The following is a 144,179-nucleotide window of genomic DNA, read 5'->3' as shown; positions in this document are numbered from 1 at the left end:
CAAAAGGCTAGGGTGCAAGCAAACTATCATGAAGAGAAAAGTAATGAAAATGTTGAAAAAGAAGATAACGTATTTTTATCATGTCTTACAGCCAATATTGAATTGAATGATGAAATATGGTATCTTGATAGTGGTTGTAGTAACCACATGACTGAGAACAAAAAATATTTTCTATAAATAGATGAAACTGTTAAACCACGAGTGAGTATGGGTGATAACAATCATGTTAATGCCCATGGAATTTGTTCCATCATGGTTTCTACACTGGTTGGCAAGAAAAAAATTTAAGATGTTATGTATATTCCTAGGTTGGCTCAAAATTTGCTAAGTTTGGGTCAATTGATAAAAAGGGGGTACCGTGCTATCTTTGATGAAGGAGAATGTAAACTCTATGAGAAGAAAAGTATGAAACTAGTGTTTTCTATTAAGATGACAGAAAATAAGATGTTTCCACTAGTATTTTCAAAACCAGTATTCAATGCTTTCAGTGCATGTGATGATGACTCTATGTTATGGCATAGAAGATATGGACATTTGAATTTTGGTCGATTATCTTTATTTTCAAAAATTGAATATGACTGTTGATTTTCCTTCTTTGAAATATGATGGAAAAGTGTGTGAAGCTTGCATTTTGGAAAAACACCACCTTGAGTAATTTCCAAGTTGTAAGTCTTAGAGGGCATATAAGCCTTTGATGCTTGTACATGCCGATATTTGTGGCCCTATGCAAACTTTATTCTTGAGCGGAAATAAATATTTTATTCTATTTGTTGATGATTACACAAGGATGACACGGGTTTATTTTCTGAAATAAAAATATGAGGCTTTCTCTATCTTCAAACAGTTCAAGGCACTTGTTGAAAACCAAAATGGTTATTCTATTATTACTCTTTGTACTGACCGTGGTAGTGAATTTATTTCCAAAGAATTTTAGGATTCCTGCAGTGAATGTGGAATCAAAAGACAGTTGACATCGAGTTATACCCTACAACAGAATAGAGTCGCAGAGCGAAAAATATAACATTTATTGAGGCGGCAAGGAGTTTGCTAAAAGACAAAGGGTTGCTTAATAATTACTGGGCTGAAGCAATAGTCACAACGGTATACATATGCAATCGCGCTCCTACAAAAGCAGTTCAAGGAAAAACTCCATATGAGGCTTGGAGTAGAAAAAAACCAAATGTGAGTCATTTTAAGATTTTTGATTCTATTGCCTATACTTTTGTTCCATCTGAAAAAAGACAAAAGTTAGATGATAAAAGTAGAAGGTGTATTTTTATTTGCTATAGTGTGGAGACAAAAAGGTACCGACTTTATGATCCTATTTCCAAAAAAATTGATCATAAGTCGTGATGTTATTTTTAATGAAAAAGATGCTTGGAATTGAAAAAATGATGTGGAAGCCCCCTTATGTGTTTTAAATGAAAACAATTCATGTGAGACATCTTCTCTTGAGATTTGTTTACCAAATCCTAATGAGTCACCAAGTTCATCTGGTGATTCCACTCCCATGAGAATGAGAAGTCTTGTTGATATGTATGATTCATGTGAATTTGCCTGTTTTGCAATGGAGCCTTCTAGTTTTGTTGATGAAGTGAAAAAGAAAGAATGGTGTGATGCAATGAAGGAAGAGATTGATGCAATTACAAAAAAATAACACTTGGACATTCGTGGATTTGCATCCAAACAAAGAAGCAATTAGACTTAAGTGGATTCTCTCCAAAGACACAAAGCTTGGCTAGTTACAAATGGTTATGCCCAAAAGCTAGAACTTGAGGAAGAAGTGCATGTGGATCAAGCTCAAATCAAAGGCATGGAGCATAAAGTGTACAAATTGAAGAAGGCACTCTATGGGCTTAAACAAGCGTTATAAGCATGGTATAGTAAAATTGACAGGTATTTCCTTGAAAAATCATTTCAAAAGAGTGCAAGTGAACCAACTCTTTATGTTAAATGCATGGTGATGATATCCTAGTTGTTTGTTTATATGTTGATGACATGATATATGCTGGGAGTTCTCTTCATATGATCAAGGAATTTAAAGAGAGCATGTTGAAAAAATTTAAAATGTCAGATTTGGGTCTATTGCATTATTTTCTTGGAATTGAAGTCGAATGGATCCAATGAGATTTTCATATGTCAGAAAAAGTATACTTTTGATTTATTAAAAAAATTAGGAATGGTAAATTGTGCACCTGCAAAAGCACCTATGAATACTAATGAAAAACTTACTTTACAAGATGGAGTTGAAAAAGCAGATGAGAAGAATATTAGAAGCATTGTTGGTGGTTTGATTTATCTTACTCATACAAGGACAAATATTATGTTTGCAGTTAGCATTATTTCTAGGTTTATGCATAGTCCAAGAAGTATCATTTTGGAGCAGCAAAGAGAATTATGAGATACATCCAAGGCACAATCAATTTTGGTATTGTGTACTCAAGCTACTAACTACAAATTGATTTATTTTTCTGATAGTGATTGGACATGTTTTATTGATGATCGGAAAAGCACAACGGGCTATTGTTTTAGCCTTGGATCGGGTGTCATAGCTTGGGCGTCCAAGAAGCAACTCACTACAGCACTCTCAACTACAGAAGCTGAAAATATTGCCACTACAACTACAGTTTGTCAAGCAATTTGGCTACGAAGGATTTTGCAAGATTTGAAGGAGAAACAAAACGGACCTGCGTGGATGTTTTGTGACAACAAGTTCACAATTGCCTTAACAAAGAATTCAATTCATCAAGGAAGGACGAAGCACATTAAAATTCGTCTTCATTTCATTAGAGAAGTCACGGCCAAAGAAAAAGTGAATCTAAAGCATTGCAACACTGAAGATCAAGTGGCGGATATTTTTACCAAAGCATTGCCAGAAGAGAAGTTCAAAAAATTTCGTCATATGATGAAAGTACAAATACTCCCCATAGTTTGAATTAAGGGGGCATGTTGGAAATATAATTAAAACTAGCTAATGGGCCCACCTAAGTTGGCCTTATCGTTTATCCTCTTGTAGAAGGTTTTGAACGAGTGGATTTTGCAACTACAGAAGCTGAATATATTACCGCTACAACTGAAGCTTTTCAAGCAATTTGGCTACGAGGGATTTTGCAAGATTTGAAGGAGAAACAAAACAGACATGTGTGAATGTTTTGTGACAACAAGTCCACAATTGCCTAAACAAAGAATCCAATTCATCAAGGAATGACGAAGCACATTGAGATTCGTCATCATTTCGTTAGAAAAGTCATAGCCAAAGAAGAAGTGGATCTAAAGCATTGCAGCACTGAAGATCAAGTGGCGGATATTTTTACCAAAGCATTGCCAGAAGAGAAGTTCAAAAATTTTTGACATATGATGGGAGTACAGGGGACATGTTGGAAATATAATTCAAACTAGCTAGTGGGCCCACCTAACTCGGCCTTATCTTTTATCCTCTTGTAGAAGGTTTTGAACGAGTGGGAGTCCTGAGGTTGCTGTCCTCTTTTAGTTGAGATAGAATAGCTATTTAACTACAAGCTATTTTATAGGGTGATGAAGTACAGCTTTTCTAGTTTATAGGAAATTGAACTTATCATTTAGTTGTGTAGTTCGGATGGGAAAGTAGGAAACGTATGTTTCTTTTGAGTAGATATTGTGACGTGAGAAAGTCTACTTAAAAAAGGGCTTATTTTGGTTATTTGATATAAGAGCAATGATAGATGCAAGGGAGCCCTTGCATAAAGGGCCGTAAATGGGCTCGTGATTGGTTCCACGTCATCGAGTGTAACCGAATTTACATTGTCATTGAGTGTAACCGAATTTACATTTTCAACTGATTTTAAACGGTTACACTCAATGACGTGGAACCAATCAAAGGCCCTTTTTTAGCTCTTTATGCAAGGGCTCCCTTGCATCTATCATTCCTCTTGATATAATATTGAGAAATAAAAATCAAAAGAGTGTAATCTTGCTCTTCTTCTTCTATCTCGTTTTTTCTCTTTAGTTTACCATATCTAATCTACTACCAAGATGATCCAACACATTGAGATCTAAACCTGATCCAACGGTGAAATCTCACATTTTCTAACATACCTCTTTGGTGGTGTTACGAGATTCTTTGCAGAAATTGACCAAGATTTCTACCATTATTCATTTCAATTTTTGACCAAGATTATTGCAAAGAAAATCTTAGCCATGATTCATATCTATCTTTGGGCCATGATTCATTTCAATATTTGGCTAAAGATTTCTAGCAAAAATCTGTAGATTTCTGGCAAAAATCTGTAGCCAAAGATAGATATAAGTCACGGGCAGAAATCTTGGTAAAAATGGAAATGAATCATTGCAGAATCAATTTTGAGATGGTCTTGTTGTTTTTGCATTGTTGTTTTTTCATTAAAAATTAATAGTAAAAAATGCACGTGCAAATGCACGTGGTACATAATTTAGTAAACAGAAAAAATCTACACACAAAGATGAGACACATGCTGGTTAGCAATATCACACGTCGTGAACTCCAATAGAATATGTTTAGAAATAGCAAAAGTAATAGAAAGAAAAAGAAATTTTCAGAGATTAATGGTAAGGGTGTTCGTTCGAATATAACCGAACCGAATAGACCGAAATTTGATAACCGAAATAATCTCGGTTATCAAATTTCGATAGCCGAAAGACCTAAGCTTTTTCGTTCTCTTTGAGAACAAGAGAGACAAACAAGTGTTTCTTGGATTCTCTCTTAGGAACAAGCAAAAGAAGAAGCAAGGCTATTCTACGGAGCGAAGGCGCTTGGATCCTAGACTACGTAGAATTTTATTTCTGTGTAATCCGGAGAAAGCTTTGGACTTCTGTTATCCAGTGAGTGCTTCTTGTAACCCACTTATTTTTCACATGGTGAAATCTTTTGAATTCTCCCGTGGACGTAGCCACACACATCATGTGGTGAACCATGTAAATTCTTGTGTGCTTTTGTTTGTGGTTTGGCTTGCGGTTTATTATTTTGTTCTTGCAAATTTACTTCGAGAACGTTGCGTATTGTTAAAACGTAAATCAGGAAACACACTTTCGTGTTCGAATTGTTAACTTGTCACCGCGGAGGGCTGTTTTGAGCCCCAATTCCGCAACAATTGGTATCAGAACCAGACACGTGGTAACCCCGGTTTAGCCTCCGATGATGGAAATATCCCTCGGGGAAGATCTCGGTAACCCCGGTATGCCTCCGATGATGGAAATATCCCTCGGGGAAGATCTTGGTAACCCCGGTATGCCTCAAAGGACGGAAAACTCCCTTGAGGAAGATCTCGTAGTTCCCACGTTCCTGCCGTGTGGTGGGCGAGATTGTCCACAGTGCGTCCACGTGGAGGGGGAGATTGTTGGGAGGTTCCACGTGAAAGCAAAATAGTCCAACATCGGAAAAGCGTAACGATGTGGATGGGCTTATAGGAAATGGGTTCCCTCCCCTTAATAGCTAGCTTTTGAGGGTGAGTTCTACCCTGTTGAATTCCCAACAGTTACCTCGGGAGGTGACGAGGCGTGTAGACACCTTGGGTGATTGTGAGCATCGACTACGCCCGTCCGGAGTCCTATAGTGAAGCCACCAACGGATTTTGTCAGAGTTGATGTATGTCTGTATTTGGACCAAAACACTATAAAAACCACGAGTGCAATCTTTCTATCTCTCTTTCCATCTCTTTGATTGATTGTGCTTGTGTTTATCTTCGTATTTTATCTTCTTAACTAAAATAAGATAAATACACTCAACACGAGAGGCAAAATTAACATGGTTCCGCAATGTCTACGTCCACAAGTTATTCACTTTTCTCACAAGTAGAATTACATGGTTCACAGCCGAACCTATAGTTTATAGATATTTTGTTGAGGAAAAAAAAACTGAATTGTTATTAGACCTAGCAAACGGGTGGGCCGGGCTGGGTCAACCGAGGGTGATGCGGGTGCGGGCCACACGAGTCGGGTCGAGAAATGACCCGCATTTTTGCGGGTCAGAATTTAGGTGACCCCGCGGCCCGCAGGTGGGCCGGGTCAACCCGCGGGTCACCCGCAAATTCAAACAGTCGTTTATTTTGGGAAATGTTATCACTGGATTTTGATGAGGGCCGTATGGCCGGCACCGTGGGATGATCCAAACCGTCCATTAGATGGCCCACAGCCTAAATAGGTTGTGCCCCAAAAATCATTTCAATAGATTAATCCTAACCCTCCTATCTATAGAGGGTTAGGATCAAGTGATCAACCCTCTAACATTCAGATCGGAGGGTTGGGATCAACCTATGGTGCCAGCCACAACCTATTTATATTCTATGGTGTCATAACCTATTCAGGTATCAAACCCTTAAAAATAGATTAGCATGACAAAATCACCATCCTTTGCATTAGTAAAAAAAGCCATCTAACTAGATTAGAATGACAAAATCACCACCCTTAAAAAAGCCAAATGACCCGCGGATTGACCCGACCCGACCCGTGTTTTTGCGGGTTGGGTCACCCGCGGGTCAGTTTTGACGGGTCACTAAAACTCGGAGCCGTGCCCGCAAATTTGTGGGTGGGTCGGGTCGACCCACGGGCACGGGCCAGGTCTAATTGATATCATCAGCACTTGAACGTGAGATAGAAGTCTATCTACAAACAGTTAGATGCATCCATATCTGCACATCATGACCTCATGCACATGTTGTAGGTGATGTGCAGAAGATGAGAAGCCCCCAACCTTCTATTTATTTATTATAGTAAAACATAGGAATATTAAGCACTCATGGTATGACCTAGTGGTCGCGGGTTCGACTCACGGAAACAGCCTCTCTACAAAACAAGGGTAAGAGTCCGTGCATTTAGCCCTTCTCAGACCCCCGGAGAATGATGCATTGGGCTGCTCTTAGTAAAACATAAGAATATTAAGCTCCCACTCTTCTATTTATTTATCATAGTAAAATATAGAAATAGTAACATTCACAAGGAGCTTTGGGCATGTTAGTAGCAGCAACAACGGTCCGGTTGCATAGGTACTCTTGGGCAATATCCTGCTGTGGCACCAGCTGAACTGCATCTCTTGGAGCAAGCAAAATCCGATTCGCAACCATCAAGGCAGAATTCGGCGGGGGGCACTGGAATTTTTTCATCTGCAGCAGCATGCTCTGTTTAGGGAAAGATGAAACTCGTTAGATATAATAGAGAAGGAAAAGTTTTGGTCTTCTTTGGAAGAAAGGAAATGAATTCTTATTTGTAATTACTATTATTTTAATACTAAAGCCTTATTTGTTGAAAATTAAATGTCTAAAAAAAAAAAAAAAACCCGTGTTTGTTTTGGGGATTTTGAGAACTGATTTGAGTTCCAAATTGACTGTTTGCCTGAAATTTATGTTAAATTTTGAGTCCAATAAGCAGTTTTCGCCTCACAGTTGGTTCTCAAAATCCAAAACAAAGAGGGCCTGAGAGCGAGCGAGAGAGAGAGAGAGAGAGAGATAGAGAGAGAGTTTACCTGAAACGGAGGATGTGATTGAAAGTATGAGCATTAGGGCCACCAAGAATCGCTTCATTGAATCGAAGGAAGCCATTTCTCAGCTTTACTGGCTCTTGAAAACAACTTACTGATTGGGGGTGTAGAGAGTGCTGGCATTGAGCCAATTTTATAGTGGAGGATGGTGTTGAATCCTTTAGATGTCATTAATTTTCTACATAACTATGACGTAGACTATCCTAATCCAACGTAATCTACCTATGCTACCATATCTAATCTACTACCAAGATGATCTAACATTGAGATCTAAACCCGATCCAACGGTGAAATCTCACATTTTCTAACATACCTCTCTGGTGGTGGTACGAGATTGTTGGCAGAAATTGACCAAGCTTTCTGCCATTATTCATTTCTATTTTTGACCTAGATTTTTACAAAGAAAATTTTAGCCATGACATTTCCATATTTGGCTAAAGATTTCTAGCAAAAATCTCTGTAGATTTCTGGCAAAAATCTGTAGCCAAAGATAGAAATAAATCACGGGCAATGATGGGGTGTAAAGCTCCAGCCTCTCACAGGCCGCCACTTGTCCCAGAGTAGGTGAGCTCCAGCCTCTCACAGGCCGCCACCTGTCCCAGAGTAGGTGAGCTCCAGCCTCTCACAGGCCACCACCTGTCCAGGATACCTGTCCAGGACACCTGTCTTGGACACCTCACCAGGTTTTCCCCTATAAATAGGGGTTCAAAGCTCAAACCAATGGGTAATGCGAAAAATCCTCTCTCCACCCTAAACTCTTAAGACTAGCTCTGCACTCCTGCTCATACTGACTTGAGTGTCGAAGGGCCTATCCGGAGTAAAACCCGGGTTGGTCTTCTGACCTCGCTTGCCTTGTGCAGGACTCAGCCCTCATAGCAGAACTCAGCTACTTCGCTCTCCTTCACTCCGGTCCCTCAGGACTCAGCTCCTCTGGTCATCCAGCTCAGCTCTTACGTCACTGTCGTACCTGTTACCAATTTTCGGTCTAACAGATTGGCGCCATCCGTGGGACCTCGGAACTAAAAGCTGTTCAGATCTCTCACAAAAATGGCAGGGCGGAAGAATGCGTGGGTACCAGCTGCACGGATTGATCAAGCCGTGCTGCCTCGCAGGACCCGAAGTGAACGAATCGCCTCGCTGGTGGTGGCGGCCTCTGCTACAGCTGAGCAGATCCCTGCTACCTGAATCCCCTGCCCACTCCGGAGCAAGTTCAAGCTCTATTTCAACAGATGATAGCTCTCGTTGGGCAGTACCAGCAACTGCTTCAGACGCCTTCACAACCTCCTTCAGAGGCTCCGCGATCTGTCCAAGAAAGGCCAGACATCCACAGGGGAGAGTCATCACGACATGGTGAGGATCGAACTCACCACTCCACCAGACAAGTCCATCACCCCACAGCGAGGCATGCCCGAACAGAGACTCACCGCCGTCAAAGGTCGCGGTCCCACTCCGCACAAAGGCGTCGAGCTCATGAAGATCGTGCACCACCAGTGAAGTCCCGGCCTCGTCGTAGGAGTCCGGAGAGTCAGTCGGGCTCCGCGGCGAGCCAATCTGTGGGAAGAATCAGGTCCTTGGAACGTAGAACGGATCCGCTCCTACAGAGAATGGAGGAAATGGACCACCGAATAGAGGAACTGGCGAATGATCAGGGCCGGCCCGCCTCCAGGGCATTCTCAAGTAGAACGTCGTTCACTAATGATGTCCTGGGTGCCCCAGCACCCAGAGGGTTCAAAATGCCCGCCGTCCCGCAGTATGACGGGACTACTGACCCCGTGGACCATTTAGAGACATTCAGAACAATGATGCTCCTCCACGGCGCCTCCGACGGCTTCATTTACAGAGCGTTTCCAACGACGCTAACTGGTGCGGCAAGAGACTGGTACACCAGAATGAAACCAAACTCTGTCAGTAACTTCGATGACTTCGGGGAGGATCTGGTTCGCCACTTCATGAGCAGCCGCAGGCCAAGGAAAACAACAGCATCCTTGATGGCCTTGCGGCAGGAGGATAATGAACCTCTGAAAGCCTTCGTCCGCCGCTTCAACAGGGAGGCACTTCAGGTGCCAAATCTAGATCCCTCAGCAGCTATGAATGCGCTCCTCGCGGGTGCTAGGTCTAATGATTTCCGTCGGGCTGTCGCTCGACAAAATCCGCTCTCACTGGCAGACCTCATGGCCGGGGCAGAGGAGTATATAACGGTGGAAGAAACGCTGGTAGCTCTTAATTTAAATCGAAGGATAACCTCTGAAGAGAAAAATCCCCCCAAGCAGCGCAGGGAGGATAAACCCCCGAGAAGAGAGAAGTCCCCACTTCCGCAAAGAAGAGGAGAGAACTTCACACCCCTCAACACCTCCATAAAACATATATTGGCTGCGATCAGCGAAGAGGAATTCGTGAAGTGGCCTGCTAGAATGATCTCCAAAGGAAACATGAGAGATCCATCAAAATACTGTCGGTTCCATAAGGACCACGGTCACGACATAGATGAGTGTTGGCAGCTCAAAGAGAAAATTGAACAGCTGATCGGCCGGGGTTATTTGAAAAAGTATATCTGAACTGACGGCCGCAAGCAAGAGCGCAGGGTAAAGAGCCCCGAGGCCGCAGCCCTCGAAGATCACAGCCGCCTCCTGCTCGGAACAAAACTCCTCAGCCGCCCAGTACGCAGCCAGAGGCACCTCGATCTCAGCCAAGGGGGGTCATTGGTACAATCATGGGTGGAGCTGCCGCTGGGGGCACGTCCTCCGCTGCCCGCAAAGCGTATGCACGACGGATCAACGCCGTGCACACGACCAGCAAGAAGACAAGAACAGAGAATGAGATCTCCTTCTCAGATGCAGATTTGGACAACCTCATACTGCCTCACGACGATGCACTGGTGGTAACCATGCTCGTCGCCAACTGGGAAGTAAAGAAAATCCTCGTTGACAACGGGAGCTCGGCGGATATCTTGTACTATCACGCCTTTCAGAAGATGATGATAGGTGACGACCGCCTGAAGCCGGCAAACTCAGACCTGTTTGGCTTCTCCGGAGAGGTTGTGAAAGTAGAGGGGAAGATTGAGCTCCCAATCCTTGTCGGAGAGCCACCTTGCCAAGCGTTCGCCATGGTCAATTTCCTAGTAGTAAGGGTCACTTCGGTCTATAACGCTATCTTAGGGCGGCCTGGCCAGAACCTGATCCGTGCGGTCGCTTTAGCGTATCACCAAAAAATGAAGTTCATAACCCCCAACGGCGTGGGGGAAGTTCGAGGAGATCAACCTCAATCGAGGGAGTGCTATGCAATGGCACTCAAGGGCAAAAATGCAGTGAAATCACTGCCAATCGAACTGCTCGATGTAAGAGACGAGCTCAGGGGAACACAACCCGCTGAAGACCTCATCTCCATCCCACTATGCCCAGAGGATAGTGAGAAAGTCGCTCTGATCGGTTCCTCTCTCAGCAGCAGCACTCAGCACCAGCTCACTGAGTTTCTCCAAGACAATGCAGATGTCTTTGCATGGGTACCCGCTGATATGCCCGGCATAGACCCAGAGATCAGTACGCACAGGCTTGGTGTTGATTCAACCTGTAGACCGGTTAAGCAGAAAAGGAGGCATTTTGCTTTTGAAAGGCGACAAGCGATAAAGGAAGAAGTGGAGAGGCTTTTGAAGGGTGACTTCATTCGCGAGATTCGATATCCGGACTGGCTGGCAAATGTAGTCCTAGTCAAGAAGACAAACGGAAAGTGGAGGACCTGCGTCGACTTCACCAACCTAAATAAGGCCTGCCCTAAGGACAGCTACCCGCTCCCAAAGATCGATCAACTTATCGACGCCACTGCGGGTCACGAATTGTTGAGCTTCATGGATGCCTTCTCCGGATACAACCAAATCAGGATGTACGAATCAGACATACCGAAGACCTCCTTCGTCACAGATCAAGGGACTTATTGCTACCGTGTTATGCCCTTCGGCCTCAAAAAATGCCAGAGCTACTTACCAAAGGCTGGTGAACAGACTCTTTCAGCACTAGATCGGCTGCAACATGGAAGTCTATGTGGACGATATGCTGGTCAAGAGTCGCAGTGCGCAGGATCATGTATCTGATCTCAGAGAAACATTTCAGGTCCTGAAAAAGCACAGCATGAAGCTTAACCCCACCAAGTGCACTTTCGGAGTCAGCTTGGGAAAAATTTTGAGGTTCATGGTAAGCCAACGAGGGATAGAAGCAAATCCAGAGAAGATTAAAGTTGTGATGGAGCTCACTGCTCCAAAAACTATCAGAGAAGTTCAGCGGCTCACGGGAATGATAGCCGCGCTGGGGCGCTTTATCTCCAAGTCCGCGGAGAGGTGCCTGCCTTTCTTCAGCGCAGTCAGAGGACTCAAGACTGCACCCTGGATGGAGGAATGCCAGACCGCATTCGAGGAGTTGAAGAAATACCTGTCCTCCCCACCACTATTAACAAAACCGGAGCCGGGTGAGGAGCTATTTCTGTATCTCTCCATTAGCTCCACGGCTCTGGCAGCTGTCCTTGTCCGCGAAGAGCACCGACAGCAAAAACCTATCTATTATGTCAGCAAGGTTCTTCACGACGCAGAAACAAGGTACCAGCGGGTCGAGAAATTGGCTTACGCACTGGTAATGGCAGCCAGGAAGTTAAGGCCTTACTTTCAAGCCCACACCATAAAAGTCTTGACTGATCAGCCACTCCGGCAAGTACTCCATCGACCAGATATCTCCGGGCGACTTGTGAAATGGATCGTGGAGCTAAGCGAGTTCGATATTCAGTACGCGCCTAGGCCAGCCATCAAGGCACAAGTACTAGCAGACTTTGTAGCTGAATGCACCATCCCCCAGCAGTTCGTCGATTCTGAAGCTGTGCAGCTCCCAGTCGCGGAGAAAGCAGCCCCTAAAGAATGTATAGCAGAGGGAACAGAAACATAAATCATTCATCCGCCAGCCGAGCAGGGCTCCACGACCAGCGCACTAATCTAGGAAGTACATGTCGACGGGTCTTCAAACAAAAGTGGTTGTGGAGCTGGCCTCATCCTCACCGGACCTGATGACTTCATTGCGGATTATGCCTTAAGATTTGGATTCCGCGCATCCAATAACGATGCAGAGTATGAAGCTCTCCTTGCCGAATGAGCCTTGCAATCCAAACCGGCGCCCGGAACTTAAAAGCATACTGCGATTCTCAGCTAGTCGCAAACCAGATTCAGGGGGTCTACGAAGCTCGAGACGAGCGTATGATCAAGTACCTCGCCAAAGTCCGCCTACTCACCAGCAAGTTCGAAAGTTTTGAGGTCATCAGAGTCCCCAGAACAGAAAATGCCAAGGCGGATGTGCTGTCAAAACTGTCTGCCTCCGGATATACCACCCTTGGGAGCATACGTATGGAGTTCCTGCAAAGATCCAGCATCGAAAGCAAAACCGAGGAAACAATGCAGGTAGAGAATGAGCCGTGCTGGATGGACGAGATCATCAATTATTTGCGCGATGGTAAACTCCCGGAGGATAAAAAGGAAGCCCGCAAGGTGATACAGAGAGCTGCCCGATTCTCCCTCAGCAGTGACATCTTGTATAAGAGATCCTATACTCTCCCGTACCTGAAGTGCCTTAGGCCGGGTGACGCCGCATACACACTCCAGGAGACGCACGAAGGAATTTGTGGAGAACATCTGGGGGGCAAAGCCCTGGCAATAAAAGTACTGCTCAGAGGTCTGTACTGGCCCACCATAAGGCAGGATGCGCTGAGTCTGGTTAAAAGGTGTGAGAGGTGTCAGAAATTCTCTCCAACCATCCACCAGCCCGTCGTGGCAATGGCTCCAATTATTAGTCCACTCCCCTTCGCAGTATGGGGGATGGACATCCTGGGCCCCTTCCCACCGGCCTCCGGAAAGCGCATGTTCGTGGTAGTAGCGATCAACTATTTTACTAAGTGGGTGGAGGCGGAACCTCTAGCGCAAATCATAGAGAAAAATGTGCAGAACTTCTTCTGGAAATCAGTAGTTTGCAGATTTGGGATTCCTCGTGCGTTGATAACGGACAACGGCAAACAGTTCGATTGCCGGAACTTTCGTAAGTTCTGCTCCGATCTAAAGATTGAACAGAGGTTCACTTCAGTAGCTCACCCCCAGACCAATGGGCAAACGGAAGTGACTAATAGGATCCTGCTTCAGGGAATAAAGAAAAGACTGGATGAAAAAGCTGGCCGCTGGGCAGATGAGCTTTATCACGTCCTATGGGCGTACCGCACTACTCCTCGCACGCCAACCGGTGAATCGCCATTCAACCTCTCCTTTGGAACAGAGGCTGTGATACCGGTAGATATAGGCACTCCGTCTCCCAGGGTCACCAGCTTCAACGAGCAGCTTAACAGTGACGGGCTCCGCGCCAATCTTGACTTACTAGAGGAGATCCGAGAAGAATCTCGAATCCAAGTCGCCGCCTACAAGAAGAGGGTATCCAACTATCATGACTCCAAGATACGTCCCAGAAAATTCCAGACAGGAGATTTAGTCCTGAGGAGAGCAGCCGTCTCCCAACCATTGAAAGTCGGGAAACTCTCCCCGACTTGGGAGGGGCCATATCGAGTGAAAGAAGTTATCCGTCCAGGTAGCTACAAGCTAGAGACACTGGAGGAGCGTCTACTACCCTATGCATGGAACTCCAAAAACCTCAGGAAAGAGGCAGTGTCAACAGCGGTATCAGCAGCAGTTGTAGACACCCCATTTTGACCAGACCCAAATTCGTATTGATTGTGTAAAAACCTGTCCAATGAGTGAGTAGGTGCTCCGAATTTAACCCCAGCGTAGATTAGGGTCCCGTCCAAATCCTCACAAAATTTCATCGAGATTTGAACCCATTCACCCAGCCAGCGAGCCGAGCAGTGCGGACAACGCAATCCGAAAAGGGGGGTTGAACTATCTGCATAAGGGGGGGTGTCCAGTTGAAATGGGGAGGTCGAATTTATCATACATTTCATCAAAACCCAACCGACCGAAGGAAAAGGGGAGAGGGGTCTTCTGATTTTTCGCCCAAACACAGAGATTGAGAGGGAGAAGGGGATCTGGCCAGTTATCTTCTCCGGCAGGTTTCCTACCGGAAATCGGCAATTGGCTCAAGATCCAACCACGCACCTCGTTATCCGAGCGGCACAGAGCATGAAGAAGGAAATAGAAGAGATCAAGGGAAGAGAAATCATTTTCGGTGGAAAATAAGAGAGAGAGGGATAGAGATTAATGGGGTTTTTCTTCTCCGGCAAGGGTGCCGGAGCTCCGATCGTTTCGCACCGCCACCTCTTCATCCCAAATCCCAACCCTTCTTCTTCTTCTTCTTCCTCATCTTCTTCTTCTTTTTCTTCTGCGTCTCTTCCTCCTCCAAGCCGGCCGATTATTGTTAGATCTCAGATCTGAGATCTCAGATTTGAGAAGAGAGGGAGGACGAGGATCTCATTCTGGTAGATGGAGGGAGAGAGAGAGAGAAATTGCAGAGAGAGAGAGAAAGGGGGGGTTTTCTCGTCACTCCTCCGGCAATGGTGCCGGAGCTCCGATCGGCCGGCCACCTCCTCCGACGGCCAGCAACCCCACCTTCTTCTTCTTCTTCTCTGCAAAATCCCAAAAACCCAAACCCCTTTCATTTTTTCCTAAAATCTGTTGCTACCTCCACCTCACCCACCTCCGATCCAATCCCCAGCATCTGAGATCTGAGAAGAAGAGAGAGAGAGAGAGATGAAATTTCTTCTTTCGGCCATCTTCTCCGGGGAACTTGCCGGAGCTCCGGCGGAGCCTTCATCATTTAGGCATTTATGCTCTCTGCCTCGATCAACCTTTGTCATCTCAAATTTCTTCATCTCTATCATGTTCTTGGCCCTGTAAACCCATCTCCGCAGCTCCCACCAAGCTTCGGCCAGCCGCGTTCTCGTCTGTGCGTATTGCCATGGCTGCAAATCTTTATCTTTGGTGGCCTTTCTAGCAGATCTAAGAGGAGAGTTAGGGTTTTGGTTTAGCAAACAAAGAGAAAGAGAAGGAGCTTCGATTAGGGTTTGGGGAAGATTTATTCAGAATCTAAAAAAGAAATTCGACGGTTCTTGCAACTATGTTCATCTTCACCACTGTAAGTAGGTAATTTCCTCTTTTGTTTCAGGGCATTAACCCACTGTAGATGTAAATGTTTTGGTCAAAATCTTTCTGCCTTCCTTTTGGTCTGTACTCCTTTAATGTACATGTTGTTGCTTTGATTTTTTCTTGAGTTTGTGCTGAATTTGAGTATGAAATTGCAAGTCAAATACAAGGTTCAAAGTCCATAAGTTCTTTGATTGGTTCTCAATAAGGACGTGACGGTTCAATGGTTGATTTTTTTTTTTATAATCGAAATGTTCTCCCTTATATGCCTTGGAGATTATTATTCTTATGGCCTGTTAGGATCAGATTGAGGATCAATCATTGGAACCATGATTCTTTGAACTTTGATTTTTGATTTTTGATTTTTGATTTTGTCTTGCCTAAAACTATACAATTAAAAATTCATGTTGTCGTGCTTTAATGTGTATCTACATATAAGTACCTGTCAGAGAAAAACCTTGTGTAACAGCTGTTAGTGACTCTCAAGATTGGGCGATGAAGGCGCTAGCCCAAGCCCATCTTTAGGGGACTCGCTCAATCTAAGTAACGCTCCCCTCTCTTGTTTAGTAGGCCTACTCAACCTTTCAGATATGCCCCCTGTTACGCACTACAATTTGTATAAATTAGAATTATCGTAATCTTTTGATTTCTTTTTTATATATATTCTTCTCTTGTACTAATCTTTGAGTTAGGTTTTGAAGATGATAATAAATGGACTGCTCAGGTGAGACTCTCTTAAGGTTCATACACTTGTCTTTTATTTAAATAAATTGTTTTAGGAAAGAAGGAGATCAGATGACTACTCTATTCGATATTATCGACATGAGTACTGTCTGATCTCAAGGCGGGCATAGAAATATTATCCTGTGTATTTGTGATATCAGATGATTACTTTAGCATCATCTGATTTCACCCCCATATTGGGGCAGTGGTACTTGTGGTTGGGCATAGAAGTGTTTAATATTGTTTTTACTTTATTAGGCTATCCAGCGGCTGGTCTGGACTAATTAATGTTGTTTATCATTTTATGATTGCTGCATGTTGTGCACTCTTTAGTTGTAAATCTTACTTTGCGGATATTTGATTTGTTTTTTTATAATAATTGAATGAAATTTGAGTTTACTTAGTAACCTTTTTCTTCTCTCTTTGGATAGACTAGCGTAGTCTTCTAGACTTCTTTAGATAATAGAGCCTGTACTAGGAGACATACTCTGTCTCGTTAGGCAACCCTCCTTTGGAGGCAAGCCTCAGTTGTAGAATCCTCTCTGAGATTGCACCTCAGTTTGTTCTTTTGTTAATTAGAGACCAATTTGGTCAATTAGTTGTCTTAGCCTCGCTTCCCCCTTTGCAAGGACAATGATAAGGTTGCTTAGAGCCCATCTTTGTGTGTTTAGGAGACCCGTCCGGTCTCATTCTCTCGTTAATCCTCTTTGTGCGCCGTTTGGTTTTGGAAGAATACCCTACTCGGCTTGGCTTCATACCCCTACCCTTATGGGTATTGGGTTGCACATTTGTTGCACCCTGAGAGCTAGGTAGTTGTCCGGCCCGGTTGGGTGTTTTACCTTTGCCAAATATACACAAAGTCTCTTATTTCCTTTTAGACCCGCCCGGTCTCATTCCCTTGCTAAACCTCCTCTTAGTGCGCCGTTTGGTTTTGGAAGAACACCCTACTCGGCTTGGCTTCATACCCCTACCCTTATGGGTATTGGGTTGCATATTTGTTGCACCCTGAGGGCTAGGTAGCTGTCCGGCCCGGCTGGATGTTTTTTACCTTTGCCAAATATGCACAAGGTCTCTTATTCCTTTTGCTTGTAAGCTTCTCCTTAGTCGATAGTCCATTCGCATAGGAGTCAGCCTTGATTAGAGAGTCTTTGACTCATTCATCCTTTAGATAGTGTTATTAGAGAGTCTTTGACTCATTCGCCTTTTAGGTGGCGTTATTAGAGAGTCTTTGATTCATTTGTCTTTTCAGGAGTGTTGTAGGAGAGTCTTGGATTCATTTGTCTTTCAGGTGTTGTTATTAAAGAGTCCTGACTCAATCTTTCTCTTTTAGAGAGTCTTTGACTCATTTATCCTTTAGTCGGTGTTTTTGGAGTCTTTGACTCGTGTTTTCTCTTAGAGAGTCTTTGACTCGTATATCCTTTAGTCGGTGTTTTTGGAGTCTTTGGCTCGTGTTTCCATCTTTTAAAGAGTCTTTGACTCGTATATCCTTTAGTTGTTGTCAGTGGAGTCTTTCACTCGTGTTTTCTCTCTTAGAGAGTCTTTGACTCATGTTCTCTTTCCTTTTAGAGAGTCTTTGACTCATTCGTCCTTTGGATGATTTTGCTGGAGAGTCCTTGACTCGCTCGTCCTTTAGATAGTGTTATTAGAGAGTCTTTGACTCATTTGTCCTTTTAGGAGTGTTATTAGAGAATCTTTGATTCGTTTACCTTTGCTTTTGATAGTGTTATTTGCTTAGGGGTTTCCCCTATTTGCCCTAGGGTTTAGCCCTAGGATTTTGCTTTGTATATTCCCTTAGGTCTTTGACCAAAAGGGTGGAAAACTCTTTAAATTTCAAAAACATTGGAAAAAGTTTTAAAATCCAAAAACATTGAATATTTTAAAAATTCAAAAAAAAACATTAAAAATTTAAAACATAAAAAACATCTGAAAAACCTTAAAAAGCCTAAAGTGTTGAGTGTTTTAAAATTAGTAGTTAGAGAGTTCGTTTCGAACTACGTTGGCTTGATCCTCTTCCACGAGGTACGTAGTGCAGCTTGGGATTTATATCCCAAGTCCAGCCAAACATTTTTTGTAAATAAATGTTTTAAACCTTCTTCAAAAACCTTTAAAATCTTGTTTTCAAAATATCTTCTTCTAGAGTTAGGAGTTTCTCCTAGATAGAGAGTTTTAGAGTTAGGTTGTGTCTTTTGATAGGTTGTTTGTTTGTTTGTTTGTTGTGTGCTTGTTTTAGAGTTAGGGGTTTGTCCTAGAGTTATAGGAGTGCCTCCGTCCGGTCAGTTGGCGATTCACATCGCCGATTGATGACTAGAGTAGGATACGCTAGTCTACCCTTGGTTTTCCTTAGGAAATACAGCCTAGTTACACATAGGTTGTAGGAATCACTTGCATTAGCCTAGGGCTAACATGCATTAAGTTAGGGCATATAGGATGTCCTAAAAATTCACAATTCACTGGAATTTAAATAATCGTACAATAAACTTTAATAATTGGTCCAGTCTTTTAGATCGAGTTTAGGATAGAGGGCTAGGTGTCTTAGGCATCATAGCTTAGAATAGGCGCGAAGAACTACGTTGCCTTGATTCTCGTGGAGGCGGGGATACGTAGGCTTCTTTGGATGAATACCAGACCATCCGAGGACTCGGGCTAATAATTTAGAGTCTTAGGATTTGTTGTGTAGTTATTGTATGATTTGATGTGTTTTTCTTACTTTCCCGTACTGATCCTATACCTTTTGCTGTAGCTTGCATGTGTTTGCACATCAGAACTTAGACACCCATTAGGTTTGTCACTCATAACCTAGCTATGCTTAGGTGGCACATCTTTCATTTTATTTTATATGCGTTTATTATCTTTATCCTCAGGAAATGCATGCTTAGGTAGACGATTCCTGAGGATTGTTCCCATTTCAAATGATTTTTACCCAAACTTCTTTGGAGTTAATAATAAATGGCATAAGAGACCAAGTGCTTGCACTCGGACGAATCGGGGGTGCTCTCAGACCTTCCCCATTCGTAACCAGGCACGAACCCATATATATTTCTGGTTATCCATTGCACAGAGGATTTGATTTTAGGGTTCCATGGCATATCCATGGATGGCGACTCTGAGTTTATTTCAGGTATGTCTCGGTTTCGAACCTCGGTTCCGGATCGAGACATATCTCTTTCTTTTTATATCGCCACTCGTGCTATGCTATGAGGGTGGCATCCGTTTTGAGAGTTCCTTGGTAGAGCTCTCCTTCACATTGTGGATGATCCAGAGGGTGTGGGGGACCCGTTCCCTCGCCATCCTATCTCGGGTCGGGGTCCACAGCAGTATCGGCAGGGGCCTCTGGCTCCTCGTCGACAATCGTCGGCCTGGAAGGAAGAGTCAGATTAGCCATCACCAAGTTCGGGTTGCACGCCTGGAGTTCCTGGAGGCAGTCGTAGTACCCAAGACTATAAGCCTCACTCGACAGGCTGAAGAGTTCGGCCTCTTTCGCCTCTGCGGCCGCCTTTACTGCCACTTCCTACCTCTCTTTGGCTCTCCTCCTCTGGGCGTCCATGGCCTCGGCAGCCTTGTCCAACTTCTGCCTCTCTAGGGCCAAATCCTCCTTCAGCACCTGCTTCTCAGCTTCCACCCGTCCGATGCTCGTTTGGAGCTCCTGGACCTCGCGGGCCAGCTTTCCGTTCACCTCTTCAGATTTGGTGTAATAACCGGTAAAAATATATATATATATATATAGTCACTATGCAAGATTACTATGCAGAAATACTATGCAGAATTACTATTCAGAATACTATTCAAAAATACTATTCATAGTAGGACCCACCAAGTACTATTCACATCAGCGGGTCCCACATCAGCGGGCCCCACATCAGCGGGCCCCACACAAGTAGGTCCCACATAAGCGGGCCCCACACAAGTAGGTCCCACATCAGCGGGCCCCACACAAGCGGGACCCAACACCAGCGGGACCCAACACCAGTCAAGCACGCCGTTACGAGTCAAGCCCACCAACAACGAAAATAAATTAAAATAATAATTAAATAATATTTAAATACTATTATTTTACTATTGAAAGTACTATTGAAAATAATTAAATTATTATTAAATAGCCATTTACTATTCACGCAGCAGCCATTGACTATTCATAAATAATTAAATAATAGTTTTTACTATGCACAAAAATGCCTATAAATAGAGGAAGAGAAGAAGAAGAAGAAGAAAAAGAAAAGAGAAAGAGAGAGGAAGAGAAGAAGAAGAAAAAGAAAAGAGAAAGAGAGAGGAAGAGAAGAAGAAGAAAAGGAGAGAGAGGAAGAGAAGAAGAAAAAGAAAAGAAGAGTGAAGAAAGAGTAAAAGAGAGAGAGGGGGAAAAAGAGAGAGAAGGAAAAAGGAAATCCACTATCCAGGTAAGTCGGTCAATAGTTAACGTTTTTAATTAAACAGTGAAAAACGGTAATATGGTTGGTTCTACCACCTATGGATAAAGCGTGCATATGAGGCGATAACTCGCTATCGATTATGCAAGTCTTATCATCTTAGGATAAAGCATGCATATGAGGCGATAACTCGCTATCGATTATGCAAACTTTATCATCTTACCTGAACGGTGAAATGCTAGCATAGTAACCGTAACCGTAAAGTAAACTGTAAGGAAAGAAAGGCGAACTGCTGAGCATAGTAGCCAAAGAATGGTGACCTATTAAGAATAGTGACATATGGGGCCCACATGAATAGTAACATGCGGGGCCCACATGCATAGTAACATGCGGGGCCCATATGAATAGTGACATGCGGGGCCCACATGAATGAGTAATATGCGGGGCCCACATGAATAGTAACATGCGGGGCCCACATGAATAGTAATATGCGGGGTCCACATGAATAGTGCATACTGGCCCCATAATCTTAAATTTGATAGAAAGGACACAGGGAATATTATAGACAGAAAGGAATCTGATAGAAAGAACACTAAACACAGGGAACATCAGAATTTGAAAAGGGTACTTCTCAGCTACACTATCCCACTCCTTTCCACGTACATTCAGGCAAGTGAATATGGACTCGCTTCATAACGGTAATTCAGTGTAATTCCTATGATTATTTGATATGTGACTGTATTAGAAGGTAAAAGTATCTTCAAAGGAAAAAGCATCTTCAATACCATATTTCTTTAGTATTTCATTTCAGAAAGCAAAATTTCATATTCATTTCAGAAAGCAACATTGCATAAATTCTGCATGCCATTCTAAATTGAAATAAAGGGAGGGAGGACTAAGGCAGACCCTTAAGATCCCAGAAAGGACTAAGGCAGACCCTTACGATCCGTCCTTGGTCAAGCCAAAAGTTACCCAGGCTGTGAGCGTACGACACCTGGCTGACAATGCATTTTCGGGTGGAAGGTGACCCGAAGGAAATCCTAGAAAGGAGCACGTCTCATTAGGGGGCGGAGGTCCCTTGATGGTCAATAGTTGACGGCCAGAGTCAGGGTAATTGAGAATTGCCATAATGGCCATAATGACCGTATGACTATTGGAGAGATTTTCGGGTAGAAGGTGACCCAAAATCCTCGGGTGGAAGGTGACCCAAAGGAAATCCTAGAAAGGAGCACGTCTCATTAGGGGGCGGAGCTTCCTTGATGGTCAATAGTTGCCGGCCAGAGTCAGGGTAATTGGGGAATTGCCATAATGGCCATAATGACCGTATGACTATTGGGGGAGAGAACATATTGGGAATCACAGTAAGGATGAGAGTTCATATTACTTGATTTATTTCTAAAGTTGATTTATTTCCAAATTTGATTTATTTGAGAAAAACTGTATAGTTTAAAATGGATTCTAATGTTGATCATTGAAAATTTTATGGTTATTGTACTGTTTCTTTTATGTCGTGAGCCTTTTTCCTTGCTCTTACGTTGCTACATTTCCTCCACAGGATTAGTAGAAGAGGGAGCCTTCGCAAACGAAGACATATAAATAAAGCGGGAATGGGAAATAATTAGAGAGGGTGGAGTGACAGATGGACGATTGTCGTATTAGTAAACGCAGTTTAAGTAGTTAATTCCGGGCTGTAATACATTTTATTTGGAATACTAGATCCTTAATTTGGAGTAGAATGAGTTTAAATGGATTTCATTATTGAGAATGCTTCCGCTGCTCAAAAAAAAAAAAAAAAAAAAAAAAAATCAGGTGAATTAGTCAAATAGGTGTAACGGCTTGGTTTTGGAAATCGGGTCGTTACATTTGGTGATGGCCTCGGAGAATTTCTTGCTCTTCTGGTTGAGATCGTTGTAGTATATCCCAATCTACAGACAGAAACAAGCATCAGTATAGGAAGAAAGCAAGAGACGGACAGAAAGTAAACAAATTCATTACCTGATAGAGTGAAGAGAACACCGCCTCTTCACCAGTAGCCGGCGGCTCGTGGACGACCTGTTGCTTGTCCTTCAAGAGGAGACACTTGCTCACGATCTCAGCCGCTACTCGGCTCTCGCCCAGGCCAGTGTCGTCCTTCTGAACGGCCCAATTGGGCCGAAAAACATTGTCACTCATCCTCACAGGAGGGCGGGCCCCAGCTCCAGTTCCAGTGGATGTACCACCAGATTTAGAAGAACCACCTCCCTGAGCAAAGGTGCCCACTAGCTTCACTGTGGTCTTTGCCTTCTGAGCCGGGGGTGGCGCAGTGTCTCGTGACGGGGCCGGACTCGCCAGCTCGGTCGCCTTTCTCTTTTGGCGCTCTTGCAGTGCCTGTTGAGCCCCTTCCTGCGCCCTTGGTTGGGCTCCTTGCCTTATCTTCTCGACTGTTGATTGTTTCTTCATTTCTGCAAGTAAGGAAGCAGTCAGAAGCAGATAAAAGGAAAAACAGCAGTTTTTAGAGTCTAGCTACATACGTGCCGGAGTCGCGGTACTTATACCAAGTCCGACCAGAATATCTTCTCCTGAAAATTCCGAGCAGTGAATGAGACCTGTTCGCTCCACTTCCTCCCGCATCAGGATTAATGTCCTCTTATCGTCGCCCTCAAGAAGCGGTTTGCGGCTCAGTCCGCTGGTATTCGGAGTATCCCACACCAGAGGAACCGGCCAGGCTTACCTGGACTCCGAGTCCTTGACGTAGAAGAACCTATTCTTTCATGAGTGTATCGACGAAGGGATACCAGTAATGATTTTCATATCAGGGCGCTGGCTGATATAAATCCAGCCCCCTTCTTTGTGCCTCTTCAGATGAGCACAAGCACGGAATAGAGGCACGGACACGCCCCTCTCCAGCCGGCCATGAACAAGATACAAAAACCCAGTCAGTAACCTCCATGAGTTCGGAGCCACCTGGGCAGGAGCCAGTCCATAATATCGGAGCACCGCGACATAGAAGGGGTGCAAAGGAAAGCGAAACCCTGCTCTCAACGACTCTTCGTAAATGCAAAGATCAGAGCTTTCGTTGCACGCCCTATCTCCTTCTATTGCCGCTCTCAGCTCGAACGATGGGGGCACACAATATTTATCTCTAATGTTCCTCAGCATGGACTTGGTGAGGTGATTTTCCTCAACTAGAGCCCGCATGTTGTACTTAGGGTTGGCCTCCATCCGTGCTCTAGCAATGACCTCCACGGCCCGGACAGGAAGGAACGTTGTCGACGCCTCAGCAATGTCGCTACCCCCACTCCCCCCTACTCGGTGGAGACTATCAGTCGGGAGTGGGGTGGCGTTCAAATCTAATATCACTTCGCCCTTGTCCCCTCCGTCGTCGCTGTCTATAATATCTATGGTAGCGGCCGGACTAGCCATTACAGGCTTCTGAAGCGGCCTAAGCTCTGAGCTACTACTGGTGGAAGACTCAGAACCGGACTCGGAACTTGAACTACTATCAGACATGTAAAAAAAAGAGGGACTGAGAAGAATACCGGTGAGTAGAGAGCTCCAAGATCCGCGCGCAACTCCAACCACAAACTGCGAACCTGAACTCGCAGAGCAAGAGAAGAGAAGGTAAAGGTGAAAAGTGAAAAATGAGAGGTAAAAACCTCCTTTTATAACTTTTCGAAAGCGGTGGGGCATTAAATGCGAAGCGCGCATCTCGAGGGCACTCAAATGATGCCACGTGTCCCTTATTAAATGACGGACACGTTCCCCCAGACAAAGATGTGATTGAGTACGCGCGTATCTCCCAAGGACAGCCGGACTGGATCTCAGCGCTCCGGACTGGATTTCCGCACTCCGGACTCGATTTCCGCAAGCCCGACTGGACGCAAAACGACAAAAACCAGTCCGGCCCAAGCCGGACTGGATATAACGTGTTCCTACAAAACGACAAAAACCAGTCCGGCCAAAGCCGGACTGGATATAACGCGTTTCTACAAAGCGACAAAAACCAGTCCGGCCCAAGCCGGACTGGACGCAAGACGACAAAAACCAATCCGGCCCAAGCCGGACTGGATATGACGCGTTCGCTAAACGACAAAAGCCAGTCCGGCCTAGACCGGACTGGCGAACTCCAGACTCATCTCCAGCCGGACTGGCTCAACTCCGGACTGGTGAACTCCGGACTCATCTCCAGCCGGACTGGCTCAACTCCGGACTGGTGAACTCCGGACTCATCTCCAGCCGGACTGACTCAACTCCGGACTGGAACTCCGCACTCATCTCCAGCCGGACTGGCGAACTCCGGACTCATCTCCAGCCGGACTGACTCAACTCCGGACTGGAACTCCGCACTCATCTCCCACCGAACTGGCTCAACTCCGGACTCATCTCCAGCCAGACTGACTCAACTCCGGACTGGAATCCCGCACTCATCTCCAGCCGGACTGGCTCAACTCCGGACTGGAACTCCGCACTCATCTCCAGTCGGACTAACTCAACTCCGAACTGGAACTCCGCACTCATCTCCAGCCGGACTCCGGACTGGATTTCCGAACTCAAAATCCAGCCGGACTCCGGACTGGATTTCCGGACTGACGAAGTCCGGACTCATCTCCAGCCGGACTCCGGACTGGATTTCCGAACTCAAATCCAGCCGGACTCCGGACTGGACCTCCGGACTCAAAATCCAGCCAGACTCCGGACTGGACCTCCGGACTGAATTCTCCGATTCACTTCCGCACAACACCTGCCCATCCAGATAAGCGATCAACCACACTTTCCCAAGTCACTCAATGACTTGGCAAACTGGGGGGCAACTGATGGGGTGTAAAGCTCCAGCCTCTCACAGGCCGCCACCTGTCCCAGAGTAGGTGAGCTCCAGCCTCTCACAGGCCGCCACCTGTCCCAGAGTAGGTGAGCTCTAGCCTCTCACAGGCCGCCACCTGTCCAGGACACCTGTCTTTGACACCTCACCAGGTTTTCCCCTATAAATAGGGGTTCAAAGGTCAAACCAATGGGTAATGCGAAAAACCCTCTCTCTACCCTAAACTCTTAAGACTACCTCTGCACTCCTGCTCATACTAACTTGAGTATCGAAGGGCCTGTTCGGAGTAAAACCCGGGTTGGTCTTCTGACCTCGCTTGCCTTGTGCAGGACTCAGCCCTCATAGCAGGACTCAGCCACTTCGCTCTCCTTCACTCCGGTCCCTCAGGACTCAGCTCCTCTGGTCATCCAGCTCAGCTCTTACGTCACTGTCATACCTGTTACCAATTTTCGGTCTAACAGGCAGAAATCTTGGTCAAAATGGAAATGAATGATGGCAGAATCAATTTTGAGATGGTTTTGTTGTTTGTAAATTGTCTCTCGGTATTTACTTTTTGGAGTGTATGAATTTATGAAAAGTCATTGAGAAAAGGAAAACCTCCCCTTTACCTTGCGTTCTTTGTTTTCTTCTACTTCTTTTTGCTATCAAATTCAACAGTTTTTGCATTGTTGTTTTTGCATTAGAAAATAGAGAGCAATTGCTCTGAACTGCTTAGAATATGAAGATGCTAACACAAAAATAATTCATTTTACTCGGCCATAATCAATTATGCTTAATCATGTTACCCTTTACAGTTATCTAAAACTTCATTCTGTTTCAGTGACCTCAACACCTACAATGGGCTGCTTTCTCTGTAAAACATTCCAATTTATTTGAGTCACTTACAAATCCCATCTCCAATTAGACATATAGCCCAGACAAGGGTGGTGTTTGAGCCTTCTTTGATGCTCTGCTATGGTATGCATAGCATACCAATTGTAGTGCCTCAAGAACAGTCTCTATTCCATTTGGATCCTGAATCATGCAAAAGTAAAAGCCAAAATCAATTATTAAGGGAAAAAGCACTGCCAGTTACAAAAAAATTATATAAATAATTAGAGGAATTCTAAACTCACATGAGCCCTTCCAAAAAAAAGGGTACAAGGGTTCTCCCATTGGCCAATCTCCATTTATGACAGTTATGATTGTAATTTTCTGTGCCATCATAAATGGAAATTGACCAATGGGAGAGCCCTTTACCTTTTTTTGCAAGGGCTCCTGCAAGTTTAGGATTCCTCAAATAATTATACTAAAACTCCACATGAAAGTGAACTGAAAAATTGACTAATAGGAAGATTAGATAAACAAAAGCAGCATGCTTAATCATTCCTTAGGCAAAGAACGAAAGGCCCATTAAGAAGGTTGAAAGAGAAAGAAAAGCATGATATGAATACCTTTATCTGCATTACTAAATTGTGGGTGAAAAGGCAAAAAAAGAGTGCATCAATTGGAGTCTCTGTACCAAGTAAATGCAATCTATGAATGTAAGGATTGTAAACTTCTCTCTCCTTTTTTTTGAAATGGACAAAAAAAAAAAGAGAAGCGAAAATAAAATGCACTGGTTTAAAAGACAAAACAAATGTTTTTAAACCAAAACCATTGAAATGTATGATATATCATTGTATGAATGGAATAATAAAATTACAAATTTGTAAATTTAATCAATTTCTATATTAATGTTGAAGAAAGATGAGACAATACATGTATTTACGAAGAGGAAAGTTGGATTGTTGACAAAGATGATAAAGTTGGAAAAAACTGATAGATGAAACATAAATGTAAATTTCAAAATATGTCACAAAAAATTATAATCATGATAAGCAATAGTAATTTTTAGTCCATTAAACAGTTTTAGACTCAAAATCCATCTACATATACATAAAAGGATGTAAATATCAGGCTGCTATTATTGGCATTGCCAAGGTTCATTAACTGAACTAACTCATCTTGTCTTTTCTTATGTAAAGCAGTCAGATGTTATTACAGTTCCCAAAAAGCTCTCAAAAGCCAATTAAAAAGAAAAGACAAGCTGAGTTTACGATTATTAAAACATGGTATTGGCAATCTCAGTAGCCAATTCCAAGGAATAAAATATTATCAGTGAATTAGTATAATTGTATAAAATATTTTTTAATAGTATTATGTAATTAAGAAGTACTTCAAAAGTACAAAATAAGTTGTTAATTTGAGCAGAAAACTATATATTTGAACAATCTAAGTATAAAGCAAAAGAATCAATAATTAGAAGAAATTAAAATATTAACTCCTTCGAACATCCAATCCTCCATCACAAAAAAGAATTTTAGCACTCGCCTCTACAAGTCAAACAACCTCCTCATCAACCATGACATCGTGTATTCTACCATCTTTAGTTCTCGTGCTTGGAATTTGCAAACAAAACAAGCTGGGAAGTTACACTATATTGGACATTATCTGACTGTGTGTGTGTGTCTTATTCTCTTTACGAGAGAAAGATGATTGGTACATAAAATTTGTTGTTGCTCATTTTTTGTTTTTCTTCTTCTTTCAACGAATCCAAAAGCCACCATACCAAAAAGCAAACCCAAAAATTGAAAATCAAATGATAAAACCAGATACAAATTAACCAACTTTACTCAATCAGATCATCATCGCAAGTACAAAACCATGATTTGGAGGGATAGGATTATACAAAAGTAGTTATATGCAGAAAGATATATAACTGTCAAAAAAAGGTTCTACTCTAACTAAATTGAAATGAATTCAATAAAATCAAAAGCTTACATTAAGAATTTCTCTTAGATCAATATTTCGAGGCATTCCTCGGGGCATACCTCGAGAAGTAGAAAGAATTACAATACCTATTCCACCTAAAATCCTAGGAATTCGTTTATAGTTGGAATAGATTCGTAGACCGGGTCAATATTGGGACCTAGAAATATTCTGTGATGAATGTACGGGAAAACCCTCTTTGGATTTGCCCAAGATCTATGGAATTCATTTATTTCTCTCAGGGGTGGCTTACTTTGGGTTTGGCGCATTTCATGTAACCGGCTGGTATGGTCGTTTGTTACAACGCTTCCTAAAAGTGAAAAAAAAAAAAAAAGGGTTTCCATTAAGGATGGAGAGGAAGAAAGCGAGTGGATCTACTAATTCCTCATCCTCAAATCGGCCTTTTCCCTGGGGTGGGGTATTGTCTCAACAAATAGGAGTAAAGTGTTGATATAATTCGAAGAAGCCCACATACGATGAAGATTTTTTGTTGCGGTCGGAACAAGCAGAAGTGCCAATCCTATTGACATAGTAACTGGAAGTGGAATGAAAGGTATGATCCATGCATATTGATATATGGGTTGCATAATCAAATCAAACTTTTTTTTAATCACGTGAAAGTAGGATACTCCAAATTCGGGGGTCAAAGAGTTTCATAAAACGTTCTTGGTGGAAAAAAATGTGAGTGAAAGATCCCACTGAATCGAATTTGGTCCATGAATCTAGGAAATAGTGAGAATTCTACCTCCTGAAACTGAAACATCTTTCAAATACAAAAGTTCAGTATCTTCCCACGAATTAGTGAATTAGGCAGGATGCTTTTGTGCAGAATAACAAACAGCGGGTAAATCGCCTGCCCAGTGCCGGAAGGTCAAGGAAGTTGGTGACCTGATGACAGGGGAGCCGGTGAACGGCGGCTGTAACTATAACGGTCCTAAGATAGCGAAATTCCTTGTCGGGTAAGCTCCGACCTGCACGATAGATGGGGCGATTCAGGTGAGATCCAATGTAGATCTAACTTTCTATTCACTTGTGGGATCCGGGCGGTCCGGGGGGGGGCACCACGGCTCCTCTGTTCTCGAGAACCCATACATAACTTGACTGGCTGTTAAGAGCGTCTTGGGTCCAGTTTTACAGGCTGGGTTCAAAAGGGTATGGGTCTTGGGTTTGGTCAGGTATAAGGTTGAAAACCTCGGCCCAATCTCGGGTCATGTTTAAAGAAAAACACCTAAAACCATATCAATTCTCTCTGAAGCTACGTTTAGATTGATATGGACTTATATTAATTAGCCTCTCACTGTATTTCTAATCAAGTATCTATACTATTCAGTGAGGTTTCCTCTAAGAAAATTATCCAACCATTATTCAAAAGTATTATTATAATAGAATTTCTTGTTTTCAGTGATACTATTTTCTCATCACACAATTTTTACTAGAACATTGGCAAATATGAGAGCAGTTGGTCCCAAAACCAGTTTTTTTTTTTTTTTCCAACTGAAGACAACGAATAACCCAAATAACCACCACAATATCTCAATGGAGAAACTTTACTCATTTATAAGGCAATTGATATCTATCTGTCTAATAAAGCACATAATTATAGAAGGGAAGATGAAAGATGAAAGTGGTCTGCCAACCTAAATAGTAGTCCTAGGAAATTTTGTTTTTCAGACAATAAGAAATATTTGAAAAGAAGAAAAAAGTTGAGCAAGAGCAGAATTGCACCACATAAAGTGAAAGTTATAACAAAGATGGCACTCTATATTCTTGCTATTGCACATACAATAGCAAGAATACAAACATAACAGTAGGCCACTGTAACAGATAGAAATTTGTGCTTTAACTAAAAGATAGAGCACATATTGTTTGGAAAATAAAAAATAATTCATAATGTAATAGAGCAAGCATCAAAGGATAGGTCCATATATGGGAAAGAAGCCCTAACAATCATAAACAATGTAGGTACTAAATCATTATACTTATACAAAAAATACCCAATTCCTAAAAGCAACAATTGGTTCAATCTAAATGGCCATGGGATTATCTTCCCCCTTGATCAGCCATGTCTTGTTCCGTTGACTCTTTACAATGGTTTGATTATCTTCCCCCTTAATAGCCATGTCTTGTTCTGTTGATGTTGTTGATGTTGTGTATTTTCTGTTTCTGCTTTCTTATATTGTAATATGTTCTATTGGTCTGTCCCACCTTGGGCTTCCCTTTCCATTCTAGTATGATTCACTATTTCAAAAAAAAAATCTAAATGGTCATGGGAAAAAAATAAAAACTAATATAAGCAGATGGAAATTTGCAATCTAAATTGGTTTCTGCAAACACATGATTTCAAAAAACTAGAATGACATTAAAATAAAATTATTTTTGAAAATATGTAACTGTAATCTAGTATTTCCATAAAGATTTAAGAGTGCCCGAGAGTGCAAAACCACAAAAAATCAATAGAAAAGAATTTTGTGGCTTTGATCAAGGGATAATGACTATGAGAAAATAAAAGAAGTAAATGAAAATTTATTATTTAATAAGTAATTTATTTACATATAACTCCGTATTTTGAAACACCTCGAGAAAACCCACTGTTTTTCTGAATTTGAAAAGAAATTTTCGCCGTTACCTCGATGGATTAAAGCAAAATAGAGAAGAACAGTACATAAATGATATTGATGTTTTTAAAGAAGGGAATGAACAGCATTAGGGAGACACCTGGTGGGATATTTTGGACAGGTTTCAGTGCATGTCGACAATGTCTCATCTAAGTACGATATAAGAAGACAGATGGCAGACGCAAGAAGGTTTTTTTTGACCGATATGCAGGGGCAGGCAATGCATGGAAATGACGAAGATGACCCTAATAAAATGGACGAAATGGGAATAACAATTGAATATGGAGAGGACATGGAAGACATTTGAAGCAAAGATCGTAACGAAAAATATCAATTCTCACTTTTAAGAGTAAAGTATAGATAGTGATGCAGAATGGTTAGAGATTCTCATTTTCATACAGAGACTCAAGTAACCAAATATATCTTAGATAGATTGGGACCCACCATCGTAACAATGTCACCCTTTGGGGTTTGTTGGATGGCCAACTTTTTTCATGCAATGAGTTATCTAATGTTTGGCTAACTCATTTTTCCTTGCCTTCTCGAAAAATTGCAACGATATAAGACATTGAAATTCTTTTTTCCATGAAGAAAAAACATAATGTACTTTGCACTTGCACACATATACATTATCGCGATGCATGATTAGGCGCCTTAAGGTTTTTCTTGATTAGATATGGATTGTTGATCGTGATTGTATTGATCTTGATCCGATGGTACGATCATATGGTGATCATATGAGATTGATCATGAGCAAGTGCGATCCGGACTTAGGATCATGTCTGTGAAAAAAAGCTGGGAATGCGTTATTTGATCTTTTATACTTTAAACTCTCCCCCTCACGTGTGGCCTCTCTTTCATGGGTTGGCCTACGCATGGCACATGTGGCCCCTCTTTTGGGTTTGGCTATTACATGTGGTTTTTTCACTATCAAGGAGGTTTGATCTCCGGACCTTTGGCTCTGATACCATGTGAAACAACCAGTTATTCCAAAAGCTTAAGCTGGAGAAGGACCACATACTAATGAACTGAAAATAATGAAACAATATATAGTAAAGATAAACAATGACTTATCGGTTTGATGGAGGCATAGATCGGAGGGCTAGGATCCTCCTATGGAAATGATATTTTGTGGTGCAACCTATTTACGTTGTGGCCCATCAAATGGACAGTTTGGATCATCCTATGGTGTGGGCCGTACGGTTCATTTTGAAAACATGGGTGGGGCCTACCTTGCTCAAAGATTTAAACAAATTAATTGTTGGGCCCACCAATCGTTCATGTTGGAGAGAGAGAGAGAGAGAGAGAGAGAGAGAGAGAGAGAGAGAGAGAGAGAGAGAGAGAGAGAGAGAGAGTGACTCTCCCTGGCCCTGATGTTAATGTTTTTCATCACATATCTTCTTAAATACTTAATCAAGATCAATAAGATCACGATCAACAATCCATATCTAATCAAGAAAAATTTTAAGGTGCCTAATCGTGCATCACAATGATGCATACTTTTGAAGGGCAATGTGTGCCTAATTACGATTAATTTTTCTTCATGGAAAAATAATTCCAAAGTCTTGTAAGGATGCAATTTTTCTAGAAGGCAAGGAAAATTTCCCACTGAGATATAATTCCTATGAAAAAAGAGTTAGCCAAACATCAGAAAACTCATTGGATGGAAACAGTTTTTGCCATCCAACAAACCCCAAGGGCTTAGGGGTGGCCAACCGGTTCGGTTCTCTGTCCTTAGTTGTTGTTTTTTTCGGTTCCCGGTTCCTGATTCCCTGAACCGTAAGAACCGAACCGAACGTAGTACATAGTAGGACCGAACTGAACCGGACCAAACATACTCGGTTCGGTCCGGTCCGGTTCTCCAGTTCTAATGGCTAATTACTAATTACTAATTATAATTTATAACAACTTTTAATTAACGTTATAATATAAGTTACTTTCTTATTATAAGAATAGTATTAACTATTACTTATTAATATTATAAGTAATTTATATTAATAAGTATATGTATAATAGAAATATAAAAAATATTATGTATATATTCAAAAGTTCGGTTCTTCGGTTCCAGAACCAAACCAAGAACATATGACCCGGAACCGAACCGAATAAGTTCGGTTCTTCATCAGTCGAACCGAACTAGACCCAAAGTATTTTCTAAATAGTTCGGGTCTGGTTCGGTTCTTCGGGTCTGGTTTGGTTCTGGCCACCCCTACAAAGGGTCACATTGTTATGATGGTGGGTTCCAATTTATCTAGGATTTATTTGATTAGTTGAGTGGATGTATAAAAATGAGAATCATTTCTAAGGCAAAAACAACAAAACCATGAAAGAGGAATGTTAGAATATGTAAGATTTCACGATTGAATTGGGTTGAGGTCTCACCATTGGATCATCTTGGTAGTAGATTATGCAAGATGGTTAAATAAGGTAACATAGATCGATTAGGCAACTAGGTTGTATTAGGAAGTTATCTTGAAATGACAGCTAAAGGATTCAACCCCATCCTCTACTATAAAAATGGCTCAATGCCAACACTCTCTTCATCCAAGCATCAAGTTATTTGCAAGAGTTATTGACGCTACAAAATGGCTTCCTTCTGTTTAATGAAGCCACTCTCTGTGGCCTTTATGCTCATTCTTCTCACCACTTCTTTCATGTCAGGTATCTCTCTCTCTAATAGTTAGTATCTGCTCCTGCATATAGATATAGATAATGTTCTTTTGGATACCTTTGAAACTTATTCCTTCACTCTTCGTGCAGCTGAAAAAGTGATGGCCACTGACGATGTCGCATGTATTGGTGAAATATGCGATACGCCTTCCCGTTGCTTCGAAATTTGCACCTTAAAGAGTTACAAAAGTGGGAAATGTATTAACGGCGTCTGTTGTTGCTCGAACGGACATGCCTGAGTTTCTTATCCATGTTACCATATATGCCTACATTTTAGTATTAATAAAGAAATAAGTAACTTACACAGTTGGGGATCGATTTCTCAACTTCTCTACTCTATTTGCCTCTAAGTTCATAAATCTTATTGTTGTTTCTTTATGCAATGGTGGTTTTGTCTCTTCTTGATATGAATGTCGTGAAGGTCACCCCCATTGGATCCACGTCTGGAAAATGGAAAAGTAAAGAAATACACTTTGGTAACGTGGATCCCATGGGGGCGGCTTGTGGGTAGTTTCTGTAAGGGCCACTTCAATTTAGCATTCATCTTATTATAAATTAAACATTTCGAATGTGTAAGATGGTGGGTCCCACCCTAATGCATAGGTTTGGATAGAGATGGTGAGCCCCAGATCATCAATAATAGTAGAAGCAAATGGTGGGCCCATTTTATGCATTGGTTTGCGTAGAGATGCATGGTGGGGCTACCCCATCAAAATATGATGTACAAAATGGTAGGCCCCACCCATGGGAGGCATGGTTCCCCATTAGGTGCAAAATGTTGTGTGTTCCAACCCTGCTTGTGGCCACTTTGACGTGTGGAAAGCAATCCTCACATTCATTTAGTGAGCAATCTCATTGGATGACCAAAATGAACGGTCAGATGGTCAAATTGTTCGATAAAAACACCATATACCAGCTCATATAAAATAAAAGGGTTTTTTGCAAAAGTAGTCTCCTACTTTGCCTTATTTGCAAAACCATTCTTCTAATTTGACCATTTAGAAATTGAATCATCACAAATTTGAGGGAAATTTGCAATTCCGATCTTGCCATCAATTTGTAACCAAATTAGCCATGGTAGATTTTTTTTACTACAAAAATGAACAAAATATCCTTATATGTAAAAATCCAAAAATTACCTCAAGTAAAAATCCTGATTTAACTTGGCAAATCTATATCTATATCTATCTATATGTAATAAAGAGGAAGGGGGTTTACTGTTCACCGCTTACGTGGCAGCCCTCCCCTTCCTCCCTCGAATCTATGTGGCGATTATTTTCACACGTGGCATTGAAACTGAACTGTTGTGCAAAGGTGTCCCATTTTCTTGCTTATAAAAGTAAATCTCATGGGTCAGGATATGGGATTTTGATTTTTTTTTTTTTTTTTCCCCTAGTCTTTGCCAATATCAGTGGGGGCATTTGGTGTTTGCTGTTATGGTTGTGAAATATAGTTTTTAGTAGTGGGTCGTTAGATTTGAATTGGGTTGATGCTTTTGTTATTTGAGCTGAGTATATTCGGTTAAAAATTGCTTCATAGACATAAGGCAATCTCTTAGATAGACGAAAAGTTTTTGGCATAGCTTTAATGGATTTTTTTTCATGCATATTGGTTCATTAAAAAAAATTTGGGTTGTTATTTGGTTATATTGGTTCTTTATGGCAGTTCTTACTCTCTGCTTTCACTTTTGGAATGTTTGAACTACCATGATGTAAACCTTATGATATGATAATGCAGGGGCCTGCGGATTTTCAACAATTTTTTGGTGATGATGTCATTTTGTTTCATATATAACCATGCAATTATATCATCAGTTTATTTATTTTTATTTTTTTACTTTTTGAATCGTTCTAATGCATCTTCTTTATGGTTTGTATAAGGAGATAAGTTTGAGAAAGAGAAGAGTAGCTAAGAAAGAAAGTTCAGGTTTCAAAAAGGATCTGCATACAAATCACATTGCAGACTTGTTGTATTTATACTAATATATTCTTGATAACTACAAATTATCAGATGTATACAATCCCACAAAAGAGGGAGTACAAAATATATCCCAAGGAGTTCCAGCTAATAAAAAATTTCCATGAAAAGAAAATGAATGACTAGGAAAGAAAAACTTTATTATCTAATATAGATTTTAGTCATTTATGAGTAAAAGAAATCTACCATGGGCAATTTGGTCATAAATAGAGGGCAAGACTCTACTTGTAAAATTCATTGTGATGACTATTTGTAAATTCAAATCTAGCTAGAAGATTTCTTTGCAAACAAGGCAAAGTAGAAGACTTCTTTTACAAAAACCCGATAAATGCTTAAAAAGAAAGAATTTTTTACAATTACGGGAGTGATAAATCAACCCCCATATATCTTAAATCAACCTTTTTTAACATAGTAGGGCGTGTGAATAAAGTTTTTTAACATAGTAGGGGTCGATTTGAATGCTCTTCAACGGCAGATGAAAACTTTATTCACACGCCCTAACGTTTTCGTTAAAAGGGGTCGATTTAAGATATATGGGGGTCAATTTATCACTCCCAATTATTTTTATGATAACCTGACAAAAAAATTTTGCATTAGCCCCCACATTGTGAGCCCCACTCACTATACGCATGTCTTATGTGGCGCATGGAACTATTAAATCAAAGAAGTCTTCAGCTCCTACTTTTGGCCTATGGTTCACAATCCATTTTTAATCAATTGAAACGATGTAATCAACCAATTTTTGACTTTTCATGAAGAATTAAATGAGATTTTATTATCTTTTTCTAAACTCAATTTCATAGAGAAATAGCAATAAAAACATATGCTTCATTATTTAGATGTGCATGTGAAATACATTAGGGATTTGCTAGCGTCTGCTGATGGCCTGCCAGCTCACTTTTCAGCAGATTTTGTCTTCATTCATTTAATTCGGCTGATGTGGCTGCTCTCACATGCAATAGACCTTCCTCGAAATGCCTTCTGCAATGGACACTAGCAAATCCCTATACATTATAATCAAACAGGAAACGAAACCATCCAACGAAGTGTACATTTTTGTCTGGGTACCGATCCAACTTGACCTCGGACCCACCAAGTGTACATTTTGTCTGGGTCCCGATCCAACTTGATTTCGGACCATGCAATTCGAATTGGAATTGCATAAAACAAAAATATGTCGCGGCATGTTTATCTCCCAAATAAATGTAGTCTTTGACACGCCATTTTGAGAGGTTTGAGCCACCAGGAGCAGTTCATTATGTGTGGCCCACCAACTAATCATAATGGGCCCCACCTTTGATCAATTTTCACCATCCATTTGATTGGCCTTGCTTTGGATCTCCGCCATAAAATTATCACACTAATCATGCAATTCTAATATTAAATAATTTGTACATTTTGTTGTTGTTCTACTGAGTCATTAACTACCTATAACTCATCAATTGTGACCATCTATCTATGTCGAATGAAAATTGCTATTTCTCTCTTCTCTGTAACACTCCTTTCTAAAAGACACTTATCGGGCCCTATTTCCGCCTCTCGTACATGACACGATCAGTAGGGCCGAACAGAAATATTATAAGTCCAGTCAAGTGATGTTGAGAACATCTTGATCTGATGATCCTAGGCCACTGATCCATTAGGCCTCATTTAGGGTTCTGTCAAGAAAACACATTTCATGGAAGAAGTTATGGCTATATGACTATCTATTAAACCCCCAAGGCTCGCAATGTTGTGATGTATCTAACATATACTTGGTTAGTTGAGTGGGTGAATAAAAATTAAATGACGATTATTTGTAATGCAAACAAAAAAAATCTCCAAGAAGGTATGTAGAATATGTGAGAATGAGCTTCCTGATAGTAGATTTGGCAAGTTGGCTTGATGCCTTGATAAGGTAACCTAGATAAATTAGGCAACTAGGTTGGATTAGGATAGTCTCCCTTCGTACTTATATAGAAAATGAAATCTAAAGGATTCAACCCCATCCTCCATTATAAAAATGGCTCAATGCCGACACACTCATTACCCCCAATCAGTAAGTTGTTCACAGGAGCCATTGATGCTAAAAGATGGCTTCCTTCGGCCTAATGAAGCCACTCTCTGTAGCCCTTATGCTGATAGTTTTTATCACATCTTCCATTTATGGTAATCTCTCTCTCTCTCTCTCTCTCTCTCTCTCTCTCTCTCTCTCTCTCTCTCTCTCTCTCTTACACACACACACATAAATAACCATCTAATAACTACTTTGTAACTACAACACATACACCATAAGAGGTACATATCAAACTATTCCTCTGAGATGCAAAGTTTGAAGCTTCCATCTATCAAAATCTAAGAACCGAAAATAAAAACCATAAAACACACAAGAAAATCAATTTAACAAAATCAAATCCATCTTACTCCGAATAGAGATAAATGCAAATAAACTCAGAAAAAAAACAGAAATAAGAATAAGAACAAAAGTATTGCAAAGCCATGAGAAGTCTTTCCCCTTTGGATACCTGTAAAACTTATTTCCTTCACTGTTCATGCAGCTGAACAAGAGATGGAGGAGGAGGGCTTATGTATTGGTGAATTTTGCAGGCCAATTAACGTTTGCTACCCAGAGTGCTTGCAAAGGGGTTACCCAGTTGCGAAATGCAAGCTTTCTAGTTATTCTTACAACTGTTGTTGCTCTATGTGACATGCCTAAGCTTCTTATCCATGTTATCATGCATGTCTCCATTCTACTATTTCTAAACAAATAATAAGACTTTTCTTTTCTAGCGGATTCGCTAAGTTGAATATGGTTGTTGGTTGTTTATGCCGCTATGGTTCTTTACTATCTTCTGGATATGACCGCGGCAAAGGTCGACCCCATTGGATCCATGTCATCACAGTGCATTTTTAATAGCACCGGAAAATGTAAAAGTAAAGAAATAGTTAATATACTTTGGTTACATGGAGCCCATGAGGGCATCTTGTGGATGGTTTTTGCAACGGCACCCTTCAGCTAAGCATTCATCTTAATATAAATTCTGAAGCTGCGTTTAGGTCTAGACACTTCACCAAGATCCATGGACACATTGCGGGACCCTATCATAGATCCAAAAGTGTTACAGATGGATCCGGGAAACTAACAAAGCCCATATGGGACAGTCCTAAATCCGATTTCTTTGTACTACTTTATGAAAATACCCTCTAATTTTATTTATAACTCTAAGTATTATTTCAAGGATATTTTAGTAAAAATAAGTAATGCATTTTTTCGAACTATTCCTATTTTTAGTATTTTTCATTCCTCTCTCAAGTCTTTAGTCACCTTCATCTCTTCCTTCTCTAACCATTGAGCCTACGTCCCTACCTGACTATGTCACCACCGCTGTGGCTCACCCTCACAGCTACCAGTAATGCCTGCACTCGTGCTCTCCCTTGCCCACTTCTGAGAATTGCAACTATGCAAAATGTAAGGAGGACCTAACAAGACGCTAGCGGTAGCTTATATGAGGTGGCGCTCACGAAACATAGGGGGCCCACTTTGTTTTGATGATCCAAAGCATTCATTTGATAGGCCCTCACATAGATAGGATGTGCCTAAAAAATCAACTTCATAGGATCATCATAACCCTTCCATTTGTGGAGGTTAAAGTGGATGGGTATAAACCTTCATAAATCTAAACCTCCACAAATGGAAGGGTTAGGATGATCCTATGGACCTGATTTTTTGTGGGCACCCTATCTGTGTGAGGGCCTATCAAATGAATGCTTTGGATCATCCAAACAAAGTGGGCCTTGTGAGCGCCACCTCATATAAGCTACCGCTACCGCCACCTCGCACCTCAGAATTGTTTACTATATATATAGCCTCTTTGGATATTTGTAAAACTTATTCCCTTAACTGTTCATGCAGCTGAAAAAGTGAAGGGTTACGATCTCGTATGTATTGGCGAAGGTGGATGCAGTCCACCTTCCCTTTGCAACCCAGAGTGCATCAAAGAGGGTTACAAAGAAGGGAAATGCACGATTGAGGGTATTCATGTCAGCAGTTGTTGCTTCAAGTGACATGCCTAAGCTTTTTATCTATGTTACCATATATGCCTAGAATTTATTATTAATAAACAAATAAGTAACTTACACAAGACTTCTCTACTTTGTTCTCATCTAAGTTGAAGCTTAGATTAGGCGAGTTAGCTAGATAAAGTAAGTAAGCTAGATGTGGTAACCTAGATAAATTAGGCAACTAGGTTGGATTTGCATAGTCATCATCATACTTATCTAGAAAATTAATGGCATCTAAAGGATTCAACCCCATCCTTCACTATAAAAATGGCTCAATGCCATCACCCTCCTCACTCACCTCCACTTAAGTTGTCTGCAAGAACCTTTGACGCTGAAAAATGACTTCATTCCATTCAATGAAGAGACTCTCTATTGCCCTTATGCTCATGCTTTTCATCACAACATCCATATCAGGTCTCTCTCTCTCTCTCTCTCTCTCTCTCTCTCTCTCTCTCTCTCTCTCTCTCTCTCTCTCTCTCTCTCTCTCTCTCTCTCTCTCTCTCTCTCTCCATTGTAATTTCCTTTAATTTGACCATGCATGCAGCTGAAGAGGTGGTGATCCCGGAGGCGCTCATTACAAACGACCTCGTATGTATTGGTCAAGGTGGATGCAATCCCCGTTCCCTTTGCAACCCAGAATGCATCCTGAGTGGCTACAAAAGTGGCCAATGCTATATTTCTTATTCTCCTATTGGTCTCAGCTGTTGTTGCTCGAAGTGACATGCCTAAGCTTCTCGTCCATGTTACCATATATGCCTACATTTTACTTTTAATGAAGAAATAAGTAGCTTATACAGGATTGGGCCTTTCTCAACTTCTCTACCCTATTGGCGTATGAGTTGAATCTTATTGTTGTCTCTTTATGTAATGGTGCATTACTATAGTCTTTTTATTGTGATTGAATCGCAGGTTTTAGGAGAAGATTGGGTCGGAGCCGATAGTTCCTTTCCACGGGTTTATGTTGAGCGTGTTTTGTATATGGAGTTACTGTTAGGATCGGTACCGTATGTACCGATTTCGCCCCCAACAGTGAGCTGAGGGGCTGTCCTAAAATGACAATCATTTTGAATGCAAAATAACAAAATCCCCAAAGAGGTATGTAAGCATATGTTGGATCTCACCTAACTATTTGTAGGGAGAAATTTTCTAAGAATGATTATCAATAAAATGGTTGGCATTCATCCCAACTCTTTCATCCAATAGTGTGAAACCACTCATTCCAAAACAAAGATCCAATTGTTGTTATCTTGTCAAGCCATATCAAGCACCAAGCAACTGATTGATCAGCCAAGAAGATAAAAAAAAAAAATTACCTTCATAATTCCCTAAAGCTCCTTTCTAACTGTCTATTCACTTCCAATAGATTTGTAATTTCCAATAGAAAGTAGCGGGCATGATATCAAATGTACCTCGGAAGGAGACCCAAAGTAAGGCTATCAAATGAACGGTTCGGATCAGCCCTCTTATCTACCAAAGCATGAACAGCAGATCCATAGTCAACAAATTGGTGCCACTGTTCATGCCCATAGTCTCCTTTGCAGAAAAAGCCCTCAGAAAAATTCGAGAGAGTTAGTAAACGCAGATTCCACAACTATATATGGACCGTTGCCAAATGTTTATAAACAGAGACAGATTAAGAAAGGGTCACTATTTGTCAATTATAGTGACAGAATATTGTGTAACAGTATTTGTCCCTAATGACTATGTTTCTTGTGGTCAGTCCCCATCATTTCCTAGATATATCTCAATTTTGACCACCTGTGTTTAATTACAAAAATTGCACATAAATGGATGCTAAGATTGGATAGTTTGTGTGATTATAGCCACGGGAAGATCAAAATCAAGGCCTATCAAATGTACGGCTCATATCAATCAAAGGTGGGGCCTGCTATGCTAGCCCCAGTCGTTCTGCGCATGCACTAAACCATACCTTCGACCAATCTAAGTTCCACTAGTGGATCCCAAACTCACAATGGTGTGATGGTGGGTCCCATGTATATGTATCTATGATGTACGAAAATTGCTAAAAAGAAAGGCTCTGTTCGTTGTTTTACACCTTCCTAAAAGACACTTAGGGCCCGTTTGGATACCTCATGCATTTGTATTTTAATTTGGATTTGAGTTTTGGATACAAAACACATCAATCATCTTCATGATCATGTTTTAAGAGAAAGAGAGAGAGAGAGAGTGAGGAAGGGATGTCTCGCTGCTGCCAGAGCAACGTCGAGGAGCAGCAATGGTGACGGAAGTTGCCACAAACGTTGATTTCCAAATAATGTCTCGCAGAAAAGATTTAAAAATCAGAATTTTTTACACTGTTGTAACTGATTTGGAAATTTTAAGGATCTCATCTAGTTCAAAATATCAACTAAATCCATATCTAAATCTTGCTGGTATCCAACGTGGCCTTATTGAGCCCCATTTCTGCCTCAGGCATTTGAGGGGATTAGTTGATCTTAACAGCATTATAAGTCCAGCCAAGTGACGTTGAGGACACCTTGATCGGATGATCCTAGGCCCTTGATCTATTAAGCCTCGGTTAGGGTTTCGTCGAGAATACATTCCAAGGAAGATGTTATAACCATCCTCGAGGGATCACAATCTTTTGATGTATCTAAGATACACTTGGTTAGCTGAGTGGCTGTCTTAAAATGACAAATCATTTTGAATGCAAAAGAATAAAATCCCCAAAGAGATATGTTAGAATATGTGGGATCTCACCGCTGGGTTGAGAACTCACAGTTGGAGCGTATTGGTAATTAAGTAGGCAAGTTGGTTAGACGAGGTAACTTAGATAAATTAGGCAACTAGGTTGAATAAGTATAGTCTCCTCGCATAGTTATCTAGAAAATGAAATCTAAAAGATTCAACCCCATCCTCCATCATAAAAAAGGGAAATGATAAATGCGCCCCTTTTCATCACTTTGGACACCCAGCAGCAGTGTATCAATGACAGCAGAGGGGCTGATGTACTTCACACCAGAAGGATTTAACGGATTTGATTGCCACATACACTGCAGGTGGGTGTCCCATGTGATGAAAAGGGGCGTATTCATCATTTCCCTATAAAAATGGCTCAATGCCAAAACTCTTCACCCCAATCAGTAAGTTGTTTGTAGGAGCCATTGACGCTAAAAGATGGCTTCCTTCTTCCATTTCAGGTAATCTCTCTCTCTCTCTCTCTCTCTCTCTCTCTCTCTCTCTCTCTCTCTCTCAACGGCCTATTGGGAAGCTTGTAAAACTTATTTCGTTGACCGTGCATGCAATTAAAAAGGTGATGGCAGAGGAGGTCAAATTTATTGGTGAATTTTGCAAACCAAGGGACGTTTGCTACGCAGCGTGCCTCCAAAAGGGTTACCTAGTTGGGACAATGGTTTAAAATTTTGGTTTCGGTAACCATTTCGGACCTTCAAAAAACCAAAATTTCGGACCGAAATTTCAGTTTCAGTCTCCACCTAAATCCGAAATTTCAGTCCAAAACTTCGGATTTCGGTCGAAATTTAAAACCATAGTTGGGACATGCATACTTTCTAGTCATGCTTACCTCTGTTGTTGCTCTGGGTGAAGTGCCTAAGCTTCTTATTCGTGTTACCATATATGTCTCCACTCTACTATTACTAAACATATAATAGGACTTTTCTATGTCTTTCTACCATGAAAGGCTTTCCGGGGCGAGCCTTTGTTCTTTTCCTTCCTTGGAAATCCTTTTCCTCTTTTGGTACAATAAGGATGAAATAAAAGTCTTTTTGTCCGTTTCCTACAGCAAAGAAAGGTTTTGGTCAATTGGTACAACAAAGCTGAAATTGAAGGCTTTTTCCTAGAAAGATATTTATCTTGTTTGGAAAAGAAACATGAGTGCGTACCGTTATGAAGTAACTAATAATGGCTGGTGGGACCCACATGTGATGAGGTGTATATAATTTTACCGACAAGTATCATGTTTCCTTCTTCACAACCAACATACCCACAAAAAGCAAATTAAGAGAGAGAGAGAGAGGGGGAGGGCGGGGGTGGTGGTGGTGGTTTCCTTGCAAATGATAGTTAGAAGTAAGAACTATAAAATAGGTTGACAATGCAAAAGGCGTGTTTTATTAGTATTGTGAGACAATGAAGGAGTTTCATTTTGTTTGGATGATGCATGAATTGGCTGTGAGGGCACACCTTGTCAGGCGTGGAAGTTGCCCCAGCCCTTATGTGCACAAGGTTGCATGAATTGGTTCTGAGAGCACACCTCTGTTGCCTGTGATAATAGACTGAGCACCACACTAATCAAGTTTTCAACAAATTCTTTGAATAAGGGCTACTTCCTTCATCCAAGTTCAACATCTAACCCTAGCTGGTTTGCATACCAAGCAGGTTTGCATACCAAGTAGCCAATTTGGTTCTCAATTCAAGTCCAATATCTAAAACTGGAAATTTCAAGAGAATATAAAAATAAAATAAATGAATCCTCACAATGAAGAAAATAAGGTCTATATCTTAATCCTAAACAGGGGTGCAACTCTGGTCGATTGGGCTGAGGCCAACCCAAACCCAACCCAACATAGCATTCCCTCAACCCCAAGTCCCAACCCAACCTGAGCCTCAGGTTGAGGATGGTCAACCCCAACCCAACGTGCTTCTAAATTTCTCTACCCTAACCCAAAATCGAGTCGGGTTGGGTTCGGGTTCACCTTGGGCCAAACAAAAAAATACAATAATCCAAAGAAAATCAAGATAAATTTAGAGGACGGAGGTCGGGTCGGGTTTCCAAGGCCTCAACCCTAACCCAACCCAAAATTAAATCGGGTTGGCTTCCCCAAACCTAGCCCAACCCAACCCAAGGAAATGTCAACCCAACCCGAGCCAAGATCGGGTCGAACCCGTCGCGTTCAGGTTGAGCCCGAGCCAAGTCGCACCCCTAATCATAACAGGGGAAATTGATTGCTAACGCATTGTCTATATTCCTAACTAGTGCGGCCAATCATGCAATGCATGAATGCAGGGGAGAAAAAAGGTAGAGAAGACAGGATAGGAAATCCGTTTATGAAAACAAAAAGCAGATCTCATCAAGAGCAACCTAAAGGAAAATAAAAATAAAAACCGTAGTTAATTGAACAATGAAGAACATGCACTAAAAAGATACAACAAGTGATATAATTTAATTTACACATGGCGGAGTGACCCATCTACTCCAAGGAAATTGATAACCTCAATGTTAATGAGAAGACTGATGCATAATAGCTAAATAGGTATAATATGAGTCTAAATTAAACAAACAAATTCCAGAGAACAAAAACTATTGAATAACACATTACCTGCAAAACCTTAGTAAAAACCTCAATGTTCATTCAGTATTAGGCACTAAATGATTCAGTTCATCACCAAGGAAGAAAGAATTAACTTTGGCCAGGATTCAAACTGATGGACATGTAGAACGAGTAGTACAACTCTAGGTCTGTAAGATAATGCATGGGAAGGGGAAATGAATCGATTTGTTTATTTCAGCAATAAACGTTTGACTTTTCATTTGCCTCTTTTCTGAAAGAGGATAAAACCACGGGCGACCTTCGAGCTACTCTGTGCCACTTACCTGGGATGAGTTGATTGGGATGAAATATTATTATTGGGAACGTTATGTTTTGATTTTGCTTCATTCTACGCTTGGTTGCCGGAATTTTTTTGGTTCTTGGGATTTCTGTGGAACAAAAAACTCCCTGGGAGATTGGTGGAAAAAACAAAACTCCCTGGTGGGAAAATGCCATGTTTGGTTGACCGGACTATGGTGGGAAAATGAGCTTATTTGGTTGCTTGAGCTGTTGGGAAGAAAAAAATTCTTCTGCAAGCTGTTTTTTGGTTCCTGGGATTATTTTAGTACCTGGGAGTATATTTTTATTCCAGCATAGGGTTTCGTGCGGGGTTATTTTGGTTCCTAGGGTTATTTTGGTTCATGCAGCCAAACGTGGGTTTCCTGCGGAAATTCCACAAAAGTCCCAAGAACAAAAAACATTCCGACAACCAACCGATGGGAATAGAACGGTTTTACTTTTATGTATTGGGAATGTGGAAAAGAATATTTATTAGATGTATTTGTGTGTATGGGTGGAAATTATTGGGCATACATGCACAACCAAAATTAATGCTTGAAATTGGAAACGTATCTATGGAATTAGTAAGGGCTTTCGAATTTATTTAGGGCCTGTTCAGTTGCGCCTTGGAAATGGAAAGGAAACGGAAAAGGAGGGTGTTTTCCGTGGAAATGAGCTAAAATGCCCATTTTGTTGGCAGGATAAGGAAAGCGCTCGGAAAGCGCAAGTCCGACGTGGAATCCGACTTATCCCACCTGTGAAAGCCATTTCCCCCATTTCGAATCCGTGAGATTTAGTCGGATTTTGATTATTTTCCGAGACTTCCGTCACGAGAATAGCGTTAAACCCATTTTCTACGCCCTAAACCCACATGCGACTTTCGTCTTCAACACAACAGCCCTAAACCCATTTTCGTCTTCAACACAGCAGCCCTAAACCCATCTTCAACGTAGCAATACCATTTATCTTTTCATTTCTAAGCTTGTTTTGCATTTATATGATGGGGCTACAATGGATGGTCAGAACCAAAAAATGGAACCCACAGATCAGATATATGTCGATTCTGATTCTCATGGTATAAAGGGGACAGAAACGGGGGGATCAGAATTGCCTGAAGCAAGTCGACCAAGTTTTGAAAAAAAGAAGAGTTGGAAATTTGATTCTTTCTTTCTATTTTGATGGGTTTGGAGAATTGGGTATTTGTGGAACATGTTTTTTCAGTTTTCGAAAAAAGGTTGCCCAACAAAACCTTCGAGAGTCCAAAAACAAAAAGGAAGAAGAAAAGAATTGGTTAATGTGTGGACCTTCAATATGAAATTAAAGTTCACAGACCATATATATGACTACAACTTGTTAGGATCTTTCCTAATGGACAATTTTTTGGGCCCCATTGTAAAAGTGATGGAATTTTGGGGGGCCCTAATGGGACAATTTTGTGGAGAATACTTTGATCAGATGATCTTAGCCCTTTGATCGATTAAACTCCTGTTAGGCATGGGATGTCAATTTGGAATGGAACAAGACCCAACAGGGTCAAGGGCTACGATTACACATTATGTCCCCATCGAAGACATAAATATGGACCATTAGCATTGATCTTGATGGGGACAGTCCACCTCATCATTTTAATTAATATAGATATATGTGAGAAATTGTGAAAACCTAACCACAAGGGAGTCCCATTGGATGCAAATCATCCAACAGCATTTATCATCTCTTCAATTTTACATTTTCAATGCAGTCTGAAATGCGGTTAATCCGGATCTAACGGGGTGCCCTTGCGGCTGGGTTTTTTGGAAGGGTAACCTTTAAATTTATAGGGCACTCATAATGGGGTCCACTTAGGGGTGTGATTTGGGTTAGGTTGAGTTGAGCTTTTGCTAAAATATGAATTGGAGTCAACTTGAACCCGACCCAATTTTATGGTAAAAGCTCAACCCAATTTGCCAAACATTGACCCGAGTTGCACCCCTAGGACCACTCTCGTGTCTTCAATGCGATCTAAATTGGGTGCTCCCATGCCTATTATGGTAATTATCATGTGGGTGGTCCCACCCAAAATTTGTGTTTTATCAAATATCTCATGGGATCATTTTCCTTGCTTTTTTAACAAAGTAAAATGTGCCCATGGCACATAAATGAGATCACATATTTTTACTAAGAAGTCACCAACCATGCTTGTGAGTTTTCAAATACTACCTTGAATTTAAAAAATAGAGGGGGTATAATAACAAATAGGGAAAAATACACTTAGACACCCTGTGGTTTCTGACACATTCAACTTAACCCGTAATGTTTAAAAAGTTACAAGTAGACCCCCTGTGGTTTCAATTTGAGTATTTTTTTGTATTAGTGGACTATTTGGTAGGCTTAGGGGGCATAACTTGCTTAATATGCAGTAAAGAACATATTCTGTGATGTTTCTTTTCCATTTCCCTGGCAACTGAATGCACATTCCTGTTGTTTCATTACTGTTTCTTTTCCGTTTCCTGACAACTGAATGCGCACTCTTACTGCTTTCTTAACAGTTCTGTTTCCTTTCCGTTTCCTTCTGCCACGTCATTTCCTTTTCCTTTCCGTTTCCTGCATGCAACTGAACAGGCCGAGATGATATTTTCACCCCCCGTGGAAAATATCATCGGAAAGTTGGGTTTTCCGTGGAAACTAACTTAACCCACGTGGAAAACCAAAATAAAATACGTGGAATATGGGTTTCCAACCATTACCTCTATTCTAGTTTCCGATATTTTACATCGGAAAGTTGGGTTTTCTCTGACTTTTCCTCGACGAAGACTCTCGCTCGAACGTCTCTCCTCGCTCGAACGTCTCTCTCCCCCTATCGTTATCTCGACCAGGTCTCCTCCAACCAGCCGCCGACTCCACCGTGGCTCTCTCTCTCTCTCTCTCTCTCTCTCTCTCTCTCTCTCTCGCTCTCTCTCTCTCTCTCCATTTCTAGGGTTTTCTGATTTGTTTTTTTTGGGTTAGGGTATTTGGGTAGATCTTTTTTTTTGGTTTCTGATTTGTTTTTGGGTAGATCTGTTCAATATTTTTTGGGTTCTAATTCATATTTTGGTAGATCTGTATTGGGTAGATCTGTATTGGCCGTTTCAAAAAATATTGACTTCGATTTGTTCAATATTGAGTTCGATTTGTTATATTTTGGTAGATCTGTATTGGCTGTCTCTTTTTGGGTAGATATGTTACAAAAAAATTCGTATTTGGGTACATCTGTTACAATATTTTTTCGATAAATTCATCATGATCCAAGGCATTACAGGATCTTGAAATATCAATGTATTTCCCGAGAATCGCGTCCTAATTCATATCAGAGCCACAAAAGCATACAGAATTTGTTAGAAAAAATTAGCATCAAATATCTTTGGGACAACATAATGTCAGTTTACATCTATAAATTGAGGTAACATTCATATCACATGAACGAGAATTGGATACGTCATGGTAAATGGATGTATGGACTGCTTCCTATCTAGTGAGTGAGATTCAAACCCTTCTTCTAGAAATTTTCTAACTGAAGTAGATCAATGGAGAGTCCTCTTGCATAAACGTCGAACAATTGGCGAGCAGCAACAATGAAACCCGATTTTACACTGGCAGAGATTATCGAATGAGGCATGTGGCAAAATTCAAACTACCAAACTGATCTAGCATGCAGAATTAGAACGGAAATGGCGAGAAATACATAAAGTGAACATCAGTTGGGAATGTACCTTGGAAATGATATTTTTTTAAATTCTGAAAGACGATGACCCACCACTGATTGCATAAAATCTATACATATGGTTTCTTTAATGTCAACCCAAAGGCTAAAGAATTAGCACGGATATGGCGACAAAACACGATTAAAGACTACCACATACAATATTTCAGAAAAAAAATGAAGAAAAACACCAATAATATTTTAGGAAAAAAATGGGAAAATGAAAAAAAAAAAAAAGAAAGGAAAAAGCCCATGTTCTCTCACTTTGATATATTGGTGATTAGGTATCAAATATCAATCTAGTCATAGCAAACACTTCCAAGTGCTTGTAAAAGGAAGAGGAGTAGATAAATATATGAGATTTTATATGATGCCCGACCGTCAAAGTAACAAGGGCTATGGCCCTTGATTTTTTATCCGGTCAAAACACCTTTTTTGAGTGTTGGTGTTTTGACCAGATCAAAAATCAAGGGCTAGGTGGCTAGCCCTTGTAAATCTCACGGTCGGGCATCATATAAAAACTCAAAATATATACATAGATAAAGAAAGGGATTTTTTCCATCCTTTAAAAACGGAATGCGTATAAGCAGAAGTTGCGTGTATAACCGTATGATAAAGGTAAATGGGATAATGAAGAGTCACAACGTTACGTTTGGGCTTTAGATAACTTTTGACTTTTTGGATAACTAGAGGTGGACCCACAATCGTCTGACTTTAATTTGTACTTTTTTTTTTTGGTAACGAACGGTGTCCCCACCCCCTTCGGGGGTAGGACTATTTCCCTACGGATGCGCGCATCTGGAAAGCAAGGGGGGATTCGAACGCTCGTCACTGGGTAGCAAACCCATGACTTTACGCCAAAGAGCCACACCCTTCCGGGTTGCTAAAAAAAATTAGCGGTTTTTTTACGTGCACTAAAAATAGCAGTGGACCCCACAATCTTTTAAAGGAGGGGAATATACGGCAAACGGTAAGCAGAGGCTGGATATAGAATGGCTGACACGTGTCAGAGCCAGCTTAGAGGATTCCATATATAGATAGATAGATAGATTAGTCAACTAGGTTGGATTTTGGTAGTCGTCATCATACTTATCTTGAAAATTAATGACATATAAAGGATTCAACCCCATCCTTCACTATAAAAATGGCTCAATGCCATAACCCTCCTCACTCACCTCCACTTGAGTTGTTTGCAAGAACCTTTGAAACTGAAAAATGACTTCATTCTATTTAATGAAGCCACTCTCTATCGCCCTTATGCTCATGCTTTTCATCACAACTTCCATGTCAGGTCTCTCTCTCTGTCTATTGTAATTTCCTTTAATTTCAAATTAATTTGACCATGCATGCAGCTCTCTCTCTCTCTCTCTCTCTCTCTCTCTCTCTCTCTCTCTCTCTCTCTCTTTTGTAATTTCCTTTAATTTGACCATGCATGCAGCTGAAGAGGTGGTGATCCAGGACGCACTCATTACGAACGACATTGTATGTCTTGGTCCATTGGCATGCAATCCCCGTTCCCTTTGCAACCCAGAATGCGTCCAAAGTGGTTACAAAAGTGGCCGATGCGATATTTCTTTTACTGCTTTTGGTATCACCTGTTGTTGCTTGAAGTGACATGCCTAAGCTTCTCAACCATGTTACCATATATGCCTTCATTTTACCATTAATGAAGAAATAAGTAACTTATATAGGATTGGGGATTTCTCAACTTCTCTACCTATTGCCGTATGAGTTGAATCTTATTGTTGTCTATTTATGTAATGGTGCATTATTATAGTCTTTCTATTGTGATTGAAATGTCCTAGCTTTATAGTTCGCAATATAGGATGGGGATCCTGACTTGAATTCTCATTGAGTGAGTTAAGAGGTGATTTTGCAGCCACTTTCTACTAGTATATAAGGCGTATTTAAAAACCATGTTTTACTTCATTTCCTTTTTGCTTATGAAGGGGTGTGACTGCTAAATTCGCTGCCCCTCAATTTGCATCTATTTCTGTTAATATAAAATGGAATTTGCTAGGCAATTTTACAAAAAGCCATTTTGCAGCTCACTTTTTAAGGAGAGAACAGCCACCTAGCCGCGGATTTTTTTATTCGGTCACTTAATTCATCTGAGGAGGCTTTTCTCTCTTGACTGCAAAATGGCTTTTTGCGAAATTGCCTATTAAATCCCAAAGGGAGATGATATTTTCACCCCCAATGAAGTACGCATTCGGTCCCCTTATAACGTGAACGGTGGGCAACTTTTAACGCTTTTTGATGTCAAATCACGTTACAAGGCGTCGAATGCGTACCGCAAGGGGGTGAAATATCATCGCCCATCGCAAAATATATAAGGTTGCAACCTGGGTCTCTAGAAATCATGTGTTTGATAATAACTTAATCGAATGATCCATCAAGCATCAATTAAAATCCATGATTTTTGTAATGCTTTATCTTGCCCTTAAGATGTCCCTTGCGATGTTTATTCACGATGGAACTGTTACGTGCCTAATCGGCCGTAACGGAAATAAACAAAAAGGAAATAGAAATGAGGGGAAAGAGGTTGATTCGAGGCAACCAGACCTCCTAATGGCTCAAATTGAGAGGAACCATGACTCTCGTACAAAGTTTCCTTTGCTGTAGAATTCTTTTCTTCTTTTCCTCTTTTCATTGAATTGCTACTACATAAATACAAGCAAGAGGGAGGGAGTGCCACATCACAAGCACAATTACCCACTAACAAGACACATCACAAGTAACTAACTCCCACTACCCTAAACACATTAGCCACAACTAATGGCCATTACACTAAAACACATACCCACTACTATGCACTAACTAACCCCACATAAAGCATAAGAAAATACACATAACAGGAACCAAGACTGTGGGATCATCTAAAATATCAGACGGTCTTGATGTCACAAACATGTCCCAATGACAGACCCGGAAATACTCTCTCACCATTATAATAGTAATAGTATCATGTCAAATAATACATACGGTCATGTCAAACAAACACATTCAACTGGCTCAGTTTTGGTCCATGGTATATCCTTCGCAGGGCCCACTACAGATGGTTTCAATCACGTGCGCCATGTGTACTGTGGAGTTTGAGGCTAGATCCAACTGCAAATCGGGTAGATTTTTTTGGAATTCGGATTGAGTTTTTAACTTAAAATCTGCTCGGGTTCAGGTTGATTCCAATTCATTTGTTTAGCAAAAGCTCAACCCGACCTGACCCAAGTGGCACCCATAAATTGGTGAGTTCCAGATACCTCTCACCTTTCTTATGACCTTTTGCCTACTGAAATACAATCTGAAGAATGTTCATTGTAGGGGAAAAAAACTAAATGTAAATGCAATCGGTGCTTTTGTGATAAAGTGCCATTGAAATCTGTTGTAAGAATTTGATGTCAAAGTTGAATTCACATTTCTCTCCATGCCTTCAAGGTTAACAAGTTAACATCTCATGAGCTGTGACTTGGGCCTTGTTTGTTTAGACCCTGTTTGCATTGGATTTCGAAAACCGATTGTGATTCCAAAACTAATTATTGGGCCCTGTTTGTTTCGGGTTTTGGTAACCTCTTGTGAGTCCAGAACTGATTATTTGACTCAAATCTAAACGTACTTTCGAGTCCAATTATCAGTTTTGGACTCGCACTCGGTTCTTAAAATCCGGTTCTCAAAATCCAAAACAAACCGGGCCTTTGGTTTTTGAGAACCGATTGAGTCCAAAACTGATTATTGACTCAATTAAACATAATTTTGAGACCATTATCAGTTTTGGACCTGTAATCGATTCTCAAAATCCAAAAAAAAAACAAGGCCTTAAGGTACCAGTATGACAAGAAAACTCATTGTGGGAATGAAATTGACGAACCCAGCATAGGTGACATTAAATTAGCTAAGATCTTACTAACAATTTTGTTGCTAGTGACAAGCATATGCTACATTTCACATAAACATCAGCTAAAGAGAATTTCGGATAAAGATTTTAGAGAAATGAACCTATTGCCTTAAGAAATTTCCCAGTTCAAAAGAATTTGTTAAGATTGCTGCTAATAAATTGCAAAGATGTATCAAGAGAATAGAAAGAGAGTGCTTCGATAACACCATTGTGGAGGGCGATTCACTCAATGTGTGATTCGTTGGCTGAAAAGGGTGGTGTTGCCTCCCTGGAGATTTCTATCCTTTTTTGATGAAATTGAGGATCTAATTTCGGGATCGGGTATTGTGTTCGAACACGTGCGGATGAGTGCTAATGGGGAGGCGGATGCGTTGGCTAGAAGTGGGGTTGGTCGTACAGAGTTGGAGTTGTTTGATTTTCTCCCTCTATAGTTCATTTTGTATTTTTTGTGTTTTGTCTTGTGTATTTTTCTTTCCTGTTTCTCCCCTGTACATTTGGGTATGGTCCATCTCAGTCCCCCCTTCTTTTAATGTTATCTCTTTGCGGTTTCAAAAAAAAAATTGCAAAAATGTATGAAAAAACATACCTGTAATTCCATACGCAACTGAGGTATTGTGTGCATTGTGCTTCTGACAACAAGTTATACCCTTTCCATGGTTATGGATTTTAGCACTTCTTCTCCTAATCTGATACCAAATTTGGAATTGCTACAAGGAGTTTTGGGTGTATATGATCCTCACTTTACTGCATTGGCTGCTTGCAAAATATCACTTCCTCTGTGATCTTACATGGCTGTGGCATGAAAGATGTGATAATATTTCTTATTTTTAGTACAGAATTTATACAATTTTTTTTTATGACCAAAATATGCCGTACACATCTGCCTAATAGACCTCAAACTCAGAAGTCCTTGGAATTAAATAATGAGGAAGGGGCCCACAAAGTTCCTATCCAAGATCACATAGCTTTTCGTAAACATTAGCAAGCACACTAAGAAATGGCAGTTGTGTCTCTAGTGGTTGGCAAGTTATGATTTTCATCAACTATACTAACATCATCATCTAATTGTTCTTGACTAGCACGCCTCGAACAGGACCAAGCATCGGAGGGGATGTTAATGCCAGTAAAGCCAATCAAGACAGCAACACCTCCAAGGTAATCCATGAGATGAGGGGCATGACCTGTTAGTGAATCCACAACTGCAGCTATTGGGACCTGAATTGTAAGACCTGCCGTGGCGACCGTAGTTGTTGTAAGAAGAATAGCCTTCGCCCATAAGTAATCACTCAGCACATTATCTAGTAGACCTGAAGAGGATGAAATGATATTAGAGAGCAAGAACAGTTTTACAACCATGTAAATGCTTCTTGCATAAGAGAAACTATATGAATTCTTTGGGTGTCTTATAGATCCATTGGGATGCCTATCCTACATTGGAGTAGCGGATCTTTTGGTACAGACAGTCGGACACTTTGGTAGTTTGTCACTGTTAAAGTAAAAAAGAAAAATAACGCCTTTTTCCAACAGCCAAAGCTTTTGGAGAAGTCGGTAAGTTAACATGGTATCAAAGCCAGAGGTCTCGAGTTCAAACCTCCCGGATAGCAAAAATCCACATGCGATGGTCGGCCCAAAGTGGGACCACATGTGCCACGTGTTTGCCAAGTGGGCCACACGTGCGGGGGAGTGTTAAAGTACGAAAGATAAGTAACGCCTTTCTCCTACAGCTTAAGCTTTTGGAGAAGTCGGTAAGTTAACAGTCCCTTTTGCTATAATTTGGCAATTATGGAAAGAGAGTAATAACTGTATCTTCAGAGACAAAAAGATGCGGACTGGGAGGATAGTAAGTAAAATAAAAGTTGATAATGTCTCATGGGGAAGGGATAAAAAAGCGCTATCCTTCTACAACATGAGGGGTTCTTATGAATTGGGAAACAATTATCAATAAAAAAAAGGGTCAAGGTTTTGGAATTCAGTGGTTGTGTATTCCTTGTGGGATGCCTTGTCTGCGATGTACGTAATATTATGGTTGCTGTTTTAAAGTAATATTGATTGGTAACCTCACAAAACAAATAGCATAATTCAAATCCTCAATTTAAATTTAAAACACAAAGAAAAGCTAAGGTATTTATCCACACTAATTGCTGAAAACTGTTCCTCACTTAAGCATGCTTTATTAAATCTTTATAATTGAATGGAAGCGTGGTTACCATAAAGCTGCTTCTAAAACAATGCAATTGCCCATCAGAAAATTCAAGCATATAAATAACTACAGAGCTGTTAGTTTGTGTATGCATGATGTGTGAAAGTAATTGCGTACAATAACTAATCTCGAATTTGATATATAATCCTTTGGCTGAGCCAATTTAGATGCCCAGAAATCAACAGGTTCAAGCATCTTCCTATATAAATCAGTCATACGTAATTCTCAAAAATGTTTTTCTCATAACAACTCACCAGTGTAATGACCAGAATCAACTCATAAGCATGTACACAATAGGAAGGTATCACACAGAAAACATATATGTAGACATGCATAAGGAAGGACATCGAAAACAAAACAGATGTAGACAGGCATAAGGACATCAAAAACAAAGTTACAGAGAGTACCAAAATTGATTTATGTAATCATAATTCCGCTAACACCACAGCTGGCTATTCAATGCAGCTTCATCTAAAAACAGGAAGGTAGGTCTTTGATTTAATACAACCAGTGTTTAAAACTTCAATGGAGTATTCAAGAACCTCGCAGGGTACACTCAAGACAATAAAAAAACTAAACGAATTCACTATTCATAAAACCCAAAATACTTTATTGAATACCCAAAAAAACTGAATCAAGTGGTTGGAGAAAACAACCCAAGGACTAGCGAAATGGATCACATACTTTTCTTCAAGAAAAATAAAGCATGGATCATGTACTCAAAAAACTCTCAATCAAGCACTTGGGAAACTCAAAATATCACACAAGACACATTTTTAACCTCAAAGAATTAAATCAAATGCTTGAATGGACTTGAACTCTAGCCTTCATCAGGTCCAAGACACGTTTCATCACTCCCATGCTGGGAATAGGAAGGCAGTCTCCCACTTAGAGGGAAAAATATTCCTTAGAAACAATGACAAACCCGGACAGGCATGGCTCTTCAGCTTAAAGTCATGGATATGCACCCCAGTGACGAAAGTTCGAATTCGCCTGTAGTAAACCCGATACGCGTGGTTTACGGGTGATTGTGCGCATCCAGAGGATTAGTCCCGCCCTAAAATGGGGTGGAGATACCCTATGTCATCATAAAAAAATAAAAATAAAACTACTTGAGCAGTTAAGATCAAGTACAGAGATCCTCTAAATTGGATGGATCTGGTACAAGTATCATTATCACTAGTCATCTGCTCCAGTGTTTTGAAGGATCTATGTATCATATCTTTGGGAATATTAACAAGTACCTATAAGTAATTAAGGTTACCTCATGAAATATTCTCAAATGAAAAGAATATCCCAGTACAAAAGCGCAAAGCATCAGCAGCTTGTAAGGAAATTCCATCAACAAATCAGTCAACTGCCCAGTTTTATGAAAATTCAAATGAAATAACTAACAGATACTCATATGTACCGTTTATTTTTTTTAATGAATGCTCATATGTACTGTTACATGGCGTGTTTGGCCAACAAGATCCCAAGCAAAGATCTAAAATCAGCTGACCAAAGGAAGGGGATATCAGAACAGCCTGCCCAGCTGACCTGACATAATGGCAGCTCTAGGAATGAGCCAGGGTCAAAGATGAAATCTTACACAATCCCATATATCTGAAACACGTATGTACAGAGAGCTGATGCATCAATAATACCTAAATTAAGAATATTCAAATCCAACCTGCAAGTTGATCTGCCATGAGACTTTTGTTGACAGATATCCTTGCAGAACTTGTATATCAAACTCACTATCACATGAAACCTGATCATCCCAATTTTCCACTGATCACTGCTAAATGTGTCTTATCACATTTTTTTTCTTTTTATTAGCTTTTGGTTTTATATAGGTGAACCAGATTGAACCCATAATATCAACGCCGTGACACAACATCATACAATTGAGCTGCAAGCTCAACCCCACAAACACCAATTATCTCCAGGCACTAATGAGTACAGGCTTGTGCGAAGAATACCCGAGAGGCTAACCACTCCTTGCTTAATTTAATAGAATTTAATTAAGTCTTGCCCAAACTGAAAATCAGAGTTTCTTTGACAGATAGATTATGAAATTTAGACACGCAAGTTAAATAACCTTATGCAATTGTAAATTTCAATTTGACCTGGAAAATCAACACACTCTGAAACTATATGAGAGAAATATTTTACACTCAAAGAGAAACCGCATATCCTGTTCACATGGAATTTTTACTTTGATTGCAAGACGTCAAAGAATAAACAATGAGGGGGAAGATAAGAGAAAGTAATTTATATCACCTAAAAATAGCTTTTAGTGAAGATAAGACAATAGGAAATGACAAATCAAAATACTAAGATATAGTTACCATACAGACCTTTTCCAACAATAAGTCCGACCTGCGTCCAGGTTAGCTTATGAAAGGGCTCCAGCTTCGTAAAATTCAATATAAGAGCAACAGGTAGAAATATCAGGAGGTTGAACAGCCCAAGAAACCCAAGGAATTGTGCCATACTAGCTTGACCTTCCCCTTTTTCTTCATCAGGCAGATTCTTTCGAATAAGGGTGATGTAAATAGAATACAAGCCTGCCGACACAAGAGCAAGAATATCCCCGAGAATAGGCTTTGAAGCAATTGCATTCAGTTCTGTTCCCGAATCACCCAAGCTGACTATTACTGTCCCCGCCATGCAGAGAAGAACACTAATTAGCTTCACCCATGTGAACTTCTCACCCAAAAATGCTAAAGAGACCAAGAAAGTGAAAAGGCTAGAAGCACTGCTTAAAATGGTGTTTGACTGCAAAAGGAGAGAAGAAATACTCGTCACTAGACTAAAAAATATGAACTTTAAAATTTAAAAAAAAAACATTAAAGTTATGCGTAGGTCAAAAAATAAAATATAAGGTATTATTTGAAGATCCTTACCGTCACAGTAGTGTACTTAAGAGAGAGATTGAATGTGAGTTGTGCAAGAAACCAAAATGGGCAAACCAACAGGCTAGCCTTAGCAACCCTGGCACGCGTCCAACGCCCCTTTGCATCCAGTTGTTTACTAGCATCTTCTCCAAACTTACTCGGACCTGGCTGCACAGATGAATTTCCAAGACCGGACAATATCCTACCAGACTCATGGAGTTCAGACTCTCGCTCATATACAACATCCACATCCTTCACATGTTGACCCATCTGTTCCCGATCGACAAACTTGGATGGATTCGAACCATCTCCTTTTGTAGTAGAACTATTTTCCCCAAGAAGAACCACTTTCTCTGAGTCTCCCAATCGTTGCATATCGGAACCATTGTCACTACGTCTAAACCATAAAATCCATTTTGAATCCTCAAAGTAACGTGCGATTTCAACTATTGGAATGTAAACCACAAACAATGAATTGCAGATGTAGGTGATGAGAAAAGGAGAAACACCTGCATCTACAACAGACTGAACAATAAAGCTGGCAGCTATCCAGATAGAAGCAACAACAATTATGTAAATCAAACCCAAAATCCATCTCCAGGCTTGACTCTGCATCTCTTTATGAACCAAATGTCAGTTTGGATCTACCAAAATTACCTTTTTTTAGATGATAAGTTTGGATTTGGACCCACAACCTCGAGGCTGCAACAGAAAGCACTTTCTGAGAAGATACAGGCTCAATCCCCACCACAATTAGCTACAATCTACATAAATTCCCTTATTCTTATCCAAATAATTAGATCCCAAACAGATCCTTAGAGATACCTCTTCTCCTTCAAAATTTCTTCATGGCCCCATAACAACTACAATCAACATAGAAGAGGAAAACTAAGAGAAGTGAGCAATGTTGAAACAATCTGATAAGAAAAGAAATCAAGAAAAATGACATATTATAAATCCAGTTTTAAACCTCGGGCCATAAATATATTAAAACAAAGGAAGTTTGGAACCATGAATCTAACAAAACATTGAACCTTCATAAACAGTCGGTTTGGATTCCCCAGCAAATTGCATTCTGGGTGCAATTTGTGTGTAAATTGTAAATTGCAACTAAAAGCGCAATGTGTGTGTGTGTGTGAATTGAAATCAAGAACATGTTTTTCCAGATTACAATATACACAACAATCGCATCCAACATGTAATTAGGTTGTACATAGAAACTGATCAAAAGGCCCCAAATCTCATTCTATCTTGCCTCAAACAAAACCAAAAATGTATTATCGTAAATATCTAAGAGAGAAAGGATCGTGAAATCTGTAAAACAAAGAAAACAAAACCACTCTGAGGGGGTTGGCCTCCTAAGAGAAAAATCTAAGAATAGTTTATTTCTTGTTGTTCTCCGCTCAACTCATTACAGGCTTTTTAACTTTCTAGTTTCTCACTTCCCTACGTCCCTTGATGTATCCCAACTAAAATTCCCAAAACCAAAACAACCAAGACTCCTATTAACTCTCAACAACCCATATAGACTTCATGCTAAACCTTAACAACTGTAAGAAACCTATGTATAGGACTTACCGATATTCTACTAAATGTCTACCATATCCTAATATTTCTCCACTTAAAAGACTCCATCTAACAAATCCTACTCCTTCCAAGCTTAGTATTTTTTTTCGAAAATTGACAAAGATATATTGATGATTCATACGAGAATTACATGAAGAAGGGACCAGGAGTCCCCCATGAACTACATCGTATGAGGACCTAGGAGATAACTCCAGGGCCTGAAAAGAAAATTCAAAACTATTCCCCCTTTACCATCCCCTTTAAACTCACCAGTCCAAAACAAAAACACTAAAATTTCAAATTCTGCAACCTTCCTAGAAGTTGTCCCCAATATCCATGATAATAACACCCATTCAGGAATTACAACCCCCTGAACAATTCCATGATCCTCCCTGTCAGGTGCAATAACGACAGTCGTGACCTCCAGGAAAAGCACCTTCTTTGGCTGGGCAGACTACCATCACATTTGCCGACCTCCTCCTAATGATATCATCGATCTGATTTCGCAAACAAGGTCCTTGATACCCTAAATCATTTGATCATCTAATCGGAATAAGTCCTCCTTCCAGACAGCAATAATACCCACAACGGATCCGACTGCATCTTATGAGCACCATAGATGATTGTTTCGACCCCAAATCTCATTGATAGAATTCTCCGCTTCCCCCGAAATTTAGATTCAATGATATAAAAAAATGTCAGGTTTTCTCTTATGGCATATGTCCTTTGTCGCCACCTTCTTGTATTTACTTGTAGCCACATCCCCTTCAGAAAACCTTGTCCTCAAGGTTGATGTTTGGAAACTGTTCCTTGAGCTTGTAGTAAACCTCCCATGTTGCATTTGCATCGTCACATCCATGCCACTTCACCAAAACTACCTTAATAGCTCGGGTGTTTCTTTTGACCACGCTCCTAGCCAAGAACTCCTCTGGTTGTGGTTGTAGTACTCCCTTAGCTGAGATGGGAGGCAACTGAGTCAGAATGGGGACTTCTTTACCGACCCACCTTTTTAAATTTGATACATGAAATACATGGCGGATGCGGGATTCATCTGGAGGCAATTGGACCCACCCTTGCTATAACTTGATAGGGTCCAAAATAATTAGGTGATAGCTTTTGGTTCCTTATTGCCATCACCGATTGTTGGTGATATGGCTGGAGCTTCATATACACGCAATCTCCAACCGAAACTTCTCGCTCAATTTGATGAAGGTCGACGAACCCCTTCATTCTCTCTTGAGCCACAACCAAATGCTCCTTTAGAATTTTCTTGATTTGGTCCCTGCTCTTGAGCACCTCTTCCACAACTTGTATATGGGTAGTGTTGGCTACATATGATATGAGTCATGGCGGTGGAATGTCATACACAAGTTCGAAAGGACGCATTCTTGTAGATGAGTGGGTGTTTGAGTTATACCACCACTCGGCTAAGGAAAGATACTTAACCCATTACTTTGGCTTGGAGCTTAAAAAACACCTTAGGTAGTTCTCTAAGCAGCGAGTTACAATTTCGAACAGACAGTCGGAATAAGCATGGTAAGCTGAACTGTGGTTCAATTGAGTGCCTGGAAGTTTAAAAAATTCCTTACAAAAAGTACTGAGAAAAATGGGATCTCTATCACTGACAATAGAGCCGGCATACCATGTAGCTTAAAAATATTATCAAGAAAAAGCTTAGCAATAGCAGTGGCATTGTAGGGATCGGAGAATGGTACAACATGTACACACTTGGATAGCCGGTAAACTACCACCATGATGCAGTCTTTGCCTTGTGAAAAAGATAGTCCATCAATGAAATCCATAGAGATTTCAGTCCATATGCATGCAAGAATGGGCAATGGCAGTAGTAGTTCAGCTGGTGCTATGTTCTCAGACTTATTGCATTGGCACACATCACATTCCTTGATGTATTGTCATACATATGATCACATGCCACTCCAAAACTATGATTTGTGGACATGGACATGAGCGTCGCATGTCGACACGGACACGAAGTGTTGGACACGGCAAATCCCCAAAATTTCGAAATGGGGACACAGCTAAAATAGAAAGTATATGTAATCTTGATTTGTGTATATAGATTTATGTGCTAAGTTTCGACACAAATATGGGGTGTCTGACATGGCTAACCCCTAAAAATCTAGAAATAGTGGCACGCCCATGCATGTACATACATATAAATCTACCTACATTTCTAGCAGACATTTAAAAGTGTCTAAAAGAGTGTTGATAAGGGATCGTGTCGGACACGACACGAAATACAGGTGTCATGTCAGACACAACACGTGAATAAATTCAAAGTGTCGGCCAAATCATAGCTCCAAAAGAAGTCAAATTCAACTCTTCGAAGCATTTCATGGTACCTTGCATGACCATCGGAGGGGCTCTCGAGTAATTGTTGGAGCACCTTGGCCCGTATAGAAGAATTCTGGCCCAAATAGAGGCATCCCTCATCACACAAGAGGTCATTATGGCAAGTATAATGCGTTGGGTCCAGCTCTCCCTTGGTGAATCGTTCCATTATGATTTGCATTTCTGGGTCCTTTTTGTAGTGGGCTTGGACCTCATCAACCCAATAAGCAATGGGTCTCAAAACGGAACATAAAACTCTGTTCTTCTTGACATGAGTGGATCTGCTACTTTATTTCCTTTCCCACTTTTATATTCTACAGTAAAATCATGGCCGAACAACTTGGAGATCCATTGTTGTTGAATCGGGTTGCCAATAAGTTGCTCTAACAAGTACTTGAAACTTTGGTGGTCGGTTTTGATTTTAATTTTTTTAAATTTCTGTTGAATCATACCAAAAAATTGGTGATGAGAATGGACTTTGAGTCGTACATTTCCAGTTTGGATAATGTCCCTCGAATGATCTCACCCTTCCGATAGTGTGGGTAACAGTAGGTACTCGCATTGATTCGTCGAGTTCCCTCAACAAGAGGAATTCGATAGTCCAAAGCGCGAGGCGGAGGCAATCCTTGCCGCATGCCAAACACATCCTTGAACTAACTTAGTAATATATGTACTTCTAGATCTACATCATATTGTGGTTGGGCCCCTACTATATTGAAGATTTGAAGTAGAATACCCCTTTTGCTTGACCCAGTTGTCTTCTTTCTCTTGTCAGATGTTGATTCTTCTCGTAAGTTGACGGGCCTTCCGTCTAATACAAACTGCATGGAGAGGTGGGAAAAGTCCCACAAAATGGGCCTAAGGTTCTCAACCAATGGGCTCCAAGCACAACTACTGCCCAATGTTATTAGATAAAAAAAGTCGGTGGTGATGGGTTGGTTTTGCAATGGTAAGGTGACCCCATCACATTTACCTTGACTTGCAAACTTTTCCCCATTGACCACAGTCACCTCAAACCGTCCACTAGAGAGAAGACAATCATACCTTCTTAGCTATTACGAAGTAGAAGTTGTGACTGTTACTGGAATCTATTAGAACAAAACTTTTTGGTTACTTGTGTTACCTTGCAACCACATGGTTTGAGGGGTTGGGGCACCTGCAATTGCCTGTAGAGATATTTCAGGTGTCACAACGACTTCTGTGTCATTGTTGACATCCTCATTGGCCTCTTCCTCATTTTCTTCCCTCACTGCATCATCTGATCTAACCCCCTCAAGAAGGTAGAGTTGTTGCTTCTTACATTGATGCCCAGGGGACCATTTTTCATAACAGTTGAAACACAACCCTCAATCTCGACGCTCCATCTCAGCTTGGGTGAATCGTTGGACAGGTAAAGTGGGCCTCTTGGTAGCTCTGATTCCGGATTTGAAAAAGGAAATGATCGACTCGCTTCATTTCTGATTGATCTGCGCCTATAATTAATCTTCTTTTCTTGGATTCAGGCTAACCCAAAGGCTGCTGCCTGCGGGTTTGAACATTTTCACACTGAGTCGGATATCATCCTTTAGACTGCTCACGAAGCAGCTAATCTAAAGGATTCTGTCAGTTCGATTAGCAAGCATCTAAAATCGTGTTCGGTACTCTTCTACCATGATTGCTTGACGAAGTTTGGTGAGGCTTCCACTGGATTGTCATACTCCGTCGGATTGAACCGAGTCTCAAGGGCTTTCGCAAAAGCATCCCAATTGGCTAGTGCTCCAGAGTTTTCCATATATTTATACCAAGGAAGGGCTCTACCTTTTATGTAGAAGGAGGCAACCAGTAAGCGGTGCTGCAAAGGTGTCTGATGATAGGTGAAAATTCGGTAAGCCTACTATAGCCACCCAGATGGGTCACTTCCATCGAATTGGGATAAATCCAAATGTACCAGCCTCATATGTATGACTCCCACGTTCTCGGCATGCAAGTTGTCCGGATGTCGGTTGACTGATCAGCCCGCAGAATGCTCTCCAGTTTCTCGCTGCTAATTGCGGGTGAGAAGATCGTAGCTGGCGGCCAAGACACCCAGCTGCTTGATCAACTCATCAAGGGTTCTTTGTTGGAACTCCTGGCCTTCCTTTAGTTGATTTACTGAGATAATTAGCTGAGAAATTCTAGTACCCTCTGCCATAGAAGGATCGATTGGCTCTGATACCAAAATGAAACGTGATATCTGTAAAACAAAGAAAACAGAACCACTTCGAAGGGGTCGGCCTCCTAAGAGAGAAATCTGAGAATAGTCTATTTCTTGTTGTTCTCCATTCAACTCATTACAGGTTTTTTAACTAGTCCAGTTTCTCAGTTCCCTACATCCCTTGATAAAATACCCAAAACCAAAACAACCAAGACTCCTATTAAATCTCAACAACCCAGATAGACTTTATCCTAAACCTTAACAACTGAAAAGAATCCTACTTATAAGACTTACCCATATCCTACTAAATCTCTACCATATCCTCATATTTCTCTAAACAAACTCCATCTAACAAATCCTACTCATCAGCTTAGCATTGTCTAACATGTAGCCTCATATAAGCCATGCTCATTACAGAGAGAGTGCCAAACTGCCAATCAACAAAATCAAAAAATTGTACCATCTTTAAACAGAAAATTTAAATGAATTAATCAAATAATGACAGAAAATGAGGTTCAAGCTTAACCAGAAACAACAGCAAAAAATAACTCAACATCATGAACATGAAGATAAAACCCAAATAGTCTCCTATGCAACCAAAATCAACCAATTGAAGGAAGAGAGGAATGGTAATATACCAAAAAAACCTCAAAATGGTTCCCTCATGAACATATAAAAGAGTCCCAAAGATTTTCACTCCTACCCATCAAATATAAACACTTCAAATCGCATACCATGTGTAACCTAATACTAATAATAATAAGAAAACAAAAACCATAATAACCCATCAAACAGATTCCTCTACCTCGAGGATCTGTACATGATCTACATGACCCAATTAAATAAAGGCCGAAAATCTTCTACCATTAAAGGCATGAAACAAAACAAAAAAAATCATGAAAGAAAATAGAAAGAAGATAATTTATACAATCTTAATGCGATTAATGGAAACAAAATAAAGCATATGAAGCAAGAAATAGCAAAGAGCCCAAAAAAGGAAACACAAAATGGTTATGGAGGAGATTTTACCTGAAGAAAACTGAACTTTAAAAGAAGACCCAAATTGTGGGATTCCTTGGTTCTTCGCAGATCTCTGCAGACAGGTCATTATTTTTATAAAAGATGTATGATGGTCTTCTCAAATATTGGCCCAAAAAAAAGGATTTTTGCAAAAGAATCCTTCTACTTTGCTTTATTTACAAAAAACAATGTCTCCTAGATTGACGCGCCAAATTGACGAGATTACGTTTCCGAAAATGAGAAGCGTTAAAGTATGGAGTATTTGAGTGAATTTTTGGGGGAAATGTTAGCAGCATAACCATAATTGATATTTGCACAAACCCGGCTGTCTTTTCTTCTTTAATCGGCTTTGAGAGCTTTTTGGAAAATGTAATAACCTTTTTTTAGTTCTTTAGATACTAAGGCTCTTTTCACTTGCCTTCTTGAGAAAGGAAAGGAGAAGAAAGTAAGGCAAATTTTTCCGTGATTTGACATTTTCCGCCGTTCACTTGTTTTCTCGGGAAAGCGGAATTACACAGGTGAAAAATATAAATAATGAAGTGGAAAACCAACTTTCTTGCACTTTCCCTCAAAGTTTTCTCACCAAAAGGAAGGGAAAATCACTTTTCTGAGAAAACTACTTTGCCTGCATACTTTCTTTTACTTTCTCAGCCAAGTGAACAATGGAATTTTCTCACAAAATGAATTTTCTCACAATTTCTCTTCCTTTCTTTTCCAGTTTTCCACATCAGATTCTCTTCCTTTCTTTTCTTTTCCTGTAGCTAGAAAATTCCAATCAGGCCGGTTGAATCCTTCCCACATGATACCCTAGAGCTGGTTGTCTCAACTCCCAAGAAAAAAAGGGCAGATATATTATATGGTTGTGCTGATATCATTTATTTTTGCAAAATGTCACTTTTTGGAGAGTGGAAAGATGAAATTTACCTTATAAAAAGATCAAGATACATGTGATGCTATGTAATATGTTTTGATAGGCTGGGTGCCCCCGGCCCCAACTCAACTAAAACCCATGCATTAGGCGGGGTCCACCATTTTTTCTCAGGTTTTAATGGGCAGGTCCTACGATCTCCACTAGAGCCAATGCATAAGGTGGCGCTACTATTTTACACCTCATGTTATGATGGGGTGGGCCCATTTTTTATTCCCTTGCATAATAGTCAACAAGAATGCTAGTATATATATAGAAATGATATTCCCACAATCTTATTCAAAATATTTCATTGTCCCTCTGACTATTTTGGTCTATTTATGAGGTAATTTTCATCTTTTCACTTATAAGGACATTTTGGGCTTTTTGTGAGTATAAAAAGAATCACCATGGGTATTTTGGTCACAAAATTGATGGCAGGATATGATTTGCAAAATTGAGTCAATGTGATGACTCTATTTGCAAATTGTCAAACCAGAAGACTCTTTTCCCAGAAAAATTATATGATGAATGGCATACAAACTCGTACTCATAATCCCACCCTTGATATTTGATCCAACAGCAGCACACTTTTTAAGATACTGGTGTTGGATCAGATATCAAGGGCGGCTCTTCACTCGTACCACAAATACAAGTTTGTACACACATTCGTCATGTAATTTCTCTTCTTTTTTTTCAAATAAAGCAAAGTAGAAGACTTTTTCTGCCACCATACAAACTCGTACTCATCATCCCACCCTTGATATTTGATCCAACAACAGGACACTTTTAAGATGCTAGTGTTGGTTCAAATATCAAGGTCAACTCTTCACTCGTACCACAAATACGAGTTTGTACACACATTCGTCATGTAATTTCTCTTTTTTTTTCCAAATAAAGCAAAGTAGAAGGCTTCTTCTACCACTATACAAACTCATACTCATCATCCCACCCTTGATATTTGATCAAAAATAGTTTACTTTTTAATATGCTGGTGTTGGAGCAAATATCAAGGGCGACCCTTCACTCGTGCCACGCAATATGAGTTTGTACACCCATTTGTCATGTAATTTCTTCTTTTTTTCAAATAAAGCAAATTAGAAGACGTCTTCTGCCACTATCCCCGGGCGTATTTTGGTCATAGAATTGATGGCAGGACTTGATTTGCAAAATTGAGTCAAATGTGATGACTCTATTTGCAGATTGTCAAACCAGATGACACTTTCAATCTCCAGAGAAATTATATGATGAATGGGCATACAAACTCGTACTCATCATCCCACCCTTGATATTTGATCCAACAGCAGAACACTTTTTAAGATGCTGGTGTTGGATCAAATATCAAGGGCGGCCCGTCACTCGTACCACAAATACGAGTTTGTATGCCCATTTGTCTTATAATTTCTCCTTTTTTTCCAAATAAAGCAAAGTAGAAGACCAAAATGCCACTAAAATAACCATAATGCCATTGTCTCATGGAAAATAAGAAAAATGGAAAACAGGATTACAATTAAAAAAAGAAAAAAAATCATAAAATACCCCAACAATATGGGAAAATAACCAAAATACCCTTATATCATGAAAATGGCCCAAATACCCTTATCCGATGGACAAATGAAAAAAAAAGGAAGATTGAAAAACAATTTAACTAGAAAAAAAATCTAAAATACTCCGACATCATGAAAAATTATAAAAATACTCATCTGTCATGAAAAATGACCAAAATACCCTTTTTACAAGAGAAATGAGAATATAAAAAATGCCCATAAAAATGACAAAATGTCCTTATCTCATAAAGTGATCAAAATTGAACAAAATCATAGCAATAAATCCTAAAATACCTTATGTCGTAGAAAATTATTGAGTAGCAAGAATACATATTGTTCTTGATTAATGAAGAGTTTAAAGCTTCATTTATCTTTTGTATTTTTCTTTTGCTGGGCATTTAAGGTTTCATTAATCAAGGTCCCACATTGCTTAAAACAATATTAATTAATACTTCTATAAAGATAATGAGGAATGCTAAACTGAAGGGAGCCCTTGCAAAATCATCTGCAAGTGCAATGGATCCACATCATCAAAGTGCATTTATAATAGCGCTGAAAAATACAAAAGTAATGGAATAATAAATTACCTTGATGAAGTGGATCCAATGGGGGCGCCCTTGCAGCTGGTTTTTGCAAGGGTGCCCTTCAGTGTACCATTCCTCAAACATAATTCTTCATAATTTTCGTCCTTAATTTTGTTTTATTTTTATTTTTCCATCTTCTCTTTTTGGTAGCCAAGCTAGGTCAAGTAAACCCCTCGATGAAGCTTTCTCTATATTTGGAATGGACGTTCTTAAATCCTGTGGAGCTCGAATATAATGTCATCCGACATATGTAGTGTGTTTTCAGTTTTCACTAGACAACCAGAAGAAGAAAATAGACAGATTAAGAAGGAAAATATTGAAAGGAGCTTAAAATCTTTAGGAAAGCTACAGCCATCGATAGAGAGTTGATGGTCTAAATGTTATGGATTGCAATATTTTTTCCCCATGTCCCCTTGACTCTCTTTATAGAGTTTGCCCCCTGAAAATGGAAATTGTCCTCTCTCTCTCTCTCTCTCTCTCTCTCTCTCTCTCTCTCTCTCTCTCTCTCTCTCTCTCTCTCTCTCTCTCTCTCTCTCTCTCTCTCTCTCTCTCTCTCTCTCTCTCTCTCTCTCTCTCTCTGCAGCCTATTTCTCCTGGTAAATAAAAGTAATGCAGCCTACTTCTCCTGTAGAATAAAGTAACGTACAGCACCATCAAAATATGGAGATTTTACAGGGTGTATGTAAAGAACAAAACTTGGCTCAGGTCGGGGTCTAAGGAAAGTTCCTCGGACCCCTATAATAGCAAAGAGTGTGCGGGGTGTGGAAATATCAATTCCATGCTTACTTTTTATTTTTAGAAGTAATTGATATTTCCGCACCCCTTGCTATTAGACTATTAGCAAGGGGTCTGAGGAAAGTTCCTCAGACCCTGACCTGAGCCAAGTTTCGTTCGTATGTCCATGTAGTTGAGTATTTTTCAAGAAGTACTGTACCGCCCACACCATAGGATGATCCAAACGGTTCATTTGATGGGCCACAGTGTAAATAGATTGGCCCCAAAAATCACTTCTATAGTATGATCTCTAATCTATAGAGGAGATCCAAACTGTCCATTTGATGGGCCACAATGTAAATAGGTTGGCCCCAAAAATTATTTCTATAGGATGATCCCAACCCTCCAATCTATAGAGGTTTCCACAATACATAGTTCCTCCATAGATTGGAGGGCTAAAATCATCCTATGGAAATGATTTTTTGTGCACAAACTATTTATGTTGTGAACCATCAAATGGACGGTTTCAATCATCCTATGGCATGGGCCGTACAATTCTTTTTAAAAAATAATTGACTACATGCGTAAACCATATAAAAACTAAAAAATATGAGTTGCAAATTGTGGATTACACTTATGCCCCTTCTCGAACAAATTCCTGGCTCCGACCCTACAACTCAACTAAGCCTTTATCCCAAACTAGTTGGGGTCGGCTAATGAATCCTTTAAAAATATTTCATGAAGAAAGTGAACGGATCTACCCGATTCAAATTGACTAAGTCTGATCCTGACACTAGTTGGGTTCGTCTACATGGATCATTTTCTTCCATTCTATCCTTTCCATGGTCATGTTCTCTGTTATGTTCTTAGCCCTCAAGTCTTTCCTCACTGTTTCTACCCAAGTTATTTTCAATCTACCCCTACCTCTTTTTACTCGATCAACTTGCACGAGTCACTTCTTCTCACTGGAGCATCCAAAGGCCTACGTTGGATATGCCCAAGCCATCTTAAGCAGTGCTCTCTCATCTTCTCATCAATTGGTGCCGCCCCTACACACGGAGTTATAAAACTCGAAAATTATGACTCGGCTCAAGAGTGCATCGAGTCGAGTCAACTCGACCGAGTCCCTAAGTATTCAATAAAAACTCGAGTGGCGCCGCCCCGGGGGGGGGAGCGTCTATTGAAATGCATAATTTTCATAACAATTTCAGCAAAAATTACATGTCAATGACTCGACTAGATTTTCGGCTGAGTCGAGTAGACTCAGCCAAGTTCCTAGTTAAAAACATCCAGTAGAATAGAGAAGACTTCTTTAATTTTTGGTAAAGTGAAAATACACGTACACACTTTCAAGTAGTAATGAAATGCGCCAAAGAAATTTGGCAAAACATACGCAAAAACTACAAAGTATAGTTCTTTGGCATTGTCCTCAAAAATCATTTATTATCAGTTATTACATATCAAAACAGCATACCATCACACGTGCTTAACAAACATGCATGAGAAAGAGAAAAGGTGGCCATGCAACGTACTGCCTCAATGAGATCCTCCAATCCCTCCACCACCTCCAATGCCGCCGCCGCCACCAAACCCACCTCCACCTCCACCTCCACCGCCACCGCCACCACCAAACCCACCTCCACCGCCGCCTCCTCCAAATCCTCCACCAAACCCACCTCCAGAACCTCCACCAATTCCGCCACCTTGACCAAACCCACCCCCGGAACCTCCTCCTATTCCTCCACCAATTCCACCGCCCTTTCCGAATCCACCGCCGATTCCACCACCTTTCCCGATTCCGCCACCACCACCAATTCCACCACCCTTGCCAAACCCACCACCTCCACCGATACCACCACCTTTACCAATCCCACCACCCTTGCCAAAACCACCACCTCCACCTATACCACCACCTTTGCCAATCCCACCACCAATTCCACCACCCTTGCCAAACCCTCCACCAACACCCCTGCCGGCACCGCCGCCTCCACCGATGCCACCTCCTTTGCCAATTCCACCTCCAATTCCTCCTCCCTTACCAAACCCACCACCGCCACCGATCCCACCTCCTTTACCAATTCCGCCTCCCTTACCAAATCCACCTCCTCCACCAATTCCACCTCCTTTACCATACCCACCACCAATTCCTCCCCCCTTTCCATACCCACCACCAATTCCACCTCCCTTACCAAACCCACCTCCGGCACCACCTCCAGCTCCACCCCCACCACCAATTCCACCTCCCTTACCAAACCCACCTCCGGCACCGCCGCCAGCTCCACCACCACCACCAATTCCACCTCCCTTACCAATGCCACCCCCAATTCCGCCACCCTTGCCAATGCCGCCACCAATTCCGCCACCCTTTCCAATGCCACCACCAATTCCGCCACCCTTGCCAATGCCACCACCGATTCCGCCTCCTTTGCCAATCCCACCACCGATTCCGCCTCCCTTACCATACCCGCCACCGATTCCGCCTCCCTTACCATACCCGCCACCGATTCCGCCTCCCTTACCATACCCGCCACCGATTCCGCCTCCCTTACCTATTCCACCACCTATTCCGCCTCCCTTACCGATTCCACCACCGATTCCACCTCCGTTACCAGACCCACCACCTAGCCCATGACCGCCACCAAGCCCACCGCCACCACCAAATCCGCCACCGCCACCAAATCCTCCACCTCCACCTCCGCCGCCGCCGCCGCCGAATCCGCCGCCGCCTCCGAATCCGCCACCGCCACCAGAACCTAATCCACCACCAAATCCTCCTCCTTTACCAAACCCAAGGAACTTCTCATCATCCACATTGTCTTTCTTCACCCTCACAACATCTCTAGCAACAACACTTCCTAGAAAAACATTGAAACAAAGCAATGAGAGAACAAACACGCTCCCAAGCTCAAATTTCATCTTGTGGGATGATGAATTTTAGTGAGTGAACTCTTTGTGTCTTGATTTTGTAACGATGAGGGGTTTTATATAAAGATAATGGCTATATATTTTGCATTGAATGTGTCCAACGGTCTACGGTTCGCCGCTTAAATGCCCATTTATCATCACGCGTTTAAACAGTTGGAAATTTGACTTTCATAGTTAGTACTGATAAAATCATCTCGTGAGATCCCACATGGTTCTATTTAGGCTCTTCTCATTTATGAATACCCACATGCCTCTCTCTCTCTCTCTCTCTCTCTCTCTCTCTCTCTCATATGAGTTTGCACGTACTACAAATTAAGCTGGTATGGTATATGGGCCCCAACAAAATATTTAAACTTTCATGAGAATTGTAATATTTTGAAGAGTGAACACACACCGAAGCAGCTTGTTGAGTAAACCATGTACATCAGAAATCAAAGCGCATGCCTTTTAAAGTACTGGTCCATGCAGTGTATTTCATTTTTTTCCATGGTATGCCATGAGCTTTTTTCTATAGAGTTTTGCTAACGAGTGCCCTTCATTGGTGTGCAATATGGATGCTTAAACCAAAGAAACTGGGCTTCGAGGTGCCTTTACCACTCCCTTTACTTGATAAGGGTATCGAACTGCTCCCTTGGATCTCCAGTAAACTGAATCTCGTCGGTTGATTCAATGTTTTGCATATTTGACTGCAAATTGAAGAACTAGCGTTTAGATGTGATTCAAAGCTGGCCCCTATCTCTAAAGGGGGCTCGTTAAGGTGCATTGGAAAAGAAAAAAAATGCAATCATTTAACACATAGTTTCGTAACTTTACACTTGTTTGGAGATTTTATTATCAAAATGATTGCATTTTTTCTTTTCCAATGCACCTGAATACCTTAGCAAAGCCCTTTTTCTATCGCCATCAAAATCTCCCAAGCCAAACATTCCAAACCAATCAGTCAATAAGCAGTTGGTTAGGCATGCAACACGGGCCACGTTGGGTCAGGTTGAGGGCAACCCTAGCCGAACCTGAGGGCCCAAAATTAAACCACAACCCTAACCCAATAAAACCCTAGCCTCTGGCCAATGAGGGTCATTACTAACCCAACCCTCTTTTAAATTTGTAAAACAAAAAACAACAACAACATAGTCCGATGACTTTGAAATCTCCATAAAATAAGGGGACGAGGATGAGTCGGGTTTGGGTCGTGTCGGGTTGCACAAGGCAACAAACCTAACCCAACCCAAAATTAACTCGGGTTGGCTTTTCCTAACCCTAATCCAACCCAACCTGAGCGGTTGAGCCGGACCCAAGTTCACTCCTACTTGGGATAGATGACATGTGCACATATTTATGTAGATATGGTGGATTATAGATAGGAATATCATTCCGTTAAGGCCACGTTTGGATACCCACAAGATTTAGATTTGGATTTAGTTGACATTTTGAACTGGATCATATCCTAAAAATTTCCAAAATCAGCTACAACAGTGCAAAAAATTCTGATTTTCAAATCTGTTACGCGAGACATTATTTGGAAATCAACATTTGTGGCAACTTCCTTCACCATCGCTACTCATCGACGTTGCTCCAGCAGCTGCGAGACATCCCTCCCTCCCTCCCTCCCTCCCTCTCTTTCTCTCTCTCTTAAAACATGCATGTTCATGAAGATGATGGATGTATTTTGTATCCAAAACTCAAATCCAAATCAAAATACAAATGCATGAGGTATCCAAACGGGCCCTCAAAGAAATTCCCTTAAAAATAAGAAATTTGAGCGTAGGTATCCAAGAAAGCAAATCTTACCTGCAGCCACCTAATAAATAAATGCTGGTGTCGTGAGAATTTAAAGCAATTATAAGCAGGGCTAAAGCCTACATTAGGAAAAGTAGAGTTTTTATATATGGTGTAATAGTCAAGTATTTTTTCAAAAATCTTACAGCAGAAAAAGCTCAGATCATTCTCCAGAAGATCTTTAAAGTTCTTTTTGCAGCGAGTAAATTAAAACATTAAATTCTTCCAGTAACATGAAGAATTTAAAAAAATCCTAAGAGTCCTAACCCAAAAGTCTAAGAATCATAACCTATTCTCCTCATTGAATATGACCAAGGGTTGGGTTGTGCGGCAGTAAACACTAATCACGTACGTTAGCAGATGTGGAGCCCAAAGGTTATCATTAGAAAACAAAAATCCTAAAATTGATTCTTACACCCATTTTCATATATAAGGTACTAGTATTCTATAACCATGGTGTAAAATGATGGGCTCAACACCATCATAAAACATAAGGTGTAAAATGGTGTGGCCCACTCAAATGAATAGGTTTGATAGAGATGGTGGACCCCACATTATCAATAACATTACGGATAAAATGGTGCTTTCCACCCTGTGTAAAGCTTTTGGTAGAGATGGTGGCCCCATCCACCAAAACCTAAGGTGTAAAACGTTGGCTCCATCCCATCAATAACATAAGATGTAAAATGCTAGCCCTCATCCATGCGTGGGTTTGTGTGGAGATGGTGGGCCCACCACATCAACTCATGATGTGGAAAATGGTGGGCCCCACTCTTGCTAGGTATGGTTATAAAATGTTGGGGCCCATCCCATCATAGCCAGACGTGTAAAATAGTAGAGCCGCCAGATAAGTATAATTAAAATGGTGGCCCCCACCCTAGCTATGCTTATTAGGCCAAGGCATGATGCATAAAGAAAACTTTTTGCAATAGAAATTTTTCCTAGAAAAGGTGAACCAAAGAAGGGCAGAAACATGCTTAGTGTATACTATAGATAGATAGATAGATATGTTATAGATAATACAACTTATACCACTCTAGAGGTATACTACCTATGTTTTGAGTGCTGATGAAGGGTCAAAATGGGGACAAATCTTAGTCGACTTGACGTGACACGTCTGATTTTTCGTTCATTATCAGATCACTACACACTCCACGGTGCTTACACCACAACCCATATATAGGGCTCGACACTGTCATAACTCGGAAGAGTCTAAAGATTTCTGATTGATTGAAAAAGTAAATCTTGTGAACTCTAGCAATTGTGAACTTTACAGAGAACTCGGCCAAGTTAAAAGGGAGTCGACTCGGAGAAGTTAATTAACAAGTAATGCAAGGAGTTTTGAAATAGCTAGTGAGATATATGCTCTATCTAAAATGCCTTTGGGGGAAACAGATTTTGGCTACTTGGGTCATTCTTCAACTCTTTGTTATATTAGTATTGTTAAAAATCAGTTATTGTCTGCAATTCACTTGGTTTTGTAGTGCGAACTGTGTTCAAACTGCAATATAAAAAGATGTCATCTAATTAACCAACGTTTCTTGCTTGGTAGCTCATTAATCACCGGGCATTCACTTTAATTTGTTCAAAAGCTGCCAAATGTCCATTTGTTTTTTGTACAACTAACTCCATTACAATGAAGGTTAGATCATCTATTCTAAACGATGTTTTCAAAAAACACTTCAAAGACAAAAGTAGAAGCAAGGTGTCTAGAAAGCAGAAACAGAAGCAGAAGCAAGAAGCGAGGTGTCTAGAAAAGAGAAAATGTATGAAATGAAAACATATAAGGAAAGTAAATAGGAAATGGTAGTCGATCGGTGTTAGGAGGACTGCTAGATTGGTTGTCCGCTGAGTAATGAAATTGCAGAAGTTGTGATCAGTGCTAGATTCGATCCACCGGCATTAATACCATGATAAGGGATGGAGATTTAACTGTTCTAATTAAGGTAATTACATGCAACCCTAACCAGTGCATATATAGAGCACTTAAGAGATAAGAATGGAAAGATAAAGATAAACATGGAATGAAATTATCCTAATTTAAATTACGTAATCTAACCTAACTACCTAATCTACCACTCAAACAATCCAACGATCAGATCTCATTTAATCATCCAAGATTAGCAATTTATGATCTCTCTCATAGATACATCTTAAATTAATTATTTCTCATATTAGGATATAATCTTATATGTATATTGTTTTGGACTTAGGTAAGAAATTAATGCCCCCCCCCCCCCCAAAGAGGCCTTAATGGTCCCATTTGCCAGTATGATTAAACTAAAATAATCACAAAACCAAAGTGAGTCGTCTCTCATTATTTACTTGAATACAGTGTGTCAGTGGTCCCATACAAAGACAACGTAATCTCATTTATGCGTGTAACATGCGGAAGTTAGTTTGTCGCTAGTTGGTGGCCCCACCGTACCATCTCGTTTCGTGCAGCACCCCTTTTCCTTTAACCTGTTTTGGTAGCTTTTGAATTTGATAATGACACTCTTGATAGGACAAGCATGATGTGGTGACATGGGGACCTAAGTTTGGCAGTAGATTTTGACACAATACTTTGCCCTGCAATGTGGGCCCTTCTCAAGAATTGGAAATGGCACTAGCTGTAGTAGGCTATCCATAGAAAAGCCCACCACATGTTTGGTATGTTTCGGTTAAAGTGCCATTGTTCTTAATGTGTCTTGTTCCCTGTAGACTAGGTCTTAACTAAGATTAATCTAAACCATCTCTTGGTTAGGTCTTGAATTGGATCGATCATAACCATGGTTTTAAATTTTGTTTTCTGTATGCGTTTCGGCCGTCACCACCGAAACCGAAATTTCAAAATTTCGGCAGAAATCGGGTACACAATTAAAAAATAATATTTATTTTATTTAATACCAAATTTTGACCGAAATTTCAGTAATTTTGGCTGAAATTTCAGAAAAATGTCTATATAATTTTAAAAAAATTGAAAATTTTGGGATCAATTTCTTGAAATTTCAGTCAAAACTATATATATACACAAAATTTCAAAATGTCGGCCAAAATCCGGTACCGTTTCGGGTATTGGCAATTTCGGTTTTGGTTTCAGTGTTGGTGAAATTTAAAACCATGATCATAACATCCAATATCGTGTAACGTTGAATTTCGACATTGGGTGATATTTCCAAGTTTATTAGTCGAGGGACTATTAACTGGGGGGCGCAACTTGGGTCGGGTTGAGATTTTGCTAAAAAAAATGATTTGGAATCAACAGGAACCCAACCTGATTTTATAGTACCCAACCTGATTCTATAGTAAAAGCTCTACCTAAATTCTCAAAAAATCGACCCGAGTTACACCCCTACTATTAGGTGACACAATTACTAAGGCACCTGGCCTAGCGTACCTGTCACTGACTTTTGTCCCTTTCTTTTTAATGTACTCCCCAACCAACTCTTAGTACTCAAATAAGTATGGGGAAGAAATTGTTTATTGTTGGATGGTAAGCTGCTTCTTTCGCTTTCTCATTGGAGATTTTTCGGTTGGTTGATTCTCGGAGGGAAAAAAAAGAAGCCAGCTCACACCCTTGATATTTGATCCAACAGTAGCCCACTTTTTAAGAGGCTTTTGTTGGATCAAATATCAAGGGTAGAACTTTTGTCTTTCCACCTACGCTGGACTTCACGCTCGGGCACCATATAATTTCTCATCCCACTAGCAGCCCATCAACCTCAGTCCATTAATTATATCCTTTGAAAGTAGTAAAAGAGAAAACTAACTGAGGTATTAATGATGATTCTCAAATATCTGAAGATAGAATGTCATACAATGAGATCAAATGCATGTGTTTTTAGAGAGTTTTGAAGGTCACAAAGACAAAGAGAAGCTGCAAAGTTGTTGGTGTATTATTAGTAATCCAAACGCACCCTTAGTGAGTGTTTACTCAATTTATTCAGTCAAATCAATCTCCTATTTGCGACTAATCGAAACTTCTAAATATTTGCAGCCAATGGGGGAGCCCTTTCACCTCTTTTTTGCAAGGGCTCCCTTCAGTTTAGACTTCCTCAATGAAATATTGTTTATTAATAAAGAAAGTAATCTACATAGCATACAAGCATCAAGCATCTAGTGTCATGTTAATATCTAATTGCTTAGGGCTTATGGTTAGAAGAAGAACAGAGAGGGCAAAAAGAAACAAGAGAAATAGACTTGAGACTTTGTTCATTCGAAAGGAGGGAAAAGTTTTGTGTAAGCATTTTATATGACGAAAAGATTCTTTATAACTCTTCAATCTACTATATCAATGGTATTTTAGTACATTACTTAGCAGCTTCGAATCGAATCTAGAAGGCTCCGACGGATTGTGTGGCCTATATATAGGTCCGATATGGCACGATTCGGACCTTAGGATATTCATCTAAATTGGGCCCCACGAATCTAGCAACTATGCCCAAGGCCTATCCATTTACGTTCAGACTTTGGATCCATCAAACCGTTTGGGCCCATTGACACCCCTAAATATTGTGATGAATGATCAGTTGTCCCAAGGGAGTGTACTCAAAGGGCGTACTCGTAATATATCTCCTTGAATATCTTCTCTTGCCTCCGGTAGGATTGGCGATGGACTATATGTGAAATAAAAATGCTAAAAAGATGGTGATTACCCATATTCTTTTAGGATTTGGGAGGCAATTTTGCGGAAAACCATTACTTAGCTCTCTTTTGCAGGAGAGAACAGCCACCTCAGATGAATTAATTGAATAAGACAAAATCTGCTAAAAAGTGAGCCTGTGTGGCTGTTCTTCCCTTCAAAAGTGAGCCATAAAATTGGTTTCTGCAAAATAGCCTAGCAAATTTCTTCTTATACAGCGAACGATGTTGAAATGATCTGGTCTAATTTTTTTTTCTTTGGTAGGTAAGCTGGGATCGAACCTGCGATCTCATACAAAGCCTCAACCATTGAGCTACACGCCCAACCCCATATGATCTAGCCTATTGAACCATGCCTTAATCGCTTGATACTAACTCCTCGATTTATTAAGCTCATTTAGGGTTCGAAGAAGAGAAGTTCAAGCATTAACTTTTATAGGACTGTTGTAATTGAATGTTCAAGCTGTATAGGATCAAGACCTTCTGACTTGCCTCATGGAAGCCCACCCAATCAATGGTCCCGATCATTTTAAATATAGTTTTGTTTTTCTCTGTAGTACTGTCTTACTATAGAACAATGTTTCCATCAATATCATATGGTATTAAGAACCAATTTGTTGAAACTGGTTTGCTTTAACTCAACTCAAAACAAGAGACACATTGTGGCTTTATCAGCAAGGTGTTTCTATTGATTCTCCAGCCAACAGAAGTGGCATGAGTGCATGACATTATTTGTAAATTTCGTTCAAATGTGAGGACTTTATTTGCAAATTGTCAAACAAGAACTAGAAGACTCTTTTGCAAATAGAGTAAAGTAGAGGACTTCTTTTGCAAATACCCATTTTAAACTGTTTCGAACAGCAAGATTTCAAAAACCCACAGAACACTTCCCTCAACATCATCGTGTGTTACGAGCATGGTGGGTTTATCATCAAGATATATTTATCAACTCTCCAGAGACTGCAAAACCATGATGGAACTCAAACAAATCCTCACCCAAATCATCCAAACAGGCATTCCCAACAACCCCTCATCTCTCTCCGCTCTTATCTCCTTCTCTGCAACCTCACCCCATGGAGACTTGCATTTCGCCTCTTTGTTATTCAAACATATAGATAAACCCAACTCCTTTGTCTATAACTCCATCATAAGAGGATTTTCCAACTCTCCAGACCCAAATCGCGCAATTCTCTTCTACTTGCGAATGAATCAAGACAAACCCGTGTCGGATAATTTCACATTCCCTTTTGTTCTCAAAGCTTGTGCTCTTGTATTGGCTATAGAGACTGGTAAAGCTCTTCATGGAAAGATTATCCAAATGGGTTTTAGTTCTGACCCGTTTATCCAGAGCGGTTTGATTAGAATGTACTCTGAATTCAATGAAATCGAAATTGCGCGCTCATTGTTCGATGAAATTCCTGAAAGAGATTTTGTCTTGTGGAATTCCATGATTGGGGGGTATTTAAAATGCGGGCATTTGGAGGCCGCGCGGGAATTGTTTGGAAAAATGCCTGAGAAGAATGTCAGTACATTTAATTCTATGATGGCGGGGTATGCTAAGGTTGGTTGTCTTGAAATTGCTCACAAACTGTTCGATGAAATGCCTAAGAGAGATGTAGTCTCGTGGAATACGATGATCGGCGCCCACGCTAGGTTTGGTTCCGTGGGGACCGCTCGGAGGCTTTTCGATATGGCTCCGGAAAGAAATGTGACTACATGGAGTGCAATCATATCTGGGTTTGCGCAGAGTAGTAGGTTCCAGGTTGCACTTGAAATGTTCAAAGAGTTCTTAGTTAAGGGAGTGAAACCTAACCAGGCAATATTGGTTAGTGTACTCTCTTCATGTGCCCATCTTGGGGCTCTTGAACAAGGTACCTGGGTTCATGGTTATATTGAGAAATCGGGCGTTGAATTGGATGATATCTTAGGTGCTTCTCTCATAGATATGTACTCCAAGTGTGGTTTCCTACAAGGTTCTACTTTGGTGTTTGGTAAGATAGTGAAAAGAGATGTTTGTGCTTGGACTTCAATGATCTATGGGCTTGCCATACATGGGCATTCCCTTAGAGCATTGGATTTATTCAGTGAAATGGAGGGGATAGGGATTAGACCCAATGCCATTACCTTTGTAGCTCTCTTATGTGCTTGCTCTCATGCGGGCTTAGTCGATAGAGGGCGAGAAATTTTTTATCGAATGGATCGAGTTTATAACATTCGGGCGAGTATTGAGCATTATACATGCATGGTCGATCTTCTCAGTCGTGCGAATCTCTTGGACAAGGCTCGGGAGCTTATCAAGGCAATGCCAATGGAGCCCGATGTGTTTGTCTGGGGTGCTTTGTTAAGCGGGTTTCGGAGCCATGGGAGATCTTTTTTGGGAAGTGCAGATGTGGGGGAAGAGCTTCAAAGGTTGGAAACCAGGGACAGTGGTGCTTACGTACTTATATCGAATTTATACGCTTCAATAGACCAGTGGGACAGTGTGGCAAGGATGAGAAAGATGATGGTGGGGATGGGAGTGAAGAAGAACCCAGGTTGTAGTATGATCGAGGTGGATCAAGTGGTCCATGAATTTCTAGCAAGAGGAAGGTTACATCCTGAATCCAAACAAATATATGAAATGATGGATCAAATATATAGAGAAATTAAGTTGGAAGGATAATTACACTTGACCAAACAATATAATCATTTCAAGTATAAAAACAATTTTAACATTCCGCCTTAGAAAAAGTGGTACGAAAATCAAATTCTAGGTTGGAAATAGTTCCTTCTGGCTAGGTGAAGTCTTAATTAAGTCTTTCATAGATCAACCTTTTTAACAACAACATTAAAAATAAGAAGAAGAAGAAGAAGAAGAAGAAGAAGAAGAAGTTATTCATGACTTAATTTTCAAAATTGAACAAAGTAGTTTTAGAGAGAAAGAGAACCCAATAACTAAAGAAATTGATTTTCGCTGAAATTGAATTTTGAATCTCATGAGAAAATCCATCTTACTTAAAAAATTGATGAAATGCCTTACACCAAAAAAGTAGTTTTCACGAAAAGAAACAAACTCAAAATGCATTTAACTGACTTAAGAGAAGCAAATGAATGAATAAGAATGCAAAACGAGGCACACCTACCGTTCGATACTAGGCCCCACATTTTCCTATCAGATGGTGGCCTGGATCAAACCAATTGGGGACAGTTGTTTATAATTCTCACAGCCTGTATAGTGGGGGTGCATTGTGGTGAGGCCACACGCTAGGGAAGCATTTTCTCATCTAAGTTGCTGCCTCTTTTTTGTTCTATAATAACAAATGTGGAAACAAAAGGGTGATGGAGGTTAGAATAATAGAATATAGATATTTTTTTCTGGATTTTTATATTTGGTGGTTTGGTTCACATACTTCAATTTTCTGGAATTTTATTTTCTACTGTTTGATTCACGTCCTTTAACTTTCTAGAATTTTAAATTCACTAACATTGAATGAGTAAGATGGGAGTTTTCTAGGGACATTTCTTTAAGAACATTTGCACAATAGTCAATAATAATAAAAATTCCACGTTGGAATTATATTATTATATCCACATATGCTAAAATGTTAAAACAAAAAACAGGGGAGGTCCACTGAGCATAGGACCAAGACCATGGGGGTGCCCGATATTCTACAAGATCAATGGTCTTGATTTTACATACATGTCCTCTTGTGTGGACTCAAAAATTACTTGAAAATCTCCTTATTTTTTCCTTTTTACTTTCTTCTCTCTTTTCATTCATATGGTGTAAGCCCTTATAGTCCAAACTGTCCATGTGATTGGTTGTGCCCCAAAAATCATTTCCATAGGATGATCCTAGCCCTCCGATCTATACATGTCACAATAATATACAGTTCCTCTAAGATCGGAGGGTTGGGATCATCCTATAGAAATGATTTTTTGGGCACAACGTAATGGACGGTTTGGATCATCCTATAGCGGGTCTGCACAGTACTTCTTGAAAAATACGGGACTATAAGGGCCCACACCATATAAAATCTCCGTTCGTATATCCAAATATTTTCTTTCCCAAGTCATTATTAAGAAGCATTTAGGGATGTATGATAATTTCTTGGGTCCCACAGGAAAGGACATATGCGTGCGAACAAGACCATTGACATGGTAGAATATCGTGAGGCCAAAAAGCAGAGAGCTACAAAAATGAAGGGTTTAGCAAAACCCTTCGGCCCAAGATCATCCGATCAAGGTTTTCTGAATGGCATTTGGCTGGACTAGACTCAACGGATCAGATCATATACACGTGTCACATCCACGATTTTTTACCTAATTTTAAAAGAATTCTCCTGTGAAGGGTATATTTGTCATTTCCATAACTTCAGAGAAAATATCAGGGGCATTTCGAATCAAACACGAAATATTTTCCGGGCTGTAATTAAGGCGATTAAGCCACGTGGCAATTTTCCATTGAACAAATGGGGAAAGGGCCATCATGATTTGCTGTGTCATTATCGTCCCAGGATTCTGCTCTTCCTCTCCACACATGCTCATATCCAACTCATACCCAAATTACCACAATACCCATCTCAATCCAGCAAATATCCGAAATTAACCCCTGCAGAGGCCAAGAAACCTTTTTCCGTTATTGGTCGGAAGACTATTAGGTACGAAGCTCTCCCCATATTTTGCTGAAAATTACGAACAAAACCGTCACCATTAACGCATAACTTATGGCACCATCTCATATGTAAAATCCCCTTACTAATTAACCCAATTTCAGTTTCTTATATGGGCTTCTTAGCTGAGAAGTCAGAAGGATAATTTTGAAATATTAGTGAAGAGAAATACCCTTGAAATGCTCTACATAATAAGAGATTTGCTAGGGAACATTGCAGGAGGCATTTTTATATGGTATTGCCGTTTAGACCAGTATTTTTCAGAAAGTACTGTACAACCCACTTCATAAGATAATTCAAGTTCTCATTTCCATAGATTGATCCTAACCATTTGATCGATAGAAGTTTCCATAATGTGCAGTCCCTCCATAGATCGGTGGGTTAGGATCATTATTTGGAGATATTTTTTTGGGGCATTACTTATTTATGTTGTGGCCCAACAAATGGACGGCTTGGATCATCCTTTGGAGCGCGCCCTACCGTACGGTTTGAATAATACGAGAAAATACCACCGTACGCCATATAAAGTCCCCTTACTAATTTAACCAATTTCAGTTTCTTTTAATGGCTTCTAACCTGAATTGTCAGAAGTGTGTTTTTGACGTATTAGTTTACTAAAATACCCGTGAAACGCTCCAAAACAACAACAGCTATCCACATTATGATAAGGGAAATGATAAATGCGCCACTTTTCATCACTTGGGACACCCAGCTGCCATTGTACGTGCCAATCATGTCACTTCATTCCTTCAAATGTGAAGTACACATCAGCCCCTCTGCAGTCGTAGATACGCTCTAACTGGTTGTCCCAAGTGATGAAAAGGGGCGCATGCATTTTTCATTTCCCTATGATAATGGAGTTTTTATATTATGTGTTGCGGTATGGTCCAGTATTTTTTAAAATGTACCGTATGGCACTCTCCCTAAGATGATCCAAATCATCCATTTGTTGGACAAGAGATAGGCTATGCACCCAAAAATCATTTCAATAGGATGATCCTAACCTTCTAATCTACTGAAGTTTCCATAATGTGTTGTACCTGAATAGATGGGGAGGGTTAGGATCATCCTATGGAAATGATTTTTTGGGCACGACCTATTTATGTCGGGCCCATCAAATGAACGGTCCCATACAGCACTTTCTGAAAATACTGTATTATTATATAGGGTTAATGAACACGTACCATATTATTAACAACGACCTTATATAATGAAAGTCTTGAGTCTTCCCTCCAGTGGGGACGGAAGGGTACTTTAGTCATTTTACTCGGCTAGGGGCATTCCGGATATTTCGTCAGAACAACAGGGGTACACGATGAATGCCCTCCTCTATAAATAACTCATCCATCCCTAAAAATCTCTCTCTCTCTCTCGTCTCAAACCTCTCTCTCCTCGCTCGTTCTCAAACCCCCCAAATCCCCTCTTTAACCCCATCTCCGGCGTTCTTACATCTCTTTCCCGGCAAGATTCCGGCCAGATTCAGGCGAACGACCTTCCGATTGGATTTTGCCGACCGGCAAAAATCTCCTCTCTCGTCCTTTGTTTCATTTTGTCTCTCTTGGTTGGATTTTTACGTTTATACCCTTTTCCTGTATTCCTTTTTCTTTTTTAAATCTTTCGGCAGACGAGAAATCTTTTTCTCGTGACTCTCTCTCTCTCTCTCGCTCTCTCTCTCTCTTTGGTATTTTCGGCAAAAAGTAAAGTGAGAAAAGAAATGGGGTGTCGAGGGTGCTGACGTGGCACGCTTTTGAACCGTGGATTAGTCGATGCGATGTCGAACAACGCAAATCTCACTTTGACGCCAGAGGTGTCAAGGAAGCGAAAAGAAAGAGAGGGTTTTGACGCTCTAAAGGTGTCAAAACCGCCCACCACCCAAGCCGCCGAAGAAGCCAACAATAATCGGCTTCTAGCCGGGTACCTTGCGCACGAGTTCCTCACACGAGGCACACTCTTCGGCCAAAAATGGGACCCGGCTCGAGCCGCAGCCGCGCCAATCGTAGCCGACTCAAAAAAAACGAGCCACCACCACCCTTCTCCTCGAGCCGAGCCAAGACCAGCAGCAGCCACACCGATTACCAAGCCACAAGCCTACGCTGACGTGGCCCACCTCATCCAGACAGATGGAGCCCACATATCTGGTATCGTCAATCCCACTCAGCTCGTTCGATGGCTTCAAATGTGACACCTGGACATGTTATGAGACGTGGCGAGGATCCATTGGATGAAAAAATCTGATAACGCGATCCACGTAAGCCTGCCTCTATTTTTCTCCTCTTTTGCATGAGTCTCGAGGTGGTTTATGTTATCAAATAGCAAAAGGAATAAGGAAAAAAAATGGTTGGGAAAAAAAAAAACGGGATTCCTTTTTATCTTTCCATTTTCGAAGTGAAAACATATAGACCAAAACAATTTATTTTTCCTTGTTTTTATTTGATGTACTCTCTCTCTCTCTCTCTCTCTCTCTGCATGAAAATGGTATGGTTTTATGGAATAGTATGCAAGGTAGATAAGAAAATGATGGGGTTACAAAAGAGTATGGGGGGCGAATCTTGGAAAGGAAAGGAGGTTTATATATGAGGAATTTAGGATGTCATGGGATTCAATTCGGATCAGATAGAATCAAATCGTATCGTGAGTATCCTTGTCAGCATCCTACATGGGTCATGCGTGCATGGGGCATGCATGCTTTGTATTGGGGAGCCTCGTTCATGTCTTTATGTGGACATGCATGTTGGGCACATGAGATGAGTCAGTCGAAATTGTCTTAGAAGCATGATTGATGGTCTTAGATACTGTAAACCACTTGTTGTTGTGGCAAATATATCTATTGAAACTGCTTATAAAGTGTTAATTGATAGGCTCTAAGACAATAAAGACCCCTCTTGGTCCATCAAAAATTATCTAGAAGGAACTTCACATTCTCACCCTAGTGTTGAAGCCGAAGATATATGTCTCATTAATATAGAGGGGCCAATTAAGTCGGTATAAGACCTGATGATACATTTAGGGGCCGTTTGGATACGCGGATTTTAGAATCCGGGATTTCTTCACAATTGTAGCCAAGGGACAAGAGAAGAAGCGGACCAGCCATCGTTTTTTACTTCTCGCCCTTCTTTCCGTTAGCAAGAGAGTAGCAGATCCTCCCATATTTCCAGGTTTTAGAAATCTCAGAATGTAGGAGAGATTTTTAAAACCTGAATTTCTCACTTAAAATCCAAGAAACGCTGGCAGGACAGCATACAACAGCTTGATCATGAACCATCTTTTACACTGTTTTCAAACTAAAAACCTGGATTCTAAAATATGCGTATCCAAACGGCCCCTTAGTGATGTAATTCAAGCATGGCTTGATATCTTTAGGGACATTTTATTTATAGTTTCTATTTTGGTATTTTTTTTTGTTATGTTGGAGCCTAGAAGTAGGGTTGTCCACATTTCTTAGGGACAAACCAACCCTACACCCCATTTCATTGCATACTTGGACCATATTTACCCTAGAGGTATTTAAGTCATTTATCAATGATTCATGACTTAAAACTCTTATATCATATTGGTTATTGACAAGGCCCATTCACTTAAGGCAAATTTCACTTATAAATGTCTTTTTACAACCCTAATTGAAGCGTGATTGGAGAAAAACGTAAATTTTAGCTCATGGTTAGGGTTTCTTTCTTCTTCTTCTTCTTATCTCTCATTCTTCCCTCCTTCGATCCCCTTTCTCTCTTGTTACCTTCTTTCTTCCACTTCTCCCTTGGATCTCCTCTTCCTATCTATTCTACTTTCTTCCTTTCAGATTCATTCTCTTCCTTTCTCCTTATCTTTATATTTTCTTCACAATTTGTTGCAACATGATTGTTGCAACAACTCCATGATTTGTTGCAATAGCTCCAGCAATCTCATTCCATCTCATTTTTTGACCCTTCTTTTCACTTATTTTCTCTTCTTTAGCCCCTCATTCTGCTGATCCTTCCATCTTGCTGTCCCGGTAGTCCTACGACTGTATGGTAGTGTTTTAGGCGTTGTTCTTAGCAACAGTCCACTCTCCCTTCTTTTCTCATTCCCTCTTTGTTCTTGTATTGTCCTAACATTTGCTTTGTTGTCCGGGATAGTCTTGTGTTGTTTCCTTTCTTGATGTAGCCATTTTCCTTCATATTCTTATTCGTTCTTGGCGTTTTTGCTGCTGGGGTTGCACGTTCCTACATCTATTCCATGTTCATTGCTCCGGACATATCACACCGTTGATCGCTGAGACTTTGGGACTGATCGAGCCTTACGAACATCTCCACCACTCTCTTGGGATGATGTGTTTTTTTACCTGGTGAGATCTTACCTTTACTGCCTACAACATTGCTAGATTTGATTTTGATCTATTGTGACCGTTGCCAGTTACTTTTCACCCATGTTTTATTCTTGAGACCGATTACCCTACATAGGTTGTTACTTTGGGCCTTAGATTTCTCCTTTTCTTTATTTTTAGATTGTATTCGGGCCATACATTTATTATTGCAGTCTTATCTTTATTGCTCTATTTCGGTGACTTGTTATAGAAAATTTCGTACTTGGACATATTTAAGATTATTGATGAAAATTCTTTATGGTCTGTTTGGTTCCAGTAAAATTTAAAACCTAGGGAGTTTTTAGTAAAATTTTCGTCCCATCCCATGTTTGGTTGCCTTTTAGCACTAGAATTTTTTTAATCCCACTCTTGTAATGATTGCTTATGAGTATGACATGGACTCCTTGTCCCCTCTTTTTCTTTCCTAGGGAATGATGTCCTCTCTCTTTCTCTCTTCCCTCTCTCTCCTCCCTTCCCATGTTTGGTAATGACACCCCTAAATTTTGGCGGGAATTTTAGGAAAAAAAAAAACCTAGAAAATCCCGTTGACTTCACTGTTGGGATTAAAAAACTCCTAGGATAAAAATTTTACTGGCAACCAAACGGAGCATTAAAGATCCACTCCAAAGTAAAACCCAAAGGCGAATTGATTTACTTTTAATCAGAAATCAGGATTGGTTGTGCTATTTTAGGTGAAAATTGATCTAGTAAGCTCCTAAGTTCTCCAGAATTACTTGTGAACCCTAGGTTTGGACCAATTTATTATCAGAGCCTAAGGTTTGGCACCGAGAGATCTTCCTACTAAAGCTAGGGGTGCTTTAAGATGTGATCTCTTGAGTCTTCGAAGTATTCGATTTAAATAATTCTAATATAGCTATGGGCTTTCAGGTAAGGTGGGTCGTTCCCCTCTTATATGTTTTTACCTTCTCAATAAAAGTTAAGGTGCCTGCCCAGGTCCTAGATAAATTCTAGGTTAAAAAAAGTTTGATTAGCTATTTATTGTATGGTACATGACCATATTTTTTTCCATAAAAATATAGTTTCATGCAAAAGTATCAGCAGAGAATTAAGAAGAAGACATCAGCTTTGTGGAAACCTTCCCCAATATTCTTAAATTCAATTTTTAAGGTTGTTCTTATGGAAACCCTGGAAAAGTGGGAATTGGAATTGCGTTTAGAGATAGCAATGGCAGCCATCATTCATGTGTTTTTAGCTCTGATTGGCTGAGGTTGGGGCTATCTGTTAGAACGGTTTTCCTAAATTAGATTCTTTTTCTTTATTAAAGTATTGCCATATTAGAGTAGGTTTCCTTAATTCCTTTTTCCTTTTCTGCTTATTTCTGTTTCCTTATTTTGCTTCCCCTAATTTCTATATAATGTAGATGTTGTATGGCTATTCAGGAGGGAATAATCAAATTTAGTGAAGTTAGCATATTGGAGGTCGAGTTTCCTCGAATTAACTCATTGGAGGCCTGAGTTTCCTCGAATTAACTCATTGTTTACCTTTTCTCTATCTTCTTCTTCTCTATTTTCTTTTTTGATAGAATGGTGTTCTATCAAGTTGGTATCAGAGCGGTTTACTGGTGGATGCCTATTACTCGCCGTCAAAAGAATGAGATTGGTTTCAAGAATTTCAACGCTTATTCCAAGGCTACAGGAAACAAGAATGGGTTGGCCCAGAAGAACAAGCCTTGGAAGCAAAGTTGGATGCGAGGGATGTGCGGATCGAAGCACGAATCCAAGCCGTTGAAACGAATTTGTTAAAGATGTTTAGAGAATTTCTCTCTCAAATTTTGAATCCTTCTCAAGTGATGACCACTCAAGATAGACCTGATCTTGTGTCTGATTCTACCATGGTGCACAAGGATCAGTCTCAACAAGGCGCTACAAACTTCCGTGATCGTCGAATCATTAAACGTGATAATCGAGGTGGCGAAACGTATCTTGATTGAGATCAAAATTTTCCTCGCATTAAAATCAAGTTTCCGCAGTGGGATGGTAGAGATCCGATTGGCTGGGTGTCCCGAACATAGCGATATTTTCGATTCCATCAGACGGCGGAGGATCTCAGGGTCGGAATCACTTCTATCAATCTCGAGAGAGATGCTACTCAATGTTATGATTGGTTTGAAGCAACTTGTCATGGAATTCCTACTTGTCTTGGAGTATCAAGGTCACTTCGAACGACTCTCAGACCGAGCTAAAGACTGGTTGGGGCCACGGTTGTGATGTTTGTGGCAGGACTCCGTCCAGACATTGGGCGGGAAGTTAAGATGTATCTTCCCGCACGATGATGACGGTTTTCTCTTATGTGCGATTGCAGGATGAAAGACTAACTGAAGAAAGTCGACGTTCGTATGAAGGCTTTACTGGCCGACCCCCTGATCTTCTTCGAGAAGGTCCCTTTGAATCCACGAGTCGTAACATAGATGTAAAGCGATTGACGGAAGAGGAACTCAAGGACCGAACGACTAAGGGGCTATGTTGGCTTTGTGATGAGAAGTGGCATAAGAGTCATTGTTGCGGGGAAAAAAAACAGTTGTTGATGATCGAGCCAGCTAGCTATTCCGACGACGATGGTGAGGATAATCAACCTTGAGGACAAGGTTGAAATTAAGGGCGGGGGAGTGTTAGAACGGTTTTCCTAAATTAGATTCTTTTTCTCTATATAAGTATTGCCATACTAGAGTAGGTTCCTTATTTTCTTTTTCTCCTGACTCATGGTTCTTTATTTTGCTTCCCCTAATTTCTATATAATGTAGATGCCGTATGGCTATTCAGGAAGGAATAATCAAATTTAGTGCAGTTAGCATATTGGAGGCCGAGTTTCCTCAGATCAACCCATTGGAGGCCTAAGTTTCCTCGAATTAACTCATTTTTCCCTTTTTCTCTATCATCTTCTTCTCTATTTTCTTTTCTAATAGAACATTGTTCTATCACTATCCAGCTCATCGTGAGCATATTTAGGGAGCAGATCAAAGGTCGGTTTGAGGTGAAGGATATTCATCTAATGTTATCAGCCAAGTTTTTTTTATAAATTTTGGGAAAACTACTAAAAAACCCTAGATAAAAACTTATGTACAGGAATCCCCAAAAATTTGTTAATTACCAATCACACCATAAATATCTTTTAATTTTGCCTATTACCAATTTTACCCTTTCTTAACTCACCTGACAAATCCCTAGAATCACTCCATCCATTAATCTCCCTCTCTAAATAAGTATAGTTTAACTCGGCTCTCTTAATTGAAAATTTTTAGCCGTGCAAGCAAGCCCAAAAATACAGTGGGCCCACATTACTTGGTTGATCCGAGCCATTCATTTGTTGGTCCCTTACGTGGATAGGAAGTGCCCAGAAAATCTCCTCTTTAGGATGATCCTAACCTCCGATCCCCATTTTAAACCTAAACAAATCGGAGGGGGTTAGGATCATCCTAAAGAGGAGATTTTCTGGGCCCTTCCTATCAATGCCAGGGACCAACAAATGAATGGCTTGGATCACCCCAGTAATGTGGGCCCACTCTATTTTCGGACTAGACATGCATGCACGATTAAAATTTCTCAATTAAGGGAGCGGAGTTCAAGAGAGAGAGAGAGAGAGAGAGAGATTTATGAATGGAGTGATTTTAGGGATTTGTCAGGTGATATAAGAAAGGATAAATTGGTAATAGGCAAAAATTAAAAGATATTTATGGTGTGATTGGTAATTAAGAAATTTTTGGGGGATTCCTGTAGATAAGTTTTTATCCGGGGGGGTTTTTTAGTAGTTTTCCCTACAAATTTTACAATGTATTATGAAAGATTTCTCTCTTAATTTTCTCCATATTTGTAGGAGCTCTAACTATGAACAAATTAGGGGCCTTACAAAATTCGTTGTAATTTGGGCAATCTTGGGTAATCTTTGCCCGATGACTTGCACTTGATATCATTTCCCATCATTTAATAACAAATGATACTTTTGCCCACTTATAAAGGGAAGTGGTATATGCAACCCTTTTTTTACTTGGGACAGCCAACTACAGTGTATCTATGACTATAGAGGAGCTGATTGATTTCACACGAGAAAGATTCAACGGTCTTGATTGCCACCTATACTGTAGTTAGCTGTCCCATGTAAAGAATCGGGGCAAATTTATCATTTCCCCATATAAAATATTAAGAAAATGCATAACCACTTATCAAAGAGACATCACTGTTAGGCCCTTTTATAACTAATATCATTTTTGGGGCCATAAAAGTGGGCGTGATTGGATCCATTGATCAAACCAGCAAATATGGTCCTGATTAGACACGTCCGTTTGTGTAGGGATCAATGTTGATCGCTAGGATTGACCCTACCGGTTGTGTGGTTCGACATCAGTTCTCATGTTTTATTGTTCCTCACTGAGGCCTTTTTCGTTTAATGCACCTCACCTCTCACTAGCTAACATGAAAATAAGAGTTTTTATATGGTGTAACTGTGTAAGGCTTTACAATAATAAGTAGGGGTACCACCCTTGATATTTGATCCAACAGCAGCTCACTTTTTGAGGAGCTGCTGTTGGATCAAATATTAAGGTTGGTACTTCCACCGTACAAGGGCCTTAATGTTGCCTATAAAATATTGTTGAGAAAATCCGCCGGGCAAAACAATCCGTTCGCGCACAGATTAAACGGAAAAGATAAAGTAACAAAAGCAAGCAACAAGATGAACACCAAGATTTTACGTAGTTCGGCCAAGCCTACTCCACGGGCGAGAAACACAATCTTTCACTATGAGAAAAACAATATACAAGGATTACAATGGATTAATCTCAAACCCGCAATCATTTTCTTGTTTCTCAACCCAAGATCGTACAAGAGTAACCCAAGAGAAACCCATAAGAGAACCCAAGAAAAAACACCAAGAGAATAACCTAAGAGGCAGCCACTACTTATTTCCCTTCTCTCTCTCTCTCTCTCTCTCTCTCTCTCTCTCTCTCTCTCTCTCTCTCTCTCTCTCTCTCTCTCTCTCTCTCTCTCTCTCTCTCTCTCTGACTCTCCTCTCTTTCTTTCTCCTCCCTTCTCTCTCACTCTCTCTCTCTCTCACAAACGCTCACGAGGCAGCCAACAGACCTCAAACTTTCATGTTCGTGTGTTTTTTTTCCCTTTAGAAAGGTTTCCCAAAACCTGAAAATAAAGGCCTTACTAGTTTTTACTTTATTACTTCCCACCCAAGCCACCCACAGTGGGTGGGAAATAAGGCGACTTTCCAACAAATATAAATCTCTCTCTCTCTATCTTGCCAATGTGTATAAAATATAAATCTCTCTCTCTACTTTCCAGCTTTCTTTGATAGTATTGGAAGAAGAAAAATGCAATACTGAAGAAAGAGGTTATTTTTTGCAAAAACTTAAGAGGGATTTGATAGGGACCATCACAGAAGGCATTTCGTAGAACGGCTATTGCATGAGAGAGCAGCCGCATAGGCTCAGATTTTGTCTTGTTTATTTAATTCTGGCTGCTCTCTCATGCATTAGCCGTTCCGCGAAATGCCTTCTGGATGGTTCCCAGCAAATCCCAACTTAAGAATAGAATTTTTTTGCAAAAACCTAAAACCTAAAAAAGCACTCTAATGGACTCTCACGTCCGCTTCCCTTTTATGCATAAAGTAGCTGATTTGACTTGGCAACGACATCCAAGTTTTATACAAATCCTTCATTCTAAACTAGATAAAAACAATAAAATAATGGATAGAGATAAGCTCCTACTCTACCAATAATTCTAATCACAAAGCAATTAACTTTACTGAGAAAACTCAAACAAACTTCTATAAATCAAAACATCTAAGAAGTCGGTGATAATAATTTTCACAATTCTTCTCCCCCTCAGCACCAACTCATGCTCATCAAACTGATCTAGGATTCAAACACGTAGGCCTAGCCCCTCCGACATCGTGCACAAGTCAACGGTGACTCTTAACACTCCCCTTGGCACTAACTCTCCACTAGTCACACTTGGTTTACTTTGTGAAAATATTCGTGTTCTAACGATTTGCCACTTCTTGACGTCTTTTGCATCTTCAAAGGACGCCGGCTCTCCCACCTTACGATCTCTATATGATAAGCGTCTCTTGATGACAAGCCAAATTCGTGTAATTTGGATTCTCCTTTTGAATACGTGTCAATTTCCATGGTTTGGAAACAACAATCTCAAATTTTCAGGTTAAGCGGGAGCATCTTTTTCGCATGAATTGTTTCATGGGAGATGTGGCGCATGTTGTTCTTTACTCTAACACGTCTCCATCCATTTATGAGAGGTCAATTGTACTTTCCATCCTTTGGATCGAATCCGGATTTGCTACATCAAGATTTCCTCGTAGTAGCACAATTGATTCCAACATACACATATTTAGTCAAGTCATTCCATCATTTCAGATATTTAGTCTCATTCGAGCTTTAGACCAAGTGCTATTGAGATATTAAGCCCTTACAGTGTCTCGTGTGCATTAGAGTAGATCTGTCGTGCGAAAAGTGTGTTGTAACTTGTGGCTTCTTGCCTGGTGCGAGGGGCCCCTGCATTGTGGGTAAGCAGAAAACCCGAGGCAAGGGTGCATAAAAGTATATTAGGAGCCGCAGTAAGAGTGTTAAAGGCTATTTGTAATGCTAGCAAGAACGCATGAGAATGAATCTGAGAGTGAAGTTCTTATGCATTCAAACTTCAAAGTGGGAGTACCCAAAGGTGATGCTTTCCTGAGTAAACCTGCGGCTTAGGAATAAGTAAAAGTAAATACCTAGGTATCAAATATAGGGTTGCTAGCAAGACGGGATTTTAAAATAAAGACTAAACCCTGTGATGTGAATTCGGTCGAAGTTCCGATATTTCCGAAATTTCCCCCAAAAAACCTTTTTTTTTTTAATTAATTTAATATTTCACCGAAATTTCGACCATAATTTCAGCCGAAATTTAATATTGAATAAAATAGTCTTTTCTTTGTTGTACCGGATTTCGACCGAAATTTCAAAATTTCAACGGTCCGAAACCGGTACCGAAACCGAAATTTTCAACCATGATTGTGACATATGAGCAAGCAAAAATTGTAAAAGAAAAAGGTTAAGGGCTATATTTCTCATTAAAATGTCTGATTTGGGAGGGCAGTGATAAATTCACGCCCCATGGAAAGAAGAATACACCCCCTTTTAACAGACATCGTCAAGTTTTAATGCTTATGGAGTTAACGCATTAAAGATCTCTAACTATTTCTGTTAAAGGGGGTGTATTCTTCTTTGGAGGGGGTGAATGAATTTATCACTGCCCATTTGGAATGGAAAAATAATACTACAAGGTGTAAAATTCCATGTGGCAGTCTATCACCAATGGGCCCCATTTACATGTTCCACTCTGTATGTTAAAAGGGACCCCTGATCAGGAGAGCAAAAGCTTTAGATCGTACGGTGCCACATGTTGCACACACAATCAGGGATGACCGTAACCGTTCGTACTGTGAACGCACAATGCTAGTCTAAAAACAGAGTGTGAAATTCACGGCTCGGCTAATGAAGTCGAAGTTAGACCGACCGGCTACAAGTTATCATCAGCTCGGCTCACTAATTTTAAAGCCGCGCTTGGTCGCGAGATCTCTTCCCACGCGATAAAACCTCTAATTTCTTATCCATTTTCTCGTATATTGTATATTGCGTTTTCCTTCATCTTTCTCACCACGTACATAGTGAGTTTACAGAAATACCCCTACCTAATGGAAAATGGTATAAATTCCAAGTCCAACAATCAATTTCTGGGTCCCACAAAGAGACAAATGTGCCCCACCTTTTAGGGGCATGACAAATCCATGTTAAGGCCCACAGATGAATGGTTTAGATAACCCAAAGGGATGGCCCCACCTGTACACAAATTTGACACCACCTTTTATTCCCCTCTTAAAGGGAATGAACATGGGGGGGCTCTTGGACTGAATTTGCAACATTTGGAAACAGGGGAATTAAGCTTTTCAAACAACAAAGGTACACCCAGAAGAACTTCCATTAACAATTAAAATGACTTAACAAACCTTGTTCTTATGGTTCTATAAATAAAGAGAGTTAGGAAACTAATTACCACATTGAAATGGGTTTTCTCTTAGGCCTTTTTAATGGCAACAGACCGCGCTTTTAAGTTCAGAAATATTGCCCTGAAGTCGCATACGAAACAAGATGTAGTTTGTTAGTAGCAGATATCAGCATTTAAATTTTGTACATGTGTAACACAACTAGTATATTTGTCAATCTTTGCATGGATTTAAATTTCAGTTCGGTTTCAGCCGAAATCCGGCGAGGAAAAAAAGGTATTATTTTCTTATTTTGGAAATTTCGGCTGAAATTTTGGAAAATTTAATGTGTCAACAGATGTATTCATTTATGTATAGAAACATAGGTGCGACGGCAAATTCGAACAAGATAGAAACATGGTTTATGATTATGCGTAAGGAGCTGATACTGAGAGGAAGCATAATTGAAGGGTTACATGTAAACGTTTTTCAAACAGGAAAGGCTAAACTGACAAAAAGGCATTTGGGTATATTGGTAAGTTAATTGATTTTCTATATTAAAAGTCATGGGTTCAAGTCTCAAGAGCATTCCTTTTTTTCCATTTCCAGGAAAGAAAGAAAAAGTAAAAGCTAAACTGAGAAGTAATGAAAGGCCATACCAGCAACACGCGACAAAGCTGTGGAATAAGACTCGGAACTGCAGAGGCATATACTGGTAGTTCACCCATCCGACGATAGGCCAAAACTGTAAATCATATCCCAACAGTTATATTAGAGAAGCACCCTCCACAACCCACTCCAAGTTATGAAATAATAGATGCTTCATAAGGTATACCTTCCATGCAGTCAATTGAACAGAAGGGTAGTCACTTCTGACTTTGTTCTTGACCAAACCCCAAGGTCTTCCTGTATGACAAAAATATGTGAATAATGAGACATAACTTCTAAATCAGTTGTAGATTGTAAATAAAAACTCTATTACCAGGAGTTTCCCTAGTAAGTACAATTGCATGTGATACATTCACGACAGTTAAATTAACAAAAACAAAAAGTTGGTGACTCAAAATAATAAGGGCTTAAGTGTTGTTTAAAAAATGTCTGATGGCTTATTTGTTAATTTAGATATAAAGATGGTGCATGCAGACTATTTTCTCTGTTCCACTTGAGTCATAAGGAAATCAGAATGAGAAGCTGGAAAATGCTGAGCACCAAATATAAATAAAAACTAAAGTATCAAAATAAACCCACCAGATGAATAGGATTGAAATGGCTGAACAAGGGACAATCTGCTTTAAGGCCACGGTAGAAAATTAATGAAAACAAGCACAAGAACTCAAACTAATTATAGCAAGATAAAGTGATGAACCAGGGCATCCAGAAACTAAGGGGCCGTTTGGATACACGGATTTTAGAATCCAGGATTTCTTCAAAATTGTAGCTAAGAGACGAGAGAAGAAGCGGACCAGCCGTCGTTTTTGACTCGTTTTTGAATTCTCGCCCTTCTTTCCGTTAGCAAGAGAGTAGCAGATCCTCCCATATTTCAAGGTTTTAGAAATCTCAGGATGCAGGAGAGATTTTTAAAACCTGAATTTCTCACTTAAAATCCAAGAAACGCTGTCACAACAGCATACAACAGCATGATCATGAACCCTCTTTTACACTGTTTTCAAACTAAAAACCTGGATTCTAAAATCCGCATATCCAAACGGCCCCTAAAAGTTTGAGCGTGACCAGAAGGAAAAGGGCGCCAGTCAAAATTGGCGAGATCCCTAATAACTAAATGTTTAATGAACAAGAAAAACACTTAAATAATAGGCATACTGAGAGTGACAAGGAAAAGCGCGGCAGATAAAACTGATGAAATCCCTAAGAAACACCTACACACTTGAGCTACATAGTGCTCGCACTTAACAATCAAAGACCTAAGATCTTTTTTATCAGTGTTACAAAGCAAGTCCTACTAGACTTGGCACGGCACGGCCGACAACTCGGCCGAAGCACCCGAATACTCTGTTAATGCGGTCAGAACTCGGGAGAGTCAAAGGAGTTTCGATTGACTTGTAGTTGTAGGGCAAAACACAGACTCGCACAAGATCTCAGCCAAGGTTAAAAAACAGGAGTCAATTCATGCAACTCAACAATTGACACGGGGAGTTTTGAATGGAATTTGTGGTGTAAAAACTTTCAACATATGTGGCATTGAGCCTAAATCCACATATAAACAAACCTCAACCAATGAATATGCTAGTAAAATATACTTTCCATGTCTTCAACTAGAACCCAAAAATCAAACCGACTATCCCACATGTTTTCCAGTACATACTTCCTATTTCATTATCAAGAAACTTAGACAAAATATGTATCCCATATATTTTATTTTGGTGGGCATTTATCCCATATAACTCACCAGGTCTTAACTCCTTCCAGTCTCTTTTTATATTATCTTCCACCAGGGCTTAACCTTACTGGACCATGTGAAAGGGCTAAAATAAAGAATGGCAGCCTACATCATGACAGGGATGCATCACAAAGAACATGAAGTGATCATGATCAAGGTGTTAAAAATGTCTTTATCTAATAATGAGATCGAGAGAGGAGAAAGTATTGAATTTCGTATGGGAGGGAAATATGATTTTGTCATCACTACACATAATAGTGACTTAAAAGGCGCAATGACCAAAATATGATTAATGAAGGTTGGTCAACCAAATGATTAAATGTCTTTATTTCTAACACTTCCCCTGAGCTGATGTGTTCCTTAGATCATAATCAGGTTTCCTACTAAGTTCAGATGATCTATGGTGAGCCTCTTCATAAAAAATCTATGGTGAGCCTCTTCATAAAAATGCCTGCAACTTGATCTCTGATAGATACAAACAAAAAAACCATTCTAAACTTTCCCCTAAACAAAGTTATTGTCCTAGTGTAGAAAACTAAATTTTACGACAACTCGATCACACTTTAGTCGTCACAATAAAGAGTATGAAAATCAGTTCACAAATGAATCTCCTATAGGAGATTTCTCAACCAGGGGTGCTCTACGATGGTGGATGCCATAGCTTTATACCTGCATCTGTACTAGATCTGGACACTGTTCATTGTTTCTTATTGCTCCAGGAGAGTAAGCAATTATTTACTAGTGTACAAAAGCCCGTGATCAATATCCTTGTAATTGGATTGCTTGGTCAATCAGTATAAGGGTACCCTTATACGCTGAAGGGTACCATTATACACTGACTTTCTTGGTCTTATGTACTCTATAAAACAGACCATAGTCTAATATACCTTGAATATATCTCATAATCTGCTTAGTTGCCTGCAAGTGAAGAAATTAATTAGATAAGTAATTTCAGCTCTGGTAAATGAAAGACATTGGAAAGCCGTACCATTTTGCAAAAAGTACGAGGATCATTGATCTTCTCACCTTCCTTTCCATTGATCTTCTCATTGTATTTCGAGGTACTTACAAGTTTAGATTTTAACATGTGAAGTCTATTAAGGAGATCTAGAGCATACTTCAAGTCTATCATTGCCTGTGATAGACTTGACGTATCAAATCCCCTTTTAGGTTAATTTTCAGCTTCTAAATTTGAAGTCTATTGCCGCCTGTGATAATGATATTATTTATGTGTACAAAGACCAAGACCATAGCTGAGTGTTCGATGAGTATGGAATTATATGGCATGCTTCTCTTGCAACTGATGTAATCTGTGAAATCATGCTCTAAGAGCATGCTTTGGTCCATATATTGCTTTTTTGAGTTTGCACACAAAGTGACCTCTCTCTGTAGGTTTAAACCTGTTTAGCTGCTCCATGTACAGTTCTTCCTTCATATGTCCATGTAAGAAGGCATTTTTCACATCCATCTGGTAGAGTTGCTAGCCAAACATGTTAAGTGGAGCAAGAATGTGTCTTATGGTGGTCATCTTGACTACAGGAGTGTTGTTTGTAGCCGTTAGCTACCAATCTCCCCTTGTACCCATTAATGGTGTGATCAGGATTTTGCTTTAGCTTGAACACTCATTTGCAACCTAATACAGTTGCATATCCAGGTCTCAACTCAACTAAGCCTTTGCCCCAAACTAGTTGAGGTCGGCTATATCCAGGTCTGTTGATGCAAAACAAATCTATGATTGACGCTCTAATACCAATTATGATGTAAATTTTACTAGGAATAATGTCCAAAAGTTTATGGGAAAAGGAGATCAATCAAAGATGGAATTATTCTAAAAATAAATTACAAATCCAAAAAAATTATGATCGAGTGAAAACAAAATGAGGTGTCTACAACAAAAATAGCAAAAATAAGTTCCAAGAGTATGTGATCACTTGTAGGAGTTCAAGAAGAGCAATCACAAAGAGAATACATGGTCCAATACCATGTTATCTTGAGAGTCTAATAGAAAAAAGTTTTCATACATAAAGCAAATAAGACGTTAACAAAGGGAAAGTAAAGCAAATGAGAGGGTCCAACACTACTACATATAAAACGACCAAAATAATATATATATATATATATATATATATATATATATATATATATATATAGAGGAAAGTGAAGCTACACCACCGGTGTAGCTAACTTAGCTACACCGCCCGCTTAAAATACAATTGGCCCACATTGTTTTGGTGATCCAAAGAATTCATTTGATTGGCCCTCACATAGATAGGGTGTCCACCAAAAATCAGCTCCATAGCATCATCCCAACCCTACGATTTGTGGAGGCAAAAATGAACGTGTAAAAACCTTCACAAATTTGTCCATTTTTGCCTCCATAGTTTGAAGGGTTAGGATGATTCTATGGAGCTGATTTTTGGTGGACACCCTATCTATGTGAGGGCCAATCAAATGAATGGTTTGGATCACCAAAACAATGTGGGCACATTGTATTTTAAGCGGGTGGTGTAGCTAAGTTAGCTACACCGGTGGTGTAGCTTCACTTTCCTCATATATATATATATATATATATATATATATATATATATATATATATATATATATATATATATATATGAGATTTGCTAGCATCCATCGCAAAAGGCATTTCGCAGCTGGTCTGTCGCATGTCAGAGCAGCCACATGGGTCACTTTTCATCATATTTTGTCTTCATTCACAAGGTTGCTGCTCTGACGTGCGACAGACCATCTGCGAAATGCCTTCTACGATGGATGTTAGCAAATCCCACATTATACATACACATATATATCTTAAATAAAACCAACTAACCAAAAATGAAGAGACATCAACAAAATTATCATTTGGGCTCACAATAAGTAAGAGTTTATCCAGCAACCCCAATAAGAACTGACCTATAGAACATTTACATAACCACTATGAACTCGAATTTGGGCACCACTACTCACAATAAGTGAGAAGTTCATCCAGCAACCCCAATAAGAGCTAATCTATAGAACATTTACATAATCACTATGAATCATTAGCGGGCACCACCAACCAAATAGTTCACAGGGAAATTTTGCAAACATTTTCTATCCATAAAATGCATTTTGCAGGTGTACACCGTTTGAATTGATATACGAAAATACAGAAGTCTGAAGCTTTTAGGCATTGCTCTGAATGGTTGAACTTCATTAGGCTCTTCAACCTCAAACAAGCTCAAGCAGGCAGCTTAGTACCAGAAAAATGCAAAAAAAATGCAAAAGGTCAAGCCATAGGTTGGAGAAAACAAAACCCTGGCTCCATTAAAAGAATGCTAAACATGATTTTTCCTGCAAATGGCTTAAACCTACCATATCTAAAATTTAAAAAGATGGGAACATCCATGAACCAATTCAGAATTCGAAATCCAAGGTCCTTCAGTGATACGAACATGAGGATCAACAAATCTTGATGCTAAAATATCCTTTACTTTCAAACAATAAAATTGCAAGATTATTAGAGACAAAGCATAATTACAATGAGGTAAAATCGAAGAAATATCACTAATCCAAAAGATGGGAGTTGAAAATGCTCAATATATAAGCATCTTTATGATAAAAAGGTAAATGACAGAACATAAAAATAAATAAAATCTGATGGCACTAATCCAGATAAGAGGTCAAGTGTTTCCATACAAATATCTTTATGATAAAAGGTAAATGACAGAACATTAAAATAAATAAAATCTGACGGCACTAATCCAGATAAGAATATTTCATAATAAAAGGTAAAGGACAGAACATAAAAATAAATAAAATCTGATGGCACTAATCCAGATAAGAAGTCAAGTGTTTCCATACAAATAAATTGATGTCAATTGTAGATGAAGACAACATTAACAGAAAGGAGTGCTAATCCTGGAAAATCAAACGGACTGATTGATAATACTTACCCTCAATTACCAAGCCATAGTACATCATGAAAAAAATGTTGTTCCAAGGGGAAGAAGTTAATTGTTCCAATAGCACCTGAAAGACAAATTCTTCTATCATCATTCAAGATGACCACATAATCAAGAAGCATTTCATGAAATTTTATATAGAGCGCAGTACAATTACCCGCAATCCCAAATCCCCAAACATGAAAACTTTGTCACCATAACCAACAGGAAGCCAAGTGGGAGAGCCAGAAAAAGAAAAAGAAAAAGAAAAACAAGAAAATATTCTAGGACCCATTGCAAGATTCTGAATTGGGAGCAGTGTCCTAAGTAGAGGATTGTGCAATTAAACATCAACCACATTGACAACATTGCGAAAATATTTCCTTTGAAGGAATGGTGGTGCAGAGAATGTTAATAACATTACAGTATCATAACAATGCTTTGTTTGGCATCTACTCAATAACTAACGAAGAATTGAAGCTTAAGAACATTCTTAACTGTACCTTCGTAGCAACAGTCTTGTTTCCTTTCTTTTCTTTGAAAATGATATCCATCAGCTTGTGCAGAAAGTGCCCAAAAGGCCCTGAATATGCGAAACCATATAGCTGCAAAGCAAGAACAGATTAGCAAGAAACAGAAAATAAGATCAGACATATGATAGCTAATGGTTTCTTGATTACATATCTATATGACAGGATAGTAAAAAGGTTCTTAAAGAAATCCTTTTGTTTATAAAACAATAAAAAAGGGAGAAAAAAAAAACCAATTAGACATTTAGACTAATTTCAGCTAGCGTAGCATCCAATATTAAAGATATGGATCATCCAAGGGAAGCTAGAAGGAAGTCAAATCGTCAAGGATCAAAGGTTAAAATGTGAAATCAGATCGTGAAACCCACCTCACCTTTTTTAAACAGATACAAATTGACAACTTGTTCAAATTCGATTGTGTAACGAAGAATGTGTAATAACCAGTGTTTAAAAACTCCTTGACTCGGCAAGGAACTCGCCCGAGTCAACTCCTTTTTACCTCGGCCGAGTTGCACTACATCCGTGTTCCGTGTTTTGCCTTACAGAGTCAATAAACTCCTTTGACTCTCCTGAGTTATGACCTTGTCAACCATATCTACAGCGTTCTTGGCCGCGTCCGCGCCGAGTCGACAAGGTCTTTTCTCGGCCGCGTTCCTCGTCAAATCCGCGTTTTTAAACACCGGTAATAACAACTCCATTAAACATAATTAAATGCCTCTCATGATTTTGTTATATGCAATATATCAAATAACCAATTACTCCAAAAGCTTAAGCTATTGGAGAAGGTGTTATTTGATCTTTTATACTTTAACACTCCACATCACGTGTTGCCACTCTTTTTAGGGTTGGCCTACATGTGGCCCCTCTTTTGAGTTGACCATTATATGTGGATTTTTGATATCAAGGAGTTTTGAACCGAGAACCTTTGCTCAGATACCATGTGAAACAACCAATTACTCCAAAAGCTTAAGCCACTGAAGATGGCATCATTTGATCATTTATACTTTTAACAGAATAACAAGAGAAATAAGCATTCCTTCATTAACCCGAAAAGATCCGACGGAGATAGATCATAAATTCGTCAAAAGAGAGATTTTTGAAAATTGAATTGAAGACCCATTACCTCAGCAATCACAATACCTTATTTCAACCAAATTAAACATAAAACATCGATCCGTAAATAACAAAGAAAATAAATATAAAACAAAAAAAAGTGCATCTTCTAGTCCCTCTTGCTTGAATTACAAACAGATAAAAATTCCTCTTCATCATATCATGCTTATTACTACAATTAATCTTAACATCCCTAATTCAAATACAAACAGAAAAATTAACTAAAAACCAAAAAAGACCCACAAAAGGCAAGAAAATACCATGAAAAGAAGGAGACGTTTCAATTGAAGTTTCTTAATTCCAGAAAGCTTTTGAGCAATTGCATCGCTGCATCCAGCTAAAACAGAAGCCGTGATTGCCTATAAAACAAAGAAAAATTACCAAACAAACTTCAGAAAAAAGTTTCTTCAGAAAGGAAAAAAAAAAGATTGAAATTTCACAAAAGACAAAAAAAACCTTAGTTCTAAGAGGGTGGCGTTGCAGTTGAAGCAGGTAATTTCTCCATGCTCGTCCCACGATCTCCGACATGGCCAGAAAACAATGATCTCTCTCTCTCTCTCTCTCTCTCTCTCTCTCAGGGTTTTGTTGTGATTTTAAAGAGTTTTGGGGAAGGTAGAGAGAAAGAGGGAAAGAGTCTTAATAAAGAAGGAGGTTTAAATGAGAAGGAGAGTCAATAGTCTCTGGTTTGAACGGGTAAGTAGAGGTCTCTCTTTTTCAGAGTGTGAGGTACCTTTTTGGTCAGTTTCTTGTAAACGTGATTGACATTGGCTATTTAACCAATGGGATTTGCTACCGTCCATCGTAGAATCCATTTCGCGGATGGTCTGTTGCATCTGACAGCAGCATCACTTTTCAGCAGACTGTCAGATGCAACAGACCATCTGCGAAATTCCTTCTACGATGGAAGCTAGCAAATTCCGGTTTTGGTTTTTTTCCTTTTTTCTATGACGTAGGATGTCCCACTCCCTTCAGAGTAGGACTAGTCTCTACGGATACACGCAACGACCCACTCATCACGTGACTACTCTCTACGGATACACGCAACGACCCACTCATCATGTGTATCAGGTAAGTCGGGCGGGATTCGAACACTCGTCAACAGGGAGCAAACCCATGACTTGATGTTGAAGAGCCAACGCCTCGATGGGTTTGGTTTTCCTTGCAAATGAAATGACCGACTACCTTTCTAAGAAAACTAACAAAAAGGGCATGCGACTGACTAATTGACTATACGAGCGATACAGAAAGGGACATGAATATTTTCATTTTTCACCACCCGGAAGTACGCTTAAAACATGAACAGTGGGCAACTTTAACACTTTTTGACGTCAAATCACGTTAAAAGATGGGCGAATGAGTACTCCAGGAGTGAAAATATCATCGCCCTGTAGAAAAAAGGAATTGCTAGCGTCCATCGAAAAAGGCATTTCACGGTTGGTATGCATGTCAGACCAGCCACCTCATGAATGGAGACAAAAACTGTTGTCTTAAAACCCATAGAAAAAATAGAAAAAATAGATATCCGATAACATCGAAAGGAGATTTTAGTCATTTAGTGTGGGTGAGGTCTGGTATTTTTGGAAGTATGGGGGATGATCCAAGCCGTTCATTTGTTAGACCACAATGTAAATAGTCTTTTATCCCGAAAATCATCTCTGTACGATGATCCTAACCGCTTCATCTGTAGAGGGACTGCACATTGTAGAAACCTAGATCAGAGGGTTAGATTATCCATGGAATTGATTTTACTTTAGGAGTTGAACAGTTTGGATCATCCTATAAAGTAGGCCCACAGTAGTTTTAAAAAAATAATTGACTTCAGGCACACAGAACATGCAGAATCTCCTAAGATAGATTTTATATGTTGATATCGACACTTCAATATTTTGATAAATGACACTACTCTCATTGTTTTACATTTTTGTAATTATTAATGGTTGTTACAACAGTGAAGATGTAATCAACCATCCGACCCAAAGAGGTAAAACAAAATGAGTAGTATTATCAAAATAGGGTAGTGCTGATATCATATGCCTCGATTCTATAAATGTTTTAGGTGTGAAAAGGTCAGTCTATCTACCCCTTCACTCTCAACTTAAAAAAATCCAAATTTAATTAGCATCGTATTATGTGGGAGCGCTTCCACTCATACGAATGTCTATGCAATTTGGCCCAAAGCCAGTGTCACCTTACAGATTAATTTGTCTTACTCATGTGAAATGATTGGTATTCCCATGAGGAATGCTAGATTCACAGGAGCCCTTGCAGAATAAGGGGCAAACAACGCCCTTATTGGTCAGATACCATTGAAGATGGCACAAAAAATTACGATTATAACCGTCTTTAATGGGTTGATCTTAACTGTCTATAGATCCTAATTGTCTGAATGTTAGAGGGTTGATCCTAATTGTCTATAGATCGGAGCGTTAGGATCAACCTATGAAAATATATTTTGGGGCACAACCTATTTAGTAGGGCTGCAACTCGAGCTGGGTTTTACCCGACCCGCATTGACCAGACCCGAAAATAGCCTGGGTTGGATTCAGGTTTCATGGGTTTCGAGTCGAGCCGGGTTGAGCATTCAAAAGCCCGCATGAATCTCGGGTCGAGCCGGGTTTGAAGGGGCCTGACCCGAGTTACATAAATTATAGTATGTACATTTTTTTCTACTGTTAGTTAAAAGTTAAAAGTGAAAACCCACGCACCCACTCTTACTGTATGTGAGTGTAATTTCTGCTTCTATGAGTTGAGTTGATTCGAGTGTTTGATTCAGCATTGTTTGATTGTAATTACAACATTGTTTGATTACAGCATTGTTTGATTCAAGTGTGATGTGAGTGTAATTACATCATTGTTTGATTCAAGTGTGATGCGAGTGTAATTACATCATTGTTTGATTCAAGTGTAATGTGAGTGTAATTTCTGCTTCTATGAGTTGAGTTGCCTTGCCAAATAAGAATTTTCCTTAAAAAATTGCGTCAACATGAAAAAACCCGACCCGACCCGAGATTTATCATGGGTAGGGCCGGGTTTTTGGGGTTTTCCGAAAAAAAACCGACCCAACCCGACCCGATATATTTCTCGGGTAGGGTTGGGTTCTCCAAAACCCGACCCGAGTTGCAGCCCTACTATTTAGGTTGTGGCTCATCTAATGGACGATTTGGATCATCTACAGTGCGGGCGGGCCATACCGTACTTTTAATAAAGTGAGGAGTGCCCTCATCAAAATACAGTAGTGCTGATGACATTTCCCTTAAAAAATCCGAATTTAATAAGCACTGTAATATGTAGGGGTTCCCTTCAAGCGAATGTCTAGGCAATTTGGCACGAAGCCACTGTCACCTCATAGGTGAATAAAATTTGTCTTATTCATTTAATTCATATGAGTGTCACTTCTCTCCTGAGGAAGAGAGGCTTCAGAATTGAATTTGTCTTATTCGTTTAATTTGAATTTGTCACTTCTCCCATGATGGATTTGCTAGCATCCATCAGAAGTTCGCCGATGGGCTGTTGCATGTAAGAGCAGCCACCTCGTGAATGAAGACAAAATCTGCTGAAAAGTGAGCCTGTGTGGCTGTTCTCACATGCAACAGCCCATTGGCCAAATGCCTCACGCTAGAAAATCCCTCCCCTGATATATGGATGTAAATGCCAATTAATTAAGGAGATAAAAGAGGGGCTATATTTAGGAAGGGTAAATGCCAATTAATTACATTTTGATTCTGAAATTTTGGTTTGCTGGTATTTTTAACTCTTTCCACCCAGGTAAAGCCGAGCTCTCTCCTGGCATCGTATTAGTCGGGCAAATAGACTCCAATGGTGTTTGGTCAGGCCAGCGGAGATTAGCTAGCTAGCTAATCTTTTTAAAATATACCCTTGAAATTTGACTATTTTAGTTACTTTGTTCAAAGCGAGATTACGAATATGGTGTGAAACAACCAATTACTCCAAAAGCTTAAGATGTTAGAGAAAGCTTTCTTTCTTCTTTTATACTTTTAACACTCCCCCTCACGGTGGCCCCTCTTTCTTTGGGTTGGCCTACACATGGCACATGTGACCCCACTTTTGGGTTGGCCATTGCATGTGAACTTTTGCTACCAAGGAGTTTGAACTAGGACCTTTGGCTCTGAAACCATGTGAAATAATAAGAAGGTGTTGTTTATTCTTTTATACTTTAACATATGGCACTTTTTTTTGTCTTCCCTGCCATCCATCACCAACTTATTGCTATATATTGTCTTAGATCATCTTTGTTTTGATTTTTGAGAACTGATTTTGCGAATCAAAATCTGATTATTGGACTCAAAATTAAGGCCCCATTTGTTGTGGATTTAGAGAACCGATTGTGACATCAAGTGATTATTGGACTTAAATTTACACTCAGGCCCTGTTTGTTTTGGATTGTGGCAGCCGATTGTGGGCCTCCAACTTATTCCTGGACTCAAAATTAGGTTTGGGGCCCACAATTGCTTGGCATAATCTTAAACAAATAAGGCCTTAATTTTCAGTCCAATAATCAGTTCTGGACACAATCGGTTCTCAAAATCCAAAACAAACATAATTTTGAGTAAAAAAAAATTCCCAAAATGCATTTCCCATTCCCAACCGCCTCTCAAAAAGAAAAGAAAAAAAAAAGACAGAAAATAATCATACAAATTTCACCTCAAAATCCAAAATGAAAAATAGCTAAAACCCAAGAAATGGACTTAAGCAACTACTTAGATGACAGAAAAAAACAAAGGCGGGAGAATAAGAGGTGAGTTGTGTGGCTATGGATCATTGATGGAAACCCATGTGTTAGTTCTTGGAATTGATTGAGCGCTTGACTTTATCAGCTGTATCCTTGATTGCATTGGCTGTATCATTAATGGTTTCCTCTGCTTTGTCCACAACACTGTCTTTGATCTTTTGGGAAGCTTCTTTGGACGATCCCCATGCTTCTTTGGCCGTTTGCTCTGCATTCTCTCCGCACACATTCCCAGCCAATTCCTTTGTCTTTTGGGCAACCTAGGCATTCATTCAAAGACAAAAGTACATTAGGCACATGCCATGTTTGGCAGCTGTGAAAGTACATTGGGCAACCTTAGTTCATCGTTTAAAGACAAAAGTACCTGAGGCACTTAAGGCCATGTTTGGCAGCTGTGAAAGTTTTTTCCATGGAATATTAGTTTATCAAGTAGTGGGAGAGGGAGAGAATTGAGGGGGCATGATTGAGGAGAGGGTGAAACATGCCCCTTAAGTAAAAGGGAGTTTGAGGGTAAATTTTTATTGGAATTTTTATAATGGAAAATGAATTTTCAAACATTTGGTAAATTCATTTTCTATGAAACAGTTTCGAGGAAAATTGCAAACCTACTAGATCCTGCAATTTCTTCCCATAAATTTTTTTTTCCCTAGATCCAAATGCCTGATGCAAGAGATAACAAGGGGCATCATGCACATTCCCCAACGAGCGCAACTTAGAACATTAAAAAGTCATATTCTTATATTTTACTACTAATGGTTATTTCCCTACTACCTGTCTACGTGTAAATTTCACCGTAGCTATTAAATAAATGGGAATTGCTAGCGTCCATCGCAAAAGGCATTTCGCGGCTGGTATGTCTCATGTCAAACCAACCACCTCGTGACTGACCCTAGCAAATCCCTAAATATATTACCTATATTTAACTATTCTACATAATGGGAGCACTTGGGAATGACCCCAAGGTTACTTAGGCCATGTTTGGCGACCATGAAAAATTATTCCATGAAATATATATTTGTGAACCCAGTTGTTAAAGATGCGGTGTTTTAACACAACTTAAAAATAGAAACGATAGGCAGACTTTTGATAAATGAAAAATCAGGAAGTGGTTTTTTAAGAATAAGACATATCAAAGATGGTATTTTGTAAAAAAAAAAAAAAACATTAAAAACGACTAGTTCTTTAATTGAATAGAATGATAGAGAGAAAGTGAACTTACTACCAGTCTTCTCCTATAGACCCCTCCCCCCCCCCCCCCCCTTCCGACGGCTGGCTAACGTTAAACGTTAGGATTTAACGGACATGTCACTTTCCCACCATTTGACCGGTCTCTCTCACTCCCTCTCTCTCCACACACACAACAGGAACAGTTGGTGGGCCCAACAGAAACCGTTGGTGGAATCGTGGGCCCATCTTTGAACAACGCAGGCTCCGCCCATACCACTCCATAGGATAATCCAAACCGTCCATTTGATGGGCCATAAACGTAAATAGGTTGCGGCCCAAAATATCATTTCCATAGGCTGATCGTAGCCCTCCGATCTAAATAGAAACTACATCTTATGCAACCTCTATAGATTGTAGGGTTGTGATCATCCTCTGGAAATGATTTTTGGGGCACAACCTATTTACATCGTGGCCCATTAGATGAATGGTTTGGATCATTCTATGGGGTTGGTGGTAAAGTAACATTAAGGCCCATCCACAACATAGGACGATCCAAGCCATCCATGGTAGGCCCAATCGTAGGCCTCACCGATATTTTTCAAATTGAAGCGTACCGTCCACAACATTGGATTATCCAAGCCGTCCATGGTTTGGATCATCCTATGGTGTGGTTCGTACCAATTTAGGCCACACCCATATTTTTGAAAATGAAGTGTATCGTCCAGACCATAGGATGATCCGAGCCGTCCATTTGATGGGCCACAATGTAAATAGGTTGTGCCGCAAAAATCATTTCCGTAGGATGATCACAACCCTACAATCTATAGAGGTTGCATAAGATGTAGGTTCTATTTAGATTGGAGGGCTAGGATCAGCCTATGGAAATAATATTTTGGGACGCAACCTATTTACGTTTATGGCCCATCAAATGGACGGTTTGGATTATCCTATGGTGTGGTATGGGCGGTGCCTACGTTGTTCAAAGATGAGCTCACCATTCCACCAACGGTTTCTGTTAGGCCCACCAACTGTTCCTGTTGTGTGTGGAGAGAGAGAGAGAGAGAGAGAGAGAGAGAGAGAGAGAGAGAGAGAGGTCAAATGGTGGGAAAACATTAGCAGGGGTAGGGAAATATCAGCGCCCTATCAAGAAATACATTGATGGATTTCGATCGATTGATCATCAAAATTAGGTTTGGAAAATGAATTTTCAAACATTTGGTAAATTCATTTTCTATGAAACAGTTTCGAGGAAAATTGCAAACCTACTAGATCCTGCAATTTCTTCCCATAAATTTTTTTTCCCTAGATCCAAATGCCTGATGCAAGAGATAACAAGGGGCATCATGCACATTCCCCAACGAGCGCAACTTAGAACATTAAAAAGTCATATTCTTATATTTTACTACTAATGGTTATTTCCCTACTACCTGTCTACGTGTAAATTTCACCGTAGCTATTAAATAAATGGGAATTGCTAGCGTCCATCGCAAAAGGCATTTCGCGGCTGGTATGTCTCATGTCAAACCAACCACCTCGTGACTGACCCTAGCAAATCCCTAAATATATTACCTATATTTAACTATTCTACATAATGGGAGCACTTGGGAATGACCCCAAGGTTACTTAGGCCATGTTTGGCGACCATGAAAAATTATTCCATGAAATATATATTTGTGAACCCAGTTGTTAAAGATGCGGTGTTTTACAACAACTTAAAAATAGAAACGATAGGCAGACTTTTGATAAATGAAAAATCAGGAAGTGGTTTTTTAAGAATAAGACATATCAAAGATGGTATTTTGTAAAAAAAAAAAAAAACATTAAAAACGACTAGTTCTTTAATTGAATAGAATGATAGAGAGAAAGTGAACTTACTACCAGTCTTCTCCTATAGACCCCTCCCCCCCCCCCCCCCCCCCCCCCTTCCGACGGCTGGCTAACGTTAAACGTTAGGATTTAACGGACATGTCACTTTCCCACCATTTGACCGGTCTCTCTCACTCCCTCTCTCTCCACACACACAACAGGAACAGTTGGTGGGCCCAACAGAAACCGTTGGTGGAATCGTGGGCCCATCTTTGAACAACGCAGGCTCCGCCCATACCACTCCATAGGATAATCCAAACCGTCCATTTGATGGGCCATAAACGTAAATAGGTTGCGGCCCAAAATATCATTTCCATAGGCTGATCGTAGCCCTCCGATCTAAATAGAAACTACATCTTATGCAACCTCTATAGATTGTAGGGTTGTGATCATCCTCTGGAAATGATTTTTGGGGCACAACCTATTTACATCGTGGCCCATTAGATGAATGGTTTGGATCATTCTATGGGGTTGGTGGTAAAGTAACATTAAGGCCCATCCACAACATAGGACGATCCAAGCCATCCATGGTAGGCCCAATCGTAGGCCTCACCGATATTTTTCAAATTGAAGCGTACCGTCCACAACATTGGATTATCCAAGCCGTCCATGGTTTGGATCATCCTATGGTGTGGTTCAATCGATCGAAATCCATCAATGTATTTCTTGATAGGGCGCTGATATTTCCCTACCCCTGCTAATGTTTTCCCACCATTTGACCTCTCTCTCTCTCTCTCTCTCTCTCTCTCTCTCTCTCTCTCTCTCTCTCTCTCTCCACACACAACAGGAACAGTTGGTGGGCCTAACAGAAACCGTTGGTGGAATGGTGAGCTCATCTTTGAACAACGTAGGCACCGCCCATACCACACCATAGGATAATCCAAACCGTCCATTTGATGGGCCATAAACGTAAATAGGTTGCGTCCCAAAATATTATTTCCATAGGCTGATCCTAGCCCTCCAATCTAAATAGAACCTACATCTTATGCAACCTCTATAGATTGTAGGGTTGTGATCATCCTACGGAAATGATTTTTGCGGCACAACCTATTTACATTGTGGCCCATCAAATGGACGGCTCGGATCATCCTATGGTCTGGACGATACACTTCATTTTCAAAAATATGGGTGTGGCCTAAATTGGTACGAACCACACCATAGGATGATCCAAACCATGGACGGCTTGGATAATCCAATGTTGTGGACGGTACGCTTCAATTTGAAAAATATCGGTGAGGCCTACGATTGGGCCTACCATGGATGGCTTGGATCGTCCTATGTTGTGGATGGGCCTTAATGTTACTTTACCACCAACCCCATAGAATGATCCAAACCATTCATCTAATGGGCCACGATGTAAATAGGTTGTGCCCCAAAAATCATTTCCAGAGGATGATCACAACCCTACAATCTATAGAGGTTGCATAAGATGTAGTTTCTATTTAGATCGGAGGGCTACGATCAGCCTATGGAAATGATATTTTGGGCCGCAACCTATTTACGTTTATGGCCCATCAAATGGACGGTTTGGATTATCCTATGGTGTGGTATGGGCGGAGCCTGCGTTGTTCAAAGATGAGCTCACGATTCCACCAACGGTTTCTGTTAGGCCCACCAACTGTTCCTGTTGTGTGTGGAGAGAGAGAGAGAGAGAGAGAGAGAGAGAGAGAGAGAGAGGTCAAATGGTGGGAAAACATTAGCAGGGGTAGGGAAATATCAGCGCCCTATCAAGAAATACATTGATGGATTTCGATCGATTGATCATCAAAATCCAACATTGTATTGAAGGGCACTTTTGGCTACCCTTAATTTGTTTTCCTGAAATATGAGAGGGACTTCATAGGAGGGACTCATAGGGAGAGGGTAAGAAAAGCCTGAAAAACCGAGACACAAAAAACTCTACTCAAAATATTAAAAACATACATTGTAGGATTTGAACCCAAGACCCCTCTAAATCCAACGCCTTAACCACTCGGCCAAACTTTCATTTGTAATAAACAACCCACATTCTTTCATTTTATATATAAAAAATAAACATAATCCAAACTTTAAAGCTTGGCTCGTTTATGAGCCGAGCCTAAAAAGCTCGCAAGCTTTCCCGAGCCGAACTATACAAAGCCCAAGTTCGGCTCGTTTATTTGGCGTGGAACGAAGGGGACGAGTGATAAGAGGCATGTTTGCCATATTTGTTAGTTCTTTGAATAAGGGTATTTTCGGTATTAAATCAAGAAGAGGAGGAGAAGTGAACAAAAGTCCTTTTATGTTGGATATATAAACAAGATATAAACAAGATGAGATTGTGCCACGTGGCAATTGCTGATACGTGGCAAGAACGGTCTTACTAACTGATGGAAGTGGGACCCAGTAATGTTGGGTTAGGTAGTCATTGCACGTTGACCAGCCAGCCATGCATGTATGTTTCACGAGGCGATTCGTTCTCGTGGTTTGAATTATCGCACGTGCAAACAGTTAGTACACGTGTGCCAGGAGGATATCTCACGAGTCTTCCCTACATATCGCACCGTCTCGAGAAAATAGTTTCATTCTTTTCCAACTCGGCAGCTGAGATATCAACTCTCTTCACAAAATTTACTTTCTCAACTGATTTTGAAAGGTTACCGAAAATTATGTGGATCCAATCAAGAGCCCTTTTCCGGCCCTTTTTGCAAGGGCGCCCTTGCATCTATCATTCCTCCGAAGAATATTACAAATTTTGGAATTTAAGGCAAGCACTCGAAAAGATTCAAATCAGTGTTAAAAGCCTTACTCACATTCGGAATGACAATTAGAACAAGTAATGATTGACGCTATCAATATTTCATTAACTTGGATAAGTCACAGGTTTTGATAGCTCTTCGAATCAGGTCTGGAATTTGAACTCGGCCTTAGGCCAGGGATTTTTTATTTTTTTTTCTAAGTTTAGAATACGAAAACTTTCCAAAATTTCATGATTTTCCATCCCTTGAATGTGAACCACCACAGTTCAAGCTTTATTTAGAGGGACCTTTATGGGAGTCATCACTGACCTTAATTTATAATGATACCAATAAAATTTATCATTTCAGGGATTTGCTAGGGGCCATTGCAGAAGGCATTTAGCGGACAGGCTGTTGCATGAGAGAGCAGCCACCTCAGATGAATTAAATGAATGAGACAAAATCTGATCCTATGTGGCTGCTTACTCATGCAACAGCCGGTCCACGAAATGCCTTGTGCGATGGTCCCTAGCAAATCTCTTCTTTTTACATTGTGGAAATTAACAAAAAAAAAATACTCTGCAAAAGATTTCCTCAAGAAAAGCAAATTCAAACAGGCCCTAAGGGAAAAACAAATTGGCTCATCGAAGGCGATAATTGACTAAAGCCCCCTTGTTTTAGGCCCGTACCTTTTGGATTTTGAGAACTGATTTTGAGTTCAACTCAACTCAACTCAACTAAGCCTTTGTCCCAAACTAGTTGGGGTCAGCTAATGAATCCTTTAGAAAATTTTCATGAAGAAGGTGAAATGATCTACCCGACTCAAATTGACTAAGTCTACACTAGTTGGGTTTGTCTACATAGATCATTTTCTTCCATTCTCTCATATCCTAGGTCATGTTCTCTGCTATGTTCCTAGCCCTCATGTCTTTTCTCACTGTTTCTACCCAAGTTGTTTTCAGTTTGCCCTTACCTCTTTTTACTCCATTAAGTTGGCACGAGTCACTTCTTCTCACTGGAGCATCCAAAGGCCTACGTTGGATATGCCCAAACCATCTTAAGCGGTGCTCTCTCATCTTCTCCTCAATTTGTGCCACCCCCACCTTTTTACCGATGTCTTCATTTTTAATTAGATCTAATCTTGTGTGGCCGCACATCCATCTAAGCATTCGCATATCTGCTACACTCATCTTATGCACATGCTGCTTCTTGGTGGCCCAACATTCTGAGCTATAAAGCATGGCTGGTCTCACAGGTATCTTATAAAACTTTCCCTTCAACTTGGTAGGTATTTTACGATCGCACAGAACTCCTGAAGTATGCTTTCACTTCAACCAACCTGCTCTTATTATGTGGTTAGTATCCTCTTCAATCTCTCATTGCTTATGTAGGATTGGACCAAGATAGCGAAAGATATCCCTCTTAGGTATCTCATGTCCAGTCATATTTGCTACATCCTCACCCTGCCTCCTGACATTACTAAAGTTGCACTCCATATACTCTGTCTTAGTCCTGCTCAGTCTATTACATTTGGATTCCAAAGTAGTTCTCCATAACTCTAACTTAGCATTAACTCCTGCTTTGTTTCATCAATTAATACTCTGTCATTTGCAAATAACATACACCACGGCACCTCATCCTGGATACCCTCCGTAAGTTCATCCATCACTAAAGTAAAAAGATAAGGGCTTAGAGTTGATCCTTGGTGCAGTCCTACTGTAATTGGAAACTCATTAGACGTGTCATCCGTAGTTCTGACACTAGTTAATGCTCTCATTGTATAGAGAACCGATTTTGAGTTCAAAACTGATTATTGCACTCAAAATTAAACGCAATTTTGTGTCCAATAATCAGTTTGGGACTCAAAACCAGTTCTTAAAATCCAAAAGGTATAACTATACCATGTTCTTTCTTTTTAAATAGGAAATGAAAAAAAATCCTAGGAAAAAAATTTCCATGAAATATTAGTTTAACAAGTGCGGGAAGAGGGACAGGGAGAGTGGGAGGGAGAGAATTGAGAGAGCATTAGTGAGTACAGGGTGAGAAGTAGATGAAAAAAAGGGAAAAGAAAAACTCCTAAAAATGGAGTTGTCTTACTTAATTTTCAGTCACTTCGTGCCAGCTCCTCACTCATGCCTTCTCAATTCAGTCCCTCTCCCACTCTCCGTTCCCCTTTCTCAACACATGGTACGCTAATATTCCATAAAAATAAAAATAAAACATTTCAAAGTTCCAAACAAACATGACCTAAAAATGTTTTTCCTACAATCCAAACAGGCCTAAAGGTAAGCGAAATTGTGGATTCAGCTATTAGGTATGATAAAGGCGAACATACACTGCACCCCTGAAGTGAAAAAGTGGATGGTATATCAGTGTCTTAATCAAGCAATAGGGAGATGCATTATCGAAGAGGGGTTGTCCGAGGAAGAATAATAGAAGAGGGGTTCATTGATTCAGCCTACGTTTAGGGGTACTCGTGGTTCCTTATTCAATAGGTTGATGGCCAATCCTTTCGTCTAGACATATCATCTTTACCAGAATGAGAAGGTATATGTTTCCAAAATGATCCAGGCATTTGTGTAGAAATGGAGCCTAGAACATAATGGTGCTCATGTGGGCATCTGTACTTTCAAAATAAAAGTAAAAAAGGGAAAAGACCAAAGTCTACTTAATCTACATTTCCAAACTTGACTTTCATACAAACCTCAACCAGAAAACTGGGCACAAAGAAACAATGCCCTAAGTACAAAGTAATGAGACTTTCTTTCATTCATTTGTTTTCTTTACACAAGGTGTCTGTCTTCAGGTTGCCCCTGTTGTAATAATGTCCTCAACTACTGTAGGGTGATCCAAACCATTAGATGCATCCTCCACTAGGCAAAGTTAATAACTGTTTTAATATTTAACTAAATTGACATTGATACTGAAACACATAACCTCTTTCCACCAGGCCAAACCATCTCAAACATTGGTAAAAATAACATTTTTTATCATACAATTACTACCAGCAATTTCCAGATACTTACAAGCAGAGTCAATCTAACATTTTCCATTCTTCCATCTGCTAATTGATTACCACAACCTACTTCACATTATTGAAACAAACCCTTCATGAGATATGCAGCCACCTTCTTCCCCGCTCATTCGATGTCCCATGCGCTTTTAGCCCCTCACCCTCAGCTGTTCTTAAGATCTTTTGGCACTGCTGACTTGCATGTGAATAATTCTAGACCGCCCATAGTTCAAAGGAGAAACCTGATTATTTAATTTAAGAAAAAAAAACCAACCAAATCGAACATGAGGGCAACCATTTTCCGAATTTGTTGTCGAGAATTGACAATGCAAACCAGCTTTTGCACCCTACAGAGTGCCCTAACTAAGGGAGTCATACCCACTTATTTCCATATCTTGACTGATTTGTCATGGCTTGCGGATGCGACCATTCCAGTAACCGTCGACTGTGCCAACGCTGCAATCAAACCTTCATGCGCAGAAACCGTCATGCACTTGTTCTCCGTCATATTCCACAACTCCAAAGACTGCAAAAATTATCACAATAATAGTCAGAATCAACCATTTAGCACAAAAGTTCATACTAATTTACCACGTAATCAAACATTTGTTCTGTGATGGTGTTAATACTTCTGACGGGTTTGAAGTAGGTTAGTTGACATTTATTAAATAAGCCAATACACACTCGGCTCATCTATCAAAGAAGGTAAGGTTTCAAATAGTCCAGCAAATATATTCTTAGCCTCCCGCAACAAATTATACAACTGGGGCACTCTTATGTAACTAATAATTCATGTGTGCAATACAGGATGACCAGTGATAGGTGCAAGCCAAATGAAACAACAGATCGGCAACGATAACTGTTCAAAATTTGGTAGCAGTTCCAGATTAGAAGTTACTATAGGAGCTAACTAGAGTACGGAATCATAGGTAGAGTCAACGAACTACTCAAAAAAAACCCAGCCACAACAAATCCAGACTTGGGTCAAGTAAAAGGTGTAACCTGGTTTTATTAGAACCTAAAAAAACTTTAATAGATCCATTAAATCAGCTACTCGCAGAAAACACCCAATCAGGAATCATAGGTAGAGTCAACCAAGTACTCGAAAAACCCAGCCAAGTAGTACAACAAATCCAGACTTGGGTCAAGTAAAAGGTATAACCTGATTTTATTAGAACCTAAAAGTACTTCAATAGAAAAAAAATTGGGTGCACAGAGAACTAGAAAAAAAAAAGTCAATGAATTAAAAACATTGATAATATGAATTTTATTATAGTATATCAACAGAGTGATTACCTGGTACCCTCCAACAACCAGAAGAGATGAAAAACTTGGATGGAAAACACAAGAATGAAACTTGTTCCCATTTGAGCTGAGCTCGTGAATGCATTCGCCTCCCCCCAGTATGGACCATACCCTCACGGAGTCCTGGCTAACAGATGCTAAATAATCTCCTGATGCATCCCAGCAAACAGAGTGCACCTCTTTAGTATGGCCCTGCATGTAAGAAGTTTTGTGCGATACATAGAAAACAGGGAATCAATAAAATGTTTCACAAAAGTTTGTCTGAACTATAAGAAACGCTGGGAAAAATAGAAAGAAAGCATCAACAATACCTGTAAAGAGTATGTCATTCTATCCGACTCAACATCGAAAATGGATACCACGTTATCTGCTGCTGCTGCCAGCAAATGTCCGACTCTAGGCTGAAATCTCACTTGTGCCGTACCGCCCTGTGCCCAATCAGAAATATGGATTTAGACATAGATGAGAAATCAAATTCAATTGCCAAGAAGAAGAAAAGAGTTTGAGAAACCAGCCTTAGAAACACGTGTGCACGAATACTGACTGATATTCCATAATCGAATTTCGCCGTTACCATCACAAGAGCAAAAAAGGTCTGTCTTCTTTGGATGGAAATCTAGTGACATCACATGTGATTGGTGTCCAGTATATGCGTGCACTGAATAGTTCGGCTGCAAAACATAAGTCAAGTCACACGGACAGTACATCACAATCCAGTAATCCAGAAATTAAAGACATGTTTATCAGTTGAAGACAGATAACTAAATGTTTTCGATGTGCATTCTATGTGCATCGAGTCAAGGACCCGAAATCTGCTTGGGGTGAGTGTGGGAGTGTACCAAATTGATGGGAAGTTGCTCATGTGGATATCGGAACAACCTCAGAACAAATAACATTTAGGTCAAGGAAAATAGAATTGATGTCAAATCTCTACCACAAACATTTGAATCCTGATCAATGTGGACCAAGAACGATAATTTTAGTGCCTCTTGGAGCCTTATGCAAGACAATCCCCTATTCCACTTCCTTTCCATCCTAGTTACAGAAACCATTGGTTAGTGGCACCCTAGCAACCCGATTAATTGATTCCTCCAATGTAGTGATTTCTTCCAAAGGTCAATGGGGACCAACAGTTTGTGTATCATATGTATATACTCAATTCAAGCAATTCTTTGGTGGTAGTGATGAGGTTTTCTTTTCTTTTCTTTCTTTTAATTTGTGCATGAATGTGTGCGTGTCTTTCTTTGGGGAGTGGGAGGTTCAGTCACTATTTTCTATTTGACTTCCTTCGGTTCCTTTATGTATAACGTATGATTTATGCCATTAATGATGTATCTGTGATTCTGTTTCCCCATTGTGTAGAATAACAGAGCTTGAAAACTTTGAATTGCTACAGATCCTGTGCAATCCAGATATTGCGTTTGAGAACTATAAAGAAGTAATGGAAATAACATGGCACTTTCTATGCATTAACTGTTTTAAATAGAAATACTGATACCTCTCAAAAACTGTTATAAATAGTTGACCACTATGGATTTACCTTTCATCGATGGTACTATGGTTTGCTATATGGTTTTCTATATGGTACTAAGTCACTCTTTTTATATAATGAATGAAAGGTTAGTCCTCACCATTAATGTTCTACTGGGAAATGAATTCGGGCAGCGAAGCGTGAAACGAAAGCAATAAACGAGGGGAAGAAATAGAGGGGGAAATAGAAAATCATATGTGAAACGCATTGAAAAAGGTCCAAGGAAATGTGCTAGAAATGATAGAGAAGCGTCCAGGAAAACATATAAGAAACATATGGGAAACACGAAATAAGTATTTTTGTAGATTTGTAATTTATTAATTTCAAATCTCTAGGAGGTTTTACACATAAATACATGCGTTTATAATTTTTTTATAACTTTTATTTAAATTAAAGGCATAGATGATTAATGTATGTTCTTTATATATTTTCTTTTTTAGCATAATATTTTTAGTTATTTCTATTTTTAATACTACATATTCCACAATTTTTTATGTGATTACAACAAAACATTTTTCACATGTTTCCCACACATTTCACCTCCCCATTGTATAGAATACTAGTGCTTGAAACCTTTGAATAGCTAGAGATCCTATGCAATCCATATATTGGGTTTCAGAACTATAAACAATTAATGGTACCATTCAAAATATATAAATAAGGGCCACGAGGCTCCCGCCATTGCGTGGTCTTGGGGGGGGGTGTTAGATGTACGCAGCCTTACCCCTGCTTTGCAAAGAGGCTATTTCCGTGACTCAATATACCACCTCCCATTCGTTTAAATGTTTGGGTCCCGCTTAAGTGAACCAATGGGAGCCGTTATAACCACTTAAGCGCACCAAAAAAATGTTGCGCTTAACACACCTCTCTCTCTCTCTCTCTCTCTCTCTCTATATATATATATATATATATATATATATATATATAAACAATTAATGGAAATATAAACAATTAATGGAAATAGCATGGCACTTTCTATGCATTAACATTTAGACATAGTTGAAGACTATGGATTTACCTTTCATCAATAGTACTATGGTCTTCGGTCTTCTCTATAAGGCACGTGTATAAGTCGTGTGGTCACTCTTTCTATATAATGAATGAAAGGTTAGTCCTCAACCTACAAAAACATCCTAATGTTCTCTCTATCTTCTCCACACACTGTGTAGTGAAAGAATCTTTACATGGTATCAGAGCAAAAGCATCAACCATCAACTGCATGAAAGGTTTGATCTGATCCTGGAAAGTACAAAGGGCTTTTATTAAAGACACCCACATCTTATGCCATATTTTGATAATGACACCCATTTCACATTCCTTCTAGGGGTGACAACCAAAAACTCATTTGGTCAATTCTACCTTAACACCACTTCATGTGGGGCACAGATAACTTCTACTCCTAAAAAGGTAATCAGATGGGGCCTTGGGACTGTTTGGTTGTTTTCTTCGGTGGGAAAGTGGAGTGGATGGATGGAAAGTGGATTTTCCATGAGTGTTTGATTCTGAAGGGAAAGTAGAGGAAAAGTGAAGTGTTGCATTTGGTTGAATAGAAAGGGGAAGTAGAGGGTAAGTGAAGTGAAGTATGCGGGGCCACATACATAATTTGGGGCCCATAGTGGCAATCCACATATCTAGCATGGAGCTCACATGATAGAACCCACTCTATTGTGAGGCCCACAATTGATAGACTCAACTAAAGTGGGGCCTCATATATAATGGACCCCATACATAATGGCATGCCCAAGTGTTGTCATCACACACTTAGCGTGGGCCCAACACAGACTGTTGTGGGAAACAAAATTAACGGAATCTCAACTAAAGTGGGCCCACTCAATGGATATTGCATATTGTGCAAACAAGCTTCACTCACCAATAGAATGATCAACTAAGAGCATCACAAAGATGGAAGAAGAGTTCAGGAGATCAGATGCTCTCCAAGGCATGGCAAGGTGAAAGGACATTGATCGAAGCCCCACTAGTTCAACTATTAGGGATCCCGTGGCCAGTAGTTTGAAACACACTCTTCCTCCTAAGAGTTGTGCAATGAGACTGCAAGTAGGTGAGACGGATGCGGGTCCTACTTCTAAGACCCAACCTACATGGTAATTCTTTCAATTGTTTCAAGTGTGGTGAATCGAGACACAAATTGTCAGATTTTATGCATAGGACATTCGATCCTCAAACTAACCTAGCAAAATCAGTAAATGATGATGACTTTTTTGGTAAATAGGCTGGGATCGAACCTCCGACCTCAAGGCTGAAGGCCAAAGTCTTTACCATTGAGCTAGCGGTTCAATCCCGTAAATGATGATTGATTGAACTTGCGTTGAAGAAGAAAATGACCCCATGATGAAAGTGCTCCACGCGAGGGGGCGAATTACCAATCTTGTGAGGGTGAACGTGATGAAATCGTACTTGATGGGAATCATATGAGAACAATTTGTGTGGCAAGGGTAAGTCGGTCCATTAAAAGTCAAAATCAAAACACGATCATGTATTTCCATCCCCAAACGAATGGACAGATGAAGGTGGTCTGTCGCATCTTAGGGAATATGCTAAGGTGTTTGGTTTGGCAAGAGACCTCATTAATGGGACTTAATTCTGCCCCAAGCAAAATTTAGATACAATAGCTCCATCAATCATCTCATTGACCAATCACTTTTTGAGGCCATTTACAGGCACCCCATTCCCCACCTTTTGGGCCATAGCCCTTTGTCCTAGCCTAGTTGGTGTTGTGTTGAAGTCAAAGATCTCATTCATCATAACAAGGAGGTAATACAAGAGCTGTTGGAGCAACTGCGCACACACAATGAGAAGTTTGAGGTGATTGTTGATCAGCTCAGAGGAGACTATCCCTTTAGGATGAGGATTCTATTGACAACATTATCTCGACATGACCAATTAGGGATTCGAGTCATTCATCCTATTCACTTTGGATTTTCTCCAGAGTCCTTCCTCATTCTTTCAACATATTCAGAAGTTTACATCATAGATGCTTTGACGACAGAGACCAGCCAAGGATTGCATTGGAGATAGTTTAATAGAGGAGATGATCAGGTTCGTGATTAGATGCAGTACAGATTCGAAGAATTTGTGAGACCGTGTTTAAGCACATAGCAGAATTCTACTCGACAGAGTCAATTTCTTACCACATGGGAAAACTGAAGTGACATGACCCGCTTGAGATCCCTATGTTCCTTTGAGTTATATGAGACATTATAGATTAGGTTTTATTTCTGTATTGGCTAGGTTTTATTCTCATTTTTTGGACATTTTATAATCCTAGATGTGCGGATGTCAAAATCACCTAGGGCCCACACATCACTAATTTAAAATACGAATTTATTATTTTTTGTATGTGTGAACTTACTATTTCTAGCAAATACAGACATGCTCAACCCTACTTAGAAAAACAAAGGGAGGAGAGTCCCAGGGGCGATTTTGAGTTTGGGTGTGAGTTCTTCCCTTTCAGCTGGCAAGCAACAACCAAGGTTTTAAATTTCGGTTTTGGGGGTAATTTCGTACCTAGCCGAAACCGAAATTTCAGCCGAAATCCCTAAAATTTCGGGCGAAATTTGATAAAGACAGACGAACTCCCGTTTTTTGGAGGCCGAAATTTCGGCCAGTAATTTCGACTGAAATTTGAGAAAGGAATAAATAAATAAATAATTAATTTTAATTTCACCGAAATTTGGGGCATTTCGCCGATTTCGGATTTCAGACAAAATTTAAAACCTTGGCAACAAAACAACAACCCTTCTTCCTCCCACGACAGGTCTCTCTCTCTCTCTCTCTCTCTCTCTCTCTCTCTCTCTCTCTCTCTCTCTTCCCTTCCTATTTTCCCTACTTTCTCCTCCCTTCTCTCGGTATTCTAGAGTAGGTTGCCAGAGCGGGAATCGAAACGGGAATTGAAAGCGGGAATCGAAGGCTCCCAAGGAAGAATCCTGCTCAAGGTTGCCAGAGCGGGAATCGAAGGCTCCCAGGGAAGAATCCTGCTTCCTTGTTCTAGACTATCAAACCAGCCAACAGCCCTCCCTATTTCCCCCTTCATTTCCTTGTCCCTCTCCCTACCAGTCGACCTGCATCTTTGCACTAGACAACAAACAACACTCACCTCATCTTCTCCCTGATTGTTGGTTTTTCATGCCTGCACTTGTGCACAACTGTCCATCCAATCTTTCCTCTCTTTGCTTTCCTTGTTGGCTGGACCTGATCTGCCCCTTTGATACACTTGCTGCCCAGCTTTTATCCCTGTTGTCCACCCGTCCTTACACATAAAAGCCAATCATAAGAGCTGATATTTTCTTCTCCCTGTTGTCCCCTTCTATTCACAGTGGATCTGCATTGCTCATCTTCTCTTTCTCCTAGTCTATTTGGTGATTTTCAAATATTCCCAGTCCTAGCAGTTCCTTGCACCCTTTTCTCTTCCGGGTTGCTGCATTTCTTCCCCTATTCGTTTCCCAACCAGTGCCCTGCACTTTCCAGCATCCGACATCGCCTCGCGGCTGACATAGCCCTTGGACAGATCGGGCTGACATGATTGCTCCTTCTCCTCCTCTTCGGCCTTCACATTGCGGGATTAGAGATTTGACCTGCACGTCATTAGGTGAGACATGTCTTATTTCGGCTAGTGATATTATTGCATATTTCTTGCTGCCATACCCCTTTGGATTAGCCTCACCCACTATCTGTTTTGACATTATCCAACTCCAGTTAGGTGTTCGAGCACTAGTCTTACTTCCTTTTAATAGTTTCAGATTGTGAATTACCTATCTCTTTGCTGCCCTCATTTAGATATTTGATATGCACTTAGTGTGAACCTGTTATTGCCTATACTCTATATCTAGGTGGAATGGGTTTATTTGATTAATTATCTCTAAGGCTAACATATAGTGTAAACACTAGCAAAGATATGATTCACTTTTCATGAATGTTTAATTTGTTTAATTTGTTCGAGCGAAGCGGAAGTCAGAGCTGCTCACCGGGGGATTATTCTTCTCCAAAGGGATTTCTTGGATAGAGTAATAATAGAAAGAGACTCTCTCAATGCCATTAGATGGCTTAGAGGTTCTTTGCCCCCCACCCCCCACACACTTGGAGATTCACTCATTAATTCGATGAGATCCGTCATAGATTGAATGGTGTTTCCTTATCTTTTATGCATGTAAGAAGATCGGCAAATGGGATTGCAGATAGATTGGCCAGGGAGGGAGTGGATAAGCAGAGTCTAGAGCTTTTTGATATCCTTCCTCCTTAAGTGAGGTGTTCTTTTTTCTTTTTTCTCCTTTTGCTCTGTATTATTGGTTGTTTGTGGTTTGTTTTTCTTGGGGTGTACTTACTCAGGCCTCCCCCTCTTATTAATGAAATCTGCTACCGTTCAAAAAAAAATGGTACTTAATTTAGTTGAACCTGCACATTGAGCTCCAAAGTTCTCCGCAAGGACCCCCGAACCTTAGGTTTGCACCATTTCCTATACTTCTAGCCAATTAGCATTGGCTGCGCAGAAACAGATAAATAAAAATTACTTGCTGGGAAATTATAGTTATCATAAAAGGAAGGTAAATGCTAGACAAGTTGTCGCAATTATATCAATTCGATAGCCATTAAAACTGTATGCCTCAAATTGATAAAAATGATGCCAAGGCAGAACTAATAAACAATCCACTTAAAAGTGCAGTGCAAGGCAAGGCTTGAAGCGCCATATATGTAGCGAGACTACTAGAGAGGAACAGAGAGTAGAAATCATTACTTGTGCTGCATCCCACAGTCGCACTGTCCTATCAAAGGAAGACGTTGCCAATTGAGTTGAATTTGGCCTAAAACGAACATCTGTAATTATAAGAGTGTGTTCTTCAGGAGTGTTCACTGTTTCCAATGTGTCCATGTTCCAAAGAACAGCCTGTGACACAAAGCACAGATTAATATGTATTCCCATCACTTTTAGCTGCATTAGAAAAGACAATGTAATCTTCATTGAAGATATATCCTCTACTATCTTTATAAGTTTGCTACTTATACATAACTAAGTGTGTTGGTATCACATACTAATACAAAGGTGTCACAGAGGGCAACCCCAACCCCAGAAAGCAAATAAGTTCTCTCAATTAGATGTAAACAAGGAAAGATAAAGTACATTAACTTATATAATGCACCTCATAAGGATGATACATTAAAATGATATGAAGTGTACAAGTAATACTATGTATTTCCATATACAAAGAGTCTCTCGCATGGCAGTAAGTCAAGCAATTGAATTTCCTTATTACAAGGGCTTTCAGGCATTACCTTCTTCTCATGCCCAGCACTAGCTAACAATTTTCCATCCGAGGAAAAATGGCAGCAGACGACTTTGCCATTGCTGGAACGCATACTACCAACTTCACTAAAGGAAAAGGCTGAAATGAAGAATATGAACATGGCTTCAGTTATTTGCACAACTACGGTTAAGGAATCGGTTCAGAAAATCAAAGATACCCTTTGAAGACTCTGTATTCTGCTCTGTCGAACTTCGTTTTAATGGGCCAAACAGGTCCCTTGCATCTACATCATCATGTAACAGAAACGATTCCACATTATCCTCCAAGGAACCCATGTCTTCCTGCCATATGATGAAATGGCAAGTGGTAAGTAGGCCAGGTGGAAAAAATATGCATAAAGTGTGTTTCCAGGTAATGTAAATAATAGAAAATTGAAAGAGGATACCAGCTGATTTGAAGATGAAGCAAGTCCGCCCGTTCCATCTGGACCGTACATCATTAGACTTTTCGGCATACTATTACCATGCTGCAGACTTCCAGCCATGGCAACTCCATCGCCAGGTGTATGAGTGGATGGAGTTGATGGCGGAGAATTAGGAGAAGGGCCCACTGTATTTCCCGTGCCAGTACTGTTTGCAGCGCCAGAGGAAGAAGGTTGTTTCCTTTTGCGGTTATTCTGAAATTACAATAAACAATTACCAAATAAAGAAAATGATTAGATTGGAAAAAGGGAAACTGGGAAGGAATATACGTGTATCAAAATTTTCGCATGAATATTCTACTTCCTGAGTGCTCGGCAACCAAACTGAAAAATACAAAGGAATATATCATGGAAATATTTCCACACAAGGGAGTACCTGTTGCAGTTGCTGCTGCAACTGGTCCTGTTGCTGCTGAGAGGACTGCTGGATCTGGGCCATCTTCATCTAATTACAAACCCGTGAGGGTCAGAAAGATGACAAGACAAATAGAAGCTAACATCCTTTTGACGACTAATTTAGAACACATTCGAGTCACTAAGGCCCAGTTCGTTTGGGGTTGTGGCACCCGATTGTGATTATTGGAATCAAAATTAATTTTGACTCCAATAGTCACAATCGGCTGCCACAATCCCAAACGAACAGGGCCTAAATGTTGGCAAAATCAGATGATCAAATCCAAGGAAATTCTATAATATGTGTTACATGTACATGCTGGTATATATAGTATGCCAGATGTACATGTAATAAGTATTCATAGTTACGTCGATAAGTACAGATGTACACAATTGCACATGCACACAATTGCACCAGTTCTAACAGAAAGAAGCACTACATACGCTATGATTATATTTTTTTACTTTTAAAAACTTTCCTAACCCATAGCTATCCATTTCCAGTTCATTTAAGACCCCGGCTGAACCTGACCCTCAAGCCTGTTAGGAAAAAAAAATTATTCCAGTTAATTGGTCTATATGTTTCGCTATTTGAAACTGTTTGTTTTTTTATCAACGAAGATTCATACATGAATATCATAAAGTATAAATTCCCTCTTATTTTCGTCAAGTTCTCACTTGTATAAACAAAAAAGACTCCCACTGTGACATGCATAGGAAGACTCACCTTCATGAGATGTTCTGCTTGATCCTGAGATCCCATTCTGACCTTTGGTGAACTTGATTGAATTGGGGAACCTATTGATCCATCATTTCCGGTGGTCTGACTATCTTTCCCATTCAAGCTACCCCTTGGTAAACACCTAAATCTTCGGGGATCAATATCTCCATAGTTAGGTGTATTCCCTAGGTTGCCTTGTGCCTGAGCCTGTGCTAACAGCTGTTGTTGCTGCTGTGGTGTCAAAAGCTGAAACTGATTTGCTGTCTGCAAAAAAGGCTTCTGTACCTGTGGGCCTAAATTTGGGCGTAGGTGTTCAATTCCCTGCATAAACTCATGTGTACTTGAAATCAGAAAATATCAGACTCAAAGATGCCATCACTTAGCATCTTCAGTTAAAATGAATTTCAGTAAAAAAAAAAACTTACAGTTAAAGGCCAACCCTTTAATGGAATACCACTGACACCTTGGTTTAACCCTGAATAGAGAGACCCGGCAAATATGTTACAGTGAAATCCCAACAGATAGATTAGCAAAGGAAGACATGAGTAGTGAATCTCCTATCCATAGAGACCATATGCCATTATAGTTGTAAGAGACTGGAATATAAAGTATAGCACCCACATATTTCTATTTTAAGCCTAGTCATTTTGATTGTGACTTTTGTGTCTTTTGATACTTAATGGACTTCTGATACTACCAAAAAAAATTAGAGCAAACCATCAAGATAGGAGATGCTCCCTTGCAAATTGTCAAAGAACAGTATCTTCAATCACACGCAAGTTGCAACCAAGAATCCTACGGAAAGAACTGTTAAAAACTAAGGACGCAACAGTTTTATCCCTCCTTAGAACAAACATATGTTTGTCAATCAATCACATCTCCACTTCCCAAAAAGATGTTCCAATTTGAGCCCTATCAGAAATTCAATAGGTGGAGCCATAGTATATAGAATTTGTAAAAATAAGCCCCCCAAAAGAACCTAAAATCGAGATACCATCCACCTAGATTCCGGCAACTAAGGCAATTCCCTAAAATAACTAAAAATAGAAAAAACAATATCATCACCATCCCCAACACACAATGTGAAGCAGTACGTGCGGCGTGGATCAAATCTTTTATTTTTTACTTCTTATTTTCGTCATTTTATTTGTGGTATTTTTTTGGGACGTCAAATCTTGTTCTTTTAGCATGATTTTGGTGTATTTAGAAAGGTTTTTCGATTACCTATCTAAAGAGCTCAAGATTACGCTATTTGGAGTTGACTTTGCTAAGTTATAGGCAGATTTGGGATATGGTATAGTTATATTGCGGAATTACTATTTTAGGGAAGTTTTAATCATGTTTCTTCTTTTTATTTATGTTGCTTTAGTTAGAAGCTTGAGAATAATAGTTAGGCAAGAATTTAGGTTGCTATTCTTAGGTTTTGGCTTTTTATATAATGTAATGGCATGAGTAAAGAAAGATTTGAATAAAGTTTATTTTTGGGATATCTTTTGTGAAGAGCATTGGCTCGTTCACGTGGGTGAAGGAGCTTCGCTCCTGTCATCTGTTATGTTGGAGCTTTTCTCCAAACCGTGGCATGAGTTTTCAAACCCCCACGAGATTATTTTAGTTTCTACTTGTGTCGATCTTTATCTTGGTGTTGCCGTTCTCACGCTCCCTGCGTCGCAATGAATCGCAATGAAACACTCACATCTATATTATAAGGAGATGATAGGTCTGGATAGAATAATCATCGACCAATTGAGAAAACACAAAATTTCTGATACAGATAAATGAGAGAGAAACATTAGTAAGAGAGAAAGAGAGGCAAGAAGAGATGTGTTGCCCTGAAAAGCACTGGAGTTTCCACAACTGAAACGTCAAATATAAACCTTCTGTCCAAGATAAAAGTAACTCATTTCAGGTGGGGAACAACATTCACCCCGAGGGGAGTGGGGGTAGTAAATATGATAATGGAGCACATCAGAATTGTCTTCGGGTTTTCTTTATTTAGTTGGGGTATTTTTGTCATGTTGGGGTTTTTCTATTTTTAATGTATTTGGGAGGGTTTTAGTAGTTTTTTCTTTTAGAGTTCACTATTCACCACATTAGAGTTTTTTATCCTTTATTCACCACAACAGAGTTAGGACTGTTGCTTTTAGTAGGTTTAATTAATTAGAGTCGTTAGTAGATTATTTTAGAAGTTACAAAGTTTGTTTAGGAGTCTATTTCTAAGTTTGAATAGGAGTCATTTAGTAAGTTGATGGGATAAATCTCTATCTATTGTAAGAGGTATAGGGCCATCGACTTGAGTAATGGAATATTGAATAAAAAAAATTTACTCTTGTACAAACAGTGGGAAGCTCCCACACTTTCAAGGTAAGTCACCTTGAATTCATGGTCAGAAGCCTTGGAACCTTTGGTGAGATGCCTCAGGAAGGCTAGTGGGATGCTAACCCATCCAAATTTTCTATTCCTCTATCCCTCTTATTTAGCTAATTATTGTTTGTGTTCTTATAGTCATAGATCTAACACCTCCTTGTTAGTTTTGTGTTTCTATCCGTTGTTTCCTTATCTTTCATTTCTCCTTTCATCTGGAATAGTCGTTCTGGATTCCTTTAGATGTGGTGAGATCTACGCTCTATTCACTTTATTCATTTATCATGTTGGACAGTAATTTATTTATTTTTTTAAAAACATTTTCAGCAATCCGTGTTATCATCTCATCGTTAGAAAATCCCAGATCTGTAACTTTTGCCGTTTCTAGAAGATTTATTGTTGCTTCCGTGAGTTTGTCTTCGTACCCCGCTAGGTGTCCTGCATCATTTCCTTCTCCGTTGTTTCCTTCTACATGTAGTTTTTCAATTCTCTTCCTTCTCAATTCTTCAACTGAAATCCAACGCTTCCATCATGGTTCTTGAGGTCTGCAAGCAAACCTCTTCTTTATTTCTTTCACCTTCTTTTTAACCCATCTTGCCTCACACATGTTTTCATGACAATGATTTTCATTGAAAATGATCTATTTTTGCTTCACCAGGCTACCATTATCTACATCAATTCGAAATGGGTGAGGAACACGATTCCATGCTAGGCTTGGTTTGACCAGAGCTAGGTGTTTGCCAACGTCCAATGAAATCCCACATAAAAATAAAAGAAAGGCTATTTTCCTCGACCTTCAGTTTTTGTCAGTGTTTTCCGACATTTATCAAACATTGCTGGAAAAAATGGCGCGGAATCAATGTCTCTAATCTGAGGCCCATCTGGCACCTCTCTGGCGACCCTAGTGGATAGACAACAGGGGACAATCAACAAAAAGCAAAAACAGGTTATTTTTTCATTCTTCTTCCGACAATATGAATATCGGATTCAATCCATAATGCCGAACCATCAACATCAATGGTCACAAAGCTCAGCAAATCAGATCCATGATAGCCCCTGACTGGATATGGGGCCTGGTAAATCATCTACAATCTCCTGCCTATGGAATAGTGTTTTTGGATGAGTGGTCAAAGCAAAGGGTTTGAAGGTGAGACCTCAACCAAATCCACAGGCCCGTGATTACAAAAACACTTCGGTGATTCGTAGACATTGAGAGAAAAAACCTAAAAACTAAATATAGATAAATTGCTAACAAAAATTCTAATTTAAAAATAACAAAATAGTATTATGGAAATAAATTTATTTAAATTAAAATAGTAAAAACTAGCATCTTTAGTAAATATTAAAAATCATAGTGATCATCTAAAAATAGAAAACTCTTGAAAATCAAATATAAATTGTTAAAAGTAAGAAAAGTTGAATAGTTTTAATTAAAATCAAATCAAATCCCTAGTCGCTTTGTTTTCTGTAATTTTTTCCGGATCTTGTTCCTTCCTTTATTTTGAAATCTTTGGGCCCTCCTCGGTCTCGCTTTCAATGAATTTTCACTTACGATTCAAAAAAAAAGGAAAGGTACTCAACTCAACTAAGCCTTTGTCCCAAACTAGTTGGGGTCGGCTAACTAATCATTTAGAAAATCTTCATGAAGAAGGTGAAAGAGTACCCAGCTCAAATTGTTAATCCTGACACTAGTTGAGTTCATCTGCATGGATCATTTTCTTCCATTCTCTCCTATCCAAGGTCATGTTCTCTATTCTGTTCCTAGCCATCAAGTCTTTCCTCACTATTTCTACCCAAGTTGTTTTCGGCTATGAAGCATGGGTACGACACGACACGGATACGCGGGTACGTGATTTTCCAAAAATCCCAGGTGCGGGTACGTTCGGGTACGCCAAATATAATAATATAATAATATTTTTTATTTTTTTATTATATATTTATAAAAAATAAAAAATACAATCAAATAACAATAACCCCCCCAAAAAAAAAAAAAAGAAAAGAAACACCCCTATTAAATTAGTTAAGAGCTTTTAAAAATTAGAAATGGAAAAACTAAGTGTCTTTCCTCTCGGTTTTGCTTTTGTGAGTAATTAGAGCAAGGAAATGATAATAGCACACCCATATTTTGATATTTATATCACCCAGCTTGGCTGTCCTTTTGCTTTTTTTTTTTAATTAGTGAGAACAAAAAAGTGGGAAATGATAAATCCTCCCCCTTGTTTTACATGGGACACCCAGCTTCAGTGTGCATGGTTGTCCCAAGTATGAAAAGGGGCGGATATATCACTTCCCATTGCAGAAATAAAGAAGGTAAGGATAGCCAAATTCAGAAAATTTCTATTCTAATTATATTGTCAAAGAGATATGGATGGCATGCCAACTTTCAAAGAATCTCCATTCTTATACGGTCAGAGAGAGAAAAGGATGGCATGGTAGCCAACTTTTTAAAAAAATCCATTATTATACGTCAGAGAAATAAGGATGGCATGATAGCCAAATTTCAAAACATTTCCATTTTAATTATATTGACAGAGACGTGGGGCCAAATTCCAAAAAAATTGCTATTATGGTCAAAGAGATCACGGTAAAAGAGGGCATGCCTATCACACTAATATCTTTTTTTAATTCCAAAAAACTTCCTTTCTAATAATAAGGTCAGAGTAATAAAGAAGTTCACAGTAAAAGAGGCAAGCTTACTAACATTCTTTTTTTATTAATTCCTCTCTCTCTCTCTCTCTCTCTCTCTCTCTCTCTCTCTCTCTTGTTAAAGTGTTTGTTGCCTTGCCTTTTTCACCTCGATAGAAGAGCTAACAAAAAGAAAGATTTTTTTGGGTTTTGTAAGTCTTCTTCCTAAACAAGCTCCTCCATTTTTTTCCTGGAATGGTTAAAGCTTATGAGTTCTCATGGGAAAAATGGAGCTTTGCATTAGCGGGTATGTTTTCTTAAACCATTTCTTTTCTTCTTTTCTTGAATGGTACTGTAAATCCCTTTCTTTTATTCATGTTAGTGTGAATCTCTGCCTCTCTCTCTATATATCTTCCGGGTCGTTGTTTTTGGCGATCCGGATCGCAAACGACCCACGTTTCGAGTCGCGCGATCCAGATCGCGGGTCGAAGGGGGGGGCGTAGCGATCCAGGTAACCTTGGTTCAAACTCCATGTCGGGTGCGACGGATGCGCACCCTCGATGCACCCGACACACACCCAACACAAAAAAAAAAAAGGTTTTTTTTTTTTAAAGTATGGGGTGCGTACCCGGGGCGTACCCGCACCCCATACGTGTCGGATACGGGTACGGGATCCCCGGGAGAGTACCCGTGCTTCCTAGGTTTTCGGTCTGCCCCTTCCTCTTTTTACTCCATCAACTTGGCATGAGTCACTACTTCTCACTGGAGCATCCAAAGGCCTACGTTGGATATGCCCAAACCATCTTAAGCGGTGCTCTCACATCCTCTCCTCAATTGGTGCCACCCCCACCTTTTAATGGATGTCTTCATTTTTAATTCTATCTAATCTTATGTGGCTGCACATCCATCTAAGCATCAACATCTCCGCTACACTCATCTTATGCACATGTTGCTTCTTGGTGGCCTAACATTCTGAGTCGTACAACATGGCTGGCCTCACAGCTGTCTTGTAAAACTTTCCCTTCAACTTAGTAGGTATTTTACGGTCCCACAGAACTCCTAAAGCATGCTTCCACCTGAACCAGCATGCTCTTATCCTGTGGTTAACATCCTCTTCAATCCTTCCTTTCCTTATGTAGGATTGAACCAAGATGGCGAATGATATCCCTCTTAGGTACCTCCTGTCCAGTCATATTTACTACATCCTTGCCCCGCCTCCTTAAATTACTAAAGTTACACTCCATATACTATGTCTTAGTCCTACTCAGTCTAAAACCTTTGGATTCCAAAGTAGTTCTCCATAACTCTAAGTTAGCATTAAATCTTGCTTTGGATTCGTCAGTTAATACTATGTCATCTACAAATAACATACACCATGGCACCCCATCCTGGATACCCTCTGTAAGTTCATCCATTACTAGAGTAAAAAAGATAAGGGCTTAAAGTTGATCATTGGTGTTGTCATATTGTAATTGGAAACTCACTAGACGTGCCATCCGTAATTCTGACACTAGTTACTGCTCCATCGTACATATCCTTAATCACATGAACATATTTAGAAGGCACTTTTTTCCTTTCAAGGACCCACCACATAACACTCCTGGGAACCCTATCATATGCTTTCTCCAAATCAATGAAAACCATATGAAGGTCCTTTTTATTTTCTCTAAATCTCTTCATTAACCGCCTAATCAAGAAAATAGCTTCCATAGTCGATCATCCGGGCATAAAGCCAAACTGATTCTCTGATACCTTAGTCTCTTTTCTTAGTCTATGCTCAATCACCCTCTCCCAAAGATTCATGGTGTGACTCATTATCTTAATTCCCCGATAATTGGTGCAACTCTCAATATCCCCTTTATTCTTATAAATAGGTACTAATGTACTCTTCCTCCACTCATTAGGCATCTTCTTAGTCTTCAAAATATTGTTAAATAATCTAGTTAACCAAACCAAACCCACATCACACAAGCATCTCCAAGTCTCAATAGGAATATCGTCAGGCCCCATAGCCTTACCTAATTTCATATTTTTCATAGTACTCATACCTCTGACGTATCATCAAAAGCGTTATCAAGTTCTCCCAAATTCGCTATGGGTTCTCCGTTAAACAACTTATCAAAGTAACTTCTCCACCTCTCTTTAACCTCATTTTCTTTTACTAACAATCTTTGATTCTTGTCTTTGATGCATTTTATATGATTCAATAGGATATAATGGATATAGTATTGGAATAAGAGTTTTTTTAGGGTTTTAGGTTTAGGAGGGGGATATAACAAGCATTAGTTAAAGAAAAACTAAAGGAAGAGTTAATAATATAAAAGGTAAACATAATATTCAATAATAAAAACAAAATGTTACACTTGACACTGTACAAAATGTGTCGACATGCCCACATTACAGACACTTCTAGAATAACATTTACAAGTGTCGAAAGGAGTGTCGACACGTGTGTCAGTAATAAATTCAAAGTGATGACTAAATCATAGCCCTAAAGCAATGGCCTAAAGGAAATTTCTTATTCATTCTCAGGAAGAATAAGCAATCTTACCGGCACTGCCAATCCCAGGTTTCGACTGCATAATTCCCTGTCCATAGATTGATGATGGATCCATGGGCAGGGATCTTTGAGCTACACCCAAGTTGACTTCACCTTTGATGTCCTACAAATTTCAAAAATGGATATATATCAGCTCGTGCATGACAATAGAAATGCATCGACAACAGCAATAAAAAGCGAAGAGAAAAAGAAAGGAAACAAAATGAAGGAAATACAGTGTAAGTTGTTACAGTGGACTGTTGAGTTCGTGCCTGAATTTGCTGCAGTGCTGCAGACACGCTACCTGGATTACCTTGGATTAATTGGCTGAATCAGCAAGAACAACAAAAAATGAACAATCCATTTCCATTGAAAGGGAACAAGGAGTGAAATACTCCAGTGTTCTACAGAACCAGGCTGAGAGAGAGAGAGAGAGAGAGAGAGAGAGAGAGAGAGAGTACCCTGGATTGTTGGTTGCTGGTTTTAGAAGGGCCACTCTACTGGCATCAAGAAGTTGTGGGGACGACTCAGAATCCATCGAATGAGTTTGTTTCATACGTTCTTCATACATTTTTGCTGCCAAGACACTAGCAGTAGACTGCGCCATCTCTGAATCCCTCCGCTGCAATTGAGCATGCCGTTGCTGGATTAGCTGCAATTGCTGCATTTGTAGCTGTTGGTTCTCCCTAGCTTTGATTTGTTGTGTCTGTGTACCACAGAGAAGTTTTGAGTGGATTTAGGGATCACTCTAACTTGTCTCATAATCAAGACGAAAACACCACTCTGTCAAACAAGAAACGGAAAACAACATTTTTTCTAAAACCCACCTCTATATAAGCCGCGGCAACCTCAGAATGCTTCTCATTTGTCCTAGCAATGAAGATGTCCCAAAAGACGGACCACCATTCAAAGAGAAATCCTCCAGGAGCATCAATTGCTGCATATCCAATCAAGATGTTACATATATGGACCGTTTATAAATAACACAACATCATAAGGCAAGAAAGGGAACACTAGTTTTAATTTCCATAAACAGGAGTACGTGAACACAAAAAAAAAAAAAAATTAAAATACAAAATTCATGAATTAACAATCATTTATGAAAAATCTGGGTTTTTCCTAATTGTTTTCCATCTTCAATTCAAATCTCCAACATGGGTATGAACACTACTTTCAAGTCCCTAGGAAGTGGAAAGTCTACAACAAAATGGCACAATTTGTAATTTTATCATCAAGCGCAAAAAAAAAAACATTCAATAAGGAAAGGAAAAACAATCTCAAACCCTATTGTGTTAAATAACACAACATCATAAGGCAAGACAAGGAACACATAAATTTTAAAAATAAAATAAAATAAAATACAAATTGAAATCATGTGAGAATCTTCCAACATTATTACCTACTGGATCCGTGGCGACCTTTCCTTCTGTCATGAAGGATTTCGCAGTAGCGTGCAAATTTCTTTTCAACAAGTAATCATAAATATAAACATCCAGCCTGTAAATCACACAGCATTTCCATGAGAAAATCAACACAAAAAGAAGAAGAAAAAAACTAGCCTAATACATACATCTTATCAGCTTCCCAATTACTCTGCGCCATGATTTGATTCGCTCTGCAATAAAGATGATATCAAAAAAACAAAAGGATTATCCGAATTCAATTCGCGATTGTGATCACATCGTTCTTCAAAGATCTCTTGCAAAAAGATGAAAGAAATTGAACAAACAGAATATATAAAGAATTCAACAAAAATAAAAATAACAAATCAAATTTGCTTGCTGAATAAGCTCGGATCTTACTAATGCAAGAAATCGAGCACTACATAACTCGATTTCCAACTCTGAAACCCTAATTTCCAACTCCAGTAACAAAAATTGCACCAGAAACTTAGCAAAACAACAATCCAGAACTCCCGATCTGCAAAGAAAAGGAAACTTCTTAAAGAATCGTTCTTTGAAATCAAAATTACACTGCTTATGCGATTCGAATTCTTGAATTTTTTTACAAAGCTTCGAAGTTTTCGTAATTAAATTATAAAAAAATATACCGTTGTGTGAATGATTTCAGAGATCGCAAACGTAGAGCCCTAATTTCTTCCTTAAAATTAGGGTTTTTGTTTGATCAGAATGAGAAAAACCCGATCTTCAACGTAATTCACGAAAGAAAACCAAAGAAACCTGAATTTTACACTGAGCTTCTGATCGGGATCCGAATCTTAGGTTTAATGCCTTTAAATATCGAGCAAGATTGCTGGGAGGTGAGCAGTCGTTTGATATGATCCGGCGCATCCGTCCGCCACGTGTTGGCGTGGACGGCTGTGGATGGATATAACATGCTCGATGTTTAACAAATAAGTTTTGGAAAGTATTGAGTTGAGGGTGATTCTCTGACTGACACAAACGGGATACCGTTTAGAAAATAAGGACGAAGGTGAAAATGAGCGACGATTTGGTCCTTTCCCCGTGCTTTTAGCATTTTGTGGAGATTTGTGATCACTTCTTTGTCTTCTTGCACATGTGTCACAACACGACATATTGTCTTCTTTTTCCCGTTTTAGTTGCAGTTCTCTTTATGATTTAATGATTTAGACTTATCCGTTCCTGAACGAACCCTTCTTCAGTATAAAAGATTTGCTACGGCCCTTCGAGCGCTTCATAGCATGTTTTTGATAATTACACGAACTTAGCTTGTCTTTTCCTTTTTAGTGGGCTTCTCAGGTCTCCTTGGAACTGTAATAAGTAATAACATTTGACACCTGTTTAACGAGCTTCTGACTTTCTGACAGCTATTTTTGGAACTGTAATTACATTTGAAGCAGAGTTTGTGCAGTTATTAAAAGATGGTAGTGCCAATATCGGCAACCTTAATTGAACCGAAATAGCAAGTTATATATACCCATACCCTGTTTATGCTGATCTGGTCCATTAATCACGTGAGGCCCACTGTCATCAAAAGATCTGAGCCAGTTGATCAATGCTGGCCCACCTAATCAAGGGTCATGATTTAGAATCTGTAATTCCATCACAATTACTTAAAATAAGGAACAATCTATTGCTCTTTCTCCACTGTTCATGTGGCTATGTTCATGATAATCCGAACCGTCTATCCAGTGGAACCCAACTTGAATGGGCAAAAACTAAAATGCCCTCACAGGTGGAGTACTTCTTTAGGCTATTGTAATAAAATGTGAAGCGCCAGATATGGAATAGTGGGTCCCCTTTGATTGTTGTGAACCCTTCCATTGGTCAGCATTGCTTTGGATCTCCTATGACCCAAAAACCATGATTCTAACTTCTAATAACATGCTTTTGTCTTTGAACATGGCATCAGAGCACTTGTTCACGGTTGATGTAGGCAATTATCAAATCATGTTAGATATGTCTTTGCATGTTTTTCTTCTTTATTTATTATGGTATCAGAGCACTGCTTCTATTTCTATTTTTTAGGATTATTTCAGATCTAATCATTTCATCTGTGACTCTCCCAAATGCATATATGAACCACCCTTCCTCGATTTGATCTGTATGGCCACTTCAAATGCAAGAACACCCTCAAATGCCATGACATAATCAGATGAACCCACCTCGAACTCCTCATTTTCTTTGCATCCATTCAAACAGCCACAGCACAGTGCTAGTCTATCAACTTACTTTATGAGTTATGACATACTCACTAACCCCATAAGCTCAGGATTTGGTGCAGAGCAATGGGAGCGATTCAATAATATGGTACTGTCCTGGTTACTCAACTCTCTCTCTCCAAACATTATTAGCAGGGTCATCTATGATGACATGACAATAGAGGTTTGGAATGATTTTGAAGATCAATTCACCCAAGGAAGTGTAGCAAATATTTTTTTCAAATTAGGAGCTCCATTTGTACCCATCTCCAAGAACAAACAACTATCACAGCATAATTTATCAAGATAAAAATCTCTATGGAATGAGCTCGCCTATTATAAATCCTTTCCTAATTGTTATTGTGGTGCTTCAAAATCCCTCCATGAATATCCATATCTTGAGTGTGTTTGCCATTATTGACGGGGCTCGATGAGTCATATGTAGCCATACACAGTCGAGTTCTTGAAATGGAGTCTTTACCTTCAATCAACAAAACATATTGGCTTATTCTTTGGGAAGAAACTAAAATAGAATTGCATACTGTTGAATCAAGCAAGGTTGCTTGAAGCATTACACCTTAGGTATCTAGTTTGGAATACCTAGTTTGTTGCCTTCATCCCCTATATATAGAGATACACTGAGGTTATTGACTGGTTAATGAACTTAAAGTTATTGGACTTAAAGTATAACATACATGGGTTATGTTATATACCCAATCATTTCCTCCTATGTTCTACATATAGCACAATCCAATAGGTAGATAATGTAATGTTCAGACAAAATATAGAATCATCCATATCACCATATTAAAAAAGATCCGTAATCCAACTGAAAACAAGAATACTTTTAAGAATAACCAAGAGTTTTAGAAATAATCTAAACTCAGACAAAAGCAGTTTCACATGTAAGTGAACTATTTATTCAACTGAAAAGATTATAATAGTCCTCACTGCTCTATAAGGATTCACTCATCAAGTAAGTCATCCTCATCAAGATCCAAATCGAGGCAAGCTCCTCCTTTTTCGCCAATTTTTGTAAATTACCAAATATGAATTTCATGAAAAATGAATCCAATCATTTGTGTAAAATACTAAAGTATCTAGTTCTACCAGAAGAACTTAGTACAATTTCATAATGGCTGAAAACAAATATCAATAAGCATCATTGTCAAGTTTCAATACAAGAACAAGACCTAAATAGTTTATTTTGCAAAGAACCATTCTATGTTTTTATTTGAAATGTTACAGTCATCTTATTCAAATCCGAGTTAAGTTATATCATCAAGTTTGGAATGAAACAACTTTCCTAAAAAATGACATGTCATCAAATGTGGAATGACACAAACTAACTGTAAACATCATTGAAACATATCAAGTGCTTATCTTGGCCAAGAAAGGGAGATTCAAAAATTTAAAATAACATGAATGTAGGTTAAAACATGTCTATACAGTCTTTAACCCCATCACCCCCATAGTTTTGAATATTCGATCTTTGTTCAGTCCCTTTGTGAGAGCACCGGCCATATTATCCTTCGATCGCACATCAACCAAAGTGATAATACACTGTTCTATGAGATAATTCAGCATAGCATGTTTCAGCCTGAGATGTCTTCTCTTACCCTTAGAGAGTGAGTTCTTTACAACTGTAATTATAGCTTGATTATCACAGATCACACTTAAAGAATTAATCTTTAAACGGGTCAGTGGAATGTCAAGGATTAGATTTCTTATCCGCTCTGCTTCATCTCCTGTAGAAGCTAAAGTATAAAGTTCTAATTCCATAGATAACAGAGTAATGCAAGTCTGTCTTTTCCATTTCAAAAAAAAAAATGCAAGTCTGTCTCGTTGACTTCCACGCAACAACTGCTCCACCCAGTGTAAATATATAACCACTGGTAGATTTATTGTCTCCTAAGTCTGAGCCCCACGATGCATCATAATATCCTTCCAGGAAAGGAGGATGGCCACTATAACATAGAGCATAATGTAAAGTACCCTTAAGATATCTCATCAGCCTCATAAGGGCATTCCAGTGCTCATGGCTAAGATTACTAGTGAAACGACTCAGCATGCCTACCGTAAAGGCTATATCTGATCTAGTGCAACTCATCGCATACATGAGACTACCAATCAGTTTAGAATAATTCAATTTATTCATGCTGGCTCATTCATCAGGTCTCAGTTTTTTGGTATAATCAAATGGTGTTTCAATCGGTTTACACTCACTGTATCCCCATGTAGAAAGTAGTTTCTCAATGTAATGGGCTTGGCTAAGAGTGATCACATGCCTATCAAAACTTACTTTCATACTAAGAATGATGTCGACTATACCAAGATCTTTCATGTCGAATTCTTTGGCCAATAATGATTTCACGTCACTCGCTACAGAATGATCGGAACAAGAATCAACATGTCGTCTACATACAAGCAAATAATTGCAACTTTATTCGACACATAACGAAAGTAAAGGCATTTATCAGAGTAACTAGTCTGAAAACCAAAGCTCTTTACTGTCTTGTCAATTTTTTGATGCCACATTTTAGGTGCTTGTTTAAGATCATACAAAGATTTGTTTAACTTACAAACTTTGTTCTCCAAACCTTCAATGATAAATCATTCAGGTTGGTTCATGTAGATTTCCTCTGTGAGGTCTCCATTATGGAAAGCCGTATTTACATCCATTTGATGCACAATTGTGGACCCCGATCCGAGAAAGAGGTGAGGGAACGGGCCCCTACACTACCTCTGGATCATCCACGTGAATGGAGAGCTCTACCAAGGAACTCTCAAAACGGATGCCACCCTCATAGCATAGCACGAATGGCGATACAAAATGAATGAGATACATCCTGATCAGGAGCCAATGCTCGAAACCGAGATGTACCTAAAAATAAACTCAGAGTCGCCATCCATGGATATGCCATGGAACCCCAAAATCAAATCCTCTGTGCAATGGATAACCAGAAATATATATGGGTTCATGCCTGGTTACGAATGGAGAAGGTCTGAGAGTACCCCCAATTCGTCCGAGTGCAAGCACTTGGTCTCTTATGCCATTTATTATTAACTCCAAAGAAGTTTGGGTAAAAATCATGTGAAATGGGAACAATCCCCAGGAGTCGTCTACCTAAGCATGCATTTCCTGAAGATAAAGATAATAACCACACATAAAATAAAATGAAAGATGTGTCGCCTAAGCATAGCTAGGTTATGAGTGACATGCCTAAAGGGTGTCTAAGTTCCGATGTGCAAACACATGCAAGCTATAGCTAAAGGTATAGGATCAGTACAAGAAAGTAAGAAAACACATCAAAAGAAATACAATAACTACATAACAAATCCTAAGACTCTAAATGATTAGCCCGAGTCCTCGGATGGTCTGGTATTCATCCAAAGAAGCCTACGTATCCCCGCCTCCACGAGAATCAAGGCAACATAGTTCTTCGCACCTATTTCTAAGCTATGATGCCTAAGACACCTAGACCTCTATCCTAGACTCGATCTAAAAGACCGGACTAGTTTGTACGATTATTTAAATTCCAGTGAATTGTGGATTTTAAGACACCCTATATGCCCTAACTAAATGCAGATTAGCCCTAAGCTAATGCAGGTGATTCCTACAACCTATGTGTAACTAGGCTGTATTTCCTAAGAAAAACTAAGGGTGGACTAGCGTATCCTACTCTAGTCATCACTCAGCGATGTGGATCGCCGACTGACCGGACGGAGGCGCTCATATAACTCTAGGATAGACCCCTAACTCTAAAACAAGCACACAACAAACAAACAATCAAACAACCTATCAAAAGAAACTCTTAACTCTAAAACTCTCTATCTAGGAGAAACTCCTAACTCTAGAGGAGTATCTTTTGAAAACAAAGTTTTAAAGATTGCTTATTCAAAAAGATTTAAAATGCTATTTACAAAAGTTTGGCTGGACTTGGGATATAAATCCCAAGCCGCACTACGTACCTCGTGGAAGAGGATCAAGTCAACGTAGTTCGAAATGAACTCTCCAAATACCCTATAAAACTCAACACTTTAGCTGATTTAAGGTTTTTTAATGTTTTTCAAATGTTTTTGATATTTTTAAAATTTCCAAATGTTTTTGAGTTTCAAATTTCTAATCTTTTTTGGATTTTAAAGCCTTTCCAATGCTTTGGACCTTGAAATGCTTTCAATCTTAAAGGGAACACGCAAGCACAACCACAAACTAGGGCAAAGCCCTAAATCCAAAGGGGAAACCCTGAACAAGCAAGTAAGCATCTCAAAGAGACAAACCACAACAAGTAAACCATGCCCCAAGAACAGAGAAAACAATCTAAGGTCCCAAGCAGGGAAGACTCTATATGACTGAGTTAGTCTCTAATGGAAAAACTCCTAACTAATAACACTAGGGAAAGAGTACAAATGAGTCAGAGACTCTCTGATAACACTACCAAGTCAAAGACTCGCTCTAAAAGAGGAGACCACTCTAACATGAGGCTAGGTAAGCCTCCTAAAGGGGAAACTCTCTATATGAGACAATGCTTGTCTCTGAGACACAAATGACGTAAACATCAGATGAGACTGGGCAAGTCTCCTATATACAAAGGAGGGGTATGTTACTTGGACTGAGCAAGTCCCCTAAGGATGGGCATGGGCTAACGCCTTCACCGCCTTAGTAATGAATAGCAAGAACCATCATCTAATGGTATCTAAAAGACTAGAGAAGTTTCTAAATAAAAGAGGGGAAGCTCTATTAGAACTGAGCAAGTTCCCTAAGAATAGGCTCGGGTTAGCACCTTCATCGCCCTAGCAATGAATTGGAAAGGTTAAGGCAACTAATAGACCCTGTAAGGACTCTGATAACCGGAATCCATATATAACATAAAGGAAAAGAATAAACGAGCTACACATCAAACACATAGAGGAGTAAATCACTGTTATTTTGCAAACGTACCCCATCTCATAAAATTTATCATGGAGTTACCATTGACCATCTGTGGACCCTGATCCGGAGAGAGGTAGCGGTGAGGGACGTGCCCCACGCTACGAAGTCTCACTGGATCATCCACGTGAATGGAGAGCTCTACCAAGGAACTCTCGAAAGAAGAAATGCCTCTCACAGTATGAGTGGCGATATAAAAGGTGAGATACCTCTCGATTCAAGGACTAGCCCAGATTCGAGGCGTACCTTAAACAAATAAGAGTCGCCATCCAAGGAAAAGGGTCCAAGGATCCCATACTATGCTCTGTTGCAACGGATAACCAGAGATATAAAATAGGGTTCGTGCCTGGTTACGAATTCGGAAGGTCTAAAGAGCACCTCATCCGCCCAAGTGCAAGCACCTGGTCTCTTATGCCCTTTACTTATTAATCTTGAAGAGTTTTGAGCGAAAGCCATATGAAATGGAAACGAATATCTCCGAGAAGACGTCTATCTAATCATGCATATCTCGGAGATGATTAATAAACACACATAAAAGAAATAAAAGTGTCGCCTAAGTAGCTAGGTTATGAATGTCAAACCTAACTGGTGTCTAAGTTCTGGTGTGCAAACACATGCATGTTACAACCAAAGGTATAGGATCTGTACATAAAAATAAGAAAACACAACAAAACACATAATACAAATAAACTATATATATATAACAGGAAAAACAAATCCTAACTCTAATGCAGAACTTGACTCGGACCAAGATAGCCGTCCATCTTAGCTGCTCTACGTATCCCAGCCTCGGGAAGAATCGGAGTCAACGTAGTTCGATGCCCTATTCTAAACTACGATGCCTAACCATCTAGAATCGCTATCCTAGACTCGATTCCACTAGACTCGACTGATTTTTAAAGCTTTTTCCACAATTGCTTAAGTTCAAGTGAATTATGATTTTTAGGACTCTCTATATGCC

The 144,179-nt window shown here is 39.9% G+C and overlaps 4 protein-coding genes, 2 long non-coding RNA genes and 1 pseudogene across 12 annotated transcripts; 2 read left to right on the top strand and 5 right to left on the bottom strand.

Annotated features, from left to right (window-relative positions):
- Positions 1 to 6,881: 6,881 nt before the first annotated feature.
- On the bottom strand, positions 6,882 to 7,613 carry LOC143861696 (uncharacterized). The gene is made up of 2 exons (XR_013239986.1): positions 7,472 to 7,613; positions 6,882 to 7,127 (listed from the first exon to the last, which is right to left on the bottom strand). It is a non-coding gene; the product is annotated as an uncharacterized LOC143861696 (long non-coding RNA).
- A 42,389-nt stretch (positions 7,614 to 50,002) lies between these two features.
- Positions 50,003 to 50,558, top strand: LOC143860079 (uncharacterized). Its single transcript, XR_013239573.1, has 2 exons — positions 50,003 to 50,141; positions 50,289 to 50,558. It is a non-coding gene; the product is annotated as an uncharacterized LOC143860079 (long non-coding RNA).
- Positions 50,559 to 53,496: 2,938 nt separating this feature from the next.
- On the bottom strand, positions 53,497 to 65,102 carry LOC143860574 (EamA-like transporter family). Of its 3 annotated transcripts, XM_077371283.1 has the most exons (5): positions 64,945 to 65,101; positions 58,482 to 58,687; positions 57,834 to 58,339; positions 57,285 to 57,705; positions 53,497 to 54,049 (listed from the first exon to the last, which is right to left on the bottom strand). In XM_077371283.1, the coding sequence occupies exons 3-5, from the start codon at positions 58,197 to 58,199 to the stop codon at positions 53,733 to 53,735; spliced, it is 1,104 nt and encodes a 367-aa protein (XP_077227398.1). In that variant the 5' UTR covers positions 58,200 to 58,339; positions 58,482 to 58,687; positions 64,945 to 65,101; the 3' UTR covers positions 53,497 to 53,732. The 3 variants fall into 3 exon arrangements, with proteins under 3 accessions (XP_077227398.1, XP_077227396.1, XP_077227397.1); XM_077371281.1 differs by having other exon boundaries at positions 57,834 to 58,687; positions 64,945 to 65,102; XM_077371282.1 differs by having other exon boundaries at positions 57,834 to 58,741; positions 64,945 to 65,068.
- Positions 65,103 to 69,985: 4,883 nt separating this feature from the next.
- On the bottom strand, positions 69,986 to 71,737 carry LOC143861128 (uncharacterized). The gene has a single exon (XM_077372052.1). It carries the CDS (start codon positions 71,601 to 71,603, stop codon positions 70,224 to 70,226), a length of 1,380 nt encoding a protein of 459 aa, XP_077228167.1. The 5' UTR covers positions 71,604 to 71,737; the 3' UTR covers positions 69,986 to 70,223.
- A 7,190-nt stretch (positions 71,738 to 78,927) lies between these two features.
- LOC143861240 (pentatricopeptide repeat-containing protein At3g29230 pseudogene) lies at positions 78,928 to 80,673 on the top strand (annotated as a pseudogene).
- Positions 80,674 to 94,978: 14,305 nt separating this feature from the next.
- LOC143862181 (Peroxisomal membrane 22 kDa (Mpv17/PMP22) family protein) lies at positions 94,979 to 103,691 on the bottom strand. Its single transcript, XM_077373186.1, has 7 exons — positions 103,421 to 103,691; positions 103,225 to 103,323; positions 101,825 to 101,926; positions 101,334 to 101,409; positions 95,836 to 95,906; positions 95,660 to 95,745; positions 94,979 to 95,144 (listed from the first exon to the last, which is right to left on the bottom strand). The coding sequence occupies exons 1-7, from the start codon at positions 103,490 to 103,492 to the stop codon at positions 95,093 to 95,095; spliced, it is 558 nt and encodes a 185-aa protein (XP_077229301.1). The 5' UTR covers positions 103,493 to 103,691; the 3' UTR covers positions 94,979 to 95,092.
- Positions 103,692 to 116,314: 12,623 nt separating this feature from the next.
- On the bottom strand, positions 116,315 to 136,889 carry LOC143862668 (transcriptional corepressor LEUNIG_HOMOLOG-like). Of its 5 annotated transcripts, none has more exons than XM_077373738.1 (20): positions 136,717 to 136,889; positions 136,469 to 136,586; positions 136,237 to 136,281; positions 136,066 to 136,163; positions 135,494 to 135,603; positions 135,128 to 135,372; positions 134,903 to 134,993; positions 134,679 to 134,790; positions 127,567 to 127,616; positions 127,148 to 127,462; positions 126,404 to 126,472; positions 125,992 to 126,222; positions 125,764 to 125,887; positions 125,575 to 125,684; positions 125,039 to 125,188; positions 118,274 to 118,429; positions 118,070 to 118,186; positions 117,750 to 117,950; positions 116,832 to 116,979; positions 116,315 to 116,695 (listed from the first exon to the last, which is right to left on the bottom strand). In XM_077373738.1, exons 3-19 carry the CDS (start codon positions 136,266 to 136,268, stop codon positions 116,836 to 116,838), a joined length of 2,355 nt encoding a protein of 784 aa, XP_077229853.1. In that variant the 5' UTR covers positions 136,269 to 136,281; positions 136,469 to 136,586; positions 136,717 to 136,889; the 3' UTR covers positions 116,315 to 116,695; positions 116,832 to 116,835. The 5 variants fall into 5 exon arrangements, with proteins under 5 accessions (XP_077229853.1, XP_077229854.1, XP_077229852.1 ...); XM_077373739.1 differs by having other exon boundaries at positions 116,836 to 116,979; XM_077373737.1 differs by having other exon boundaries at positions 116,315 to 116,979.
- Positions 136,890 to 144,179: the final 7,290 nt, after the last annotated feature.

Source organism: Tasmannia lanceolata, unplaced genomic scaffold (assembly GCF_043159265.1).
Source record: "Tasmannia lanceolata isolate RefF3 unplaced genomic scaffold, GAP_Taslan_0.1 ptg000037l, whole genome shotgun sequence".
NCBI classification, from domain to species: Eukaryota; Viridiplantae; Streptophyta; class Magnoliopsida; order Canellales; family Winteraceae; genus Tasmannia; species Tasmannia lanceolata.
The sequence above is the reverse complement of the archived record's forward strand: the minus strand, read 5'-3'. Positions and strand labels throughout refer to the sequence as shown.

Bases quoted from the DNA above. Each gene is read 5' to 3' on its own strand.
- LOC143860574 (XM_077371281.1), bottom strand. From the start codon at position 58,439: ATGCAGAGTCAAGCCTGGAGATGGATTTTGGGTTTGATTTACATAATT. The intron at 57,706-57,833 runs GTAAGGATCTTC...CTCCTTTTGCAG, and splicing joins TTAAGTACACTACTGTGACG to TCAAACACCATTTTAAGCAG. The intron at 54,050-57,284 runs GTCTGTATGGTA...CATCCTCTTCAG, and splicing joins CGGACTTATTGTTGGAAAAG to GTCTACTAGATAATGTGCTG.
- LOC143861128 (XM_077372052.1), bottom strand. From the start codon at position 71,603: ATGAAATTTGAGCTTGGGAGCGTGTTTGTTCTCTCATTGCTTTGTTTC.
- LOC143862181 (XM_077373186.1), bottom strand. From the start codon at position 103,492: ATGTCGGAGATCGTGGGACGAGCATGGAGAAATTACCTGCTTCAACTG. The intron at 101,410-101,824 runs GTACAGTTAAGA...TTTGTCTTTCAG, and splicing joins ACAAGACTGTTGCTACGAAG to GTGCTATTGGAACAATTAAC. The intron at 95,746-95,835 runs GTATACCTTATG...TATGATTTACAG, and splicing joins TTCAATTGACTGCATGGAAG to TTTTGGCCTATCGTCGGATG.
- LOC143862668 (XM_077373737.1), bottom strand. From the start codon at position 136,268: ATGGCGCAGAGTAATTGGGAAGCTGATAAGAT. The intron at 134,791-134,902 runs GTATTTCCTTCA...TGAAATTTGTAG, and splicing joins CCACTGTAACAACTTACACT to GACATCAAAGGTGAAGTCAA. The intron at 127,617-134,678 runs GTAAGATTGCTT...CTCTCTATTCAG, and splicing joins ACCTGGGATTGGCAGTGCCG to GGTTAAACCAAGGTGTCAGT.